The 134,653-nt window shown below is 40.2% G+C and overlaps 3 protein-coding genes and 2 pseudogenes across 3 annotated transcripts; 4 read left to right on the top strand and 1 right to left on the bottom strand.

Moving 5' to 3' along the window:
• The first annotated feature begins 5,308 nt into the window (after nt 1-5,308).
• Nucleotides 5,309-50,871, top strand: LOC137295344 (glutamate receptor-like; annotated as a pseudogene).
• A 576-nt stretch (nt 50,872-51,447) lies between these two features.
• Nucleotides 51,448-51,993, bottom strand: LOC137295343 (tigger transposable element-derived protein 6-like). The gene has a single exon (XM_067826657.1). The coding sequence runs from the start codon at nt 51,991-51,993 to the stop codon at nt 51,448-51,450; it is 546 nt and encodes a 181-aa protein (XP_067682758.1).
• Nucleotides 51,994-65,359: 13,366 nt separating this feature from the next.
• Nucleotides 65,360-75,844, top strand: LOC137294585 (glutamate receptor ionotropic, kainate 2-like). Its single transcript, XM_067825632.1, has 14 exons — nt 65,360-65,435; nt 65,895-66,032; nt 66,345-66,638; nt 67,497-67,678; nt 68,092-68,265; nt 68,558-68,665; nt 69,341-69,365; nt 70,708-70,850; nt 71,129-71,229; nt 71,433-71,520; nt 73,548-73,872; nt 74,230-74,447; nt 74,876-75,144; nt 75,356-75,844. The coding sequence occupies exons 1-14, from the start codon at nt 65,360-65,362 to the stop codon at nt 75,663-75,665; spliced, it is 2,451 nt and encodes an 816-aa protein (XP_067681733.1). The 3' UTR covers nt 75,666-75,844.
• A 2,923-nt stretch (nt 75,845-78,767) lies between these two features.
• On the top strand, nt 78,768-105,842 carry LOC137294722 (glutamate receptor ionotropic, kainate 2-like; annotated as a pseudogene).
• Nucleotides 105,843-109,530: 3,688 nt separating this feature from the next.
• On the top strand, nt 109,531-123,731 carry LOC137295342 (glutamate receptor ionotropic, kainate 3-like). The gene is made up of 13 exons (XM_067826656.1): nt 109,531-109,609; nt 111,839-111,965; nt 112,822-113,135; nt 113,337-113,518; nt 114,055-114,228; nt 114,437-114,491; nt 115,156-115,376; nt 116,472-116,572; nt 116,768-116,855; nt 117,106-117,433; nt 119,464-119,681; nt 121,206-121,474; nt 123,512-123,731. The coding sequence occupies exons 1-13, from the start codon at nt 109,531-109,533 to the stop codon at nt 123,729-123,731; spliced, it is 2,376 nt and encodes a 791-aa protein (XP_067682757.1).
• The last annotated feature ends 10,922 nt before the right edge of the window (nt 123,732-134,653 follow it).

The raw sequence follows: 134,653 nt of genomic DNA, 5'->3' as shown, positions 1-134,653 counted from the left end.
ATTTACAATTTTAAATCTATTTCAATTATGCACCATAGGATGGGGATGGAAATAATGTTCCGCTTTTTTCCTTGCCTTCCTAGCTAGTTTGCATTCATCGTTGAACCATGGTTTTCGAATATGTGGAACTGCAGAAGACTTTGGGATGCACTCATCAGCAATGTCAATAAGTACATCTGAAAAACATTTAATAGCATCAGGAGCAGTAGTAAAACGTTCGGGATTAAGTTTGCCAGTACAGAGAGATTCATATAGAGCCCAGTTGGCCTTTTTAAAATTCCATCGTGATGATCGTACATCAGATGGGCTCACAGGTTTTAGTGCCCTCAACCCCCAGACTCCCGTCCTCCACCGACACAGGGCCGCAACCCACGGCAAACGGGTTGGTGGACCAAATATGCCCCCGGATCCACGCGGGGGGTTGGCGAGCACTTAGCGTTACCCAGCACCCACCACGAGGAGATGGCTCGCCACGGGTGCCTTAGCTCGAGGGTGATGTCTTCACTCAGGAGATAGTTTCACATGCACACACAGAGTAAGAGTAGCCTGCCCAAGTTCAAGTAGATACCCTGATTCACATTATGTTGAGTCATGGTGTTTGTGCTATCCTTTATATAGCAAGTGCCACCTGTGCACGTTATCCAGAGAACGAAACAAACGACTGTACGATCTCCGAAAACTTTGTTTAATATAGTTTTTGCGTCCGTGATTGCGTCCATGCGTCCGTGCACCAAAGTTGGCAAATAGATCCTCTGGTGTACTGGTACCTTTTGGCACTTTTGAATATCTGCATAATATGTATGTCTGCGTTTCCGTGTCAACAAATGTTACAATGGTGTATTTTCTGTAGTTTGTATTGTTATTGATTCAGTGATAGTTATTGTTGGGTCACAGTGTTTAGAATTTTGAGTGATAGTTATTATGGATCATGTTCCGTATCGGTAATAGTGTTTTAGCAGTAAACATTTCAGATAGCGCTTTAGAATTGCCTCCCTTTGGTGTGTTTTGACTATTGGTAAACACGAGCCGATCGCGAAGATTCCATGCTTCGCTGGAATGCTCAAGAATCAGTGAGTGTGTATACATAAGGTCGGTTGTTGTGTTGACCTCAACACGGACTTAAACCCGGACTTATACTGGGGCTGTGTCATCATTCAGCCTAACTATATCTGTCTACGTCTTTATCAAGCCTGACCCACATTCAAGATCGTTCGGTGTAAAAGATTAAGTAGAACTGTTTCTCACAGAAAATCAAGACTTTGGTGAGTTGAAATAATATTTGTGGCCCATTACTTAAGATTTGACTTAGTTGGGTTGTACTAGAAACCTCTCTTGTGAATCACTTGCTGTTGTCTGCTCAATACATTTCATTTAATATCTTAGACTTGTCCGTGTAATATTTTGGTGGTTCATAGGGGATTTCTTACACCCTTTGTCAAGGCAAATTATTGACCGTATCACAAGTTTGACTTTGACTGAATTTGGTGGTAGTGTTTTCCAGAGCAGATCTGTAAAACCTTTCGAATTTTTTTTCACCAAACTTGGCACATAGATTAGTTTAGTGGTGTACTGGTGCCGTTGGTAGTTTTTGAATTCTGAATGAAATATGTTTTTGTTTTCCATGTCGACAATTTTGGCTTTGACTGAATTTTGATGGGTGTGCTCTTTTCCGGAGAACATTAATACCGTTCAATATTTCTTCACCAAACATGGATAGGTCTGGTGGTGTTCTGGTGCCTTTTGGTTGTTTTAAAATTCTGAATATAATATTGTTTGAGCTTCCATGCCAATAAGTTTGGCTTCAAGTGAATTTGGTGGTAGTATTCCTTTCCGGAGCAGACCTTTCCAGTACCCCCTCTCCACTTTGCCATGTAAACACCAAAACATTTGACATCATCATAACCAGTAGACATATTCATGAAAAGTGTTTTGCCATTGCTGGAGATATTGGTGACTTTGCCTTCTTGTTGGTACCACGTTTGTTCCAATCGTTATTGAACGTATATATACATAGCCCAGATGAATAGATCCATGGCTAAATTGAAACAAAGTTAACCGTAATGATGAAGCATTATCGATTTGCCTGATGCCGGACGAGTATACTTGATGATACGCTGTGTGCACCATCAGCATCAACGTCATCGAGAGTCCGTGATAGCATGAAAGGCGAAATACGTTTCTTTTGGAATATCAATACAACATAGTCCATACGGAATCTTGGAAAACAGATGTGTGTATAAAAACAAAACTAGCACGCTTCAGTGACAGGTGGTGTTGCTACGCCTAATATCAAGTACAATGATATGGCAGAATGCATTAAGGGAAAAGTGGTTACTTCTGAATATTTCGATGTAGTATGACTTACAGCCTCAAGCGGACTGGTCATGTGTTCTTCTCCATGTTCTTTACAGACAGTCTGAGTTAAAGCGGAAGAATCTAATGTTGCTCAGAGACCAATGATATTTTCTGGTAAATCAAATTATTCCAGGTGTTCCTGACGTTATCAGTATCCAAGAGACATTCCTGTCATCTGGGAACAAGTTAAACATCATGGTCATGCCCCGTTTCCACATATATACAATAAGATATCATCCCAATGTCACACAACTTTAGAAGGGTATGCGCAACATTCAAACAGTCAAAATTTCTACCAACCTGAAGCCACTTTATCGTGTGGCATTTACTGTGACAAAAAAAACCAGACATGATTGATTGGCATACATTAGTTAAATCTCAGTCTTAGGGTTCAGAAGAACACCATGACACAATTTCAGTTTTGCTCCTTTGTGCTCTTGACAGCTTGTGTTGAAATTAGTCTACCATCGAAAATATGTGGTAATGTACGTTCATTTGCCAGTCAGTCTGTTTAAGAAAAGTATTTCATTTCCCGAAGGAAGGAAAAACAAATTTGGCAATGCAATTTACACCAATACACAGACAGCAGCGTGAAAGAGGACTGTTGAGGACTACATACTTTTGAGTGAGGGAGTTAAAATCTATCGTCTAATCGGTATTATTTTCCGCCATATCGTGATGAGAACAATTAATTTCATACATATTAATTAACTGAAAATTGCCAGACCCTGTCAACGATTGACAATAAAAGTACCAGAACATCACAGAAATGCTATTTAAAACCAGCAAGGTCCACGGGGAGTTACATTACTTTTGCTGCCTGCATGGACCCTAGCTGGATTTAGTCTCATGGTCCCTAGTCTGATGATCTACCTTCAATCGTTTTGATCAATAACCCATTTTCACATGGTATTGTCTAATATTTTCAGTTTTTAAAAATAATACATATTAGCTATTTTTATCTGTCTGTGATACTCTACTAGTTATGTTTGTGATACACAGTCCGTCGATGACTTGTTCTTTAACTATCTATATTTATTGTGTATCTACAACCTTACTCGTCACTACATGGCTGCAAAATTGCATTTTAACTCACTAATTCTTTTGCATAAGATCACAAATATAAGATCTAATTGTAGCTTTATATGGACTAAGAAGTGGTTTATAATCAGAGTATGGAATAAGAAGTGGTGTCACAGATTTGTTGAGTGCTGCCTTGACAGCAAGATCGGCCATTGTGTTCCCAGAAATGCCTACGTGGCTGAATAACTTAAAAAGACGATGTCGTATTAGCCAGTAGCAAGATTATTGAACAATTCAATAATTTCCATTAAAAGTGGATGTTTACATGATACGTTTTAAACGACTTAAGGCAAGAAAGAGTCTGAATACATTCTCGGCTGTTTATGTTTAGGGCATCTTTGAATATATTTCAGAGCCGTTAATATGACGTTAGCTTCTGCAGCAAAAATAGAGCTGTTATTTGGTACTCTAGAAGATATTGTCCTGGGTCCAATGACAGTGGCACAAGCCACTGCGCTGTTGTCCTTGGGCCCATTTGTAAGTAAGGATTTGTAATTTGTATATTTACTTTTTTGTTGACTACATTCGCATACTTTTGAACTACATTCTTTCTAAAATGTAAGGTAAAGGCATTTTCTAAACACAAAATTGCATCATGTTCAATGCTTGTCCATTATGTCCCATTTACTTTGGGACCATGTTATTGTTTTCAACATCAGTATCGATGTACTTTACACGATAAGAGAAGAATAAATTAAACTTCCAGACTAAAACATTTAAAACGAAACCGCTCTGAAAGTGGACTTTATTGAGCAGTGGTCTGAAAATGAGCATGTGCTAATAAATCAATATTTAAGCTACCATAAAGCTATGGCATTCTGTTGTATACTATCATCCCAGCGACATGGCAGGTCATTGTAAATACTCGCTTTTGTGCCATATAATCTAGTGAACAATATTGGAATGAACGATCCATGCTGTCTGAATACAATGACATACCCTCAACCAGATCACCGTGTGTATACAAATACACCAAGACAATTAACCATGCCTGCGTGTTATCCTGCTAGGCAGTTTGCACACAGAGAATGATGACGTTCACTATATCCAGACTTCATAAACCTTCAGTGCTACCAGTGATCAAGTAAATCGGTTTCCGTGACTTTCACTCATCCCGAAGTGAAGGAAGATCAATATTTGGAACATGCATTTAATTTCACTTTCGCCACATTTCATGTAATCTTTAGAAATGATTGAGGAATATCTCCAAGGAGTGGGAAATCAATACCAATACCACTGAACCAAAGTAGGTATCATCTGAAGTAAAGAAGTGCAAACAACTACTTGGTCATTAGCCCGTTTGATCTACACAGGTGGACGGACCTGTTTTACAACTTGAGCACACGGGACAGTAACATCAAAACATTATACTTCGCTTTTGCTACATTTGGCACGTTATCACGTAATGCCAAATACGTAGTTGAGATATTCACATGGTGCCATAATGGTCGCTGCACTCGCCAACAGAGAAAGTCAAGGGGTTAAGAATATCATCCAGACAATATCATGCAGACGCACATCTGTTTGAGATTGCAAGAGACGATCCCATATTCTCATTGAGTTTAATAATAAATCTATTGGCAGACCCCCAATTCAGATTTGATGTTCGTCAACTGGGAGCGTGGTCAGGAACTGAAAACTAATAATGTGTCATTCTGTAGCTGAGATGTACTCTACATCATGCGGAACAGCCTACATTGATGGATGTTACTCGATGCTGCGCAACAGGAGCTGTTTTACGTCCTGGTCTTGGCACATACTTATGCCAGAGAATACAGGTCAAATTCCTGTTTGAGTTGATAGACGTTTTCAAGTTTTGACCAGACAAACAGCGCTAGGACAAACAGCGTTGAGACAAACAGGGTTGGAAATGTCTGTGACTTGCAACTTGAGTTTGGTACTTTTCATGATATATACTTCGCACGTTTGGATGTTGTCTCTGGGTAAGTTTACCTGAATATTCTTTTATACCACAAAATATTTTGAATTCAGTTCTAAATAGATAAAGTTCAAATTTAGAACTGAAAACAAGTGTATCAAGTATGATAGAACACATGCACCAATAAAAACATAATTCTATGTCTTCAACAAAAAGTATTTTTACTGCCAAAATGTAGTTTTCGTTAATAAAACGTATTAAATGATTTTCCATGTAAAGGCATGGAACAGTGATATGATGATTAGAACAGTTTGACATTAGGTGAAATACAGACCCTATGAATGACACACATGAGTCTATTTATTGCCTTTATTCCTATGTTTAATGTCCGATGATTCTACCAGGTTGGAGTATGCAATCTTAACTCTTTTTCTCACTAGATATTTTACTGAACGTCAAAGAGTATGACGAGTGCTCACAGCCTGTGGTCTGCCACAAAAACGTTTCTGTCAACGATAATAATTTAAATGTGACCATTTGGCTGCTCTCTGTGGATGAGGAATTTCCTGCGATGAAAACAGGTAATATTTGCTCCTCCGTGTTTACGTTCTATCAAACCCTGTTCAGCTCCTTCTTGTTTACGTTCTATCAAAACCTGATCAGCTCCTCCTTGTTTACATTCTATGTCCACATGTATTTACAAATGTTCCATTCTAGTTGGAGATATATGTAATTATATTTTGTTGTTTTTGCCTGTAACACATCTTCTGTTCGTATTTCATTTGTGTGTGTGTGTGTGTGTGTGTGTGTGTGTGTGTGTGTGTGTGTGTGTGTGTGTGTGTGTGTGTGTGTGTGTGATGGCCGTGATGGTAGTGTGTGGGGACGGTAGTGGGTGTGGTTGAATATGTGTATAGGTTGGTTGGTGTGTGGGGTGGTAGATGGATAATTCATTTTTAGATCAAAGAAAAACGAAACAAGGTGACAATAGTGTAAAGGAACCATGACATATGGCGTATGTTTAGTAGTTCAGTGGCAGAAACAATGTGTTTTGAGTTTCAGTGTCTTAGCCTTTGACGTGTTTGTATTTGTATATTGTGTGTGTTGAGTGACTCACATTTTTAGATCAAACAAAAAGTAAAAGCATAGTGACAGAATTGTGTTGAATGAAACCATGGTATCTGAGGTATCCATCTAATTTTGATTGATTATGAAAAGTATGTTCGAAGAGGAACTTTATGCCATTTGTGTAGAGGCAATGACTTCAAGTAACTTATATGTTAGGTTTGAATATTCCCCCCAAGTAGTTCAGTGGCGGCAAAACGGTGTTTTGAGTTTCAGTGAGATCGGTACATGGGGATGTCATGATCATGGCATCTCTGTCTCCCTGTGAGCATCATTTCAGTCCCTCCTCCCACGACATCACCTTCTGCCCCTTGGTCTGCTCCACATTCTTATCCAGTCGATATATATTCAGTCAGTGTTCAATGTCACAAGTACAGAGCAAGACATCTTTAATGGCGTCGTCAGCCATGATTCCATGAAAAATGTCATGGCAGGCATCACCTCAATACTCTGTCATGTGAAGTGGAAGACGGTCGTCGTTGTAACTTCAGCGTATGGAGGTAGGATGAATAACACTCATCATTCGGAATCCGAATTCCAAGAATTTAGGAGCACAATACTATAGTCCGTTTGACTCAAAAGCGGACCGGTGAATTGCAATGTCACTCGAAAACGAATAAGCATAACATACTCAATGAAACGCTCATCATAATCAAAACATCATACCAGGTTTTTGCAAAATATATGTCCTAATATTAAAAAAAGTTGTTTAACAAACTATCATTAAAACATTGATCTAGTTCATTGTTTATTACGAGGGAGGAGTGCACAGTGAAAGGCACAACCGGGTGTTCGAGAAGCATGTGCACAAGTGCCGAGAAAGGTATTTGTTAACCTGTGCTGTGTGTTGTCCATGTTTTCTCGCACGCCTGGCTGCCCCTTTCTCTGCACCTTGTAAAAAATAGCGAACTGTGTCAATACGTTAATCTAAAACCTCACAGAGTTGGTATGATGTTCTGATTATGATCAGCTTTTCATTGAGTGTGTTACATTTATTAATTTTCGAGCTAGACTGCAATTTATCAGTAGGCTTTTGAGCCAAACGGACTGTTATGATTGTGTATTTTCTGTATATTTGTTGTTAATTAAATAATAATTATAATGGGTCACATTTCGTATAATAGATGATCCGCATTTTTAGGACTTTGGCAGCAGGCTTGTCAGGGAATTATCTGCCCTTGACGTCCTGTTTGTTTACTTCTGGGAGACTGTAAAAGGGCATTCTACGGTGTTGGCTCGTACTTTCGGGAAATGACTGAAAGTATATATAAAGGCTAGTTTCCATGTTCGACACATTCACATTCATTCACTGGAGTATATCATCATCAATCTGCCAACGCCTGAAACTGCTGTCAGACTGCTCGCCGTGTTATATTCTGCACGACTGTTTCTCTCTCACACTAAGACTGTTGGTGAGTTTTCTATACAATATATTTGTCTCACTTGTATTGTATTTGAAATAGATATTGTGATATTGACTTGTGACTTTCTATAACTTGCTCTCATTGCCTTAATGCAGTATCTGAATATTTTAAACCTGTCTGTTTTGCTGGTTCACAGGGGATTCCTTATATTGTTTGTCATGCTAAATTCTTAACCATAACAAAATTACGGGCTCGTCCGGGATAGAATTCATTTGACCTTTGAGACCATTTGTGAAATTTATTTCAAATTTCTGCACTTTTGCAACATGTTAATTGAGAAACCAGCAAAATGGTGTTTGAACTTCAGAAGTTTGTATTCTCCCCTGAATCTGAGACAATTAGTCAGTTGAGGAAATCAGATTTATTGCAAATTTCTTCACATGTCAAACTTGATCCCAAACCTGCAATGAGGAAATTTCAGATTTTGAAAATTGTTTGAATCACTATATTGATGAGGGAATTTTTTAAGATGATGTTTGGAAATGGTGCCAGAGGAAGGTTCAGATCGTTTAAAAACTTGAGATTCAATTACAAATTCAAAAAGAGGAAAGTAGAAAACAGGAAGAAAATAGAAAACAGGAAGAACTGAAAAGGATGGAAATAGAAAAAGAAGAAAGGGAACTAAAAAAGTTTGAGATGGGGAAGGAAATAGAAAGAGAAAGGGAACGAGACAGAAAGGAATTAGAATTGAAGAAAATGCAAGGTGACAAAGAAATTGCTCTGAAAAATTTGAAAACCCTTCTCAGTACTCATATTCTTCCTCCTTTGACATTGCAAGGCTAGCAATGCTAGGCTTTTACCCCCATTTTAATGAGAAGGAAGTAGATAAATATTTTCTACATTGTAAGAAAGTTGCAGAAAATCTCAAGTGGCCTAGAGAGTCATGGACTATGCTGTGGCAAACTGTTTTGAAGGGGAAAGCTTAGGATGCCTATTCAGCCTTGTCAGTACAGCAAAGCACAGGTTATGATCTTGTCAAGAAAACAATTTTGAAAGCTTATGAGTTAGTGCCCGAGACTTATCGTCAGAAATTCAGAAATGCTCACAAAAGGGACAGTGAGGCTTTTGTAGAATTTGCTAGAGAAAATTAATATTGTGTGATAGGTGGTATGGATCTGAGAGGTCACAGACTTTGATGGTTTGAGACAGTAAGTGTTGATGGAAGATTTCAAGCAGAGTGTTCATGCTGACGTTAAGACTTATTTGGATGAACAAAAGGTTGGTGACTTACACAAGGCAGCAATGTTGACAGATGATTATTGTTTGACTCTTTGTTGTTCTTTTAAGTCTCAGCATAATGCAAAGTTTTCTGGCCAAAAGGGCCTTTCCCTGGTTAAGACTTCAGGAAGGACATGCAGGTTACAGTGGTGTTTGAACAGGTTCAAATTCTAATGGCAAGCAGTCACATAGATTTCAGTCTAAGCCTAAGACTACCAATGGTTCTGATCCTGTTTGTGCATATTGTAAGAAGCCAGGTCATTTGAGTTCTGCATATTACAAACTCTAGTTTAGAAATCAAGCTACAGGTTCCCCAAATGCTTTTGCGTCCATCGCACCTAGCCTTTCTTTCGAGGTGGTTCTGAGGAGAGTTTTGTCTGAGAGAGCAGCCCTCCAGATTCTGTAGTTCGGAAGGAGTTTTTGCCCTTTGTTTCTGAGGGTTCTGTGTCACTTATGGGAGATAATTCTACCCCACAGCCTGTATCCAGGGATACTGGAGCTCTTCAATTTCTGATTTTGAAGGATATTTTGTGCATTTACAATGAGTCTTCAGCTAACTCAGACGTTTTGCTTCAGGGTATAGATAGCAATTCTTTTGCTCCTGTCCATTTGACGTCAGATCTGATTTCTGGAGAGGTGAAAGTTGGTGTTGTTAAATCTCTCCCAGTTCTGGGTATCGATTTGTTCATCGGTAATCATCTTATGGGGGCCAAAGTTGGCGCTGATCCAGTTGTCACTGTTTCGCCGGAGATTTCAGTTTGTACAGAAAAGTTGGAGAATCAATTTATGGGTATTTTCCCTCTTGTGCTGTGACTTGTTCAATGTTGAAAAGCATTTCTTCCAAGACTTCTTTGCAGAATGAAACCATTAAGATTAGTCAGGTACATTTATGGATCATTCTTTATGCGAGGTGGAGACTGATGACTTATCCTCAACGAGTAGTAGCTCTTCAGGACTTCTTGATAAGTCAGATAGTTTGTCAACTGGTGAACACATTCTTTCCTGAGAGCAGCTTATTAGTGCACAGGGTGAAGATGTTGAAGTGCAGAAGTTGGCTAGTTTCTTTTGAGGAGGTTAGCAAGGTTCCAGTTTGTTATTATTACAAGGATGGTGTTCTGATGAGAAAATATAGGTCGCCGGATGTTCCTGCAGAGGATGAATGGAAATTGTACCATCAAATTGTGGTACCAAAATTATTTCGAAAACATTTGGATGTAAACAAAACTTGTGAGAAAATTTTGGCACATTTCTTTTGGCCAGTTTGAGTCAAGATGTGGCTGAATTTTGCAAGACCTGTCAAAACCAAATCAGAAAATTCCTTCCGCTCCCTTGAAACCCATACAGGCTTTTGAGGAACCTTTCAGTAGAGTTATTTTTGATTGTGTTGGTCCACTAGGGTTTAGCCCCTTTGAGCTTGTATTTGGCCACAGTGTGCATGGGCCACTTAAACACTGAAAAGAACAATGGATAAATGACAGACTTGAGATCAATCTCTTAGACTATGTGTCAGGGACTGACTATCAAAAGCAAGTGAGTTGGCCAGAAAAAAACTTGAAAGTTTCACAAGAAAAAAAATGAAGCTTTTGACAGAAAGTCAAAAGAGAGACTTAACTTGTGGTTAGAAAGTGTTCGTTCCCATTCCTGGTCAAAAACTGAGAGCAAGATATGAAGGTCCATATGTTGTTGAGAAAAAGGTTAGCGACACAGACTATGTCGTCCTGACACCGGGTCGTCGTAAACAAAAGAGATTGTGTCATGTAAACATGATCAAGAAATATCATGACAGGTTAGAAACCAAACGTGTCACTTGTATTGAAACACTCTCCCCAGTTACTGATTGTACTTAAAGACAATTGGTAAGATGTTGACAACATTGATGATTGTGTTAGCAATGTGAAGTTTGATGATCTTAGTGATAATGTTAGTGAAATTCTGATGTGTCAGCTCACCTTGATGAGAAACTATCACATTTATCCCCTGAGCAGAAAGTTCAAATGTCAGATTTGAGTTTTGAGTTCTCTCCCTTATTTCCTGATGTGCCTGGTCACTGATCTTGTTAGCCATGATATAGATGTAGGTGATGCTGTGCCTGTAAAATAACACCCATATTGGATGAATCCAGTGAAATATGAAATTCTGCGGAAAGAGGTGAAATACATGCTGGACAATGACATTATTGAACCCAGTGACAGTCTGTGGAGTTCACCATGTGTTCTTACGCCGAAGAGTGGAGGTGGTTGGCGCTGCTGTGCTGACATGAAAGTTGTCAATGCACTCTCACGAATTGACTCGTATCCTATTCCAAGAGTGGACGATTGCATTGATCGCATTGGTCAAGCCAAGTATAAGGTAAATTTGACTTACTGAAGGGCTTCTGGCAGATTCCACTTACAGACAGTCACTTTCAGAAGACTGTCTGAGGCAAAGTTAACTGTGAATCTCACCAAGTGTGAATTCGGGAAGGCACAAGTTGAATTTTTAGGGCATGTTGTAGGGTACAGCCAGGTACAACCAGTTCATGCTAAAGTTGAAGCAATTGTACATTTTCCAGTACCTCAATCTAAGAGAGAACTCATGAGATTCTTGGGTATGGCTTAAAGAAGGTTTTGTCAAAACTTCTCAGATGTTGTATTTCCACTTACCAACCTGTTGGGGAAAAGGTAAAATTCAAGTGGGATAGCAGTTGTCAGACTGCATTTGAAAAAGTCAAAGCCATACTCATGAATTATCCAGTATTGCAGCACCAAATTTTGAAAAAGCATTTAAGTTGCAAAAAGATGCAAGTGATGTTGGTGCAGGTGCTGTCCTTATTCAAGTGGATGATTCAGGAATTGAACATCCAGTCTGTTATTTTTCAAAGAAATTTGACTAGCACCAAAGAAATTATTCAACCATTGAGGGGGAGACATTAGGCCTTTTGTTAGCTTTACAGCATTCTGAAGTGTACCTTGGTATCACCACTTTGCCAATTGAAGGTTTTACTGATAACAATCCCTTGACTTTTCTTCACTACATGAGGAACAAGAACCAGAGACCTATGAGGTGGTATTTGACCTTGCAAGGGTTCAATCTTGTGATCAAACACATTAAAGGCAAAGACAATGTTTGTGCTAATGCACTTTCCAGGGTGTAAATATATGATGGCCTATATCAGGGAGCAAGAGACGTAGGGTGCCGTCACTTAACGGCCGCCTGGGCGCTGACCATGCACGGCCCATTCCTATGTTGCACATCGACGTAAAGCTGGTTTCCAGGGCTATCTGGCGGTGTCATCAGAAATGACCTGCCGTCGACAGGTTCGACGTCGGGACGCTTTAAAATCCGATGTAACTCGATTTTTGGCAGCTTTTCACGCTGCGGGTACTTGTCATGTTTCGTACATCGACCCCAGGGTTTTGATTTGACTCTGGATCGGAAGCCCTGTGTCTTGGCTTTCACGTCATGTGCGACACATGCGGGTGCAGTCATGTTTTCCCACCCTTAAAGCCACCCAAAGCTAAGCCCCGTGCGCGTAACGGAGGCCAAAACAGCTCAGATTTGATATCACCAGGGTTTGATCTATGCATCCTGCGTTCACTAATTGTCCCATCCCGGGAGAAAGAGACATACTGCACACATATCATACATGAAAATTCGGCCACGTGCATGAAGCACCTGGGGTTATCACGGGGTCGACATGGGGTGCCTGGTTGGGCGTCCACGCCCATTTTCCCATCTGTTATAGACCTGTAATTTTACCAAGACAAAAGCCTTACTCGGAGAGCATCTTTTAAACGTCACTCGAACGTTGAATATTCACATCCTATTGACAGGTTTCACATCGACGTGAAGCTGGTCCCCAGGGCTATCTGGTGGTAACATCAGAAGTGACAAATCTTTACCGGGTTCGACGCCGGGGCGCTTTTAAGCCCGATTTATCCCTATTTATGGCAATTTTTTCACGCTGTAGGTACTTGTCATGTTTCGTACATCGACCCCAGGGTTTTGTCTTCGACATGGGTCGGAAGCCCTGTGTCTTGACTTTCGCGTCATGTGCGACACGTGTGTCTGCCGTTATGTTTTCCCACCCTTAAAGCCACCCAAAGCCAAAGCCTGTGCGTGCGGCGGGATGCAAAACAGCTTATTTGATATCACGCGAGTGAGTGAGTGAGTGAGTGAGTGAGTGAGTGAGTGAGTGAGTGAGTGAGTGAGTGAGTGAGTGAGTGAGTGAGTGAGTGAGTGAGTGAGTGAGTGAGTGAGTGAGTGAGTGAGTGAGTGAGTGAGTGAGTGAGTGAGAGTGATTAAACATACCTACACATACACTTACGAATTGAAAGCCAGAACTGCCCATTAGCTTTTGGTGTCAGGTGTACGCCGTCCTTGGCTAGCAGCGCAGGTCCCATCCTCATGTGCTGGCTGTGTTCCCAAAGGGTGGCATCCAGACGGCGTCGCAACATCTTCTTCAAGCGCCGGTTCGCCTCCTCCACCTTCCGCTTGTAGGCAGAGACCGTCATGTTCCTTGGTTTTACCCTCGGAAACAGACTCCCTATCACCGCCCTGGAGCCTGGCCGTTTCCACCGAAGGTAGTCCAGAAGATCCAGCAGGTCTTCGACCAGGTCCCGAGGATCAGTAGAGGCCGACACGTCGTTCTCTCCCACTTGAAAGAACACAATGCCCTGAAAAGCTGCATCAAGGGCATCCACCTCAGCTTTCATCCGAGCGACGGTCGCCCCTCCGATCCCACGCACGGTAGTGAGGATGCCATGTGGAGGGGGACAGACTTGAACAAGTCGCCGCACGAAACTATGCCCCAGGATGGCAAAGTGCAGTGGCTTTGAAACAGGAGCTTCAAAAAGTGCGCAGGCCATGACTTGAATGAAGTTAGTCTTCAAAAACGATTTCTGACAATGAGTTGTGTCAAATAATATCAGCACAAGTGCCGTGATGCTCGTATCTGACTGCTAAGTATATATAGCCTGGGTCATTGATACGTGTTTGTACTGAGCTCTGCATTGAACTCACGGGATCAATCGTTCATGGATTAAGACCTGTTGTTAGCTTAAGCCTGACACGACTCACTCATCTCGTTCAGTTATGGGATAAAACAACGAGTCAATGATTGGTGTTTTCAGTCGTAATTGCCGCCACTTTGATTGGCTTCTCACTCAGAAACTCACGGATTAGGCATTACCATCAAAGCATCAGAGCCAAGCTTGTGTGTCCCACCCCGACAAGTGCTTCTGCAAACATGACACCAGTCACGGCACAATTCCAGACAATGTAGTGATGTGATGTGATTGTGTTTGTCTTGTGTGAGGGTGACCTGTAGTAACGCTAAGAATCACAAAGGCAGTGTCTTCGCTTTCTCTCCAGCTGGAATTAAAGACAATACCAAGGCTACATTTCCATACAGCATCAAACAACTTCCATACAACATCAAACTATCGGGAGTACGGATCACACCAGCTGGAACTAAAGACAATACCAAGGCTACATTTCCATGCAACATCAAACTATCGGCAAACATGGAAACCCGGCATTAAGCATCACACCAGCTGGAATTAAAGACAATGCCAAGGCTACATTTCCATACAACATCAAACAACTTCCATGCAGCATCAAACTATCGGGAGTACGGATCACACCAGCTGGAACTAAAGACAATACCAAGGCTACATTTCCATGCAACATCAAACTATCGGCAAACATGGAAACCCGGCATTAAGCATCACACCAGCTGGAATTAAAGACAATGCCAAGGCTACATTTCCATACAACATCAAACAACTTCCATGCAGCATCAAACTATCGGGAGTACGGATCACACCAGCTGGAACTAAAGACAATACCAAGGCTACATTTCCATGCAACATCAAACTATCGGCAAACATGGAAACCCGGCATTAAGCATCACACCAGCTGGAATTAAAGACAATGCCAAGGCTACATTTCCATACAACATCAAACAACTTCCATGCAGCATCAAACTATCGGGAGTACGGATCACACCAGCTGGAACTAAAGACAATACCAAGGCTACATTTCCATGCAACATCAAACTATCGGCAAACATGGAAACCCGGCATTAAGCATCACACCAGCTGGAATTAAAGACAATGCCAAGGCTACATTTCCATACAACATCAAACAACTTCCATGCAGCATCAAACTATCGGGAGTACGGATCACACCAGCTGGAACTAAAGACAATACCAAGGCTACATTTCCATGCAACATCAAACTATCGGCAAACATGGAAACCCGGCATTAAGCATCACACCAGCTGGAATTAAAGACAATGCCAAGGCTACATTTCCATACAACATCAAACAACTTCCATGCAGCATCAAACTATCGGGAGTACGGATCACACCAGCTGGAACTAAAGACAATACCAAGGCTACATTTCCATGCAACATCAAACTATCGGCAAACATGGAAACCCGGCATTAAGCATCACACCAGCTGGAATTAAAGACAATGCCAAGGCTACATTTCCATACAACATCAAACAACTTCCATGCAGCATCAAACTATCGGGAGTACGGATCACACCAGCTGGAACTAAAGACAATACCAAGGCTACATTTCCATGCAACATCAAACTATCGGCAAACATGGAAACCCGGCATTAAGCATCACACCAGCTGGAATTAAAGACAATGCCAAGGCTACATTTCCATACAACATCAAACAACTTCCATGCAGCATCAAACTATCGGGAGTACGGATCACACCAGCTGGAACTAAAGACAATACCAAGGCTACATTTCCATGCAACATCAAACTATCGGCAAACATGGAAACCCGGCATTAAGCATCACACCAGCTGGAATTAAAGACAATTTTTCCGGGCCAGTTTGTAGGCATTGAAAATATGGCACCTTCACCCGGTAACATATTATCAATGCCTCGGCCGAACGACTGACTTTGTAGACCTTGATGCAAGTATACCATTTCACTTGGGTCAAGGGTTACATCATCTACCCTTTTCCACCTACTTTGTTTATTTCGCGCTTTTAGTTTTTTATTAGTGGTGTTAGGTGTTTTTGGTTTGAGTTGGTAATGTTTGAGTTTCGTAGTCACCTTCTCTCTCTCTTGGTAATTTTTTCACGTTAATTTAATGTTTTTGGTTTGGGGTTAAGTGGTTTAGGCGGTGTTACTTTTGTCCTTTTAGTTTGGCGTTTATCTCCAGTTTTACGTTCTGTCATTGTCAGTGTTTATTATTCAGTTATACGCACCGCGGTATTCATGGTTTTAGCTTTAAATTTATGTCATTTAGGTTTGGGTTAGCGGATTAGTTTTAACATTGTCGGTATTGATGATTTTAGCTTTAAGGTTATGTCATTTAGGTTAATTCGGAATGGGTTAGTGATTTGGTGTAGAGAGAAGGACGTGGACTTTCCGTTTTAATTTTATGTTACTTTGATTGGAGGTTAATGGTTTGGATTAGAAGGGAACAGCGTTAGGTTGTTCTTTTAATTTAGCATGCACCATGATAACCATAGCTCACGAATTATTGAATACCCATACAATTGCCGTACATAATGGACAGATACCTCAAATATGTTAACACAAATGTATCATACAAATCATGAAACCTGGAAGGATACAACTTTCATTCCAAAGTCTGATTGCTGTGAAGGCACACTTGAGTCGACGTAGGAAGGAGGTCGTGGTTCTTCAAGTACTGTTGGCAGTTGAGCTGCTACACGTGAACAACACACACTACGCTTTACATCAACATGCATAACAAAACGTCAATGTCCGTCTGGCATGTCATGCCGTCGCATCTACCCATCAAGTAGATGTCTCACGTAGCTGTAGACACTACAGCAATAAACCGCTCATTTCCCATATGCCACACCTTAGGGAATCGCAAAGATTTGACACGGCAAATCATGAACAATTACCACCAAATCGACCTAGAGTCTCCTGTCAAGACTCGAACTGGTCTGCCTGTGCCAGCTACCGTTTTACCATCATCGGCACTCCTCTCGGGATCGACCCTCGCCTGCTATGCAACACCAGCATGTCGATCTGCTTCCGACACTATCACCCATCTCTAGGCAAAAGTCAGCAGAGTCTACACTTGCTCACGGGCAAATCAAGACTCGAACGGGTTTGCCTGCGCCAGCTACCGTTTCACCATCATCGCCTCTCGTCTCGAGGTCGCCCCCTCAACCTCTGTGCAACACCAGTGTTTTGCCTGCTTCGTGGCTGAGACATCGCCTGCTTCTAGGTAAAATCACCGGCGTATGCACTTGCTTGCGGGCGAATCAAGACTCGAACCGGTTCGCTGCGCCAGCTAACCTGTCACCATCATCGCTTATCCTCTCGGGATCATTCCCTCGCCTCCTATGCAACACCAGTATGTCGCTCTGCTTCCGACACTATCACCCATCTCTAGGCAAACGTCAGCAGAGTCTACACTTGCTCACGGGCAAATCAAGACTCGAACGGGTTTGCCTGCGCCAGCTACCGTTTCACCATCATCGACTCTCCTCTCGGGATCGTCCCCTCGCCTGCTATGCAACACCAGCATGTCGATCTGCTTCCGACACTATCACCCATCTCTAGGCAAAAGTCAGCAGAGTCTACACTTGCTCACGGGCAAATCAAGACTCGAACGGGTTTGCCTGTGCCAGCTACCGTTTCACCATCATCGACTCTCCTCTCGGGATCGTCCCCTCGCCTGCTATGCAACACCAGCCTTTCGATCTGCTTCCGACACTATCACCCATCTCTAGGCAAAAGTCAGCAGAGTCTACACTTGCTCACGGGCAAATCAAGACTCGAACGGGTTTGCCTGCGCCAGCTACCGTTTCACCATCATCGACTCTCCTCTCGGGATCGTCCCCTCGCCTGCTATGCAACACCAGCATGTCGATCTGCTTCCGACACTATCACCCATCTGTAGGCAAAAGTCAGCAGAGTCTACACTTGCTCACGGGCAAATCAAGACTCGAACGGGTTTGCCTGCGCCAGCTACCGTTTCACCATCATCGACTCTCCTCTCGGGATCGTCCCCTCGCCTGCTATGCAACACCAGCCTTTCGATCTGCTTCCGACACTATCACCCATCTGTAGGCAAAAGTCAGCAGAGTCTACACTTGCTCACGGGCAAATCAAGACTCGAACGGGTTTGCCTGCGCCAGCTACCGTTTTACCATCATCGCCTCTCGTCACGAGGTCGCCCCCTCAACCTCTGTGCAACACCAGTGTTTTGCCTGCTTCGTGGCTGAGACATCGCCTGCTTCTAGGTAAAATCACCGGCGTATGCACTTGTTTGCGGGCGAATCAAGACTCGAACCGGTTCGCTGTGCCAGCTACCCTGTCACCATCATCGCCTATCCTCTCGGGATCGTCCCCTCGCCTGCTATGCAACACCAACCTGTCGCTCTGCTTCCGACACTATCACCCATCTCTAGGCAAAAGTCAGCAGAGTCTACACTTGCTCACGGGCAAATCAAGACTCGAACGGGTTTGCCTGCGCCAGCTACCGTTTCACCATCATCGACTCTCCTCTCGGGATCGTCCCCTCGCCTGCTATGCAACACCAGCATGTCGATCTGCTTCCGACACTATCACCCATCTCTAGGCAAAAGTCAGCAGAGTCTACACTTGCTCACGGGCAAATCAAGACTCGAACGGGTTTGCCTGCGCCAGCTACCGTTTCACCATCATCGACTCTCCTCTCGGGATCGTCCCCTCGCCTGCTATGCAACACCAGCCTGTCGATCTGCTTCCGACACTATCACCCATCTGTAGGCAAAAGTCAGCAGAATCTACACTTGCTCACGGGCAAATCAAGACTCGAACGGGTTTGCCTGCGCCAGCTACCGTTTTACCATCATCGCCTCTCGTCTCGAGGTCGCCCCCTCAACCTCTGTGCAACACCAGTGTTTTGCCTGCTTCGTGGCTGAGACATCGCCTGCTTCTAGGTAAAATCACCGGCGTATGCACTTGTTTGCGGGCGAATCAAGACTCGAACCGGTTCGCTGCGCCAGCTACCCTGTCACCATCATCGCTTATCCTCTCGGGATCATTCCCTCGCCTCCTATGCAACACCAGTATGTCGCTCTGCTTCCGACACTATCACCCATCTCTAGGCAAAAGTCAGCAGAGTCTACACTTGCTCACGGGCAAATCAAGACTCGAACGGGTTTGCCTGCGCCAGCTACCGTTTCACCATCATCGACTCTCCTCTCGGGATCGTCCCCTCGCCTGCTATGCAACACCAGCATGTCGATCTGCTTCCGACACTATCACCCATCTGTAGGCAAAAGTCAGCAGAGTCTACACTTGCTCACGGGCAAATCAAGACTCGAACGGGTTTGCCTGCGCCAGCTACCGTTTCACCATCATCGACTCTCCTCTCGGGATCGTCCCCTCGCCTGCTATGCAACACCAGCATATCGTTCTGCTTCTCGCAAACTCGCCATTGAGCCCCCTGTCAAGACTCGATAGTTTTCCGTTTTGCTACACCATGGCCGCTTATGGATCGAGCGTCTTCGGCAGAACGAATGATGAATAGTATGAACAACGTCGCGCGCCGTTGCTCACGCTAACCACCACGTCAACCAAGTGCTTGATCATGGTGGAGGTCGGAATTATCCCCCTATGCACAACCTTGATACTTTCCAACCTCCGTGGGCAGACGTAGAGGGCAGCGTCGCAATTTCCGCATCGCCGTTCCGTTCCCGTCCCGTCTACGTTCGTGCCCGGGGAACGTAGGCATTTTCCGAGCAGTGGCCAAGCTGGCTCGGGTTCCCCTTGTGTAGAAAAGTACGGAAATACGTTGGATAGTTAAACTTTCACCTGACGATAGTACACATTTTAAAAAGTTTAGATTTACTTTATTTGAAAAGATAGAGCAACGAAATTTTGCATGTACCTCCGCCATTAAATGGACTTTCTGGCAATACCAATTTGACATCTGACTTTTAGAAAAGAAGTTACATAGTATTTTTTTAAAAAGTACAGTAAAAAACGACTATTTTTTCGAACAAATTGTGCAATATACTTTACAATTTTCAGAATAGATGAAATCTGCTTACACCATTGTTGCCGTCACCAGAAGAGCTTTCTAATGATACCAAAAAATGTATGCTACAGACTAGAGTGCTGCAGTTAGAAGCAAAAAAGACGCAATAAGGCAACACGAGAGCAAATGCGCCATTGAAAGGCCGTAGGCGCGAAAAGCGGCGGTATATACGGACGTGTGTAGCCTCTCCAAAAACCATTGTATATGTACATGTGATACGTCGTTAGAAGCAGATTTGAAAGGGCATTCATACGCATTATGGACATTTAGGAACGAGAAAACGATATAAAAATTATCAACGAAATTAACTTCCGATTACCGATCCGTTGACACGGAAATAGCATGCGGCAGTACATGCGGACAGCTATACACAACATTGCAGACGTGCATGTTATACATCGCTAGAAACCCCATGGAAAGACCTTTCAAATGAATCATAGACATAAGAAATCCAATGAGGGATAACGAAATTAGAACGAAAGTCTACTTCCGCTAACGGCGCCGTTGCGACGGAACTAACATGCGGCATCAAATCTGGACAGCTATACACAACATTGCAGACGTGCATGTTATACATCGCTAGAAACCCCATGGAAAGGCCTTTCAAATGAATCATAGATATAAGAAATCCAATGAGGGATAACGAAATTAGGACGAAAGCCTACTTCCGCTAACGGCGCCGTTGGGACGGAACTAACATGCGGCATTACATACGGACAGCTATACACAACATTGCAGACGTACATGTTATACATCGCTAGAAACCCCATGGAAAGACCTTTCAAATGAATCATAGATATAAGAAATCCAATGAGGGATAACGAAATTAGAACGAAAGTCTACTTCCGCTACCGGCGCCTTTGCGACGGAACTAACATGCGGCATCAAATCTGGACAGCTATACACAACATTGCAGACGTGCATGTCATGCATCGCCAGAAACCCCATGAAGAGACCTTTCAAATGAATCATAGATATTAGAAATCCAATGAGGGATAACGAAATTAGAACGAAAGTCTACTTCCGCTACCGGCGCCGTTGCGACGGAACGGACAAGCGGCATTACCTACGGACATGCCTAGCATCTTTGCTCAACGTCGCACATGCACATGCCATACACCACCAGAAGCGAATTGAAATGCTCTTTCTAATGAATATAAGATACTGAAAGTCGCATCAGACATGTACACATGATTAACCAAGAAATAACGCACTGATGGTGTTGGCGACGCACGGGACACGCGGCATGACACGCAGACGTATGTAGCTTGCCATGCCAGTGCACATGGGCTTGTCTTACATCGTCTTGAAGCCCATTTGCATGGGCTTTCACATGCACTGTAGATGTTAGCGATCTTCGAAAGGAGAGAGATATTATAAGGGGTTATTGGTGGGGTCGACATGAGTCGGCGGCGGAAGTCAAGCCGGATAGAAAAGCGGCACTATATGCAGACGGTTGCAGCTGTGCACAGCATTGCAGACTTGCATGTTATGCATCGCCAGAAACCCCATGAAGAGACCTTTCAAATGAATCATAGATATTAGAAATCCAATGAGGGATAACGAAATTAGAACGAAAGTCTACTTCCGCTACCGGCGCCGTTGCGACGGAACGGACAAGCGGCATTACCTACGGACATGCCTAGCATCTTTGCTCAACGTCGCACATGCACATGCCATACACCACCAGAAGCGAATTGAAATGCTCTTTCTAATGAATATAAGATACTGAAAGTCGCATCAGACATGTACACATGATTAACCAAGAAATAACGCACTGATGGTGTTGGCGACGCACGGGACACGCGGCATGACACGCAGACGTATGTAGCTTGCCATGCCAGTGCACATGGGCTTGTCTTACATCGTCTTGAAGCCCATTTGCATGGGCTTTCACATGCACTGTAGATGATAGCGATCTTCGAAAGGAGAGAGATATTAGGGGTTATTGGTGGGGTCGACATGAGTCGGCGGCGGAAGTCAAGCCGGATAGAAAAGCGGCACTATATGCAGACGGTTGCAGCTGTGCACAGAATTGCAGACGTGCATGTTATGCATCGCCAGAAACCCCATGAAGAGACCTTTCAAATGAATCATAGATATTAGAAATCCAATGAGGGATAACGAAATTAGAACGAAAGTCTACTTCCGCTACCGGCGCCGTTGCGACGGAACGGACAAGCGGCATTACCTACGGACATGCCTAGCATCTTTGCTCAACGTCGCACATGCACATGCCATACACCACCAGAAGCGAATTGAAATGCTCTTTCTAATGAATATAAGATACTGAAAGTCGCATCAGACATGTACACATGATTAACCAAGAAATAACGCACTGATGGTGTTGGCGACGCACGGGACACTCGGCATGACACGCAGGCGTATGTAGCTTGACATGCCAGTGCACATGGGCTTGTCGTACATCGTCTTGAAGCCCATTTGCATGGGCTTTCACATGCACTATAGATGTTAGCGATCTTCGAAAGGAGAGAGATATTATAAGGGGTTATTGGTGGGGTCGACATGAGTCGGCGGCGGAAGTCAAGCCGGATAGAAAAGCGGCACTATATGCAGACGGTTGCAGCTGTGCACAGCATTGCAGACGTGCATGTTATGCATCGCCAGAAACCCCATGAAGAGACCTTTCAAATGAATCATAGATATTAGAAATCCAATGAGGGATAACGAAATTAGAACGAAAGTCTACTTCCGCTACCGGCGCCGTTTCGACGGAACGGACAAGCGGCATTACCTACGGACATGCCTAGCATCTTTGCTCAACGTCGCACATGCACATGCCATACACCACCAGAAGCGAATTGAAATGCTCTTTCTAATGAATATAAGATACTGAAAGTCGCATCAGACATGTACACATGATTAACCAAGAAATAACGCACTGATGGTGTTGGCGACGCACGGGACACGCGGCATGACACGCAGGCGTATGTAGCTTGCCATGCCAGTGCACATGGGCTTGTCGTACATCGTCTTGAAGCCCATTTGCATGGGCTTTCACATGCACTATAGATGTTAGGGATCTTCGAAAGGAGAGAGATATTATAAGGGGTTATTGGTGGGGTCGACATGAGTCGGCGGCGGAAGTCAAGCCGGATAGAAAAGCGGCACTATATGCAGACGGTTGCAGCTGTGCACAGCATTGCAGACGTGCATGTTATGCATCGCCAGAAACCCCATGAAGAGACCTTTCAAATGAATCATAGATATTAGAAATCCAACGAGGGATAACGAAATTAGAACGAAAGTCTACTTCCGCTACCGGCGCCGTTGCGACGGAACGGACAAGCGGCATTACCTACGGACATGCCTAGCATCTTTGCTCAACGTCGCACATGCACATGCCATACACCACCAGAAGCGAATTGAAATGCTCTTTCTAATGAATATAAGATACTGAAAGTCACATCAGACATGTACACATGATTAACCAAGAAATAACGCACTGATGGTGTTGGCGACGCACGGGACACTCGGCATGACACGCAGGCGTATGTAGCTTGCCATGCCAGTGCACATGGGCTTGTCGTACATCGTCTTGAAGCCCATTTGCATGGGCTTTCACATGCACTATAGATGTTAGGGATCTTCGAAAGGAGAGAGATATTATAAGGGGTTATTGGTGGGGTCGACATGAGTCGGCGGCGGAAGTCAAGCCGGATAGAAAAGCGGCACTATATGCAGACGGTTGCAGCTGTGCACAGCATTGCAGACGTGCATGTTATGCATCGCCAGAAACCCCATGAAGAGACCTTTCAAATGAATCATAGATATTAGAAATCCAATGAGGGATAACGAAATTAGAACGAAAGTCTACTTCCGCTACCGGCGCCGTTGCGACGGAACGGACAAGCGGCATTACCTACGGACATGCCTAGCATCTTTGCTCAACGTCGCACATGCACATGCCATACACCACCAGAAGCGAATTGAAATGCTCTTTCTAATGAATATAAGATACTGAAAGTCGCATCAGACATGTACACATGATTAACCAAGAAATAACGCACTGATGGTGTTGGCGACGCACGGGACACGCGGCATGACACGCAGACGTATGTAGCTTGCCATGCCAGTGCACATGGGCTTGTCTTACATCGTCTTGAAGCCCATTTGCATGGGCTTTCACATGCACTGTAGATGATAGCGATCTTCGAAAGGAGAGAGATATTATAAGGGGTTATTGGTGGGGTCGACATGAGTCGGCGGCGGAAGTCAAGCCGGATAGAAAAGCGGCACTATATGCAGACGGTTGCAGCTGTGCACAGCATTGCAGACGTGCATGTTATGCATCGCCAGAAACCCCATGAAGAGACCTTTCAAATGAATCATAGATATTAGAAATCCAATGAGGGATAACGAAATTAGAACGAAAGTCTACTTCCGCTACCGGCGCCGTTGCGACGGAACGGACAAGCGGCATTACCTACGGACATGCCTAGCATCTTTGCTCAACGTCGCACATGCACATGCCATACACCACCAGAAGCGAATTGAAATGCTCTTTCTAATGAATATAAGATACTGAAAGTCGCATCAGACATGTACACATGATTAACCAAGAAATAACGCACTGATGGTGTTGGCGACGCACGGGACACGCGGCATGGCACGCAGACGTATGTAGCTTGCCATGCCAGTGCACATGGGCTTGTCGTACATCGTCTTGAAGCCCATTTGCATGGGCTTTCACATGCACTATAGATGTTAGGGATCTTCGAAAGGAGAGAGATATTATAAGGGGTTATTGGTGGGGTCGACATGAGTCGGCGGCGGAAGTCAAGCCGGATAGAAAAGCGGCACTATATGCAGACGGTTGCAGCTGTGCACAGAATTGCAGACGTGCATGTTATGCATCGCCAGAAACCCCATGAAGAGACCTTTCAAATGAATCATAGATATTAGAAATCCAATGAGGGATAACGAAATTAGAACGAAAGTCTACTTCCGCTACCGGCGCCGTTGCGACGGAACGGACAAGCGGCATTACCTACGGACATGCCTAGCATCTTTGCTCAACGTCGCACATGCACATGCCATACACCACCAGAAGCGAATTGAAATGCTCTTTCTAATGAATATAAGATACTGAAAGTCGCATCAGACATGTACACATGATTAACCAAGAAATAACGCACTGATGGTGTTGGCGACGCACGGGACACTCGGCATGACACGCAGGCGTATGTAGCTTGACATGCCAGTGCACATGGGCTTGTCGTACATCGTCTTGAAGCCCATTTGCATGGGCTTTCACATGCACTATAGATGTTAGCGATCTTCGAAAGGAGAGAGATATTATAAGGGGTTATTGGTGGGGTCGACATGAGTCGGCGGCGGAAGTCAAGCCGGATAGAAAAGCGGCACTATATGCAGACGGTTGCAGCTGTGCACAGCATTGCAGACGTGCATGTTATGCATCGCCAGAAACCCCATGAAGAGACCTTTCAAATGAATCATAGATATTAGAAATCCAATGAGGGATAACGAAATTAGAACGAAAGTCTACTTCCGCTACCGGCGCCGTTTCGACGGAACGGACAAGCGGCATTACCTACGGACATGCCTAGCATCTTTGCTCAACGTCGCACATGCACATGCCATACACCACCAGAAGCGAATTGAAATGCTCTTTCTAATGAATATAAGATACTGAAAGTCGCATCAGACATGTACACATGATTAACCAAGAAATAACGCACTGATGGTGTTGGCGACGCACGGGACACGCGGCATGACACGCAGGCGTATGTAGCTTGCCATGCCAGTGCACATGGGCTTGTCGTACATCGTCTTGAAGCCCATTTGCATGGGCTTTCACATGCACTATAGATGTTAGGGATCTTCGAAAGGAGAGAGATATTATAAGGGGTTATTGGTGGGGTCGACATGAGTCGGCGGCGGAAGTCAAGCCGGATAGAAAAGCGGCACTATATGCAGACGGTTGCAGCTGTGCACAGCATTGCAGACGTGCATGTTATGCATCGCCAGAAACCCCATGAAGAGACCTTTCAAATGAATCATAGATATTAGAAATCCAACGAGGGATAACGAAATTAGAACGAAAGTCTACTTCCGCTACCGGCGCCGTTGCGACGGAACGGACAAGCGGCATTACCTACGGACATGCCTAGCATCTTTGCTCAACGTCGCACATGCACATGCCATACACCACCAGAAGCGAATTGAAATGCTCTTTCTAATGAATATAAGATACTGAAAGTCACATCAGACATGTACACATGATTAACCAAGAAATAACGCACTGATGGTGTTGGCGACGCACGGGACACTCGGCATGACACGCAGGCGTATGTAGCTTGCCATGCCAGTGCACATGGGCTTGTCGTACATCGTCTTGAAGCCCATTTGCATGGGCTTTCACATGCACTATAGATGTTAGGGATCTTCGAAAGGAGAGAGATATTATAAGGGGTTATTGGTGGGGTCGACATGAGTCGGCGGCGGAAGTCAAGCCGGATAGAAAAGCGGCACTATATGCAGACGGTTGCAGCTGTGCACAGCATTGCAGACGTGCATGTTATGCATCGCCAGAAACCCCATGAAGAGACCTTTCAAATGAATCATAGATATTAGAAATCCAATGAGGGATAACGAAATTAGAACGAAAGTCTACTTCCGCTACCGGCGCCGTTGCGACGGAACGGACAAGCGGCATTACCTACGGACATGCCTAGCATCTTTGCTCAACGTCGCACATGCACATGCCATACACCACCAGAAGCGAATTGAAATGCTCTTTCTAATGAATATAAGATACTGAAAGTCGCATCAGACATGTACACATGATTAACCAAGAAATAACGCACTGATGGTGTTGGCGACGCACGGGACACGCGGCATGACACGCAGACGTATGTAGCTTGCCATGCCAGTGCACATGGGCTTGTCTTACATCGTCTTGAAGCCCATTTGCATGGGCTTTCACATGCACTGTAGATGATAGCGATCTTCGAAAGGAGAGAGATATTATAAGGGGTTATTGGTGGGGTCGACATGAGTCGGCGGCGGAAGTCAAGCCGGATAGAAAAGCGGCACTATATGCAGACGGTTGCAGCTGTGCACAGCATTGCAGACGTGCATGTTATGCATCGCCAGAAACCCCATGAAGAGACCTTTCAAATGAATCATAGATATTAGAAATCCAATGAGGGATAACGAAATTAGAACGAAAGTCTACTTCCGCTACCGGCGCCGTTGCGACGGAACGGACAAGCGGCATTACCTACGGACATGCCTAGCATCTTTGCTCAACGTCGCACATGCACATGCCATACACCACCAGAAGCGAATTGAAATGCTCTTTCTAATGAATATAAGATACTGAAAGTCGCATCAGACATGTACACATGATTAACCAAGAAATAACGCACTGATGGTGTTGGCGACGCACGGGACACGCGGCATGGCACGCAGACGTATGTAGCTTGCCATGCCAGTGCACATGGGCTTGTCGTACATCGTCTTGAAGCCCATTTGCATGGGCTTTCACATGCACTATAGATGTTAGGGATCTTCGAAAGGAGAGAGATATTATAAGGGGTTATTGGTGGGGTCGACATGAGTCGGCGGCGGAAGTCAAGCCGGATAGAAAAGCGGCACTATATGCAGACGGTTGCAGCTGTGCACAGAATTGCAGACGTGCATGTTATGCATCGCCAGAAACCCCATGAAGAGACCTTTCAAATGAATCATAGATATTAGAAATCCAATGAGGGATAACGAAATTAGAACGAAAGTCTACTTCCGCTACCGGCGCCGTTTCGACGGAACGGACAAGCGGCATTACCTACGGACATGCCTAGCATCTTTGCTCAACGTCGCACATGCACATGCCATACACCACCAGAAGCGAATTGAAATGCTCTTTCTAATGAATATAAGATACTGAAAGTCGCATCAGACATGTACACATGATTAACCAAGAAATAACGCACTGATGGTGTTGGCGACGCACGGGACACTCGGCATGACACGCAGGCGCATGTAGCTTGACATGCCAGTGCACATGGGCTTGTCGTACATCGTCTTGAAGCCCATTTGCATGGGCTTTCACATGCACTATAGATGTTAGGGATCTTCGAAAGGAGAGAGATATTATAAGGGGTTATTGGTGGGGTCGACATGAGTCGGCGGCGGAAGTCAAGCCGGATAGAAAAGCGGCACTATATGCAGACGGTTGCAGCTGTGCACAGCATTGCAGACGGGCATGTTATGCATCGCCAGAAAACCCATGAAGAGACCTTTCAAATGAATCATAGATATTAGAAATCCAACGAGGGATAACGAAATTAGAACGAAAGTCTACTTCCGCTACCGGCGCCGTTGCGACGGAACGGACAAGCGGCATTACCTACGGACATGCCTAGCATCTTTGCTCAACGTCGCACATGCACATGCCATACACCACCAGAAGCGAATTGAAATGCTCTTTCTAATGAATATAAGATACTGAAAGTCGCATCAGACATGTACACATGATTAACCAAGAAATAACGCACTGATGGTGTTGGCGACGCACGGGACACTCGGCATGACACGCAGACGTATGTAGCTTGACATGCCAGTGCACATGGGCATGTCGTACATCGTCTTGAAGCCCATTTGCATGGGCTTTCACATGCACTATAGATGTTAGGGATCTTCGAAAGGAGAGAGATATTATAAGGGGTTATTGGTGGGGTCGACATGAGTCGGCGGCGGAAGTCAAGCCGGATAGAAAAGCGGCACTATATGCAGACGGTTGCAGCTGTGCACAGCATTGCAGACGTGCATGTTATGCATCGCCAGAAAACCCATGAAGAGACCTTTCAAATGAATCATAGATATTAGAAATCCAATGAGGGATAACGAAATTAGAACGAAAGTCTACTTCCGCTACCGGCGCCGTTGCGACGGAACGGACAAGCGGCATTACCTACGGACATGCCTAGCATCTTTGCTCAACGTCGCACATGCACATGCCATACACCACCAGAAGCGAATTGAAATGCTCTTTCTAATGAATATAAGATACTGAAAGTCGCATCAGACATGTACACATGATTAACCAAGAAATAACGCACTGATGGTGTTGGCGACGCACGGGACACTCGGCATGACACGCAGACGTATGTAGCTTGACATGCCAGTGCACATGGGCATGTCGTACATCGTCTTGAAGCCCATTTGCATGGGCTTTCACATGCACTATAGATGTTAGGGATCTTCGAAAGGAGAGAGATATTATAAGGGGTTATTGGTGGGGTCGACATGAGTCGGCGGCGGAAGTCAAGCCGGATAGAAAAGCGGCACTATATGCAGACGGTTGCAGCTGTGCACAGCATTGCAGACGTGCATGTTATGCATCGCCAGAAAACCCATGAAGAGACCTTTCAAATGAATCATAGATATTAGAAATCCAATGAGGGATAACGAAATTAGAACGAAAGTCTACTTCCGCTACCGGCGCCGTTGCGACGGAACGGACAAGCGGCATTACCTACGGACATGCCTAGCATCTTTGCTCAACGTCGCACATGCACATGCCATACACCACCAGAAGCGAATTGAAATGCTCTTTCTAATGAATATAAGATACTGAAAGTCGCATCAGACATGTACACATGATTAACCAAGAAATAACGCACTGATGGTGTTGGCGACGCACGGGACACTCGGCATGACACGCAGGCGTATGTAGCTTGACATGCCAGTGCACATGGGCATGTCGTACATCGTCTTGAAGCCCATTTGCATGGGCTTTCACATGCACTATAGATGTTAGGGATCTTCGAAAGGAGAGAGATATTATAAGGGGTTATTGGTGGGGTCGACATGAGTCGGCGGCGGAAGTCAAGCCGGATAGAAAAGCGGCACTATATGCAGACGGTTGCAGCTGTGCACAGCATTGCAGACTTGCATGTTATGCATCGCCAGAAACCCCATGAAGAGACCTTTCAAATGAATCATAGATATTAGAAATCCAACGAGGGATAACGAAATTAGAACGAAAGTCTACTTCCGCTACCGGCGCCGTTGCGACGGAACGGACAAGCGGCATTACCTACGGACATGCCTAGCATCTTTGCTCAACGTCGCACATGCACATGCCATACACCACCAGAAGCGAATTGAAATGCTCTTTCTAATGAATATAAGATACTGAAAGTCGCATCAGACATGTACACATGATTAACCAAGAAATAACGCACTGATGGTGTTGGCGACGCACGGGACACGCGGCATGACACGCAGACGTATGTAGCTTGCCATGCCAGTGCACATGGGCTTGTCTTACATCGTCTTGAAGCCCATTTGCATGGGCTTTCACATGCACTGTAGATGATAGCGATCTTCGAAAGGAGAGAGATATTATAAGGGGTTATTGGTGGGGTCGACATGAGTCGGCGGCGGAAGTCAAGCCGGATAGAAAAGCGGCACTATATGCAGACGGTTGCAGCTGTGCACAGCATTGCAGACGTGCATGTTATGCATCGCCAGAAACCCCATGAAGAGACCTTTCAAATGAATCATAGATATTAGAAATCCAATGAGGGATAACGAAATTAGAACGAAAGTCTACTTCCGCTACCGGCGCCGTTGCGACGGAACGGACAAGCGGCATCACCTACGGACATGCCTAGCATCTTTGGTAGAAAGAAAATATAGCTGAAAAAGATATAGTATGTTAGATATATAAAGAATTGTATGTTTGAACCAAATATATCATGAAATAGACTTTTGCGAAACCACATGAACGAAACATTGCATTGCATTTGAAATTTGACTTATGTAGCGCAGAATGGATATAGAAAAATATATCTGAAAAAGACATAACACATTAGATACATAAAGAATTGTATAACTGAACCAAATACATTATGAGCTATTTGTGTTAACCAGCACTCACCACGTGGAGGTTGCTCATTTAAGAGTGCCATTTTTCTTCTCCTGCACCATTCCCACAACAGCAAGTTCGAACAGCGAACCCCTTTACTACTGCTGTATAAACCTAATGGGTCGAAACTGACATAAGGTTATGGAATTACAGGCTATAACCTACTACTTCTATCCTACGGGTTTGGCTTTATCAACTTTCCGGTCTACTTTCACTTTCATCTACTTGTTTCTCACCTTTTGGGCTTTATGAGCTTGCCTTTTCCTTTGCTTTTCCCTTTTCCCTTCCCCCTACCTTCAAGGGGTTGGGTCTGGGGCTGGAGCTGGCTGGAGGAATCTGTTGGAACTGACGCCGATGCAGATTCCTCAGCGTTTGATGTACCCGCTGCTTGTTGGATAACATCTTGCACAAAAGCACACTCACTAGCAGCCTGTAAGGGAGTCTTCTTAGCGTAGTACCTACTGACAGTCTTTTGGCCATGTGCAAGATAGTCACTGGCCATCTTACGTTTTGCAGCATCATCGGGATGCTGCCTTGCCACTTCAGTCTCCAAAGCTTTCCGAACATCCGTGGCCGTAAATGTCCTCCGTTCGTTTTCGAAGTTGGGTTTAAGGAAACCTCTTGTCCTCTGATAGCGGGCCAACTCGAGACACATATTCCCCACTTCAGTGCCGTCCACTCTCCTGAAGAAAGGCGATTTGTCCGGTAGAGCATCTTCAGGCATGTCACCACGTACATATTGACGGTAATCCCTGAACATGTCGTAATCCTCTTTGGACAAGCTTAGGGTGACCAGGAAGCTCATGGACGTCTTGTGGTCCATGAAAGAAAGTTGGTACCTCCCGGCAACACACCGTGCCTTATTGAAATCTGCCAACTTCATACACGACGGCACTGAAGGTCTTTGGGCATGTCCAAGTTGAATTATCCCACAAGACAAGTACCGCATCACCAGGCGCTGATCGTCCTCAGATGGAAGTTGATCTGCCTTGGCCCGGTCCAGGATGTCCCTCACCTCTTGTCTGGTTGCAGGATCGGTGTACCCCTTTTGAACAACGGAAATGGGCGGCGGTTGTTTGGTTTCATCTCTGAATTCTGTAACAGATTTACGGACCTCTTCGCGTTTATACTGGCTAGAGACACCTGTATATGAACAATGCGTAGCACTTGTAAACCTACGCAAATTATCGAAAACCCTTGGGGACATTTGAACGTACGTTTGGCAGTAGCTGAGAAAGGATTTGACAGCTGACATGTAATTTTTAATGCCACCTGCAGATACCCCATTTTGTGAAAGGACCGTGTTAAAATAATGAATTTCATCTACATGCTCAAATATATCAAAGTTGATACAAGCCATATTACTATTTGGGAAAACATGTTTTTGGATATAATGGAAAAACTTAGAAACGCGGCGACACGTGTCACCAGCATTACGCCCTGCTTTTTTAAGAATATTGGTTAAATATTGATAAAACCCTGAAAGTGTCGGCTCACTTTCAGGGAACCTATCGTATAAGCCAGTGTTTGTAAGATTAGCCCTGACTGTGTTTTGTTTGTAATTATACCGAGTACCACTTCTGGTAGACCCAGTTAAACCAGCACTGGTACTCGGCATTGGATTACTAGTTGAAGGAGAGGCTGCAGATGCGTCCTCTCCTTGAATTGTGTGGCCAAAGTGTTTAAGTACCCTGATGTAATCAGGGATTTGATTTTTGTTGACACTGTATGTGCCACAAAATGCCAGTAGAGCCGACATTGACACCAGCTGTGTAGCAGCATAGGACTCGCTACGGCGGCGATTTTGGGCGTGTATGGCGTGTAGACCAGGAGTAGAGCTACCAGGATAACATTGCTTTAAATGCGCGATGCCTTTGTAATATGTTTTACACTTTTGACAAACGACCGAAATGTTTGTGGAAGGCATACTTGATGATAGTGCTGGGACACTTACTTTCTGGGAATGATTGGTCTGGATGTCACAGTCTTGAACAAATTAAGAAATAAACTGCTTATACGATATGTCTATTTAGGGAATAAACCTAGTAATGTTGAGTATCAGTTTGATAAAGTGAGCAACGTAAATGACTGAAAAATGCAGAAATTAAGAACAAACGAGAAGAAATAAAAGTAAAGTTCACTTGCCAATGGTGATTGCCAGCGCTGACTGGTAGTGATCCACTAAGACACTTGGTCTGTGATGATGAAATTGCAGTGACATGCATTCCCTTATATTACCATGTCGCGGTCAGACAACCAATGGGATGGTTTAGATGAAGTTCACGTGGCCAAGCCGGATGTTTCTACGGGGGAGGAGGAAACTGGAAATTGTCCATCTCCATTCCATGCGTGATGTCCATTTGGAGGGGCAAGAGCATGCCAAAAGGTGTGAATTGCACATGCCAAAGGAATTTTATACGCAAAGTTGAAGTCAGTGGGGCGACGAGGTTTAAAATCACAAAGTAGCGGCATGTCAAAAGGAAGTGACCCAAGCTGAGTGATTATAACCATAAGAGAGCAAGGCAGGTGACGAAATTACAATTGCTGATAAATAGCATCTCCAGGGTACGAAGATGTGAACACAGACGAGTGATATGCAGCTAATCACGTAGTAATTAAGTTTACAGGAAGGTAGAGAAGAACGTGTACTCGTAGTATATACAATCAGTCCATGCGGACAGATCTGAAAGAAGTTATGAAAATAATGATGATAAGGAGTTGCGAACGCAACTCAGTAACTAAATGGCCAGACAGAGGCGGCCTTTGTGATAAGTTACAGTTGTCAGAGCATGGCGCCATCTTGTCTGTTTGATGCGCGTCGTTACATAAGGGAACGTTTATTCGAATGCACAGTATACCTTGGCACATCCACATTGTCAAGGTATTACCGACCCCTTTTACACCATTGGTTTCTGATGCTGAAGTAACAGCTGAGGAAAGATGCGCGCCAGATCCCCAATTCTACCAGCCACACGCACAAGTACAGTTACATAATGCCGCGCATTCCTTGATTAAAAGACGTTCCTTGAATGCATATTATAACCTGGCATAGACGCACTTTCAAGGGCTTTCAGGTGCGTTTGAAACATTAAATGTTGGATGATTGATCGTGAAATTATAGGTGCCGTAACACTGACGGGAGACGTGCGCCAGACCCCCGACTTTAACCGCCATCAGCAGTTGCATAATGACGCGCATGGCTTGACTGTCTGAGGTGACACGAATATACGTCACACCTTGGCACAACCGCACTTTCAAGGGCTTTCCGATGCATTTTAAATCTTTCATTTTGGATGAAGGATAATGAAATAATAGCTGGCGGAAGGTACGCGCCAGATCTCCGTTTTTACCTACCAGTCGCACAAGAACAGTTACGTAATGACGCGCATTGCCTGATTATCTCATGTTGCTCGAACGCCCGTTATAATTTGGCAGAGCCGCACTTTCAAGGGCTTTCAGATGCATGTTAAACATTAAATTTTGGATGGTGGATCGTGAAATTATAGCTGCCGTAACACTGACGGGAGACGAGCGCCGGATCCCCGACTACTTTACCCGCCATTGGCGCAAATGCATTTACATAATGGCGCGCATTGCTTGACTCTCAGACGCGACTCGAATGCACATTACACCTTGGCAGAACCGCACTTTCAAGGGCTTTCCACCACCGTAAAAGTTTATATATTAAGACCACAGGCGTTGCTTCTATGGCTTTATTCCAGTTCGTTGCAACTTTAGCTCTGTCACGTATATTGATTCCTGTGTAGAGCGAATGTCTAATGTTGCACACCAGCATGTTGCACATTTCCAGAATCCCACATGAATCCCCTTGCAAATGCTTTGTAGTTGTAAATATTAACCACGCCGGTATAGCCGGTGAACAGATTTATGTAAATTCCGCCAATCTATATCACCTGCGGTATTTGTTGCATTTCGCACATGAAAACCCATGTAGCTCCACCACTAAATGCGCAACGTGTGCGTTTTATACACTGTCTGACACACGCTTTAACTGGCTTTCAAACGCAGTATAGAAATGCATTTTCTAAGGTGAATCGTAAGAGTGGTTGCCATTAGATCATGACCGGACTATGGTGGCATGATGACTACTGTGATATAGAAGAATTGAAGTTCAACAAAATTACACAAACCATCATGTCGGAGATTCAATCTGGACTGGTTACCAGGGGCAACATTAGAATCACGTTTGCATTTTTGGAGAGAGCGTTGGATCGGGTTTCCAACCATGTATAACATGCATAGATATCACAAAGTAAAAGGCTTCCAAAATACAATGGCGCGAGCGACTTCCACCGGAGGCTGGGTGGAAGAAAAGTCTTCCACCGAGACTCCTGTGGAAGAAATTCAGAAGGCCTAAAATCACGGAAACCTTAATTGCTGGGCTATAAATTTGCCAAAAAAGAAACGGAAAAATTCTACGTGACGCGCAAGGGTCCCGCTATCCAATGACGTGCAGGATGCGCGTGTAAGGCGGCGAATGCAGCTCCCAAGGGAGCCGTGCTGCAATAGGTGATACAATCTGGGTGGCTTGATGATGTTGTGTGTATGTATCTGCATTTTGTCATAGTAATTCTGCAGGACGTTTTTCATGTTGCTCATATTATTACATGACATGTTATTATGTTATTATTGCTATGATTGTAACTGAAAGTTTCCGTGAAACTTTCTTTTCCTCAAGAGGGAGAATGTCATGAGTGTGTATTTTCTCTATATTTTGTTGTTAATTAATTAATCATTATAATGGGTCACATTTCGTATAATAGATCGTCCGCATTTTTAGGACTTTGGCAGCAGGCTTGTCAGGGAATTATCTGCCCTTGACGTCCTGTTTGTTTACTTCTGGGAGACTGTAAAAGGGCATTCTACGGTGTTGGCGATGGCCGTAGGTGCTCGTTCTTTCGGGAAATGACTGAAAGTATATATAAAGGCTAGTTTCCATGTTCGACACATTCACATTCATTCACTAGAGTATATCATCATCAATCTGCCAACGCCTGAAACTGTTGTCAGACTGCTCGTCGTGTTACTTTCTGCACGACTGTTTCTCTCTCACACTAAGACTGTTGGTGAGTTTGCTATACAATATATTTTATGACTCATTGCCTTAAATTTTGTCTCACTTGTATTGTATTTGAAATAGATATTGTGATATTGACTTGTGATTTTGTATAACTTGCTGTCATTGCCTTAATGCAGTATCTGAATATTTTAAACTTGTCTTTGTTCTGTTTTGCTGGTTCACAGGGGATTTCTTACATTGCTAAATTCTTAACCGTAACAGGACTATAAGTATGTTTAAGAGTCAGTTTGAAAAGTCAATTACAGAAATAGTATTCAGACACAACAGTGAATGTAATACCCCAAATGTCCATTGATCACATTTTTGTGTGTGCTGAGACGATGTTGCTGACATACTTATGACAGTTGTAGGCCTTGCCCCTATTGAATGAGTCTCTGTGGCTTGTAGCCGAAATTTCTCTGACGTATACTTAATATAATAATTGAATATCATCAGCACATCAGTTTGAACTTACTGTTTTTTGTAAGAATAGAAATTCAAACGTAATATTTACTTACAAAATGATGATGTTTACAGTTTTCTCTGCTCTATCTGGAGGGAGACTGGCTTCGATGAAGTTACTCCTGTATATGATAGCTGATCCCAGCAATCCACTTGACAGTATTGACCTCGCTAGTATCTACCAGGTGCTTCCTGAGGAGGACCTCAACTTTCTTGTGATCTGTCCATTCGACTGCGTACAGAAACTCCTCATTCAGGTAGTGTATGTTAACTTCCCAGATGCTCAGGGTGACCTTTGCTTGCAATAGCGACTTCATTGTATTTCATGTTTTACAATACTAAACTTTGTTCATTGTTTCACATTATGATAACACCAAGACGAGACAATGATTATGACACTTTGTTAAATGTAAGATTCTGATTTGACAGCAATAAACCTAGGAACTGTCAGGTTTACAAGTATTTGTATGAAAAATTTACACGTTCCATTTATTCGCGTTTATTTCGCACATTTTATAAAGGAAAGATTTTTGTGTATGTGAGTGAGTAAGTGAGTGTGTGTATATATATATACAGTCATCTAAACAACTATTCTATATGAGACCCGTGAAGGTCCCGGGGTAGAATTGGCCTTCAGCAACGCATGCTTGCCCTAAAAGGTGACTATGCTTGTCGTAAGAGGCGACTAACGGGATCGGGTGGTCAGACTAGCTGACTTGGTTGACACATGTCATCGGTTCCCCATTGCGCAGATCGATGCTCATGTTATTGGTCACTGGATTGTCTGGTCCAGACTCGATCATTTACAGACCGTCGCCATATAGCTGGAATATTGCTAAGTGCGACGTAAAACTAAACTCACTCACTCACTATTCTATATGAAAACGGTAATTTTTATACAAAATGGGATGTTTCTTAATGAATGTAATTTCTTTCATTGGTAGAGACAATTGTTGGAGTCAAAGAACATGTCAGTGGCGAAGGCAACTCAAGGTCCTCAGTGGATGATGGTTCCTTCTACCAGTAGTGGCATGGACATTGCACACAGCATCATGCCATTGAAAACAGAAAATCTTGTTTTCTTGAAGTTCATGCCGTGTTCTAGGTCTTATTCACCACTGGTAAGTAACTTTTAAGTTCATTCTTATACATGAAAAAATTAAACGTCGGGGCACAGAAAAATCTACAAAACTGAAAAGAAATATTGCTAAATTGATATTGGTGAGAATTTTAAGTCAAATCAAATCAAAACGATTTACTTGCGTCCATGGAATATTACAGTATGGACATATCTTGTCTATTCATTGCGGAAAAAGAAAATAATTAATTCCAATTGAATTCCGAGCACCTGATCTTCCTGTGTAACGTGACTCATGAAGATCTGGGTTAGAATTGATCTACGGTAACCCATTCTTGTTATAAGAGGCGACAAACGGGATCTGGTTGTCAGGTTTGCAGGCACATGTCAGCGTATAGCAGTTGCGAAGATCGATGCCCATACTGCTGATGATATCATTGGCGGGCTCGCTTGTCTACAGCTCATTTACAGCTGGCATAATGCGGCGCCGCGTTGCACATATTCACCCTCACCTATGTGACATGGTTGGAATCAGCAGACTTGTAACTTTCTTACTTAGATATAATGCTTGTGAATCCCCTTTAAACCAGCGAAACGAAACACAGACAAGTTTATGGTTTTATTGTAAAAACATGGTTACAGCAAATGGCACTACAGATTTCCAGTACGATACAACTGAGTCACAAGTCTAAAATATTGAATGACAAATCGAAAATCATCCCTTAAATACCTATTATACTGTTCTCGAGAATTCCCTAGCAGACGTCACTCCTCACTTCTCACTTCTACCATTAAGATCATACTAAGACCTTGCTGAAATCACTCGAATGAATCGGACAGCTTTAATCTTTCGTGACAAATAGTAACTAGACATTAAATTATTTGAGAAAAGGCGCATCATCGTAACAAATTAAACTCATTTACTAGTTCGTTTTCAATTATATGTGGGTCTCTGTAATATTGCAGAACCTTGACGTTATCACACAGCATTCCATAAGCTCAGAACGAACGACAGACCAGGCGACTGAAACAACAGAATCGTTACAGAAGGTATGTGTGTTCAACATCTGAAACTACAGAAAACAACTGGTAGGGGGCCTTAGTGGGCCTTTAGTGTATTTGTATTAAATGATTAAAAATGGTTAATATCCTGCCCTGTTGCACATATACAATACTGCCTAGAAGTCCATTGCTCTAGCAGCCATTGGTCACACGTAACACAACCCGTGTACATCACGTCGGTCCATTGCCCTAAAATGCAGAGGCAACGCGTGACGCTCATGTGCAACTCAGCTGTGTATGTCACATGACATGACTAATTTTATAAAAGAAAATGGATCCACATCAGTCATCTCATTATGTCATCTCACGATGTCGTATTTGCCATACACGATATACTCATGCATACGTATTGAAAGGTGAGGATCCTCCGTTTTGTATCCCTTGTGCGGAAAGATATATCCTGCTTGACTGTGTTGAGTATTCCATCACAAGGGATCAGTAATGTAATTCACGAACTATGAAGGATCTTTTTAATAACACAAGTTCTCATTTAAGCATTTAAAAGAATTAGATTTATTAACTGATTTGTAAATTAATATTTTATCATTGGAAGTTTAAATTCATAACTGTGCTTGTTAGTGGCTGTATCCTCAAGGGGGTTGAAGTACTGTAAAGTTATTGTGCTCATGAGGGGGGACGTAAGTCCACAAGCATTCAAAGAAATTTCCAGGGTTTTTTAGTCGTAGAATAAGTGTCTTTTTATTGTATGGCTAGATTTCCCAAATTGCTAACGGCTGAGGGGGTGATGTAAATCCAGCTAGGGTCCATGAAGGTAGCAAGAGTACTGTAAGTCCCCATGGTCCCTAGTATGGTGATCTACCTTAGTTGTTAGCAATCCATAGCCCATTTTTACATTGTATTGTCCTCTTTAGGTAAATCGGTTTAGGTATAGTTACTAGTTTTACATTCTTTTCTGTGAAATTCTAGTTGTTTTACTCTCCTTTGTTGACAGGTTTTTATAATACACATGTATTCCATTTCATTTTGTTCCTGTCACGATATGGCTGAAATATTGCCGGTTTGACATTAAATATTAACTCACTCACTCAGTCATCTCAACGTATTACAACTCAGAAATAACGGCGCTTCCAGTAGTGTGATATGCTTTATGAAAATCAAAATCAACCATGACTCAGGAAAACACTGGATTCTGATTGGTTGTTCAGGAAAATCAGTCGGCATTAATTCTGAATTGACGCACTCTGATTTTAGGCCGATTTTGACGCTGACTCGGCAATTTGCCACATATTCAGATTGAAATTTTTGGATTGAACATGCGTCTTATTTCACAGCGCTTCACTATGCATGTATGTACAAACATTGCCGCACTACTTCAGCTTGACCACCAATGTGACTGATATCAATACAACAGACGTGATGGAAATGCTGATAAAAAGCATTTATTCAAACTCAAAAAATACAATTATATGATATTTCCTCCACAATTATATGGGACTTTCACTATCATATTACTCTCTATTATAACAACATTCAATGACAATACACAACCCCTAACATAAACAATATCATCACAGTTTCTTTAACCACACTATTCACCGTATCTGAGTGTCAAAATCAAGTGTACACGTGTTTTGAGTACCATCCGTGTACAACGCGTGGCTGGCGTGTCCAACGGACTGTATACGCAATGCACACCCTTTCACACAGCCGTGTTACATTGGTTTCAAAAGTGTTCTCAAGGAACTTCTCCAACTGTGGAGTAGTGATATCTGTTCCATGTCTGACTGAAATAAACAGTTACAGGTAGAACGATAGAACTTGCCACTAACAGCCAAGATTTTAGCCGTTATAAACAACAGTATGTAAGTAAGTTCAGCAATATCACGGTACGAGACACCTTCAGACATTGTAACCATGTGGGGAATCAAACCAGGTCTCCGGCATGGGGATAGGGCGCTTTAACCATTAGGCCACCCTGCTACTGTATGTAAAAACAAAATACTAATCTGTGGCTACAATGATTAGTCAAGAAAAATCAGTGAAGACACTACAAGTATACGTTAGCTTACGCAATTGTAGTGTTTGTCTTCAGTGCAAAAGCCATTTGTTAGCTGCAATGGAGAGTGCAAAAGACGGCAAATGTCCCGTTCAAGCTGAACTGAAAGTCCTGGGTACAAGCCATTCTGGGACAGACGTGGAAACTGTTGGCTACATTGGGAGAGATTACTCCGTGAAGGTCAAGCATCCGCTCTATCATGCCAACAATGATGTATTTCACAACAGAACATTAATTGTCGGGACTCTGGAGGTATTGAAAATGCTCTTCAGTTTTGTGTTGCTTTTCCCTTCTCGTTTAGTGTAGAAAGTGTTCACGACAGTATTGATTTTCCTATATTGATTTTACACAACTGTACATCAGTTAATGTGTTGATATATTTACCTGTGCATCCATTTATCATTTTCTGTGTGTTGTTTCTGCTTTTAACCATGGCTACCTTTTAGCAGACGAGGCAGAAACTGACAAAAAACACAATACATCAAACATCATGTTTTGCGTTTGGTTTCAAATTCAAATTCATTCAAATATGCAGGTAATAACGATATAAATTGAAAACGCCGAAACGCATCACATTCTACCACCAAAACAGTCGAATGGGAAGTTTTACGAAGCAAATATTCTGCGGCATGGATGCAGTCGAATGTATTTATGGGTTGCCCATTTTCATTCCAAAAAATCGCAATAAAAGCAATTAAATTCTTTCAACAAATGGTGGTGTATTTTCTTCAACAAAAGCGTTATTTAGATCATACACTTCATTCGAACATATGACGACCATACAAAGTCTGTTGCACAACACGAAATATGTATCCTCAAAAAGCTTTTTCAGCAAGTTCTACAAGGTGTAATTTCGCAATGGGGTCTCTTTTAAGACATTCTCATTGTTTAGCGTTACTCAGTCCTTCGGTGACTGGGTTATTTTTGTTTATTTGTGTTGTTTTGTTGTTGTTGTTGTTTTTGTTTTTTTTAACATAAGTTACCCTTAATTATTATTCGATAACTTGCTTTAGTCCCGATACGGTGGAAATACTGCCAAAGTGACATTTAAACTTTAAACTCTCTCACTCACACTGAAAGTGTCTGCTCCAAGTTTCAATCCCTTTCTTTCTAATCCAAACGTTAGGCATCCGTGAAGTGCAGCCTCGTGGTTGGTGCTTAGTAACGCTACAGTACGCATTTGCTGGTCATTAGACCAAACTGAGTAGTCTGTTTGCCTAGGGTTGCGCCCCTGTGTCTGTGGAGGACGCGAGTCTGGTGTTTGAGGGCAATGGGAACCTAGAACCCTGTTCTTATTGCCTAACATATCACTCTGCCCCGACTTCACCTAGACGGGTGGTAGACTTGACCGCATTGTATGAATGCCAAGCCCTGTGCATAGTACATTTTTTTGCACTCATGTTTAAGCTTTGGTTATAAAATTGTCTATAGCTCTATGCCAGCAGGCAGTGGCTACAGGGCCGATCTCGTGATGTTGACCTCTGAATAATGTGTGTCTCGAATTTTTTGCCTCGGACCGCACCAGTCGGAAAATTATTTGGTAGCTAAATGCAGCTATTCATGTCACATTTTCCGGGGTATAACACCCTGTTACCGGTATCTCGGATATCCAGTGCTTCTGGACAGTGTCCTGTTTGACATTCTGTGGGGGATGGGGAGCGGGTCTGCAGAATCAATTATCCATATCATGGATCAGAAACAATTTGGTTTCTCTGAAGAAGAGACGCCAAGGCGAAACTGAACAATATAGGATCGATATCATCGAACGTAAAGACTTGGCCGCATTAAATTCATGTTGCGGCATCGTTCGCGACATAGCTCGATATCATTCTGAAATGACTGAAGAGGGACATGTCTACAGAATGAAAAAAACCCAGGTTATTACAGCAATAAAACGTTTCAACGTCAAGAGAGGCCAATACCTGTCTTTTTACGATTGCTCGTATTAGTGTTCCACCTTCAAGTAGAAAATGTATTTCAACAATGGAGAGGAGTTGTGTGTACCCTATCCACCCACTCAAGTGGTATAGCTGTCAGAAGTTCGGTCACGAATTACAGTCGTGTCGTATCTCTGTGATGTATCGCCAGTGTGCAGACTACCATGAGAATTTAGATTGTCAGAAAAATCAGAAATGCGCGAACTGTGATGACCTGCGTCATACTTCTTCCAGATCATGCCCTGAGTGGCAGAAAGAGTAAAAATATTTAGAAACTAAAGTGTGAAAAACATGTCATACTCAGAGGCAAAGGACCTGTCCTATCAGGTCCGTCGAATATCATTTATTCAGCTTACAACTACAACATTCAGCCAATCTACCTTCATCGCGCATCCCTTGTGATGAAAGAATTATGGTGGCTGATTTGTGTGGTGGCTGATTTGTATGGTGGCTGATTTGGGCCATCGCTTTCTCGCTTTAAAGTTTGGAGGCGAGAAAGCGATATCGCGGGACGGGAAAGCGATAACATGAGACGAAAAAGCGATAGCACCAGACGAGAAAGCGATATCATTGTGCGAGAAAGCGATATTACCCACAATTCAGTGCGGTCTGGGCATGAATGACTACAAACTGGAGCTTAATCGCCATTCGTAGTTTCTCAATAGTTTAAAATGGTTTTCAGTAATGTTCTTGGCATTGTTTGACTTGACGTTTACAGAAAGTTTTGGATAGATGTACACTTTCCTTTGGCATACTATTTAAATGTGAAACACAGGAAATATTCATTTTGTGGAGTGACTGAAGGAATTACATATTTTATGCCATCACTGAACCCCAACCCTGCCCACCCAGTAATCAGTCCAGTAATGGCACAAAATATGTAATGCCTTCAGTCACGTCACAAATTGAATGTTTCCGGTAATTCACGATATGAATATTGTATACGTTCAAATAGTATGTAAAAAGGAAAGTCTACATCTATCATGGATTTTCTCTAAACGTCAAGTCAAACAATGCCTATCATGGACAAGAACATTTCTGAAAACTATTTAATACTATTGAGAAAGTACGATTGAGCTCCAGTTCGTTGTCGCTGTCTCGTCTCGCGATATCGCTTTCTCGTCTCGCGATATCGCTTTCTCTCTTTTTCTCGCCTCCAAAATTAAAGGCGAGAAAGCGATGGGCCTAATCAGCCACCATAAAGAATCACAGTCGAGCATATATCTCTTTAGTAATGTTCGTTTTCATTTAATTATCGCATTTTAAAATGAATTGGATTTGTTATGAGGTTTGTAAATAGATAAATATTTCATGAGTGGTAAATTGGATTAATAACTGAGATTGATAGTGGCTGTACCTTCAAGTGGGGTTGAAGTAGAGTAAAATTATTGTCCTCCCGAGAGGGTACTTAAGTCCCAAGGCATTCAAAGCCAATTTAAATTTACCATCTATGATAATTGTAGTATCCTTGTGAATTTAGTTTTGGCTCAACTTCAAGGATGAAATAAATCCAGCTAGGGTCCATACAGGTGGCAAAAGTACTGTAAGTCCCAATGGTTCCTAGTATAGTGATCTACCTTCAGTTGTTGGTGATCTACAGCCTTTTTGTATACACTGTATCGTCCTTTCTAGTTAAAATATTTTAGGTTTCATGACTAGTTTTAGACATTAATATATCTCTGATAGTTAGTTAGTGTAACTGTCTATGTTGACGGATAACTTAATTTGATTGTTTTCATCGCTATATGGCTGCAATATTGCCGATGCGATGTAAAATTTTAACTCACTCACTGCTTTCATCTCCAGTTACTCAGTCTATGTCCAAAGTCACTCAGTGTCCATTTGGATGCCAAATACAGTCTACCGGACAAACGATCTGGAATGTCTTCTTCACAACAACTCCTTACCACCACTTCAACGTCGGAGGTTTCTAAAAAAGCTCTTTTGGGCACCTAGATATGGCAGTCACTCTGGCCTCATACTACTGGAGGAGGAATAGCTCCCCCTCACCTTCCCGAGAGAGATCTTCCATCGAGCTCAAATTGCCAATATAATGCAGTGGAATTGCAGAGGGCTTACGCATGACGTCAATGAAATATACACATTCTTCAACCGTCAGCATTATGTCTGTAAAAGACCTATCAGAAATACTGATAACTTTATCTGAGACAGAACAGTGAATATCATGATCATGATTACACAATGCCATTGAGAAAGTGGTCAAATGTAACATGTCATAATAATAATAATAATTAATTTATAAAGCGCCTAGTTTCCAGGCATAACCTGCTCAACGGTGCTGAGAATATCTGCATAATAAAGTTGTTGGAGGAAGATATATGAGTTAGTAACTGAAAAGGTAGGTCTTGAGGAGTCGTTTGAATGATGAGATGGAGTCAGCAGACTTTATGTTGGTTGGCAGGATATTCCATAGTTTCGGAGCGAACACAGAGAACGCATTTTCGGCAAGCCTAGTTCTTGTGGATGGCACGTGAAGCAGACACTGGTTGGATGAACGAAGAGTTCGTTGAGGCTGGTATGTGGTGAGGAGATCCTTCAGATAGCTGGGAGACGTCTGGACAAAGAGTGCAGAGTACGTGAGGAGGAGCTGCTTGAAGATAATCCTTTGCTGAACTGGAAGCCAGTGGAGCTGTTTGATGACTGGAGTGATATGATCAGTTGGTTTGGTGAGGGAGATAACTCTGGCGGCCTTGTTCTGAATGTGCTGGAGATTGGAGATGACAGTAGTACCGGATAACAGGGCTTTGCAATAATCCAATCGAGAAGTAACAAAGGAGTTGATGAGAGTTTTTGTTGTATCAGAGTCAGTGTATTTACGGATTCTTCCTATGTTGGCGAGGTGATAGTTCGCTGAGCGGGCGATGTTGAGAGATTGCTTCTTGCTGGACGTAAGATGGTCGAAGATAACACCAAGGTTCTTGACTTGGGCAGACGGTTCTATCGTGACTTTGTCGACCTCTAAGTTGATGGATGGTAGTTTGGACAGCTGCTGTTTAGTCCCAACCACAATGAAATCTGTCTTGTCACCATTCAGCTTGAGTGAGTTACACAGCATCCATCCCTGTATCACTGTGATACAACGTTCCAGTCTGGATACACCGGTGGAGAGGCTGGCTGGTTTTATGGAGAGGTAGAGCTGTTGATCATCAGCGTATCCATGGAACAATAGCAGATGCTTTCTTACAATGGATCCCAGAGATATTTGGAGTAAAGTATAAATTCTAGTACTCTTCTGGTTGAGTCCCATACGGAATTCGAACCCGCACCGAGTCTGGCACCGTATCGCCAACACGCAGTCGATATAGCTCAAACATGCTTTTTAAACGAAGTGATGTTTGTGTTGTTAAATTTCGGCTAACTTTGCAGACAACCGAGGTAAATCCAGCCAGAGCCTATACAGGTAGCAAAGGAACGGTAGAATAAGAGTCTATTTATTGTATGGCTAGATTTCCCAAATTGCTGACGGCTGAGGGAATGATGTAAATCCAGCTAGTGTCCATGCAGGTAGCAAAAGTACTGTAAGTCCCCATGGTCCCTAGTTTGGTGATCTACCTTAAGTTGTTGCTGGTAAAAAGCTCATTTTTATATTCACTTGTCATGTATGGTTAAACTTTTTAAACTGAAATGTTCTAAAATTATATGTATGATAGTCTTATGAATAGAAAATGAAACAGTCGAAGCAACATATTGTGTTACAACATTCTTGTATTGAAACAGTGGCCGCCATTTGTGATCAAGAGGGTGGAGAACGGTTCTGTCAGGTTCGACGGTCTTTGCATCCAGCTGTTGCAGGAACTGGCGAAACAACTCAATTTCAGGTTCAGTGTTTATCATTCTATATGTGGGTGTTTGAGCTTTAACGAGGTTGTAAATTATTTTCCATTATGTCAAATCAAACCAAGGTTTTACGATTACCCGTTTCACTTGACTATCTTTGTATGTGTTAGCTATGTCCTGGTTGAGCCAGAGGACAGGGAGTGGAGTCGGATACTGAACGGCAGTTGGACGGGGCTGGTGAAAATGCTAATTGATGGGGTATGTTACAATCGAAATGTATAGTCACGTTCATGGTATGCCCTGTATGCTTGAATATATTGTGTGCGTTCAGATACATTAGCACCAATGCTCCTTGCACTGGACATTTATAACAAAGACAGCGATTGATGTGATGCAAAGAGCAATATATCACCTTATGTTATCAAGAATGGCCTGGAAAAAAAGATGTCAATGGTCCATAAATGAATGTTCTACAATATATCAGTCATACTGACTATTATAATGAGAGAACGCGTATGGATGGATATGATAGAAGGTTTTAAATACGCTTTCAAAGGTAATGCAGTGTGCACAAGTCCTGTCAGTGTCAGTTGCATAACAAGTTGACTAGTCCATATCACAAGCATATAACTACCAGATAAGTGGCCGTGCTAGGAAAGTGCATTTGCTGGAACAAAGTCGTCATTTAACATTCCACAGTATGTCAGGAGGCATGTAACTATTTCTTACTTCCAGGAAGCTGATGTGGTTGTGGCACCGATGTCTGTGAGTAAGAGCAGAGCGTCAGCCATCGATTTCACAGTGCCATTCTACTATGCCCAGTCAGCTCTTATTCTCAGCAAACAAGATCCCAACACCAACAAATGGATGACTCTACTCTCTCCATTCCGTTACGAGGTTCTTATCTGTATCCTCGCCTCACTCATATTCTCCACTGTCTTCCTCTTCCTGATAGAAGAAGTGACACCTACTTGGACGGAAGAGAGACCCTCGCATATGCAAACCAGATATGGAGATATACTCTGGTATCATTTTGGAGCTTTTATGGCTAAGGGTAAATATAACGCTAACAACAGAACAGTATATTCACACACTTCGTAAGGTGTTACATCATTTCCTTCAAAGATCCGATTTCTCCATGCAAGAAGTCGCTTGAGAGCAATTAGGAGCACACATATAATAACAATCTACTACACGAATTACAGTTTTTTTAATTGTCTTGTAGTTTCAGTGTAGATACTGGCATTTATATATACCTGTACATCGGTGTGTAAACATCTAATTTCTATTCCAGGAGGAGCATACCTTCCCAACACGGAGTCCGGACGCACGGTGCTCAGCTGTTGGTGGCTCTTCACGGTGATAATGGCGGCCACCTACAGATGTAACCTCATAGCGTTCCTCACCGATGGACGAGAGAAACCGCCTTTCTCCAATTTGGCTGAGATGTCGCAACAGGACACATTCACGTGGGGGTTTGTGGGAGGCACATTTCTAGTCAATCTCTTTCAGGTCAGTACATTAACACTAAGTTTGAGTTGAGTTTTAACACAAACAGGTTTTTGTCTTGGCGTCGAGAGAAGAGAAACTGTGTGTCATAACCTAGGATGAAACGGAGACAGGTCAAATCCAGACAAACTGACTCCTTATTTTCTTAACCATTCTGGAGTTAGGGGAATTCATGTATTCATTCTGTGGTGGTTGCGGGAACTACTAGTACATCAATAATAGTGATGCTGATTGTGCTGATACTATTCAGTGGTGCATGTAGGGAATGTATGTTTTCAGAACTCCATCATCTCCGCCTCTCAGAAAATATGGCATCGTGTGGAGGAAATGACGACACACGACCCAGGTTGGTTGAGTCACAATGGTAACGAGCACCTGCGACGGGCGACAGAGAGCCCGTATGTTTACATTGCAGAAGAGTACACTTTGGAGATGTGGGACGACCCTCGGCGGTGTCATATGCAGCTGCTAATCGATAACTTCGCTATCGGCAAATATGCAGTTGCTTTACCCAAAAACAGCATATACACACAGCTCATCTCAGAAGAGTGAGTATCGTGTGTATGGGGTCCTACTGTTTGATATTGTCATCCTGGCATCGGTTTCCAGGTGCTGAAGAAACATTTGTAGCTTTCTCCCCAGCCATCATTGACACAGGAAACTCTGGCAAGGGCAGGGTCTATTGTTCAGCGAAAAAGAACAGTTGACCTTTCGAAAACTGAAGTTATCTCTTTTGTCAAGGCGCCATTTCGAGAATTTATAATTATCATTCCGAACCTTTACGAAACAATCTTAATATGACAGAGGTGAGACCGTTTCTCCAATCTTTTCTCTGGTCGAAATTTGCGGTTTGGGAAATCGAAATGGTAGTAATTCGTCTCAGATCCTTTCTACGAATATTAGGAATGCCATTCAATAAAGAACAAATAGCCACTTACCATCCAATAATCTGCTAACCCGACCTTGAAGTTAAGGAGACAACTGGGGCTGTCCCAACTGTTTCATTCCCCAAAGAAAACAAAGATATGAATTTAAATTTCCCTTTCTTGTGGGGCAATTTTACAACAGCCAGCAGCTCTTGCATTCGGTTTACAATTTTTAAGGTATAATCCTTGCTCTTGTTATCAAGATTTCAAAGTCATACTAGTCTCGCGCAAAAGTTATTTGATGACAGGGGGCCGTAATTTCCAAATCTGATGCACCAGTGACAAAAATGGTGTTTTATTCAGTTCTCTATTTTGACCTATAGCATATACAACATACACAAATTTACTTCAGGTGTAAAATTGATGAAACTTGTTTAAACTATATACATGACGAGTGCCTCAGGATATGCTCAACTTTTCGAGAACAAACACATGCTACCTGTCGTCGTATCACATGGTAACAATCACTGGAAGACTCAATTCGTTAACAAAGAACATCGTACCGCTTAAATATCGATGGAACAAATGAATACACACGATAGAGTCACATCTGTCACTCGACTCTCCTTTTAGCAGACATTGGTTCCCAATATGGTGATCTACCTTCAGTTGGTGTCGATCTATACCGTCTTTTTTTGTAATGTATTTTAGATTTCATTTAATATACTTTGTCGACAGATATTTAAAATTGACTGCCTTGTTTTCTTCGCTATATGGCTGTAATATTGCCGTAGCGATGTAAAATAGTAACTCACCCACTCACTCCTCTTAGAAGAAATTTCGTATGGTTACGGTTACGTTTTTTCGCTCATAATATCCCGCTGTGCATTAACCGGTAACTAGGTTCTTTTGGTGCATGGCACAATGTTCTTTGGTTCATCACAGTATGCGAAAGGTACAAGTCAGCTGTGGTGACCTTGACCTTCATTTCAGGGTCACAATGAGGCTTTAACGTTACCGTTGTACCCTTGATAGCAAGATATCTGCAGAACCGCTCACTGGTTTACACCGATTTTCTTAATGTTTTATGCTATGCTTCATCTAGGGAATGTGTAGATCCCAGTCGCATGACAACATTCATGTTATGTTCAATGCGGCGGATAATGATGTTACCTTATTGACAGCTGCTTCGTTATTGATAGTGTGACATTCATGTTATGTTCAATGTGGGTCTTGGAAATATTTGTGTGTTTGAACAATTACAGAGCAAGATTTCAAGAGCGGTTGACATCTTATCTACAACTGCCTGAAACTACTCACTTCACTGCCATTACTTTTAAAAGTTTGATTTGGTATTTCTTTGTATTTGCGGCGGATAATGATGTTACCTTATTGACAGCTGCTTCGTTATTGATAGTGTATCGTTCACCTTCGGGACAATGATTTATTTATACATTTGCTTAATCCAGCAGCACATCTATCTTTGTATGGATTTTCATGGAGCTTTGGAATCCAGTATGTATGAGGAAAGTATATGTCTTAAGGTTTGGGAGTCAAAGTAGGTTCGTAATGATGAATAGTTGGGGCGCATGTCTTTATCAGATAACATACTATCTTGTATGTGGTACATTTACGTGTGTCAGTGTGGTCCCATTTGGTTGTAGAAAGCTCTTCCAACAACTTTGTCTAAACACAACTTTTTAGATGCATGTTGAGGTTTAGGATAGAGCGTGTATTTCTTTTCACGTTTGCAGAGTGTCGAAAGTGTACGAGAGCGGCCTCCTGCACATGTGGTGGAATCAGTGGAAACCTAAACACCAGTGTACGCCACCCAGCAGGACAGCGAAGAGGATCGACATCATAGCCTTGCAGAGCGCCTTCTATATTGCAGGTGTTGGTGTGGCTATATCATTCGTGGTCCTTGCCGTTGAAACTATTCATAATCGGAGAAGTAGACAAACACTGCAGACACATTCTGACAGTGTTGAAGAAGAAGGAGAGTCAGTTAGCTTTGATACTTCACCCAGGACATAAGGATCTACCCAACACAGATATAACTGCTACCCTATCTGCCAATGAAGGACCTTATCGTGACTAAACCTTATATAAACCCACCTTAACAACATCGCCAGAAATGCACAGACTTCAGTGATGCGACAGTTATACCTCTTTGATTATACAGTCAGGCCGCGTTAGTCCGGACACTTCTGTTTTTCGTGAAATATGGATAGTGAAGCGTACGGCCTACTGAAACAAACACCGCTTCAGGAGAGTTACTTCCCTTTGACATACTGAGACAAGAACATACGAAAGTATACATGTATCAAATGACTTTATTACAGTTTGTAGACATAACAACTTGAATATTAACATAACAATCAGTCAGTGCAATGTCTGGATAGATTATTCATAGTTTTACACATACCAAAACTCAAACACTCATTTGGGTTGAAAGAAATCTCCAATAACTGTCTGTTTGGAGAGTGGCTTGAAAGATGCATTGTCTCCAAGTTGTTTTCATCTCCAACACACTCGAAATAATTTATCATAGAGTCCACACATGCTCTCATTTAACTGACAGTAGGAGGAGGTGTCGGTTCGGGCTCATCGTCAGAATCTTCTGGGTCGTTGTGCACTTGCGACCATAGATACAATTTCATCCGATGACAGCGAGGGGGTAGTTTTTGCATCGTTGTCGATGTCAATGAAGTCATCAGCATTTTCAATATCTCCGTTTTCATTGGGGAAACGTTGGAGAAACTGACGAAGTTCTGACAAAGCCATGTCATCTTCATCAATGACAGCGTCAGATGGAGTGGGGATAATGTCAACATGCCGGTAACAATTCTGAATGGTGGAGCCCTTTACTTCCGACCAGGCAGTTTTGAGATTGAGCGTTTGTGGCAGGTCGTCTTCAGCACATTGGATGAAATGTTTCACGAGATATTTCTTGTAGCGGGCCTTGAAAGTTCTTATAATGCCAGCATCCATTGGCTGAATGTGCGATGTGCTGTTGGGAGGCAGGAAGTGAACTTTCACGTTGGTCAATTTGACATTGGCACTCTTATGACTTGCAGCGTTGTCACACAGTAAGATGACGTGTCGATCACGTGATCGCATCTGTCTGTCAAATGATCGTAGCCAATCGCAAAGCATGTCTGATGTCATCCACGCTTTCTTGTTAAACCAATAGCGCACATACATTTCTGGATTAAAGTCTCTTCCGAAACATGTCGGACGTCTCGATTTGCGATCACAAATGAATTGATTTTGACTGTGCCGGTTGCATTCGCACACAAGGCGATGGTGATCCTTTCTTTAGATTTCTTTCTGCCGGGCATTGTCTGGCTTCCAAGGGTGTGGGTTGGTCCGACTTTGTAGAACAATCCTGTCTCATCAATATTGAAGATGTCTTATTTGTCATATGCTTTCAGCTGTATGCTTACAGCGGTTTTATCAGCACTAGCTGCTTCCCCTTGATAAACTTGTTTCGAAATTGAGTAACGTGATTTAAAGCGGTAAAGCCACCCGCGTGAATAGCCAAAATCATGAATGTCCATTTTGTTCTTTTTAGGGCTAAAATATTTAGATAACCGTGGATTCAGGAGCTTAGTTGTGTGATCAGTATGTGCTCTGTGCTTCAGATACAATTCAATACTGACGTTTTAGGTCATAACTAGATTTATGCAGTTCAAACATGCATGTCTGTCTGCTTCCACATGGGTAGACGAAGAAAGTATATATGAAAAGATAACTGAACAACTAACCCAGCTTTTTATGGGTTGTCTTCAACTTTAGAAAATATGATAAAGAAGACGAAATACAAATCTAAAGATACATACATTGCACATGTTTTTACATTTAGATCCCTTAGTCTATAAATTTATTGATGGACAGGTCGCATTTTCTTCGAAACCATTTTATGACAGTGCAGGTCCATTTTTCATCACACCAGGGGATAAGGTTTCGTCAGAGGTGCGGAAAATGAGAAACAAAAACACGAGAAACAATGGAAAAACGAGATAACGATATGGTCAGTAAAACGTCATAACTCATTCGCGTCCTGTAATAAAATGTACTTCTTGTTACATATATTATATATGGACTGCTGATATCAAAGCTGATATCATGCTGACTGAGTTCAATTATACTGTGTACACATTGTAGATTGACTCTTTCTTTATCAATATTCGATCCTTTCATTGTGGTATACTAGAATTTGAGGACATTTCAGCCAACACTACTCAAGGTCTCATCAATGCAAAGATTCTCTTGACTCCCCAACACATGGGTGTAAACAAGAAACGAGACATTCAAGGCGAGGTTGCGCTGTGTGCAAAGTATACAGGCATATATGATCAACGTCATATTTCAAGCAGTTAGTTTGTGGGTTTTTTTGTGAAATCAAGGGACAGTTATCGTTAGATTTGTCTTGATGCATAGGCGAAACCTTTCAAGTGCACTATGCCTAACGAGACATCGAGAGTGTTGTAATATCACGGAGGAGGACACCAAAAATAGGACTCACACATTGTACCCATGTAGGGAATCGAACCCTGGTCTTTGGCATGACGAGCGAACGCTTTAACCACTATACTAACCCTATAATGCAGGAATCTGATAAACAAGTTAAACGCCTTGAAAAGATTCCTTGTTTTTCAAAGATGTTTCCAAAACAACTTTTATTTGAAAACACAAACAGATTGACAAAGGTTGGAACGCCTTTAGTCAGTGATAATGGGAATGTCTATTGCTTGACTTAAAGTCATGCCCCTAAAGTTCCTATCGAAGTTATTTATGTGGGAGTCCAGGATTTCACACATGGTGTTCACTGTAAACAACATTTGCTTTCATCTTTATCAAACTGTCATGAAACTTTCACTATGTAAATGTAATGTGGTCAATGCGTTAAGTCCTGTGGTTTTCCGTAAACACACGATGAACTGTCCTACCTCTCAGCTATCCCAATTAGCATCCAACTAATTGGCATCTGTTATTCTTAATGTGGCTTCATCCAATTTGTGCTACTTGGGTTTTCTGTTGATTTTAATCTACTGTTTTCTCAGAGTATAAAGCATTTGAAATCCTGCATATATTCATCCTATCAAATTGTTGTTATCTTTTACATTAACACCCTCCCCATCCGCTAATAGTTCTATCATTACAATATATTGTTATATTTGAACATTAATCTAACCCATTTGCCTTGATCATTATATTTTTTATATTTGTACATTCCCCCACATTGCGTTTTCTCTATAAATATTCAATCTGTGCCCTGACTCAGCATTTACCTCAAGAAGGAGAAAGAATTAGCTTTGAAACGTTGTATAAAGATTATAAACATAGTTAATTTGAAAGCATATGTGAGGTTTGATCGGACTCATTTATAAAATAACAACAAATATCACATGTTAACAATCAGAATATAAATTTTATTACAAATTTTCAGACAAACTTGACCAAAATATACGGTAGTTACTAGCAAAGTTACTATACTGAATACAGTCTTCAAAACATAACGTCCGCACTGATCTATATAATACACTTATATCAAACACCTCACAAACGAATTACCATAATCTTGTTTGTTCAACCGATTGTTTATGTATGAGTTACCGATCTGTATCCGTTGCCACTGTGTATGTCTTCCATATTTCTACTGAAGACCATCCTGATAACATCTGCACCAAACGCCAAAGAACGCAAAAATTGGAAATCCATAAAACCAATCAGCTCCTCATAGCTAAAACTGCTTCTCTTGCCACTTGAATGCTTAATGTACTCTCTACCTGAACGTTCCATGACTACCAATAACTAAAACAACATTCAGATCTATAGTGCTGCAGAATTTGCAGTTTTTAAAAGAACATTTTGCTTACATACAATTTCATTTTTTTTGTCATTATACACGTTGCATATCCCCTGGAGACTACTTAATTACAACGTCTGTAGCTATGAAATATCGAGTTATTTCAAGTAAACCTTCACGGTGTCTTATGAATTTAATATTGGAAAGTAGGCGGTCTCGAAAGCTTCACTGCCCGTGACGGTATATGGATTATGCGAGCGAGAAAGGACGAGGCAGTAAGGCCCTGTACATTAATGTTTACCATATAAGTTTGTCTATTTATATATGTGCCAATGGCCGGTCTACTGAGTACCATACACGAGTTAAATTGTGCCATTATTTCATCGACGTGGGGACAAACACACAAAGGGCATGTTACACGAACAAAGATGTTTGTTGAAACTGTGAACTTAATAAAGGGCCGCGTATGTGGTAAGACGTTTACATTTCTCCCAATACTGGCATAATTCAGACCTTGGCTGAGAGCACGCAAACAATAGTAAAACTAAGTTTAATCACGTTTGTTACTAAGCATTATACATAACCAATTCAACCGGAATTGATTAATCTATTGCTTCAGTGCAAGCATACTGAACCAAACTCGTTAATACCACCCTGGGTTTGCAAGATACAGTTCATGGATAAATTTCTGAACAGAATGCTGTCAGCAATAGTCATCTGGTGTTTGAATTACTTTGTTCAGGAACCTTTACACAATAGGATACAACTGATTGATTTCAACTGGTGATGAATTTCTTGTTACTGTACGATTAATGTCCAGATTACATGGGAATTATATTTGTATTGACTCCCACTCCACCTGTAGTGTCCCACTCCATTTTAGAGCGCTCAGTGGGGAATCATGATTCATCTACCGTTAACTGCATTTCACTTTTTTCAGCACTATGTTTGATATCGTAGGATGTTTTGTTGATCAAATTATCGACGATGCCGACCCTTATTTTATCCGTCATTATTCGCATATACAACAGCAGTGCACATACACACGGGTCAGGTGCATGCACCAAATGAACAATTATCGGCTCACAAACAGCGTAACAAACATTACAACTTTCGTCAAACCAAGACGTCATACGGGTAATGCTGAATGGCTGATGTACTAATTGGATCGACTGGTTGGGCTCCCTGACTTAGCTGACACATATCGGCGTTTTCATGAAGTTAATCACTAGACTGTCTTTTCCAGACTTGATTATCTACAGACTGGTTCATAGGTTAAAACACAATTGATGAATTTTGTAATGTCTAGATGATCAGTTATATATTGCTTGCACGCACTGAATATATTTGAAACACAAAGATTTACAATGTAAATAGGTAAGTATAATCTGCCAATTTGCGGCCTTTACACCTGTGTAAGTATACTACTCAAGCTTTGCTAACTGTACTTAGACGTAGATTCACAAATGGAAATTGTATCCATTTAAAACTGGATAAATAATACGGTAACCCCTCTTAAGGCAAACAGCCATCTCAATCTAATCTCATGTACTTGGTGCATGAGTAACCATAGAAATGGTTTTCATGGCACCAATCAACCATTTGGCAAATCATGGAGCAAGTAAATGACAATTGAACAACACGTCAGTAGCAGATATGGGAGCCACAAGACGCCATGACATACTGAAACCTAGGATCCATGCTTTCTCCAAGCTTGAGTATTTAAACCAAGTTTGACTCCAAATACTGGTTTTCTGTTGAATCCGTGATTTGATCCTTAGCAAAGTGTGACTAGTATATTAACGATGAAAGCAATGCGATCACATCTGCATTACCGACAGGCAAGCATAAACTAATCGACCGAAAAATAATCCATTGTTTATCTGAAAATACGTGAATCCAGTCGCTAACTTACAGAAGACGGCAAATGAAACGGATTTAATATATTTACTTAAAGACACACTTAATAATTAAAAAAGAATAAAAAGGAATACTTACGTCACGACGGACCAGACCACATATGCTTTCATCAGTACGAGTTAACTCACTCATTTACTCACTTACCGCCTCGACAGATAGCAACTTTTGCGTTTTCAATGATGATAGTTTCTTAAACAAGGCTTTTGGTGGAGTAAGGAAAATTTTCAAACATAAGAATGCTGTTGGAGATTAGTAAATGACAAACATGTTTACTATTTATTTTATACTATTTATGTGGCAGTTTTGTACAATGGTACAATTTGAAACTCATCAGTCCGTTTCTGACTCAAACGGACTGTACGTGATGGTGTTTCTAATATAAAATCCACAAAGACGTGAACTGTAATGATATTGAAAACATTAATTGCATGTATAGTCGTGACAGCCACGGCGTGAAGATCACCAGACTCAAGGTGGCGGTGGAGAGACCCAGTGGTCCAAGCGATAGCTCGTCACATCGGAGATCCGGTTTGATTCCCTTCTTTGTTACCCAGTGGTTTTCCCAGGTGTAACTTAGCTTGACTGTTGCTGAAAGCGGTTCAGAACAACATTCACCCACAAACTAATTGCCAAGTGGATGATGTATTTAAGAACTCAAGCCCTTAGAGAGACAATTAATTTTGGTAAAATCAATAGAATGGATTTTTCTTACTCCGTAGAAATGTTTCGCCAGGAATGGTTTCTAAAGAATGTATAATTTATTATTTTGTCCCTTACAGATGGACGGAATTTTCCATTAGTGACTAATTATTGTCTCCAACTATCCGTAAAGTACATTGATTTTATTGATGAAACCGATGATACGCCATTGTTCCGTGTCAGTTTTGGGATATTGCTGCGTGCAAACTACAAACAAAATATAATGTATTTGATAAAGACATCAATATAATTTGAAGTACAGTTTGTTCAATCCATGTTTAGTATTACATAGTTCAGCTCTCACCTGATAAGATAACGTTAAAGCGAGCATGCATGTGCACACACACACACACACACACACACACACACACACACACATATATATATATATATATGTGTGTGTGTGTGTGTGTATGTATATATATATATATACATATACGTGCAGAATGCAATAATGTATCTAGCAAAGAAAAAATCCGGAATGTGAACAGAAATTCCAATTCAGGATTTGAATCCCTAATGTGAACAAAAAAAATCTTATTTGGGATTTGAATTTTGAATCCCAAATGTGTAAAAAAATATTGAGATTCGAATCCCCAATCCCGAATCCGTTTCTAAATTCATGTTGAATGCGAGACCCTGGTAATTACCGTGTCGGTGTTTGGTTATGAGCTGAACTGGAAAATGTGAAGCATAATGTTTCCACCAGTAATGCTAGCCACTGAAGCAATTGCAGACCAAGCTCTACGGAGTTATATGAGACTACTTGGCAATGGCAAGGGGATATACTGGCTCATGAAATAGTCGGGATCCTATTCTAGTCTGTTTCCTTCAGGAATATCATGGGCTTTTTAACAAACGTATCTAGATCTGTTAGAGAGTTGCAAGGATACAGGTTGTGTTTACAATGAACTCTTATGATAAAGAATAAGATTTGACTGAGTTTATTCATAATCCCCGATAGCACAAAATATGCACACTGAAATGTCTTTTCCTGACTTGTTTTAACTGTTTATGACATTAAATCATCCATTTCAGTATCAAGTATAATTGCGTTAATGCATGAAAACTGGTCTGTGAGGTCCAAAGAAATGATCTCTAACAAAATACATGTCATATACTTTAAAATCCTTTTTCGAAATCCTACCGCGAATCAATACCAATAAGTCAGGCCAGTTTCTAGTATTTCGATGTGACCGTTCTGGAACATTCTGAAACTGATCTCATAAAACGGGCAAAATTTAAGTATTCAGTTGACACACCATGATCTGCCCAAAGCTCAGTTCACTGTAATGATTTCATGTTCTCATTGCACACGGTTTATGTCGGTATTCAATCTTGTAATTCTACAGTTTTTGAAAAGAAGTTAGATGAAAATACATGACATAACGCTGCTTGATGTTTCACTTTTACAATCTTCATCTTTTCTTGATATGCTGGCTTACGTCAGTAATTGGAAATCAAGATGAATAATTTTACTTACTGAACTGAATCACCCGAATCGGGTAATATATATGAATCACTTGCACCTTTCTTAAATGTACTGATAGGATACGAAGGAAACGTAAAGAATTGGAACAATCAAGCAATGTGATTTTGCGGGGATGCTGTGGCCATGATACTCTTGGTCCTTATGATTAATATCGTAATAATCAGAGAACTGAGACAGCAAGGACATTCTGTGAATGTTGAAGGAACATCAGCTACGTCATTCCAGGATCTTTCCTACTGCGAAATACGTTCAAACACTTGACACACAATAGTGTGTGCACCCATATTGGTTATAACTGTAAAATGCATAGGCTGAGGTTTTACAAAAACGGATAGTGTTCTCTGTCAGAAGTATTTTTCTTCAATCAGCATGTTTCGTCAACGATGGTTGCCTTGGTAAGCAGCCAATACACACTGGGATTTTTAAAATGTCACCGCTCTGACATGAAAGACATGAAAAATACTTGCGACAAAAGAATGCTTTTGAAATATTTATACTGTTTATATGTCAATATGTTTGGTTCCTACTAACCTCAACTCATCTGCGTTATGAGCCCTCGCTACTTTATCATTCTGTTTGTCACAGGCAAACTATATCGATTTGTTACCCTTACCATTTCATCGTATCAAAGGTGTTAACGTGTCGTAAAACGATTGTCCTCTTGAGAGGCTAAGTACGTCCCGAAACTTTCACAGTTTAATTTTTGCTTACCCCATTTTAAATGTACTGGTATATTTGTTCTTTCAAAATATCTTTCCTACAGTCGCCAGCAGCTGAAGGGATGGTGTAAATCCAGCTGGGCTCTATGCAGGTAGCAAAGGCACTGTAAGTCCCCATGGACCCGGGTATGGTGATCTGTCTTCAGTGGATGGTGGTCTATAGCCCGTTTATATATTTTATCCTCCTCTATAGTTAAACTGTTTTCGATTTAATGACTAGTTTTAAATACCTATCTCTGATAATCTAGTTGTTTCACTATCCTTCGTTGACAGATTTTTTACCATTCACTATTATGTATAATATTAATGGTTCTCGTCACGATATGGCTGAAATATTGCCGATGTGACGTTAAATGTTAACTCACTCACTCACTCATCGTATGACTCATAATGTAATTCCGGATAGGGCCCATGCAGGAATCAAATGCACTGCAAGTCACCATGATCCCTAATATGGTGATCTACCTTTAACTGTTCGCAATCTATAGCCTGGTTTTATATTGTGCAGTCTGCTATAGTTAAAGGGTTTAGATTCCTACACTAATTATATGTTATACTGTTTATATCAATGATGTTCTAATTATTTCACTGTCCTTTGCTGACAGTTGAGTATGCTGCCGTCTATAACTTTAGTACCCGAGCTAAAGCTGAAATACTGACGATGGCACTTTTTTAACTCACTCACTCACTCATCCTTCGTATGGCCAATATGTGTTTCTATATGTTGCTTTAGAAGACATAACATTGAACGAACTAGTACATCGCTTAAAGCATATTGGCATTGTGGAAAGCGTACATGCATAAGAAATAATGGAACACAAATAGATCAAATTTGAACTTCAAATAGATCAACATTGATCAGCTGTCATACATTTGATGTTTAATAAGCGGGTTCAGCGACGAAACATGGACCTAATGCAGTTCTCTTCACAATGCAGTCAATCTTCTTCTATATGTAACTAATACGACATTCTGATAATGCCATAGTGAAGAACAGATTTAAAATATACATGTTTACTGGTATTGCTGACAGGTTGTTAACCACAGATAGTCGGTTGGGGTAGGGCAGTCATTTACTCTTGGCATAACTAGGTAATGCAAATACATGACCAATGACCAATGATTCATATAACAGAAGTACCTCGCACAGTGTATGCTCAACGCATTGTTACTAACGTGTAGGAAATCATCATGATAGTAATTCAAATCGAAGATCCGAGTTCGAGTCTCCACATTGGTGAAGGCCATGTCTTGTATATTTCTGCATTCCCCTCCTTGACTGGATGTAATGTGACCAAACCACACTACTAACAACTTGAAGCTAATCGACAAGTAGATGCTGGCGTGTTTTTCTACTCAAGCTGGCAGACAGACAATTGGTTTTGGTCAAATCAATTGTTTATTTCATATGTCCCAATCATTTTGCAAGGAATCATCGGATCAAAGTCCTTTCAATGTATAATGAAAACTACTGTGTCCCGGTTGTGGATCTCAACATGTCTCAAATTTCACGGTTACCGGTTGGTACATCATGGAACAAGGCACATTTGTCATACTTCGCAGAACCTTTGAACGGTGTGTAAGCTATTGGTCTGTTTACCCAGATGGACAAGGCTATACGTTATTTGTTGATCGATCATGATCAGGAGAAATTCTAGAACTCGGTCAGTTTGATGTGAAACTTATACTTCGTGCCACATCTTGGCGTAATCATTGTGTTCTGAGTTCGCCAGAGCAGAGATTCAGAATTTAACACTTCTTTAGTGCAAGTCATATTTGGTCCATATGGGGATGTCTGTTTCTTTCCTCAGGACCACATAACTACATTTCGTACTGGCATAGTGCATTCGGAAGTTCAGAGTTTTGCATAAATGGTTTATCAGTAAACTTTTCCTTTCATGAAACTCGTGATGACCCGGGTTAGAATTGGTCTGCAGCAAACGGGCGGTCAGACTCACTGACCCGGTTGACACTTGTCACACACACACACACACACACACACACACACACACACACACACACACACACACACACACACACACACACACACACACACACACACACACACACACACACACACACACACACACACACACACACACACACACACATAGGTATATAAACAGAGCTTTCATACATATTTTTTTAAAAAGGTAAGGTATGTAATCTACCCCGGTTTAGCGCTACGAGAAAGGTAAATATGCGTAAATTAAATCCAAACATGACATAAACCCCTGCATCCAATAATCAATCACATTTTATTATTTTAATTGGAAATGCATGTAGACATGTCTTGCGCCGCAGTTTAATCTCCGTTCCGTCTGGGCTGTATATTTTCACTCCACATTCCCTCAAATGTGTTTCAATCGATGTCAGTTCCTGCTTTGAGTTAATGCATAGCACGAATGATGTAACGAGGCTGGAACCGAACAATGTCCAATCATTCATTACGTCAATAAAGCTTTGGGGAGGTTATGGACCGTGCTTTGAAATGTTTGTGACAAGATACAAGACAAAGGGATGTATTCAACACCAGTAGTGTTCACATCCGTTACGAATGTCAAGAGAGGTTCGTCTGAAGATTTCAGAATCACATGTAAATTTTTGAGGCTGTGAAACGCATTCAGGTATCAATGGAAGCCTTCAAGCAACACTATCGCATTGTCGCCCATATGAAATGTTAACGAAGGTTGGGCAGTGCGTGAACGGATAGATAAAAGAAAATTTGGTGTAACATAATAGTCAATATAACATGTTTATTGTTAATGTGAAAACAACCACGAAAATAACAAGGTGTAATTCTAAGGCATTGTTCAAACGTTCTGAGGCACTGATCGTTGATCAGACGGCCTGGCATTGCCTGTCTCGATCTCCAAATCACAACTGGGGAGATTCTCGCCTCTCCAGTTACACTCCCTGGCAATTACCGTGTCCGTTTCTAGTGACCTTTGACTTGTCAAACTCATAGTGACGGTTCCTAGACCAACAAGGGCAAATGCACAGTGCATGGACATGGCGAGTGAAGTCAAGAGCACCAGGCTAATACAATAAGGATGAAATATCGATCATCGATTTCATTACCGTAGTTTTCGTAAAGTAATTGATATGCATATTAAAACAACTTTGAAGCAATTTGCCACGACAGCAATTGGACTATAACAACTTGATATTTGCGTTTCAGAATATCATTCAGTCGATTTTCAGGTATTATTCCAATGTTGAAAGGGGCGGCAGTGTGACATTCTGAGCAATTTCTGAGCAATAGTGTTCTTGCGATCTTCTTTGGTGTGAATTCGTAACAGTCAAGAACACGGATGGCACATTGGGAACCTTCACAAATAATGTATATATTTAGATCCGTGTATTACGTCTCTCTATTTTTACTGATCCATGTATAATATATAATAGTAACAAAAAATAGTTTGGCAATATATAGAGACCGTTAGTACTCACTGACTGATATTCTCAATTAGCTTTACAAAAGTAATGTAAGTCCCTATGGACCCTAGTATGGTGATCTATCTTCAATTGTTGGAGATGAATGGCCCATGTTTACACTGCAATGTCCAAAAATAGCTTTTCATTTTAACAGATATTTTGCTTGCTGTTTTAAATCACTTCTGTGGTATTCTAGTACTTTTACTGTCCTTCGTTGACAGGGTTTTACAATTTACCCTTACAATGGAAGCTGTCAAAACCGGCATCTGTCCAATCCGGCAAATTCTCAAAACTGGCATAACATCTCAGTCCCCATCTATGGCTTGCACATTTACCATCAGCTCGACAATCAAGCACTTTGTCTAAACCGGATTATTTCCTCAGCCACAATACTTTAACCCCCTTTGAGGAAAAAGCCACTGACATCCACAATTGCATATGTCAACGCGGGCCTGTAGTCACCGGCTCATGGTGAATTAGCTCGTGATTTTGATGAAGATTACGTTGACGAAGACAAATGAATACGTTGATGAAGACGAAGGCACAGTTTAGTTCGAACTTCTTTAGTTGGTTTCACAAGACATGACAAACAAGTATACATGAATGAGGTGAGCGGACTTCCAGCTCAACCCCAGGGCCTTTCCTGCGAGCGGCATAATCCTGCTCACGGTCGTCCATACAATGACAGTCGGAACGCCGGACCCCACACTCACATCTCACGTCTCACGTCTAGTATAGATGTGAGCATACATATATATACATATAGTTTTTAACAACAATAGACAGGCAAAGATTCAACAATGGACAGATAGAGAAACTAATAGCACTTCCTTCTACAGCTGATGTGTTGACAGACACAGCCAAGGGGGATGACCAATAAAGGCCATAAATGTCATATACAGTAATTAATGGAAGTGACAAAGAGGAACAAGGTAGCTGACAAAACAATTTACTCTGTAGTAGTGATAAAGATCAAGATTGCAGATTGAACAATAATAACTAAATGTCATATAGCCTGACCACAGAGTTTTTGGTCTGTAGAAATATTTGGACATGGCTGTCATGAAGTAGACACTATAACACATACATTACCCTTTTTAAAATACCCTTTAGATTTTTACAGAAATAACATATTTTTCAAAACGATTTATGAAATATTGCGTTTACATAATTTGCATTGAGGATAAGGTCAAGGTCTCCTTTTTCGATTGGTGTATGCATAGTCCCCCAAAATAGGCTGTCACCAAATTTGAAGACATTAGATACGACAGTGCATGAGGTGTCGCGTTAAAACGAGTTTGAAAAGTGGTTAAAGTGTCATTTTACCCGTGAAGATATGGTCAAGGTGAGCAAAATCAATCTGTGTAATCAATCAATGTATGCTGTTACTAAATTTGAAGACATTGGGTACTGATCATGAGATATCGCTTTAAAAAGAATTTGAGAATTGGTCAAAATGTGATGGTAGCAAGAATCGGGACGTACGTACAATGTCCTCCGTTTATCGCAAGCGACAATGAGAATGTATTCGCAGTGATCCTATATACGTAGTACCAGCAACAGAATGTCTACAAATATACTGTGGGGAAAAACCTGTCCCAGGGCTCACAAATCACAGAATATACGGGGACGATATTGCAAATATTGACTATTTCTCGTTTCATTTGGCTGGTTAAATCAATATATTCATTCGATACAAATATGTACATGCGAAGACTTAAAAAACTAAAATACACAGTACCTCTATCAGCGCGCTGATGCGAGCCACACAAACACGAATGAATCATTGCCGCATTTTTTTCCTTACTAACTCGATTCATTTACTACACATTAATCGAAAAGGCTCCAATGTGATAGATGTACAGATATGTCGCTTTGACGCTCGTGTTAAGTGTCTTTTACATGTTACAAAAGGAATGATAGTCAGACATTTCAATTTTGGTTCCTATAAATGTCGAAATGATATAACGATAGTGCGACTAATGATTGCTGTTAGGTAAGAGGTAAATACATTATTCAAAGCATAAATGGGCGATTTGCGACAATGTCCCATCTAGGATTCCATAAGTATCTATCTCTAAACCTCCCACTAAACCACGGGTAGATGTGTACATTAACTTCTATTAAACACTTCAGAATTCTTTACTGACACCCAACCCTGTCGTCTTTGGTGATCCCCAAACAGGTGCAAGCAATCTGTAACGCGTGGATAGACATTTCCAGCAACACAGGCATCACTGCGGTGGAGTGCTGAATCAATTCCAAGCACTGCATCTCGGCTAGTATGCTAATGGACGTAAACGGGTGTTTCAGAACAGGTGATGCTTTGCCTTAATCTGGATTAAGGCCTGAAACTGAAGGTCGATTGGTTTAATTGCCCAGACTTAGAGAGGTTGTCAGACCACACCCCTACAGACGGTCTCCAATACAGACGCCTGTATCATGTCGAGGATGTTTACCATGCAGGTGTTGTTCTTGGTGATGTGCATCACGTTGCAAATTCGGACATTGTCTCTTGGTGAGTTCATTATACTACTATATTGCACACATTGTCTCATTGAGTTTTCAGATGTGTTGAAATGGTACAGTGCATTTGCAAATTATATAACAAAATGTAATTGCATGTTTCTCACAAGCCAAGGTACATTCTCACCAACAGACACGTGCATGCATGAAAGAAGGTGCCTATAAATTATCATCCTGCAGTTGTATATTCTCTCTTTATTAAGAACGTGTCTTCCAGTATAAAAACAGTTTTAACAAACTAGTAAAGTATCATTGCAATGATTGTCTCCTTGAAAATATGAAAAACAATAATGCGGTGAATATTGCACATACTGATTATTATAAATGAGTAAGAGAATGCATGTAACATGGATTGGAATGGGTCAATAAATTGCGTGTTTACCGAGTAAAACGATTGTAGATTCTAGTTAGGTTGAATCAAGTAATCAATATTCCTTAAATATGTTAACAGATATTTTGCTGATCACCGAAGCGAATGGAAAATGTCCACATTCCGTTGTGTGTCTAAGAAATGACTCGGTCATTGATCAGCTAAATCTGACCTTTTACTTCGTCTCTGCTCAAGAGCAATTTGCTGCGTCGAAAACAGGTAGTCTTTCTCACTTATATAGATATTCGTGTATCATTTACATGTTTGCCTAAATCTGTCAGATGTTTAGAGGTAAAGGTCGCTAATCTTTGTGTTCATGGAGGTTGTGATGCCTGTTCGACTGGGGGATTACAGGGCGATTTAAGAGACAAATATGACCTGTCTGAGGCATATTTGGTATTTTAGAAATGTCTGATTCCATCTGATCTGTACAGCATATTTCGCTAATGTATTAAATAATGGAGACGTAAAAGTTGATTATATACGCTCTCATGGTGACCTAGTTACAGCCACACTACGTTTGAATTTCAGCGAGATCGGTACATGGAGATGTCGTGATCACGGCATCGTTCTCTTCCTGTCAGCGTCACTTCACTCACACCTCTAGCAGGGAAGACTTCAACATCAGCTTCTGCTCCTGTCCCATGCTCCTCTCAAACCATGCAATATACATTAAGTCAATGTCCAATGTCACAATCATAAAGCAGTCCTACTTTGATGCCCTCGTCAGCCCCGATTCCATGGAAGACGTCATGAGAGGCATCACCTCAATAGTCAACCATGTGAAGTGGAATACGTTCGTTGTTATAACTTCATCTTATGACGGTAGGATATATAACACGCCATATCACTCAAACACCTCTCTAAACATTTCTAAGCAGCAGAACATGAAATAGGAAAAGAGTATTAACTTGCATTTACTAAAGCTAGTTAGGGATAGAATATAGATCTTCAAACATAACATTCAAGAATATATTGTATACGGCAACGGAAAAAACACAAAATAATGGATATTATAGGCAATACAACAGTCAAAGATATTACACTCACGTAAGGATATTATTATGAACAAATTCATGTAAATTAATTTATAGCTAAGATATACTGATCAATCATGAACCATATACCACTGGTGCTAAGTAACGGTTCTACCTCAGGCGACCGACAGTCATACACCCTGGAACACTATTGAAAAGGAACATTCACTTTCTGCATCCATGGGCTAGTCTCTATGGAGTAAACTATGTTGCTAACATTTGATACACTACTCATAATTTATGAAAAAAATGACGTTGTGATTCATCATTGGAAATATTTTATGGGGCTTAAATGACATTTATTCATGTCGTATGGAACTACAACATATCAGGTAAAAACGCCGAAACAGACATGATGCCTATAGTATGTACAGTTTTCAATGAACCATCTGAAGATAGGCTGGCTTTGTTGAACCTAATGACGAATGCAATATACAAGTGTATACAAAAGTATGTAACAGATATAACAGATGAATACATTAATTGTAATGGAATCAGCTTACTAAATTATAATCCATATAATGCTGACTAAATGACACATTTTCATTGCTCTGTTAACAATTACTTTATATCTAATAAAAAATAGTAAAATATCAGCCAAAATGGTTTGTCTCATGAACTATTTTTTATATGTCTTTGTTTGCAGTTTTGACAAAACTGTCTGGAGGTGGACAGGCTTCCATCAAGTTACTTCTATATAAGATAGATGATCCCAACAATCCACTTGAAAGTATTGACCTCGACAGTATTTATGAGCTGCTTCCAGGGAAGGACCTAAACGTTCTTGTGATGTGTCCATCCGACTGTATACAGAAGCTCCTCAAACAGGTAGTGCTTCCAGTTTCAAGGTCAGTTACAATAACAGCTATATTGTTCGTTGCTGGTACCGCTTACTTTGATACCCGCTTATAAGAACATGATTTTACATACTTCATCTACACCAGGGAATACAATAGTTCATGTTTCCCACTATACAGTGTGTTGTACATGTCTTCAAATAACAATCCCTGTCTAAAAATAATTTGAAAGAATGTTTCTATCTGTTGTAGCTAACATTTGAAGATTCACACTTATTTTAAGTAATATATATAGAGTTACCAATGGAGGAAATGTTTTCAAAAATTTTGAATGGCAGAATATAAGGGCGTTGGTATATCTTTATGAAATTCGGTTTATTACTGCACACAGAATTGCTTGGGAAAGACAAGGCTTGTATGATGTGCATAAATATTTATTGTCAGGCTCACATGATCGAGTCAAAAACGTCAGTGGAGAAGTCAACTGGGATTCCTCAATGGCTGGTGGTTCCTTCAATCGGTAGTGTCATAAACATTGCTCACAGCCGCGAGCCATTCAAAACTGATGATGTTGCGTTTCTGGAGTTCATGCCGTGCTCTAGATACTATTTACCACTGGTAAGCAACGGTTAGGCGTCTGTTTATCTTACTGCAAATAAATATTTACCAGTGTAAGGGAATATGTATTAAAGGAACTAGATGTAGTGTGAAATGAATTCGGTTTCAAGAGTAAAAGCTGTATATGTGAGTATTGATCATCGCAGTGTGAATATATATATATTATATCCTCCATGGAAAAGCAAGGATATGACAAATCTCATTGAATTCCAGCATCCTGACTTTATCGGAGCCATGGAAATTAAACAGTGTTTTGATGTACGTGTTATGGTAGCTCCTTTCATATTTGCAGAACCTGGAGATAATCACGAAACATTTGCCAAGCTTAAGGAGATTTAATATCACAGGTCAGGCTGCCGAGACACCAGGATGTGTTCACAAGGTAATGACCATATCTGAAGTTACAGGATCACTCCCATGGGCTTGTGGTCATAGCTATTATATACCGCTGCTAAAGGTAGGGGATAATGGATTTACAAGATTGATAAAGTGCAAATGATGAAGCCAATGAGGATACAGGCGATGAAAAGAAATTGAAGGATAACGTGACTTCATTTATAATTAATTTAGAAATTTTTCATCTGCATGGATATACTTTTTCTCATATGCATTTGCATTGACTTGTGATGTGCAAGCAAAATTTGGAATATCCCCTTCTTTGTTTAATGGTATATCTAGTATTTCAACTAGGTGATACTATCGTATTGAAAACCTAATACAGTAAGCAAGTGATTTAACGAACTCAAGGGACCATCAGTTTTACTCCGTTATTAGCATAGTTCGTTAAAATATAGTTATTTGTATATATTCTTAGATATATGAGTATTTGATATGTGCACTGAATAGCTGGCATCAAGTAATACAGATGAGTTATCTTACATTAGAGTAAAATCTCAATGATCAACTAATAGAGCTGCACTGCATGACTTGTCTCTATTACAAAAAACATCTCTACAGTATCCTGGCATGGTTTGTGCTATATATTGTCAGTTAACGAGCTGGAAAATGATTGAGCCTACTTTCCACGGCTTTATTGTTTGCAACGTCGGTAGGGTCGGTCGCCACCGTTTTGTAGTCATGGATACAGGAGAGATGCCAACGTGACCAAAGCATTAATTCCTAAAGGAAACATCGTTTGTGAATGAAGTAGATTTTTGGTTTCAGGTTAAAATAACTTTGCGGGAGACCAAAGTGGATGGCTACAGAATATCTTCAAATAGACCTAACATGTTTACATTATATTCATATATGATTATTTTGACAGATATGAGTGAGTGAGTGAGTTAGTGAGTTATAATTTAACGTCACATCGGCAATATTTCAGCCATATCGTACATATGTATATATTATAAAACCCGTCTTCAAAGTACGGTAAAACAACTAGAGTATCGAATTTAAATCTAGCATATGAAGTTGAAACTAGCAGCACAATTTGGACAAGACATAATATAAAAATAGGCTAAAGATCATCAACAGCTGAAGGTAGATTACCATACTAGGGATCAAGGGGACTTACAGTACCTTTGCTAGCTGCATGGACCCTGGTTGGATTTTCTCCATCTCCCCAGCCGCTGGCGATTGTAGGAAACTGTAGCTAAAATTTAAATGACAAAAATACTACGTTTAAAAAATTGGTAAGTTTAAATTTGACTTTGAAAGTTTTGGGACTTACGTACCCTCTCAAGGGGGACAATGATTGTACGATACTTTAACGCCCTTTGAGGGTACAGCCACTAACAATCGCAGTTGCTAATTCATACCACCATGTTTAAAATACCAACTTTCTATTTACAAAACATATTATTCAAAATTTACCTAACAATTCTATTTCCTTTAAAAGTCAATGATTAAATGATAATTAACATTAAAAAGATCCTTCATTGTTTTGACATTAAAATATTTCTCCCTTGTGATTTGCACACGAAATTATGCAGTGGTTTATTTGTCTAGTGAGTTAAAAAGTAGTTCATATGTTTATTTAGCACGTTTCCCTAAAAGACATAAGGTTGGAGATTTTTCAGTGAGTCAGGTGTGTCCCATGGCCATATTTGTACAAATCATACAAAATTCTTACATGCCAGAAAGGTTATTTCATTTATAATACAGAGCACTTATGATTACTTATTTTATTAATACATGTCCTTGATTATTTAAAACATCTTTCACAAAATTGGCCTTTAGCACAGACTTCTCATGTGAAATGCTTTCCACCTTCAACAAAATATTTCAGGTAAGTTCAAGAAACTTTAACAAACCTATGTTCGGTTGGTTTTTAACCTTTGTATCTAATTAAGTTTAAGGGTAGGTCCCATCAGATACCAACACAGATATCTGACAACGGTGTAAAACCCTACTTCTTCCCTAATACAACTGTGATATATGATTGTGCCATAAAGTCACATGAACACAATCTTCTTTTGCAGACTGCAGTCATAAATGAAGTTTTAAGCACAGACCCCACTGGAACAAAAGTCGACACCGTAGGCTATATTGAGAGTGACGGGGGAGTGGAAGTTAAGCATCAACTCTATCATGGCAGAAAATATGGACTTCACAACCGAACGTTAATTGTCGGGACGCTGGAGGTCAAATATACTTAATGTATAGAGAGAGTATTTTTGGATAATATTGAAATTAATCGATGAGTTTATGCCGTTCACTTAATACACACTGACATTCTGCTTTACCTTCGTCAAATACGTACTTTCTATCCATGCAATGTACACCATGGAAATGTGTATACCTAAACATTTCCAACTATTAGTGCACCTGAGTTTCTAATGATACGATATCCCATGAGTGACAAACTATCACCTTCATATTGATATGTTTTGGTAAGTTTTACCATCTTATCTTGACACAGTGGGCGCCATACGTGATTAGGAAAGTGGAGAACGGTTTCATCAGGTTCGACGGTCTTTGTATCCAGCTATTGCAGGAATTGGCGAAACAACTCAATTTCAGGCAGGTTTAATGCCTCTTTATAGATATGTGAACATTATAAGCTGTCCACTCGTCATAAACTCACATAGCGGGTGCATCGACCCACGGTGCCCCAAGGGACCAGTGAACAACGGATTTATCTGACCGAACACCTCAGCAGTGTGTGTATTTGTGCGTATGTGTTCCCCAACATAGTTGTGACTTATTGTTTGTGTGTTTGATAGCTACACGCTTGTGGAGCCTGAAGACAGGGAATGGAGTAGGATCCTGAATGGCAGCTGGACGGGGCTGGTGAAGTTACTTACTGATGGGGTATGTTACAGCTACAATGCACAGAATCACTGTAGGCGCAGATAGTGTTTAAGCACTGTATGTTTAGGTTACAGGCCTAAACCCAACCAACAATAAACGGTCATATGCAGAACTGATTAATGTTTTTTATGATGATACAGATTAAACGAAACCAGACGAGGAAAGTTTTTCCAAACTGTGAAAAACCTGCAGTAACAGGAAACTGCAAAAAACACACACAATTTCCTTGTCATCAATAAGTGTTCATTGTTCTGCAGTACCTTGTCCTACATACCGGCAATATAACATGGCCAACAATGATATTTCTACCTATATCTATTTTGAGACGTTAAAGGTACTTTGTCAGTGAGTGAAAATATATTGTCACATCCGCAATATTTCATCCACATCATGATGAGAACAATTAATTATGTACATAGTAATCAATGGTAAACTGTAAAACGTTGTCAATGAAGGATAGGTAAATAACTAGACTGGACTTTAAAACTAGTAAGGAGATCGAAAGCAGTTTATTGATAGATGACAATACAAGGTCAAAACAGGCCATATATTGCCAACAACTGAAGGTGCATCACCATACTAGAGACCACGGGAACTTACACTACATTTGCCTTCTGCATGGACCATAGCTGGTTTAACACCGTCCTTTCAGCCGTTACGAATGTAGGAAATCTAGACATACATTTAAAGACACGCATTCTACGATTAGAAATTTGGATAGTGTTAGTTTACAGTACTTTAACCCCCTTTGAGGATACAACCACTAACAATTTGAGTTACTAATTTAAACTTCCTATTATAAAATTGTTAAGTATTTACAAATCATTTAACAGATCTAATCCTTTTGATTGAAATAATGAAATGAAAACTTCTGTTCGTGATTGGAATTAGATATCCCTTGTGATGGAATATTCATCAGTCAAGAAGAACATGCTTGGATTCTTTCATTACAAGGGATACAAAACGGAGGAACTTCGCCTTTCAATAAATATTCGCGAGTATAATTATTTAGTCTGGCCAATACGACATAGTCGTATGATGACCTCTTCAAATCTGACTAACACCCCAAATAGGTATAACCGACATAGGGGTTTATTGCATGTAATTTAATGATACCTACTTGGGCGTCCCACTTCTACATCAGATCACGGATGTAGGTTTAATGCTAGCTTTGTATCATGGCGTCGCTGATTTGCTGAGTGCTACCATGGAAGCAAAATCGGTCATTGTATTCCCAGAAATGCCAACGTGTCTGGGTAAATATAATTTGAAGTTTACAGAGCGAACAATCAGTGAGAAACTGGACTTTTCCAATTTGTAGGTAAAACCTTTTCATCAGAGGGCATCTTCATGAGCACCTATTGTGCTTTCGTCTTTATGAATCAGAATTTCTGCTCGGGTTGACATATTATAATAATGTATACTGGCCAAGAAATTTAACACATTAAATGGTCAATTCCCTTCTTTTGATTTAACCACCTCAACTGAAAATTAAGGAGACACGCCATATAGCCTCAAGTGCTTTATATTTAGATCTATGCATAAAGATTCATCGTGACAAAAATACTCTCCTCAAGGTTGTATGACTAAACGGATATGTTCAACTTTCCTATAGTTAAGTTCCCTTTCACGTGAAGCAATATTCTAACAGTTCTAGTGTTCGCAGTTGATATTTCACAACTGTTGAAGTACAATCGAGAATGTTCTCTTCAGCAAGAGATTCCCAGATTCAAGGCCTCTGTAAAGCTTTCTGAATATTTTATGGTAGACATGTTAAGGACATTAAAAAAGCTGATGCATAACTAATAAAAAACATTCCGATGCAGTTCCTTAAGATGATTTGTCCTGTACGTTCGTGTTTTTTTTCAGTTGAACAGGCCTTTTCGCGAACTTGTCAACCTTGTATTTGCTTTATCAGATTTATTCATTTTATGAGTGGGCAAGGAGTTTGTGGTATTTCATGACCTGCTGGGATTGACAGATAAACTGACTTGCACGAAGTAACAGAAGTTATTTTGTACTTCCAGGACGCCGATATGATCGTGGCACCGATGGCTATGAGCGAAAGCAGACTCACAGCCATTGATTTCACAGTGCCGTACTTCTATGTCCACTCAGGACTTATCTTCAAGAAACAAGATCCCAACACAAACAAATGGTTGACTCTACTCTCCCTATTCCGTTACGAGGTTCTCGTTTGTATCTTTGTGTCCTTCATCTTCTCCACCGTCATCCTCTTCGTCATAGAAGAAGTGACACCAGTCCGCTCGTGGACGGACGACAGACCTTCGGATATGCTGACTCGATATGGAGATATATTTTGGTATCATTTCGGAGCCCTTATGGCGAACGGTAAATAGGCAGTGTTTAATAACAAAATCCCTAAACTTCCATTAAATTAATTGTTTATAAATATTTCAACAGCAATGATTTTACTGCATCACTTTTCAATATGCTTAGGAACTTTTTATTATGGTTCATTACAGGCATATTCTGTTCCATATAAAAATTGTCAGTACCTAAACCTCCAGTATACTTTTTTGACATTTCTGTTACAGCATATGAAAACATATACAATAGCTTGAGCACCACTTAGAAATCCATGTCGCAAATCGACGGTGTTACTGCATTCTGACTATGTATGAATGACCCTTATGCGTGATCTCTGAAGACGTTATGCCTCCAATCAACCTTTGACCCATATTCCAGGAGGAGCATACCTTCCACAAACAGAGTCCGGACGCACGATGCTCAGCTGTTGGTGGCTCTTCACTGTTATAATGGCGGCCACCTACAGTGGTAACCTCATAGCGTTCCTCACCGACGGACGACAAAAACCACCCTTCTCCAGTCTAGATGAGATGGTGCAACAGGACACGTACAAGTGGGGATTTGTGGGAGGAACAGCACTTGTCCCTCTCTTTCAAGTCAGTACATTAACACTTTGTCTGAATACTGTTTTATTTTGAATATGACTCAGCACAGTAGTGTATGACAATTCCATAAATATAAAAATTTGATGCCAGGGAAGGAAGAAACATCACTCATGACCGTCATCTCGTATGTTCATACAGGCATCCATACACCTCTGCACAGATTATTTTTGTGTCTGGAATAATAGTCATGCGATTGGCTCTTCCAAATTCTTTTCACTGTCAACACAGTTTCGACTCTGAAGGGATGGAATTTGGTTTAAGCCAGAGAAACAGGGAAGGGTAGAGACATAGTTTGAAGTATTCTACAGACGCTTCAATCTATACCTACAAAAAGTACAGACATATGTGATAGATAAAAAACAAGATTTAAATATAATATTCACCGTCAAATAAGAAGGGAAACAATACCATGTTTTCAGGAATCCAACATTTCCGTCTATCACAAGGTATGGCACGGTATAGAGGAGATAATGGCAAACGAACCTGATTGGCTGAGTTTGGATGGAGACGAGCACATGCGCCGAGTTGTCGAGAGCCAGTACGTCTACATGGCAGAGGAGTCCACTTTGGAGATGTGGGACGACCCACGGCGATGTGGTTTACAGATTGTACAGGACAACTTCCAATTCAGCAAATATGCAGTTGGCCTACCAAAACACAGCACATACACACAAATGTTCTCCGAACAGTGAGTTCCGTGTGCTTTGATACTTGTCATTGATATAGCTGAAACTTTCTGAAAGGAATTTTATCTGGGTGAAGGAGTGACTATGATGCTGTCTGTGGCTTCAGCTCCAACGCTTCCACATGCATGATATTAATACAAAACCTCGTTTGCAAATGTATGTACGGAGAATAATAACTTTCTGCTGGTCTAAATATTTGTATTTCTGTTGTAGAATTTTGCGAATATATGAAAGCGGCATCCTGCGCCTGTGGTGGGATCGGTGGAAACCGAAACATCAGTGTCCAACTCCAAGCAGAAAAGCAAAGAGAGTCGACATGTTAACCTTGCAGACCGCCTTCTATGGTGCAAGTGTGGGTGTGGCCATATCATCCTTAATCCTTGTCTGTGAAATATTTCATAAACGGAGATGTAAACAAATACGGCAAAGAAAATGTGTTGAAGAGTGTATTGAAGAAAACACCGTGAAATCTGATTCTTTATCCCCGGAACTATCTCATCCAGACATACCTCCCAGCACCTGACCCAATGAATGCTTAAACCTGTGACGCAATAATATCTGTATAAACTCAATGACATTCGATAGTTATTGTCTCATATTTTGTTTGGTACAGCGAATTCATTCAGATGCAAGCATGTTTGCAGAATTTACTTTGATCACCACATCATGAGAAACACGAACATGGATTTATGTATGGATTGACTCGCCTTTGAATAAACCTTTAGTCATATCAACAGGTGTCAGTTTCATTTTTGGGGAGACCTTCACAGGTCTTCACATGTTTGAGACCTGCACGTTAAGAAAAATTCCAGCTATATCACTGCAGTAGACACAGGAAGATTGCCAGGATATCTTGGCGGCAGTACAGGTGAACGCTATACACTCTAGCCTCTAGACTAGGAGGATGTAGTCGATATGCTGACAGAGGAAAGTGCTTTATCTCTGCATATTTATCCCCCGCAACAACAACGTTGCGGAGATATAGAAACGAGTTTCGTTCGTCCATACGTCCGTCCGCCATATTTTGTCCGAAGCTATATCCGAAACTATTCATGATAGCTCAACCAAACTGCGTCCGATTGTCAAGCATGATCCTCAAATGAGCCCTTTGGGATTGCGTCACCGAGCCTGTGACGCCACGTATTAATACGCAGATATTTGTGACGTCATAGATATGCGAGCACATCTGAGGTTTAGTTTCATGATCTGTGGCAAATGAAATCACTTTTTTTTAAATTTGAAAGTAAGCTTGACATTGTATAATAAATAGGTTATCACACTCGTGTGTTTTGGGATGGTTAATATCCTGCATTGGGAATAAACAAGGCTCGCTAAATGCAATGTTTATTCCCAATGCAGGATATTAACCATCCCAAAGTACACTCGCGTGATAACCTATATCTCCGGAGAAAATGTCCCAAACTTGATACATACGTTTGCCATGTTCAATGTGAACCCCAGGTGTGCCTTTTGGGGAATACACCAATGTGTATTTCATACTTGCGGTTTTCATGACAACAAGTTTTACTGTGACTGAAATTAGTGGCTGTGCTCTTTAGCGACGCAGAACATTATAACCGTTCACTGTGTCTTCACCAAACTTGGCACATAAGTCTGGTGGTGTTTTGGTGCCTTTTGGTAGGTTTGGATTTTTAAATATAAACAATTTTCAGCGTTTCCTTTTCAACAAGTTCGACTACGACTGAATATGGTGGTAGTGTTCCGGAGCATAGCTGTTTTTTTTCAAATGAAGCTCCTCACGCCAGTGTGTGTGTGTGTGTGTTTGTTTGTTTGTTTTACAGAAATTACGTATAATCAGCGAGCGCGCTTGTGCATGTGTGTGAGTGTTTATACTTTGTTTACTATAAATTTCATGCAGAGTACGTACATACCAGAAGGAATAAGCCTGATCGTATGCATACTAAATACACACTGATTCATTGCACACATTTATTGAAATCAGGATGTTGATGTTAACCCTTACGAGTGAGAATGCGGCACGTCATTGTGTACCGTCCCGAGCGTGGCGAGCTAACTGCATGTTAGATGTAGCCTATTTGTATTTTGTATTGTCATCCATAGTTGAAGTATTTACGTATTAATTACTATTTTTTTTTAAATTGAAACCTGTGATACTACCCGTTTTAGTGTCCTTTGCTGGCAAGGTTTCTTTTTCATAATATACCTTTCTTTATTGTAACATTATAACTTGTTTGTAGTCACGATATTGCTGCAATATTGTACACGTGACTTCTTAACTTGCTCCCTCATTTTGTACCAGATACACATTTAGCAACGAGACCCTTCAAAAGGTCTGCCTGCTTAACAGCGCACATATAACAGTTCCCAAGTGAATGAAAACCAAGTCATAGCACAATATCAAAAAGTAGTATTTGCTTCAGAGAACAGTGAAGTAATGAGTGAGTCCGAGTGACACACATGGATGATCGATAGCCTTGTAGAATAAGATGGTAATTATCCCCCCAGTACAACACAGGCACATATACTCACTGGAACTGTAAATTACGGGTGTAGTAAAGGTCTTTGAACGTGATAGTCTACGATGAAAAGTGCTATTTTTATGGTATGATGGTATGTCAAACAATTAATTTGCTTGGCAAAGTGGTGTACCCGTGGAGTGCAAGAAACCTATACTCATTGTCTAGATCTGATATCATTTTCAATGAAATGAACCTAAGGTAGCTTAGTAATTAGCAAGTATTTCATCACAATAATGTAATGTGAAATATGTGTATATTTAATTCTGGACATACATGCATGCATCGACAATTGTTCCAATGATACGATACGCGATACCCATGGATCAGTATCGAAAGATAATTCAATACCGATAACAGACCTGTTCATTTATACCGATTTTCATCAAATATGCTAGTGTTTAAGCATAGCCCATTGGGCGTCGCTTCGGGAGATAAGGGTAGATCGGCGTCCGTAGCGAAGGCATCAAACTTCAAATAACCAACGGCCCTTAACCTACAGATTTTACTCCTTCTTCAAAGCCACATGTATGCACATTAATTTGCTGTTATTTTAAGTTCGATCCCTGAGTATTTCTGCTCTGTCCAAACATCGAAAGTGATTTATTATATTAGTAAAATCTTTGCATTCAAGCAGTAGCTAATAAATACGCGACAGTGCGCAATAGCCATCAATGGTTAATTTTGACATTGTTTCCTTGATTTTATGAGGGCAACAACAAGGTAGTGCCAAAATGTCTCGTCTAGGATTCCATACAGCTCATTAACTCGTACCCTTTGTACATGTCTGATAATCAGAGTCCATGTTGTACGCAAACAGAAGCTCCACATCGATTTACATTAAAACCAATCGCCAATCTTCGTCTGTTTGAGGTTACTTAACAACTTATGGTATAAGTGTCTGCGTGTGTGGAACTAGCATGGTCTCTGATTGTTTGTTTAAATAGCTCATTTAAGGAATGGCTCTGATATTTGTTCACGGATCTCAATAACGACAGAAGTCACAGCCAAATTTGAATATTGATGAAATCACTCCTCATGATGTTAATTTAGCCACGTGCTCTGAGTAATATACGATATTCATCTTCAGACTTCTTCCAGACACACACAGCCTCTGTAACAGACGTATGATGTATGGAATTTGTGCCATGCTGATGTTCATCTTTATAGTTTGCTCATCCTCGCATATGTGGACAATGCCTCCGGGTGAGTTCGACTGTTATCTTGTAAAATCACATATCATAATGCTTGTATAGTGTATAATCATGTATCATTTTGTTATTAAATAATCATATCCCGTTACATTGTATAAGTAAATATATTCACATATATTGTGTATTTTTGTAGTAGGAGATGGTGGGGTGAATGTTGGTAGATGGGTTCTACCGCACTCAACACAACGCTACTGGTCACCACAGATGACAATCCTTTATTTCCTTTAAAAAAGAATGTTTGAAGTAACTGTGAAACCATACATACATAACAAAGTACCAACTGTACTGATGACTGGAGAAAAAACTAGACACGTTTAATTACCGAAGCCTTTATATATATTATATATATTATATGTGCTAACCTGATAAATAAAATCGCCATTACACTCCAGAAATGTTCCACGAAATATCAACTGTCGTGACCTGATCCTCTTGAAATGATCTATTTGGCTGCCAACAAGTTATGTGTCACAGAAACCTTTAAATCTAAGGGACAATAGGTGGCAAGCTGACCAGAGAATCTGAGAGAGAAAGACAAAAGAAGCATGTGAAGTGTGTGAGCGCATGGGTCAGAACCTGGCCTGACCCAGTAGGGTGGCTATTGTTAAATCGAGTAATTGCATAAGTGCAGGGATGTGTTTAGATGAGAAGGTTTGTTATATTTTATTTGCAAAGTTAAAAACTGACACATATAAGGTATACGATACCTTTATACAAGCACTTAAAATTAGAGCATAAATTATGAATCTAATAATGATTAAAACATGACTTGGCCACATTTGCAATTGTTGACGTTTATAAATATTCATTTTGTAAATCTTATAATGTTACGTTATGACAGATGTTTTAGAAATACCTTAATACATTCACACCCCTGAATGTAGCATTTGACATACTCTTCATTATGAAAGGCCCTGTAATTACCCCGCAGTGTTAAAACTTACGTCAGAACATTTCTCCTAAACCATAATGAATATTAGATCCTACTGGCTATTAAGAATGTTTGACACTGGATGGATCGATTCATCCATCTATCCATACATGTAGCATTAGTACAAACACAGTATCATAAGGTGACATGGTTTCATTACTTTTTGACTGACTTTTCGAGTCGGGATCGCATTCAGGACTGCATGTATAGGGGCCAATGGTCCCGAAATGATCCGCCCGGGCTGTGACAGGATCGGCACACTCCTGTTTTCTCTATGTGTTTCCATATTCAAACAACATGCCGCTGCTTATGGTGAATATGGGTTTAATTATAATCCTGGATGGCAGGTACATCATAATGAAAAAATAGAAGAAAATCATCAAACGACTTAACGAGTCAGCGGTCAATGACTTCATTGGTTTCGATCATGTAATAAGGAACTTCTCTAACCAGATATCCTGCTGCACATCAATGCACAACAGAAATGCCGACATCCTATAGTGTGCCACATTAATAACTCAGTCAATATTGGGTTAGCGGTGACCATTTTGCTTGTCTCTGCTGAAAAGCAGTTTGCTGCGTGGAGACAACTGGTAATATTTCTTCCATCCACTAAAAGATGTAATCTATTTTACAGGTCGATGGTTAGGTTCTGATAAATATCAGCAAATGGATTTTCATTTCTCTGTGTTTACTGGTTTACAGTCCGTGCTGATGTGCGGTGTGAGGCAAAACGCAAACACTTATTGTCTTTCTGCAATTGCTGTCAAACGACAAACACCAAAGGCCTCTATTCATCAGTATTCTGAAAACTACAGAACAATTTCAATTCGTTCAAATAATATCAGTGAAGTAAACAGTGATGTAAACACCTGTTAGCGAGAACGAATCATTTATTTTTACCCAAAAAGGCAGGACATGCTATGTGAACAATTTGTGATCTACCTTAATTTTGTGATCTTTTCACATCATTTGGATCAGGTTTTCTCGCCCCATAATCAGTTTGTACAAAACATTGAAACTGGCAACACTCAAGCTTTGACACTTTACTCATTTAATACTTTACTAACTCATCAGTGACATATGCCACTCCTCACTTCGTCCTGTAAGTTTAGAACTCATAACACGTGGCCAACATTAACAAAAGGACTATAATATGCTTACAATATAGTCAGAATTGTACAAGAAGTAAACATTAAACAATTTACTGGAGTGAATTTTCCAGCGCGGACTTCACACATTGTACTCTTGTGGAAACATGTAAAGAAAATTTTCACCAATTGTTGATGACAATGACGTACGAATCAAGGATGTTTAGAAATGCTCTAAAGAGTATATGCCAATTGTACATCCTTTCGTCTGGCAAACTTCCCGCAATACTGTTTCAGTGACACCGGTGCATGCGGATATGGGGGTCCTGGCATCGCTCTCCTCCTGCCAAGGTCAGTTCAATCCCTCCTCCTACCTGGACGACCTCAACGTCAGCCTCTGTTCCGTGGACTGCCCAACGCTCCCCTCAAACCATGCAATACACATGCGGTCAATTCTCAAAGTCACACGTACAAAGCAGTCCTACTTTGATGCCCTGATTAGACTCGACTCCATGGACGTCCTCATGAGAGGCATCACCTCCATACTCAACCACCTGAAGTGGAAGACGTGTGTTGTTATAACGTCATCATATGGAGGTAGGCAATAGAGCACCCCATGGTAAACAAAAAACCCAGTGACAATGATTAAATGACAGGGTCCGATAAATAATAGTCTTATGACTTCCACGTATGCAACTTCGTTTGAATGACTGAACATCTCATCAGATAACAGACATAGTAAGATATCAGCGAATAAATAATATCTTGTAAAACACTTTTGGAATGACTGTATTTACAGTTTTGACTGCACTGCCGCGGGGTAGACTGGCGTCGATCAAGTTACTGCTGTATATGATAGATGATCCCAACAACCCACTAGAAAGTATTAATCTAGTCGGTATCTACCAACTGCTTCCGGAGGAGGACCTCAGATTTCTTGTGATATGTCCATCCGATTGTATACAGAAACTCCTCATTCAGGTAGTGTTTCTGATTTCAGTTTTGTTTGAAACAAAAATAACAGCAATGTTACTTTTTTATATACAATCAGTTTCCACTTCATATGTAGATTATACCTGAACCATTTCAAAAATGCGTTGTCAATTATCGTAAATCAACTGTCCATAGTGCAAACAATTTCTAATTTCCTAATAATGTGCTACTTTAAATTCGGCAAACTATTGGCATAGTAAATGCCGAGAAAAGCACAAAATATATTTTAGGGAATAAGTAAGTGCGTTAAAAAATACCGTCAAACTGAAAATATTAATGTGACTAGAAAGGGTCATGTCTAGAGAATTCATAATGTTTTGTGAGGGACAGTAAAGGAACTAGAACAAAATACAAAATGGGATACACATCGCAAACAACTGAAGGTAGATCACGATACTAGGGACCGTGCATATGGTGTCTGTAACACCAACCTCACAAAAGATGTAAAAGCAAACTTTCATGCCAGTGACTGAAGCTTAGCGTCAGCTGTGTAGCATGATACTTTTGTTAAAATGACAAAACAGACTGAGTAAAATATGGCATATACGATGTGCAACCTAATGTGTTGTCAGGCTCGCTGGCTGGAATCAAATATGTCACTGACCAGTTCATTTTTGGCCTCTCAGTGGCTAATGACCCCTTCAACCGGAAGTGTCATGGACATTGCACACATACTTGAGCCATTCAAAACCGACGGTGTTGTGTTTCTGGAGTTCATGCCGTGTTCGAAATATTTTTCACCACTGGTAAGCACATTTTAGTCTTTTGTTTATCTTGTGAAGGTAAGGACTAGCCAGTAGGACTGAAAGCACCTACAATACTGTAAAGAAACGGTGTTACTTCATTTTTACCATTAAGACAAATACCCGTGCCAGAAGAATAATTATGTGTCTGTGGATCATTACATTATCTAATATTACAATGATAATGCATTTGGAGTGAAGTCATGTATACAGAACCTGAAGATTATCATGGAGACTTTATCAAGGTTATCAAGGAATAATATGACACAGTAAGCGTTTGGCAGTCCAGAATTGATACAGAAGGCGTCTGTTTTCAATATTGAAAGTCTATCGATGTGGTTCATGTGGGCTCTTTGCGTGACAGAATGAATCACGCTGATGCTCCACTACTGTTCTTTTCGTGTAAATAAGTGAAATACGTGAGTCCTTTGCAGAATTATATGACATGTGCCCAGTCACGTAGATAATACTGTTACATGTTGCCTAGCATTGCAGTAAAAATCATTTGTTTGATAATGTGGTTGCATTATCTTACTGCATTGTAGAAGACGATTAAGCGAAGATCAGGAAACCCTTCGTCTCGCGTGATATTATCGCAAGTTCACTGAGAGATTTTTAACATGTTTGATTTAATGAAGATGTCTATAGTTTATGATATTCTTTGTATAAATAAATCATACTAATTCATAAGCAGCGAACAAAAAGAAGGAAACATGCCGTTATATACTTTTATGCTTTATCATATAGTGCGAGTGTAAATTTGTGAAAATTCATAAATAATGCACTACTGATATGTACATTAGACAACAACATTGGTTTGTCAGAACATGTATTACATTTCTCCATCATAAATCCACATTTGTCAGCTGTTGTAAAATGTCTCTCTTAATACATTTTGTATATCTGACAAAGGTGCACAAATCCCACTCGTCTATGTATATTTGCAGATTGCAACCAAACGCGAATCATCCCTTCTGGCCAAACTTCAAGTTCTCAGTTCAAGCCATAGAGGGAAAGATGTTGAAACCGTTGGCAGTATTGGGAGAGATCGTTCTTTGGAAGTCAAACATCAGCTTTATTATGGCAGCGAATATGGATTTCAGAATCGAACGTTAATTGTCGGTACTCTGGAGGTGTTTAACTTGCATTTCATAATTTCTCTACTTAGACCTTACTTATTAGGATCATAAGACTATTGTCTTCTCTTCGCCTTATATAAATGTACTTTCTTGTATTTACACACACACACACACACACACACACATACATACATACATACATACATTCATTCAAACATATATACCCCAACACATACATACGTACATACATACACGCACACGTTCGTGTAATGATTCGCAAATAAACTGTAACTCCCCATGGTCCCTCGTTAGGTCTGCCCTCAGTTGCTGGCGATCTATAGCCCGATTTCATAGCGTGTTGTTTTGCAATGACTTATAATTTTACACTGACCCCAAACTAATCTTTATTAATTTGTGATAGTCCATTTGTTATACTGCCTTTCGCTGACAGGTTTTTAAGATAAGTATAAATATTTTATTCGTAGTACATAACTTTGTCATCACGACATGGCTGAAATATTGCCGATGTGACGTTATAAGTTAACTCACGCAATCACTCACTCTCTCACTCACTCTGATTCATGATACACAATCCGCACCAGTGTCACTGACATCAATTTCAGATTAAATGTGTTCATCGCGTGCTCTCTCCATAGTTTACGACCGTCTCAGCCATTTTCAGCCATTGGAAGTTACTACAAATATTTCTACTACAATCTCTATCAAACAAAACACTATAAAGTTGTGGATTTATTTTTACGACACAGTGGATGTTCGATAGTAAAAGCAAAGCAGTAAATATGTATAAATTTACAGTAATAGTAAATTGTGTTTAGGTTCATTGGGAGTGACGAACATAAAATAGCCGAAGCAATGAATTGAATAACAGGGTTTTTTTTGTCCCGTCACAGTGGCCGCCATTTGTCATCAAGAGGGTGGAGAACGGTTCTGTCAAGTTCGACGGTCTTTGCATCCAGCTGTTGCAGGAACTGGCGAAACAACTCAATTTCAGGTTTCAGTGTGCAATATGTATGTGCGTGCACATTTGTGTTTAAAATTGTGTTTATATGTTCGTGCTATCACGAAGTGCAGAACATTTTCTGCAAAATCACAACATTAAGTCCACTAAAGTAACCCTACCGTGTCAGAAAAAAGAGAGCCTCATACTGTCTTATTTTATAGTGACTCAACTATCCCTGTTTGTTAGCTACAATCTGGTAGAACCAGAGGACAGAGAGTGGAGTCGCATACTGAACGGCAGTTGGACGGGGCTGGTGAAGTTACTTGTCAGCGGGGTATGTTACAGTCGGAATATGAAGTTATATTAAGGGTTTGTTCAGTATGTTGACATGAATTGTTTGCACACAATTAGTAAGATGGTGAGGTCTAACATGATGTCAGTCAGTATATATTATTAAAAGCTTCTTATGAAATGATATGGAAATATAAGTAGTTACTGTCACACTGAAATGTGCCAAGACTGCTAATGTGACCAAAACATAGTCCTCCTTTAAATGTACACACATACGGCCGGCGCATTAAGGGAAGTTTAAGACTTTATATTCACCTATTTCCAGAATGCTGACATGGTTGTGGCGCCGTTGTCTATGACTCACAGCAGGGCGAGAGTCATCGATTTCACAGTGCCATACTTCTACTCCAACTTAGGACTTATTCTCGGCAGACAAGGTCCCAACACCAACAGATGGTTGACCCTTCTCTACCTGTTCCGCTACGAGGTTCTCGTCTGTCTCCTCGTCTCACTCATCGTCTCCACTGTCATCCTCTTCGTCATGGAAGAAGTGAAATCAGCCCGTTTGCAGACAGACGACAGACCTTCGGATATGCGGAGGACCCGATATTCAGACATATTTTTCTATCATTTTGGCGCTCTCATGGCGAACGGTAAATCGGCATTGTTAGACAATGTTTCAGTATGATATGAAGTGTGCTTTGACTGAGACGTCTTAGGGAAAATAAGCATTCTGGAGTTTAGAGCTGCCCGCTGTCAAAGAGTGGTTTACAGGTTTGGTGTTTAACCTCGCTCTGAGAAATATTCCAGCTATTTGGTGTTATTTGGGATTACACTTTCTTAGTAAAGTACAATTCAATTAATGTTTGGTTGAGTCCCATCCGCACCCACAAGGTCAGCCACCTAATCGCCATCACCCAAAATCAGTCGCCTAGACCGTTCAGCCACCGCGACTTCCGGAAAATGGAATTGGGACGACTGGTAGTCAAGACTGCGTACTTTGTGTACCCCTCTGATAGTGTCAATTCCCAGGACCGATAAGGCGCCTGACTCTTAGGGTGCGGGTTCGAATCCTGGATGGGACTCAGCCATAAAAGTACTAGAATTTGTACTTTACGTAGAAAGTGTCACCCAAATATAACATATACTATCCCCAAAAGGAAAGCATAGGCGATTGATATTTTTAAATTATCTATTAATTGATTATTGTGTTCAAACAATCATCAACACATGTAACAAACGTGCTGATAGCATGATTTGTCAAAACTGCACAAGTGAAAAACTCGATTTTAACCGAAAATGTGGATTTTGATGAGACTTCTTACAAGGAAGAGAAAGGCATCGCCGCAACGCAACAGGAATCACCTTCCGGTTGAAATTGTGCAGCAAAGAGCATTCACGGTCTGGCAATAAAAATCCAAATTGCTTTCAGAAATTGGCAATCGTTTTGTTAGAGTTTAAATGTCAAACCACTACGTCACGTCTTGACTCTGCGACACGAAACATCGTCATTGAAAAAATGCAAGCTGGAGATTACTAATCTTCTGTTGCCAGGCGTCTGAATGTTAGTCTGAGCAAGATATCATGTCTTGCAGCTCGTTGCAACCAAACAGGTTGAAGAAATGACCGCCACCGTACAGGTAGACCTCGAGTTACCACTGCAGCCCAAGATCGGTACTGCACTTACGTGATGCCACAGCCACCGGTAAGAGCACATGTACAGCAGCCAGAGTGCGTGGACTTCAGTGGATATCCGGTCAAACTGTACGGAACAGGTTGAAAGAAATTGGTCTGAGAGCCAAGAAACCTGACGTCGGGGTTGTACTACGTCGTCACCATAGTGCTCAGCGTCTCTGTTATCTAAAAGTATCTAATTGGTTGTATAGGCATTACCTTCGTCTAAACTGGTGTAAAATATCATGCACTAAAGTCTGTTTGTGGATGAAATATAAATGTTTGAAAATACAACATTTTCGCAACAGATTTCTCGCCTATGCGTTTCTTCTTTGAGATAGTATGTTACATTTGACCAGTTTCTAAATGGCACAGTGTAATCATATTTGGCGTCTGTGTGTAAACAATCGAAACTCCAGAGTCAGTTCAGTGATCAATAGTATGCGCACCGATCGCCATAATGGGAATGCGCTGATATGTGTCAAGCAAGTCGGAGAACCCGATCCCCTTAGTCGCCTTTTACGACAACCATGGCTTGCTGAAGACAAATTCTAACTGGCATCTTCACAGGTTAGCTGTTAATGAAGTCAAAATAGATCCTTTCATTACTGACTTTGGAATGTTTGTGTTCATCCATAGTTAGATGTTGAATATTAGATCGCCATGATAATTATAATATTTATGGGGAATAAGGTCCATGTACATATACGTACTGACAGCAACACTTATTTAAATCCAAAGCAATCATTTACGAATGTGTGAACCTTGCATACGTAATGTGCAGTGTATTATATAACATACTAACGTCTACAACACTGACTGCTCAGTAAATCTTCCACTGTTATCCAGGAGGATCATATATTCCCAGCACTGGATCCCGACGTACAGTGTTTGCCTGCTGGTGGATTTTCGCAGTGATACTGGCTTCTGTCTACAGAGGGAATCTTGTGGCGTTCCTTGCTGACAGACGGGAGGTACCTCCTTTCTCCAGCCTGGTTGAGATGGTGCAACAAGACACATACATGTGGGGATTTGTGGGAGGGTCATTAATGGTCACTCTCTTTCAGGTCAGCATCTGTGTGATATTTTTTTTTTGTGGTTTTCGCAGATTTTACTATGACATGATTCTGCCATTGCTCCACTGGTACCTCTTGTGAATGAATGAGTGCCACCGGTGAAGATGAAGATTCCCTTCTGTGTTCATACAACCTGTGGTTGTTAACAATTGCTTTTGCAACCATCGACAGCAAACTCTAAAGGAACTCAGTCAGGTTAAACCTCGTTGAATAGAAACGGCAAAATCATTTCCACTTCTGTAAGAAATCTCTCCTTAAATATCGAACCGATCTACAATTCTGCCAGTAACATGGGTATGTGCTGGTGTTAAAGCCAAGTTCAGCAGTATGACCGCCGCCATATTTTGCTGAGTGCGGCATGTAACCAAGCAGCCAACCAATCAACCAACCAGGTATTCGTGGAAAGGTGAGCATTTCCGGGGTTCCCGTTATAAACATATGCAAATGCATTCGGGAACATCTTGTTCAAGTCAAAATGTTAATTGCATCGGACATAATTTTCGTCACTGCTGCAGAAGCTACTATATTATCTACGATAGTATAATTTTATTATCTATGCATTTTATGCTGTAAAAGGTCTTTGACCTGAATATCAACTGAAAGAAAAAGAAACTGACTGAATTTAATGTGCGATACAATTATCTACGCTATTATATTATCTATGCTATTATATCATGTATCCATTCTATGTTGTAAAACGTCGTTGGCCTGAATATCAACCGAAAATAATATTTAAAATATGACTCAGCTGAATGTGCAATTAACCATTTTGACTTGTTCCATGCGGTCCCTCCTTCTTCACGTGATCGATTGACTAGCATTCCGGTATGCTTATGATAACCGGCTGGGCAGGACACTGTCACACCCCCTGGCATCGTCAGTATTTGATAGTAATTCATAAACACATGCTCTATTGTCATATTGCTTGATGCCAACCACTAGATTGTCTTGTCATGGGTCGTCTGTACACAGGTCATGGTCATACAGCAAGCCCTTAGTCATGGTATAGTTGGAAGCAACGGGTATAATCGATTCTGTCTCAGCAGAGCCTTTTTATGGATGTGGAAAGGCCTTTGTCGTTTCTATTTACGAGGAATGACCTGTTGCGTAGATTTTCAAACACCATGTTAGCTGAGTAAACTATGTAAAATGTGCTATTGGTTGCAAAGAAATCAGAATACATATGTTACCATTTTTGTATTCTTGTATTACTTATTACCTTTGTTATATCCTTTGCGTTAATTGATACATGTATAACTTCCTTACTTGGAAGGTGCTTGTGCGTGTGTGCAGGTCTTGTGGTGCTAGTTGACGTTCAGTCAGTCCCTGTTCTTACTTGCCTGTGACATGTTTTCAGGAATCCAACATCTCTGTCTATCACAAGGTGTGGAACGGTGTGGAGGAGATGATGGGAAAAGAACCTGATTGGTTGAGTATGGATGGGGACGAGCATATGCGACGCGCGGTCGAACGTCAGTACGTCTTCATGGGAGAAGAGGCCACTTTGGAGATGTGGGATGACCTACGGCGGTGTGATTTACAGATAGTACAAGACAACTTCTTTTTTAACAAACACGCAGTTGGTCTACCCAAACACAGTACATACACACAACGTATCTCCAAACAGTGAGTGAAGTATACTTTGTCAATTATTAATTCTTCCTTGGTGTTGGTAAATGTTTTGCACTGCCAAAAGGCAATAGAAATAGCATCCATGACGTTTTATATTACTGGCTGTGCTTAATCTGCCGTTCTAGGATTACAAACATATCTCTGGCGTTGAATGAGCACCTGCTCCAGCAAGTGTTCCACCTGGATAGACCGAACCAGACTCCTATCAACAGACAATTTTGCTATTTATTCTTTTCCAAGACTAAATGAAATATAGCCTTTGTATTATTTGTTTTCAAATAGCCTGGATGCTGCGCTAACTTAACTAATGAGTTTTGATATTAGTTATCACTTTGAGCATGATCATTAAAGTAAATTGATCATTTAAGAAAACGAACAAAACATGTCCTAAAACAGGAGCCAAGAAAGTAAATTAATGCTAAGCGAATGTTCTGTCATGATATTACATTGTTTCTTTGCCTAGTTTTGCCTTAAATTTATGTCATATCAAAACTATTTGTCAATTAATAAATGATTAATAAGACATTGATTAGATTATCATTTGAGTTATTATTTTTCAAAGTTGACATAAGGACACAGCATTATTAAAACGTACCTTGCTATCATTTCCAGTGAATAAATATCAAAACTGTGCTATTTCACTAAACAGGTACCAATATACCTAGCCTACACGTGAACAATTTATGTTGTAAGAAAAAATCAAAACAAATAATGTTTTCTTGGTTAAGAAGTACACTTATATTTCACTATGTCCAATATTCCAGTAATTCACTATTCTTCTCGCAATGGTTTCCTCGTAAGGTAAGGTACTTCAATTTAAGGTCCTCTATAACAACTTCTGGAATATTAATGGCACTGATTCAAGAGGCATTGATATTTTAACGTGGATTTTGCGTGAATTGCAACTACTGATGCTGACTATTTGAAAATTTAAAAAAAGAAAATACTACAGATATGCCTTTAGATTGTGACTTTGAAACCTAAAATGTGTGACAAATTTCCATCACAGTGTTCTTTAATAGAATAATGTATGCTATTTTGATTAACCTTAAACTAAAAATCAGATTGCTGTAAGTTTGTTTACACTGTGTCACGGCTTTCTGGCCTATCTCTTTTCAGCTTCAGGACCTATCAACTTAATGCCCAGCAGTAACTAAAATTTTCAGAAGTTGCAAAGCATTGTTCGATTTTCTTACACGTGTGCACTTTGCATTTGCTTGTTGGTTGTCATCTGATGAGCATTGATGTGTGCAATTGTACAAATTCTCACGTTCGAACAGACGTAGGTTTCGCGAACGATGGTGCCGACACTGAATTGATCGTGAGCCATATTCCACTTTGTGATCCTCCTCTGATCCTTTGTCTTGACCGTAATGATGTTGTTTAAGGTACACATCAAATCGCAGCATTATGATATCGCAAGTGTGAATGGCATAATTCGAAGGTATCGTTTGACACCAAAAGTAGGTCTGACAAATCCACAATTGGCAGACATAAAAGTGTGTGCTTCTTCTGACTGGCAGACTGGATCTTTCTGTGGCTTGAGTTCTTTCATGGGTTTTCATTCGTTTAAAGTATTAGCGACATATGACGATGTACAATACATGCGGGGAGATGGCAATGTGGCTGTAGATCATGAACGCAAGCCTAAGAAATCTCAGCATGCAGATCGTCTTACTGTTACATAAATTAACCCCAACATACCTTGCTACATTCGTATAAAGGTGAAGAGTGTGCCTTGAGGTTTAGACTTTCTATCCCCCTTTCCAGGATATTGCGAATATATGAAGGCGGCCTTCTGGATCTGTGGTGGGATCGATGGAAACCCAAACATCAGTGTCCAGTTCCAAACAGAAAAGCAAAGAGAGTCGACATGTTAACCTTGCTGGGTGCCTTCTGTGGTGCAGGGGTGGGTGTGGCCATGGCACTCTTGGTCCTTGTTTGTGAGGTATTTCGTAATCTCAGGTGTGAATGAAAGACAACAACTTAAGTCTAAGACTCTTGAAGAGTTCAGGAGATCTGATCCTATCCGAACATCCCATTCTAACATGCTCACGACCATGTTGTACTGGGATCTCATGAGGACGTATGATATCATACGTTTCCCTCTCTTGATACTATTGATATAAATGTTTTCAATAGTTACTTTTATCAGTTCGTTTGGTTTTGTTCATGTCCGTGCTGATAAAAGCACAGTTAACATGATTATTTCAAAGGTGGGAACGATGGAATCATAGGGTTGTGTAGTGGTTTGAATCGACATTGAAGAAAACGTTAGTTCCGGCAAAATGTCACGACAGGAGACACGAGCAGTTGGATTCAAGCATTTCATGTATGCTGAAGATTGCTGTCTGGAGGAGTTTTAATGTTAATAAAACAAAAAGCATGATGTGTTGAATTGTACCTCTAGGTTCCTTCTTTTACGGATTGATGGGGCAGCATAATGATTAAGGCATCGTCGCATCACACACAGGACCGGGTTCGATTCCCCACGTGGACACAATGTGTGAAGCCCAATTTTGGTGTTGCCGGACTTAAAGCAGCGTAAAATTCATTCACTCATATTTGGTACAAAGAGCAGTTCAGTTTCAGAAAGTATCCAGATAGCATGAAAATTATACAAACACGTCACAATTTAATTCTGGACTCACAAAAGTCCAGAAACTCTCAGCACTGTGGCCACTCTCTCACAAGGGATTGAGCAAAATTAAACATGCAGCTGTTATGTATATGTGCTAAGGATGAAAAAATGAAAAAAATTTTTTTTCGAAAACTCAAAATTTAAACTCGCTCGCCCATGGACATGCCCATGGGCGAACAGTGGCCAATGGGCAGGCCCATGGGCGAGAGTGTTTGATTTCGTCCAGAATAAATGTTGTGGAGGTTGTAAATCAATGAAAAAATGTTAATAAGTATCATGACACAAATTTTTTACTTGACTCTGCTAACTGACAGCGATTTTTAAAAATCTCGCCCATGGGTGAAAAACATATTGGCCCATGGACGTGAATAATTACTTTCATTGAAAATACATGTTTTTTCCATGCTTTGCAGCTTTTAAATAAATGAACGTGTGTTTATTAGTGTCGTGTCGTGAATTAAGCTTATTTTGACTTCATTCGGCTAATTTAGAGTGATCTTTAAAAAAGTCTCGCCCATGGGCGAAAAACATTTGGCCCATGAGTGAGAATATTTACTTTTACTCAAAATACATCTTTTTCCATGTTTTGGAGGTTGTGAATGGATGAAAGTATGTTCATAAGTATCATGGCACAAATTTCAACTCATTTTGAATCAATTCCGTTAATTTACAGCGATTCAACAAAATCTCACCCATGGGCGAAAAACATTTTGGCCCATGGGCGAGAATATTTCCTTTTCAATTTCTTTTCTGTTCCAATGTTTTGGAGGATGTAAATGAATGAAAGTACATCTATGAGTATCATGACAGAAATTTCAACTTATTTTGACTTAATCCCTCTAAATGAGAGCAATTTTAAAAACTCTCGCACATGGTGAGAATGTTTTGGAGGTTGTAATTGAATGAGGAGATATTTATGAGTATCATGGCACAGAATCCAACTCATTTTGACTTAATTCTGCTAATTGAGACCGACTTTCAAAAACATCTCGCCCATGGGCGAGAATATTTCCCTTTCATTCCAAATACATCTTTTCTAATGTTTTGGAGGATGTAAATGAATGAAAGTGCCATTATTAGTATCATGGCGCAAAATTCAACTGATTTTGAGTTAATTTTGGGAAGTTTTAAAAACAATATGCCAGAATAATTACTTTTACTCAAAATACATCTTTTCCTGTGTTTTGGAGGTTGTAAATGAATGAGGATATATTTATAAGTATCATGGCACAAAATTCAACTCATTTTGACTTGATTCCGCTAATTTGTAACAAGTAAAAGAATCTGGACCTCCACTTAAATTTTCATAGTTTTTTTTATTGTTTTCGAGGTTGTAAATTTATGAATGAAAGTGTGTTTATAAGTATCATGGCAAAACACAATGAAATCATTCCGGTCTTAATTCGACTAATCTCGCTCGTGGACGAAAATATTTTCGTTTGCTTGTTTTCTTTATTTTGCAAAACATATGGTTTAAAAATAGATAAAATTCTAATGACAATTCACTTTAATTTCGGGAGTTAATTTTATGTCGCACTCAGTAATATCCCAGCAATATGGCGGCGGTTTGTAGATAATCGAGTTTGGATCAGACAATCCAGTGATCAACATAAACAGTGTTGTGAGATCTTTAAACTGTATTGAAATATGTCTTGTCAATCCCACTGACATTCGCCAAATGTACTTACTTTGTAGTTCTAAGTGTACCTACCCAGTTTAGCATGTTTCGTTTTAATAGTGTGGTCTCCAGTTTTAGTAATTCCCGTTTGCGCGTCCCCGCTTTTCTTCGTCCGAGGTTTTATGGGGTATTCTCCTATTTGTCAGACCAGAAAAAATGTACAACAGAGACAGGTCACTCGCTTGTTTTCTTTACCATTTGTACTAAGTAGTATGCGCCTCGTCATGCTCCAATGCACACAGTGACCTGGTTCGTTTCCATCGCAACTTCGGCTACGTTTAACAGTACTTCAGCCAGTTTATTGCCAATCCAGTCATGATTACTTGAGGAGATTAGTTTAAACTATAGATTAAAGTATCCATACTATTAATGTGTAATCTTTATGTTGGGCTATGAGGAATACCTAATATAATCAAGATTGATTTTGCGTTTACTTTTCTATTTTTTAAATAAATTTTCACTATTTTTGCTACAGTGGAAAAGATTTACTTTGGCTTTAGTGATTGTGGTCTCTAAGTATTTTCGAAATTATGTTGTTGAGACAGCTGGAACTGTTGATCAGCAGTCTTTCAAAATTCATTTTCTCGAGATACATTCTCCCTTTTTGCCATTTCTCAAAATGAACATATAACCGTTTACACAAAGGTATCTTCCCGTAAAATAAGTAGGACGAAACGTGAAGTATAGCAGCGCATTTGCCATAACTGAAGTTGTTAAAATGATAATGAAAACTGTCATTTCCAACATTCACCATGCAAGCAATCTTATCAAGAAACTAAATAAGTCATTACTAATGGAAGGAGTGAACTGAAAGTCCATTTTATATACATTTCACTTTTTTTTTTAGAAAACCCGTGTCTAATCCCTTAAAACAACACCGTTGTCACTACACCAAACGATTTTGACCTTGACCAAAACAAAGGTTTAACTTACAGGACTACCCCGTAGACATCCCTTTCTTGATAACGAGTTTAACAGCTACGTCGAGATATCCATAGAACTTTCTCTGTTTTTTTTCAAATTATCATGACCTGAACAGATATTACTTTGTCAGAGACTTCATGAGCGATTTTCAAGTTCTAATCCACAGACGCGCAGCCAAATATCTCACATTCAAAGGAAATCTCGGACTGATTGTTTCAGAAGCCGTCGAGCTGACCAGTTATTCCTTCCAGTTTAGTTATTGTGTGCATGCTGTATTTCAATTTTGGAAATGTGCTCAAAACATATTTGTATTCTCAAAGAATCTGGTTCGTATATCAAGCAAAATATTGCTTTGATTAACACTTCACCAGCACTATACAATATTACAGAATACACAAAACCGGATACACAAAAACGACAAATTATAGCATTGTCATTTGGGGTATATGGGGTTATAGGAGTTCCTTTTTATCCACCCAGCCAAGTCCTACACGCCCTAGTGTGGTGTGGATTCGGGGGAGGGGGTAACGGAGGAGATGACCAAGCCAAGGAAGACACAAGTACTCAATACGCTAGCTATCATGGTCTTTCTTACTACTTGAAGATGGACCTTTTCTCACTGTGGTCGATGATGACTTCGGTGAACGGAGAAAAAGAACTTATTCACTGTGAAAACCAGAAAATAGTTGAATCCGTCCACGATTTTATCATAAAACACAAAGCTTGATTTTTAATTTTTTTAACAGGAAACTAATTAGCTTGTCAAAACCCTTCTCACAAATGTTCAGTGTTTCTACAAAGAGCTAGTCAGACACAACAAACTGTAACTCTATTTTTCATGTTTACTTATATGATAGTTGTATTTGATGTAATGATATGTATGCATATGTTATTATATGATAGTTCATATGGATGACGACACATGCTTCATTTATATTTTGTATTATATGTTGTATGGGTGAGGTACTGTAAAGCTTGATCACCAGTCCCAATTACAGTTACAAAACACACAAAAATACAACAACATGGAGATGTGTGGAGAAAATAGAGACATATGGAGAACAGCAATGTCATAACTGAACAGAAATCATTCCCTCTATTGGTGAAGGCCGTGTGGGATTAGTTAAACAAAGAAATCTAGTCGACCATGCCTCCTTATCCTCTTACTCCTTAAACAAACAACTTGCCTGGGCTGTCTAAAATTGAATTGAAAATTTTGTAAATTCGATGTTTCGGGTATTACGTAAGGAGGTAATCAGGCGTCAACACCATGGCGTTCGACGCTCCGGACATGAAGGAAAAACAAATACGTTATACAGTACAGTAATGTGGTCACTATGAGCGAGGTAGACAGTCTGATGAGCACAGCTCATTACGGAAATCTCTTGTCTTTAAAGCTGGTCGTTGAGACGCTGAAGCCTTCTGTCAAGTTCTTCTTTATTGTGGCCACTGTGTTACAATATGTAGTTTACATTGCTCACAGACGCTCGATTCACGATGATGCCAATTTTCTCGACTACTGTTCGTGCGACGACTATCATTCAGGAATTGGTTCCACAGCTCATTCTTTCACCGATGTCTTTGTGTATGTGTTTTAGCTCGTTAATTAGAGTAGAGACGAGTCTTCTGCTATTCTCGGGCACAAGTTCTCATTAGAACAGTGTCGAACACTGTCACACTCCACTGCTTTTCGACAGTCCTGTTGTGTATTTGATAAAACATTCGACAGTCCGGGTGTGAACCAAAAGAGAATACCACCATTCTCATCGGTGGATGAAATGGGATGAAGAAACCCCGCATACTCCTCATCACATTGCTACACCGCACTTACCATAACGAATGTTTAAATATCACTTTATGTAAACAGAGCATCAAAACACGCTGAAATCATGTATTATATTACTGGTCTAGAATAATGTTTCAAACACTTTAGTCTTAAATATGTATTGATGCAGGGGCTCCATATATGTTCTTCTTTACGTCCCGCTCGTCAAACGTCAAACGTAAATTTACAGGTATCAAAGCAGACTCACTCGCTGGGCCACTAGCAGTAAAAAAAAACCCAACAAAGCAAAAACAAATAAATAAATTAATTCAAACAAATAGATGAAATACTAAAAACCACCAAAATATGCACGCCCCATTTAAAAAGAGAGAGTGCAAAAGTGGCAAACCGGTAAAATATGCCAAGATTCAAACTCAAAACTATTCAATCGTATTTTACTCGATAAATCAGAATGGTCTCAATGTCATAATGTGGGTAGTTACAGAATCAAAGCCAAATATTGTACATGTTTATGTACGAGTTATTTAGCAAAGCCAGAAGAACCCCCGACAAACACGGCCGCTTCTCCTCATTATGTGGGTTTGTGAGAGTGAGGGTACTCCCTACATGGCTCACTCCCATTAGTTAACAGGGTGTCCTCCCATTTTATGTATTTTTTACTCGATAGGCACGGAAAATTAATTAGGCGATGGGGGTATGCCATGCCTGGTTGATTTCTCAGGATTAGGTGAATTGGGTATGGGAGAGTCGATATACCATGATCACAGGGGGATTTAGCAACCATGTTGGAGTGAAAGAATGACAAAACTCTGTGATAGATTAATGAGTGTCTTTTTAAGCATTATGAAAATGGGAATGGTAAATTAACACAAAATGCCCTATACCTGTTCAGCATGTCATACATATATGTATCATAAAATAATAATTTATCAACTGAATAATACATAAAAATACTCTTATGATTATGTATAACATCACATTTTAGTAACAAGTTGCATGCGTTGAGCATGTTAGATGTTTTAAAGATTAATGGAAGAGGTAGAAAAGGACAATCCCACTTGGGAACTTGGGAGCAGAGAGACGCCACGGTTCAGTGGTTACAGCTGTAGGGCCTTCTGTGCTCTCTGCTCAATATATTAAGGATGGTGATGTAGATGAAGGTTACGCAGGAAAAGTAGGTGATGTGGGTATACTACGTCAACAGGCAGCTGTGCAGTCAACCAGATAGTTTGTTGTTTTAACCTGTCTGACAATTGTTATGTCTGACCAGGGAGCCAATAACAAGCTGATGTTAACACATGTGACCTAACGATAGTTTTGCGTTCTTTAGCATGTTTTCAAAGGGATGGCCTTTATTCACATATACTTCTTGCTCTTCATTCATTAATTAATTCATTCATTCATTGTAAGATTTCGACTGATACAGTGAACTGGCTGAAGTACTGTTAAACGCAGCCGAAGTTGCAATGAAAACGAACCAGGTCACTGTATGCATTGGAGCACGACGAGGCGCATACTAATTAGTACAAATGGTAAAGAAATCAAGCGAGTGACCTGTCCCTGTTGCAGATTATTTCTGGTCTGACAAATAGGAGAATACCCCATAAAACCTCGGACGAAGAAAAGCGGGGACGGGCAAACGGGAATTACTAAAACTGGAGACCACACTATTAAAACGAAACATGCTAAACTGGGTAGGTACATTTGAAACTACTAGGTAGTCATTAGAACTTTATCTATTTTTAAACCATATGTTATGCAAAATAAAGAAAACAAGCAAACGAAAATATTTTCGTCCACGAGCGAGATTAGTCGAATTAAGACCGGAATGATTTCATTTTGTTTTGTCATGACACTTATAAACACACTTTCATTCATAAATTTACAACCTCCAAGACAATAAAAAAACTATGAAAATTTAAGTGGAGGTCCAGATTCTTGTACTTGTTACAAATTAGCGGAATCAAGTCAAAATGAGTTGAATTTTGTGCCATGATACTTATAAATATATCCTCATTCATTTACAACCTCCAAAACACAGGAAAAGATGTATTTTGAGTAAAAGTAATTATTCTGGCATATTTTAAAAAAATCGTCCTGAATTCGCAAAATTAACTCAAAATCAGTTGAATTTTGCGCCATGATACTAATAATGGCACTTTCATTCATTTACATCCTCCAAAACATTAGAAAAGATGTATTTGGTGTGAAAAGGAAATAATCTCGCTCATGGGCCAAATTTTTTTCGCCCATGGGCGAGATGTTTTTGAAAGTCGGTCTCAATTAGCAGAATTAAGTCAAAATGAGTTGGATTTTGTGCCATGATACTCATAAATATCTCCTCATTCAATTACAACCTCCAAAACACAGGAAAAGATGTATTTTGAGTGAAGGCAAATATTCTCGCCCATGGGCCAAAATGTCTTTCTCCCATGTGCGAGAGTTTTTAAAATTGCTCTCAATTAGAGGGATTAAGTCAAAATAAGTTGAAATTTCTGTCATGATACTCATAGATGTACTTTCATTCATTTACATCCTCCAAAACATTAGAAAAGATGTATTTGGTGTGAAAAGGAAATAATCTCGCTCATGGGCCAAATTTATTTTCGCCCATGGGCGAGATGTTTTTGAAAGTCGGTCTCAATTAGCAGAATTAAGTCAAAATGAGTTGGATTTTGTGCCATGATACTCATAAATATCTCCTCATTCAATTACAACCTCCAAAACACAGGAAAAGATGTATTTTGAGTGAAGGCAAATATTCTCGCCCATGGGCCAAAATGTCTTTCTCCCATGTGCGAGAGTTTTTAAAATTGCTCTCAATTAGAGGGATTAAGTCAAAATAAGTTGAAATTTCTGTCATGATACTCATAGATGTACTTTCATTCATTTACATCCTCCAAAACATTGGAACAAAAAAGAAATTGAAAAGGAAATATTCTCGCCCATGGGCCAAAATGTTTTTCGCCCATGGGTGAGATTTTGTTGAATCGCTGTAAATTAACGGAATTGATTCAAAATGAGTTGAAATTTGTGCCATGATACTTATGAACATACTTTCATCCATTCACAACCTCAAAAACATAGAAAAAGATGTATTTTGAGTAAAAGTAAATATTCTCACCCATGGGCCAAATGTTTTTCGCCCATGGGTGTGAGTTTTTTAAAAATCACTCTAAATTAGCCGAATGAAGTCAAAATAATTCACGACACGACACTAATAAATACACGTTCATTTATTTAAAAGCTGCAAAGCATGGAAAAAACATGTATTTTCAATGAAAGTAATTATTCACGTCCATGGTCCAATATGTTTTTCACCCATGGGCGAGATGTTTTAAAATCGCTGTTAGCAGAGTCAAGTCACAACAAGCTGAAATTTGTGTCATGATACTTATTAACATTTTTTCATTGATTTACAACCTCCAAAACATTTATTCTGGACGAAATTAAACACTCTCGCCCATGGGCCTGCCCATTGGCCACTGTTCGCCCATGGGCATGTCCATGGGCGAGCGAGTTTAAATTTTGAGTTTTCGAAAAAAAATGTTCATTTTTTCATCCTTAGCACATATACATAACAGCTGCATGTTTAATTTTGCCCAATCCCTTGTGAGAGAGTGGCCACAGTGCTGAGAGTTTCTGGACTTTTGTGAGTCCAAAATTAAATTGTGACGTGTTTACACCAGATATCGCACATACGTAGTGGTATAGTGGTTCTACGAGTGGTATCTGAAATGTTCCGAGAAGAACATGAGATTGTGATGATGGTACTAGTTGTAAATTAGTTTTCAGCATAACACTCACCACGATTCACAAACACTTGATGCAAACGCTTTCCAGGCAGTTCTCAGATTGGGGAATAGGTGGGAATCTACGGGTGCAAAGTTTGATAAATATTTAACTCTAGGTTTGTAAACAAGTTGAGATTTTGAAAAAAAGGATGTGATATTCTCCGTATACCATTGTAATGCAATCAAGGAGGTGTGTTGCACAAATGTGTGAAACGTTCCTTTTCTCGTGTTCGATTAGTATTAGTACCATGTACATTAGCATTGTGTGTGAGTGTAACACTTCCAGGGGGCGCGGGACAACACGAGAAGCTGCGTCGTTCAAAGAATGGTAGCTTTTTTTCTTGTGTACACGCCTGAGATGGGACGAACAATTAGTATACAATTTGTAGAGTCTGATAGGGACTGCCAGGGACAGGCGACGAAGTAAGGATGACTCTTGGGCAGCAGATGGATGGATTGGCTGGTCAGTTCGTCCCGTCCAAGTCCCTGGTTTGCCTCTTTTGCTGGTCTGTCCACGCCCGCTCTGCTGTCCCCGCCTAACCTCCCTACCTTTATATGTACATGATTAACAACAATTTGGATAGCTTGCTACATTTTTGACAAGTCAGCTTTTTCCACTGGCGGGATCTGCCCAGCTGGTCATGTTTTGATTAGCTGTGGGTAACACATCGCTGGTAAGTGTCTAGACAAGTCACTGACAAGTGTGCACAAACAACAGTGTTACATGAGGCCACTTCCTGATGCTTACCATCACAGGACGTCAAAGCTTAAAGAAACGACAGTGGGTTGTAATCAGTGAACACTTGACCCAGAGGAAGACTACTTGCCAAATACACCATAAAATGCTGAATCAGAGAAATTCCGGATACACAATTTAAATAGATTGCTAGTGCACAGACATTTCGCTGGATTTCAGGTTCTATCACTTGATAGTCAGGTTTTTGACGTTGCAGCTGGGTGATGAGGGTGATTCCTTTATGACACGACGTCGCGGACATCGTTAACATATTACGATTGCATTCGTATAATTTTAAAAGGTATTTTAGCAATACCGCCGATTTGCAACTATTGCATATGAATCTGTGGAAGATGACTTTTGTTTGTTGTTTAACACACTCAACAACATCCCAGCAATACGGCGGAAGGAAGAATCAACAGTTCTTAATATCAAAAGCCTTGAAAACATCTACCATATTTACTAATCGTTATATTTATGTAAATATCGTTCTGCTGAGATCCTAGTCAGAAGTCAACGCACTCTACCCACTTGTCCACGAGCTTCATTGATCCTTGTTTATTTATATAACATGGAGGTACTTACGGATGCTGGAAAGAGACAAACTCCTAGGAAAGCCTCGACACAGTATATATATGCACGTAAGCGTAAAAGAATCGTGAATACACAGCTGAGCGCTGGCAGTAAAGTCCAAGGGACAAATTATTAGACATTGTATGTTCTTTCGTATTCTTCGGATGTTGTTGACTGGACAAAACAAGAACTTTATTAGTGACACCTTTACTCGAAGAAGACCGTCAGACAACCAATCCAACCACAGTCAAATAAATGTAGCAAGATTAATGAGCGAGTGTTGTCTGATTACCTTCGAGCCTCAGGGCGACAGAAATATATTGTTTTCGTGGCACGCATCTGTTCTGATGATCCCGTATAGGCTATAGTGAAATATGTCTGAACCTGATGTTGAAAACCTTTCGCATACGAGTTGATGATCTTGGAAATAATCTAAACGTCAATGTGGACATTTTTGTAGTGTCTGTGGATGAACAGCACTCGCAGGCTTTGCTCTCTGAACTAGTGAATAGACTTTATATACAGAGTGTTTTTCCAAACTGTAAAAAAGCTGTAGTAACAGGAAACTGCAAAACCCACACAAAATTTCCTTGCCATCAATAATTGTTCATTGTTCTGCAGTACCTTGTCTTACATATCGGCCATATAACATGGCCAACAATGATATTTCTAACTATATCTATTTTGAGACTGTTACGGTTAAAAATTTACCGTGGCAACAATGTAAGAAATCCCCTTGTGAACCAACAAAACAGAACAAAGACAAGTTTAAAATATTCAGATATTATTATTATGCAACGAGAGCAAGGTTACAAAGTCACAAGTCAATAAAACAATGCAGATTTCAGGTACAACTCAAGAGAGACATAATCTAAGTCAATGGGTCACAAAATACAATATAGCACACTCACCAAAGTCTTGTTGTGAGAGAGAATCAACTATGGCAGAATGTCAACACAGCGATCGGTGTGACAGCAGATAACGTAGGTCAGGCGTTGACGGATTTTGATGATCAAGCGTGGCAGAGATTTAATTCCAGCAAATATGAATGAATGTGAGTGTCGCCCTCAACACGGCAACCATCCTTTATATATATTTCCTAAGTCATTTCCCGAAAGTTCGGGCACAAACGAACATCGTCTACACTGTGGAATGCCCACGAATAAGTCTCCCGGAAGTAAACACAACGAAAACTAGGAGCAGATAAATTCCAGAAAATCAGAATGCTAAAAGTGTTGATCAGCTATTAAAACGAAATGTGACCCATCATATTTAATATTCAAAACACTAAATGTTGTGACCCAATAATAATTATTACTTAATTAATAACAAAAATATACAGTAAATACACACTCGTAACAAGACGTTAAAGGCAATTTGTCAAAAATGAAATTAGTGAGTTAGTGAGTTAAAATCTATTGTCACATCCGCCATATTTCAGCCATATCGTGACGAGAACAATTAATTATATACATGATAATCAATGGTAAACTGTAAAACTCTGTCAGTGATGTATAGGAAAATAACTAGATTGGAATTTAAAACTAGTCAGGAGATCGAAAGCAGTTTATTGATAGATGACAATACAAGGTCAAAACAGACCATATATTGCCAACAACTGAAGGTGCATCACCATACTAGAGACCACGGGAACTTACACTACATTTGGTTTCTGCATGGACCATAGCTGGTTTAACACCGATCTTTCAGCCGTTACGAATGTAGGAAATCTAGACATACATTTAAAGACACGCATTCTACGATTAAAAATTTGGAAAGTTTAATTTACAGTACTTTAACCCCCTTTGAGAATACAGACACTAACAATTTGAGTTACTAATTTAAACTTGCTATCATAAAATTGCTATCTATTTACAAATCATTTAACAGATCTAAGTCTTTTATAAATGAAATAATGAAATGAAAACTTCTGTTCGTGATTGGAATTAGATATCCCTTGTGATGAAATACTCATCAGTCAAGAAGGACATGCTTGCCCGTGATTCTTTCATTACAAGGAATGCAAAACGGGGGATCTTCATCTTTCATAAATATTTTGCGAGTATAATTATTTAATATAGCCAATATGACATCGTCGTATGATAACCTTTTCAAATCTGGACTAACAACCCAAATAGGTATAACCGATATAGGGTTTTATTGCATATAATTTATTGATACCTACTTGGGCGTCCCACTTCTTCTACATTAGATCACGGATGTAGGTTTAATGCTAGCTTTGAATCATGGCATCACTGATTTGTTGAGTGCTGCCATGGAAGCATGATCGGTCATTGTATTCCCAGAAATGACAACGTGTCTGGGTAAATGTAATTTGAAGTTTACAGAGGGAACAATCAGTGAGATACTGGACTTCTTCAATTTGTAGGTAAAACCTTTCCATCAGAGGGCATCTTCATGAGCACCTGCTGTGCTTCCGTCTTTATGAATAAGAATTTCTGCTCGGGTTGACATATCAAAATAATGTATACTGGCCATGGCCAAGAAGATTAACAGAGGCTTTCCATTAAATGATCAATTCCCTTCCTTTGATTTAGCCACCTCAACTGAAAATTAAGGAGACACGTCATATAGCCTCAACTGCTTTATATTTAGATCTATGCATAAAGATTCATCGTGACAAAAATACTCTCCTCAAGGTTGTATGACTATGTTCAACTTTCCTATAGTTAAGTTCCCTTTCACGTGAAGCAATATTCTAACAGTTCTAGTCTTCGCAGTTAATATTTCACAACTGTTGAAGAACAATCGAGAATGTTCTCTTCAGCAAAATTTCAAAAAGCGTCATACCACTCTTGCCCATTTGCTAAAGACTACAACATTCAAGGCCTCTGTAAAGTTTTCTGAATATTTTATGGTAGACATGTTAAGGACATTAAAAAAGTTGATGCATAACTAACAAAACCTATTCCGATGCAACTCCTTAATTTGATATGTCTCATACGTTACTATTTCTTCTCAGTTGAACAAGCCTTTTCGCGAACTTGTCAACCTTGTATTTGCTTCATCAGATTTATTCATTTTATGAATGGGCAAGGAGTTTGTGGTATTTCATGACCTGCTGGGACTGACAGATAAACTGACGTGCACAAAGTAAAAGAAGTTATTTTGTACTTCCAATACGCTGAAATGACACCGATGCATGGCTATGGGCGAAAGCAGACTCACAGCCATTGATTTCACAGTGTCATACTTCTATGTCCACTCAGGACTTATCTTCAAAGAAACAGGATCCCAAAAACCAACAAATGGTTGACTCTACTCTCCTTTATGGCGAACGGTAAATAGGCAGTGTTCAATACCAAAGTCCCTAAACTGCCGACAGGGTAAATGCATTCTGACTATGTATGAATGACCCGATGAGTGATCTCTGAAGACGTTATGCCTCCAATCAACCTTTGACCCATATTCCAGGAGGAGCATACCTTCCACAAACGGAGTCCGGACGCACGATGCTCAGCTGTTGGTGGCTCTTCACTGTTATAATGGCGGCCACCTACAGTGGTAACCTCATAGCGTTCCTCACTGACGGACGAGAAAAACCACCTTTCTTCAGTCTAGATGAGATGGTGCAACAGGACAGGTACAAGTGGGGATTTGTTGGAGGAACAGCACTTGTCCCTCTCTTTCAGGTCAGTACACGAACACTTAGTCTGAACATTGTTTTATATTAAATATGAATTAGCACAGTAATGCAAGGCAATTCAATAAATATAAAAATGTGATGCCAGGGAAGGAAGAACCATCACTCATGACCGTCATCTCGTATGTTCATACAGACAGACAGAGACCTCTGGAGAGATTATTTTAGTGTCTGGAATAATAGTCATGCTGGCTCTTCCAAATTCTTTTCACTGTCAACACAGTATCGACTCTGAGGGGATGGAATTTGGTTCAAGCCAGAGAAACAGGGAAGGGCAAATACAGAGTTTAAAGTATTCTACAGACGCTTCCATCAATACCTGCATGATATGATATTAATCCAGAACGTCGTTTGCAAATGTATGTACGGAGAATAATAACTTTCTGCTGGTCTAAATATTTGTATTTCTGTTGTAGAATTTTGTGAATATATGAAAGCGGCATCTTGCGCTTGTTTTGGGATCGGTGGAAACCGAAACATCAGTGTCCAGTTCCAAGCAGAAAAGCAAAGAGAGTCGACATGTTAACCTTGCAGAGCGCCTTCTATGGTGCAAGTGTGGGTGTGGCCTTATCATCCTTAATCCTTGTCTGTGAAATATTTCATAAACGGAGATGTAAACAAATACTGCAAAGAAAATGTTTTGAAGACTGTGTTGAAGAAAACACCGTGAAATCTGATTCTTTCTGAACTGTCTCATCTAGACATACCTTCCAGCACCTGACCCAAGACAGCGTTTTCCAGTGGTATTATGAATGCCTATACCTGTGACTCGCCTTTGAATAAACCTTTAGTCATATTAAGAGGTGTCAGTTCTATAATTTGGGGAGACCTTCAGAGGTCTTCACATGTTTGAGACCTGAACCAACCGTTAGGAAAATTCCAGCTATATCATTGCAGTAGACACAGGAAGTGGGATTCCAACACTGGAGATTGCCAAGATATCTTGGCAGCAGCACAGGTGAACGCTATATACTCTAGTCTCAGCCACCGTCCACCTCTCTGAGGATGATGTAGGTCGATATGCTGACAGAGCAAAATGCTTCATCTCTGCATATTTATGTATAGGGGATATAGAAACAAGTTTCGTTCGTCCATACGTCCGTCCGCCATATTTTGTCCAAAGCTTATCTCCGAAACTATTCATGATAGCTCAACCAAACTTGGACCAATTGTCAAGTATGATTATTAAATGCACCCCTTTGGGAGTTAGACCCACAAATGAATTTTAATTTTTCCTGTTTCAATAGAAACATGACATAGGCTGTGAATACGAGGGTATCATCTTGTCTGGAGCAGATCTCCCAAAAGTTGGTGTAACATGTTCACCGTGATCCCCAGATGTGCCTTTTCACAAGTGTGTATTTCATATTTGCTGTCTTCAGGACAACACGTTATACTGTGACTGAAATTAGTGGTTAAGCTCTTTTCCGGAGCAGAACATTATAACCGTTCACTACGTCTTCACCAAACGTGGCATATAAGTCTGGTGGTATTTGGTAGGTTTAGATTTCTAAATGTAATAATTTTAGCGCTTCCTCTTCAACAAGTTCGACCACGACTGAATGTGGTGGTAGTGTACCAGAGCATAACTATTTTATCAAATCAAGCTCCTCACGCCAACGTGTGTGTGTCTGTGTGTATTTTACAGACATTACGTATAATGAGCGAGCGCGCTTGTGTATGTGTATTAGTGTTTATACTTTGTTTACTATAATTTTCATGCAGTGTACATATATTCCAGAAGGAATAAGCCTGACCGTATGCATACTAAATACACACTGATTCGTTGCACACATTTACTGAAATCAGGATGTTGATGTAAGCCATTACGAAGAAGAATATGAAATGTCATTGTGTACCGTCCCGAGCATGGCGATCTAACTGTATGTTAGATACAGTCTGTTTTCATTTTGTACTGTCAGCCATAGTATCCATCCAAGTATTTTAGTATTAATTGCTATTTCTTTAAATTGAAACCTGTGATACCAGTTGTTTTACTGTCCTTTGCTGGCAAGGTTTTTTACCTTTCTTTATTGTAACATCATAACTTGTTTGTAGTCACGATATTGCTGCAATATTGCACACGTGACTTAAAATCTTAACTCGCTCACACATTTTGTACATGTAGCAATGAAACCCTTCACATTATCAAAATGTCTGCCTGCTTTACAGTGCACATAAAACAGTTCCCAAGTGAATGATAACCAAGTCATAACACGATATCGAAAAGTAGTATTTGCTTCAGAGAACAGTGAAGTAATGAGTGAGTCCGAGTGACACACATGGATGATCGATAGCATGGTAGAATAAGATGGCAATTATCCATTCAGTACAACACAGGCAGCGTTGGTCAAATACTCATTGGGACTGAGAATTACGGGTGTAACAAAGGTCTTTGAACGTGATAGTCTACGATGAAAAGTGCTATTTTTATGATATGTCAAACAATTAATTCGCTTGGCAAAGTGGTGTACCCGTGGAGTGCAAGAAACCTATACTCATTGTCTAGATTTGATATCATTTTCAATGAAATGAGGCGAAGGTAGCTTAGTAATTAGCAAATGTATTTCATTACAATAATGTAATGTGAAGTCAAAGTGAATCCTTTATATATATAGTATTCCCAGAAATTATTGAGAATCATGTTGCGTCATGTAACTCAATACGTTTATTAACTTCTGGCGTTTTACTTACATAAACATGTTAAAACATCATCAGTCTCAGTGTTGTTTTAGTACTTTGTTAGACCTCCTCGCTCAGCAATGCATGCCTGAATACGCCTAGGCACACTACCCATCAAAGTTTGTAGGTAATCGTGTGACAGGGTATCCCAATATTGGACCACCTCGGCCTTCATATCTTCAATATTTCTCAGTCCCTTTTGGTTTATTCTGTCCTTCATGACTCCCCACACATTCTCAATTAGGTTTAGGTCTGGGCTGTAACTGGGCCAGTCTAAAACTTGAACATTTTCGCCCGACAACCACTGTTTTGTGTAGCGCGCAGTGTGTTTTGGGTCATTATCATGCTGGAAAATCCAATCATCTTCATACAATGTTTGTGCTGTCGGAAGAAAGTGACCATTTAGAATGTCAACGTATCTTTCTTTTGTCAAGTTTCCCGTGAAAACACACAATGGCGTCACTCCGCGAGCCGATATGCCACCCCACATGTGAAACTTCGGGCTATGTTTTGGTCGCTGGTAGATAGGTTTGACAGTATCTTTGGTCCAAATTTTCACACAATTAGGGAAAAGCCAAACAGAACTTTCATCCAAAAAGAAAACATTATCCCAATCTTGATTTTCATGAGCCCGACACCAGTTTAAACGTTTTTCCTTTTGTGCATCTTTCATCAACGGCGAGGGAATTCCACGTTTTTTCACCCAATTAAGTCTCTGTAATTCCTGCCTAACTGTTTCATTGCATACCTGAGGACTTCCTCTGCTAATCATTTCATTTCTGATGTTCTCAACACTTTTCAATTTGCCCCTACTCACAATCTGCCCAAGTCTTCGGCGATCCACAACACTGAATTTCCTAGGCCGACCTGCCCCTACTTTGTGCTCTATCCCGATCCATGTATGCATCGCCAACTGTTTCAGATGATACGATACGCGATACCCAGTGATCAGTATCCAAAGATAATTCAATAACGATAACAGACCTGTTCATTTATACCGATTTTCATCAAATTTGCTAGTGTTTAAGCATAGCACATTAGGCATCGCTTCGGGAGATAAGCATCAAACTTCAAATAACCAACGGCCCTTAACCCACAGACTTTCCTCCTTCAAAACCACATATATGCAGATTTGCTGGTGTTTAAAGTTCGATCCCTGAGTATTTCTGCTCTGTCCAAACATCGAAAGTAATTTATAATAGTAGTAAAATCTTTGCAATCAAGCAGTAGCTAATAAGTACGCGACAACGCGCGATGGGCATCACTGGTTAATTTTGACATTGTTTCCTTGATTTTATGAGGGCGACAACAAGGCAGTGCCAAAACGTCTCGTCTAGGCTTCCATACAGTTCATTGACTCGTACCCTTTATACATGTCTAATAATCAGAGTACAACCTGAACTATGTTGTACGCAAACAGAAGCTCCACATCGATTTACCTGAAAACCAATCGCCAATCTTCGTCTGTTTGAGGTTACTTAACAGCTTATGGTATAAGTGTCTGCGTGTGTGGAACTAGCATGGTCTCTCATTGTTTGTTTAAATAGCGCATTTAAGGAATGGCTCTGATATTTATTCACAGATCTCAATAACGACAGAAGTCACAGCCAGATTTGAATATTGATCAAATCATTCCTCATGATGTTAATTTAGCCACGTGCACTGTGTAATATACGACATTCATCTTCAGACTTCTTCCAGACACACACAGCCTCTGTAACAGACGTATGATGTATGGAATTTGTACCATGCTGATGTTCATCTTTATAGTTTGCACATCCTCGCATATGTGGACAATGCCTCCGGGTGAGTTCGACTGTTATCTTGTACAATCACATATCATTAAGCTTGTATAGTGTATAATCATGTATCATTTTGTTATTAAATAATCATATCCCGTTACATTGTATAAGTAAATATATTCACATATATTGTGTATTTTTGTAGTGGCAGATGGTGGGGTGAATGTTGGTGGATGGGTTCTACCGCACTCAACTGGCGATCACAGATGACAACCCTATGTTTCCTTTAAAAGGAATGTTTGAAGTAACTCTGAAACCACACATACATAACTAAGTATTTGTACAAAAAAGCATAGCATTGGCTTAGATATACATGTATAACACTTGTTAACATATTCACAGAATACAACTATCCCGGACAATGTGCTAGTATAAATAAATCTTTAAATATTACCAGCAACATGAAAACTATTCATTATATACATTATATCATTTAGGATATTCATATACATACAACATCATGTATGTTCTCATGCAGTCAAGGATCGCACGTCATCATGTATCATTCTAAGAAAAGTTAAAACACATCCTTGATAGCATATGTAATGGTATATAAAATAAAATATAATATAAACAACAAATCTCACATCCTATTTCATACCACATGAATAGACTATACATGTACATGCTATGTTAAAGTTATAATTTAACCTAATTAGGTTTAGACTGGTATTTACGTACCGCATGCGCTAGGTTTAATGTAAATAGCTATATGATATTTAATGATATAGAACTTAAATAAATTACACTTAAATTACACATCCAACCAACTGTACCGATGGCTGGAAAACACTAGACACATTTAATTACTGAAGCCTTAATACAACACTTTTTTTGAGAAATACACTATATACAATACCATTTATATATATATGAATGGTATTGTATACATGCATATATATATTATATGTGTGTATATATATATATATACAATACCATTCATATATATAATTATATATAGCTTTATATATTCTCTCTCTCTCTGGTATTGTATATAGTTTTATATTTATGTAAATAAGTATAAGTATATATATGAATGGTATTGTATATAGTGTATTTCTTAAACAAGTGTTGTATTAAGGCTTCAGTAATTAATATATATTAACCTGATTAATAAAATCCCCATTACACTCCACGAGAAGAAAGACAAAAGAAGCATGAGAAGTGTGTGAGCGCATGGGTCACAACTTGGTTTGACCCGGTGGGGTGGCTAGTGTTAAATTGAGTATTACACTCCAGAAATGTTCCACAAAATATCAACTGTCGTGACCTGATCCTCTTGAAATGATCTATTTGGCTGCTAACAAGTTATGTGTCATAGAAACCTTTAAATCTAAGGGACAATAGGTGGCAAGCTGACCAGAGAATCTGAGAGAGAAAGACAAAAGAAGCATGTGAAGTGTGTAAGGGCATGGGTCAGAACCTGGCCTGACCCTGTAGGGTGGCTATTGTTAAATCGAGTAATTGCATAAGTGCAGGGATGTGTTTAAATGAGAGGGTTTGTTATATTCTATTTGTAAAGTTAAAAACTGACACATATAAGGTATACAATACCTTTATACAAGCTCTTAAAATTGAAACATAAATTATGAATCTAATAATGATTAAAACATGACTTGGCCACATTTGCAATTGTTGACGTTTATAAATATTCATGTGGTAAATCTTATAATGTTACGTAATGACAGATTTTTTAAGAAATACCTTAATACATTCACACTCCTGAACGTAGCATTTGACATACTCTTCATTATGAAAGGCCCTGTAATTACCCCGCAGTGTTAAAACTTACGTCAGAACATTTCTCCAATGCCATAATGAATATTAGATCCTACTGGCTATTAAGAATGTTTGACACTGGATGGATCGATTCATCCATCTATCCATGCATGTAGCATTAGTACAAACACAGTATTATAAGGTGACATGGTTTCATTACTTTTTGACTGACTTTTCGAGTGGGCATCGCATTCAGGACTGCATATGTAAGGGCCAATGGTCCCGAAATGATCCGCCCGGGCTGTGACAGGATCGGCACACTCCTCTTTTCTCTATGTGTTTCCATATTCAAACAACATGCCGCTGCTTATGGTGAATATGGGGTTTAATTATATTCCTGGATGGCAGGTACATCATAATGAAAAAATAGAAGAAAATCATCAAACGATTTAAGGAGTCAGCGGTCAATGACTTCATTGGTTTCAATTATGTAAATAGGTGCTTCTCTAACCAGATATCCTGCTGACCATCAATGCACATGAGAAATGCCGACATCCTATTGTGTGCCACATTAATAACTCAGTCAATAATGGGTTAACGGTGACCATTTTGCTTGTCTCTGCTGAAAAGCAATTTGCTGCGTGGAGACAACTGGTAATATTTCTTCCATCCACTGGCAGATGTAATCTATTTTACAGGTCGATGGTTAGGTTCTGATAAATATCAGCAAATGGATTTTCATTTCTCTGTGTTTACTAGTTTACAGTCCGTGCTGATGTGCGGTGTGGGGCAAAAAGCAAACACGGATTGTCTTTCTGCAATTTCTGTCTGTGTGTTGACTTCATCAAATGACACCAAAGGCCTATATTCATCAGTATTCTGAAACTACAGAACAATTTCAATTCGTTCAAATAACATCAATGAAGTAAACAGTGATGTAAACACCTGTTAGCGAGAACGAATAATGTATTTCTACCGAATAGGCAGGACACGCTATGTGAACACTTTGTGATCTACCTTAATTTTGTGATCTTTTCACATCATTTGGATCAGGGCTTTTTCGACCCAGAATCAGTCTGTACAAAACATTGAAACTGGTGACACTCAAGCTTTGACACTTTAGTCATTTACTAATTTACTAACTCATCAGTGACATATGCCACTCCTCACTTCGTCCTGTAAGTTTAGAACTCATTACACGTGGCTCAGTTTTCTCCAACATTAACAAAAGGACTATAATATGCTTATAATATAGTCAGAATTGTACAAGAAGTAAACAGTAAACAATTAACAAGTGAGTAAGTAAGTTTGTTTTTTAACCACTTTTAGCACGTTAGCAATTTTCCAGCGCGGACTTCACACATTGTACTCTTGTGGAAACATGTAAAGAAAATTTTCACCCATTGTTGATGACAATGATGTACGAATCAAGGATGTTTAGAAATGCTCTAAAGAGTATGTGTCAATTGTACATCCGTTCGTCTGGCAAACTTCCAGCAATACTGTTTCAGTGACACCGGTGCATGGGGATATGGGGGCCCTGGCATCGCTCTCCTCCTGCCAAGGTCAATTCAATCCCTCCTCCTACCTGGACGACCTCAACGTCAGCCTCTGTTCCGTGGACTGCCCAACGCTCCTCTCAAACCATGTAATACACATGCGGTCAATGCTCAAAGTCACAAGTACAAAGCAGTCCTACTTTGATGCCCTGATCAGACTCGACTCCATGGACGTCCTCATGAGAGGCATCACCTCCATACTCAACCACGTGAAGTGGAAGACGTGTGTTGTTATATCGTCATCATATCTAGGTAGGCAATAGAGCACTCCATGGTAAACAAAAACCTAATGACAATGATTAAATGACAGGGTTCGATAAATAATAGTCTTATGACTTCCACGTACGCAACTTCGTTTGAATGACTGAACATCTCAAGAGATGATAGATATAGTAAGATATCAGCGAATAAATAATATCTTGTAAAACACTTTTGGAATGACGGTATTTACAGTTTTGACTGCACTGTCTGGAGGTAGACTGGCTTCGAACAAGTTACTGCTGTATATGATAGATGATCCCAACAACCCACTAGAAAGTATTGATCTAGTCGGTATCTACCAGCTCCTTCTGGAGGAGGACCTCAGATTTCTTGTGATATGTCCATCCAACTGTATACAGAATCTCCTGATTCAGGTAGTGTTTCTGATTTCAGTTATGTTTGAAACAAAAATAACATGCTGCTTTTTAGATAGAATTATCTAACAATATTATAATCAGCTTTCCATAGTGCAGACTATTTCTAATTTCATAACAATGTGTTGCTTGGAATTCTGCAAACTATTGACATAACAAATGCCTAAAAGCACAAAAAATGAGTTAAAAGTTATAGTGACAATGTCAATATTCAGTCATAACGTGATTAGAAAGGGTCATATTTAGATAATTCATAATGTTTTATCTTAAAATCTGTCTGAGAAGGACAGTGAAGGAACGAGAACAAAATAAGAATGGGATATAGATCGCAAGCAACTGAAGGTAGATCACCATACTAGGGACGATGGTGTCTGGAACAGCAATTTCACAAAAGCTGTATAAATATTATATAATGCCAGTGGTGGAAGCTTAGCGTCAACTGTGTGGCATGATACTTTTTGTAAAAATGACAAAAAGATGGTAGAAACAGACTGAGTAAAGTATGACATGTACGATGTGCAAAATTTTATTGTCAGGCTCGCTGGCTGGAATCAAACATGTCCCTGCACAGTTCATTTCGGGCCTCTCAGTGGCTAATGGTACCTTCAACCGGAAGTGTCATGGACATGGTACACAGTTTTGAGCCAGTCAAAACCGATGGTGTTGTGTTTCTGGAGTATATGCCGTGTACGAAGTATTTTTCACAACTGGTAAGCACATATTAGTCATTTGATTATCTTATGACGGAAAGGACTAACCAATAGGACTAAAACCCCCTACAATACTGTTAAAACGGTGTTACTTCATTTCAACCATTAAGAAAAATACCCGTGCCAAAAGAATAATGATGTGTCTGTGGAGCATTACATTATCTAATATTACAATGATAATGCATTTGGAGTGAAGTCATGTATACAGAACCTGAAGATTATCATGAAGACTCTATCAAGGTATCAAGGAATAATAAGACAGAGTAGGCCTTGGGCAGTCCAGAATTGATACAGAAGGCATCTGCTTACAATATCTAAAGCCTGTCGATGGGGTTCACGTGGTCTTCTTGCGCCACAGAATGATTCAGTTTGCGCTGATGCTCTGCAGCTATGTTTTTATGTAAATAAGTAAAATATCTGAGTCCTTTGCAGAATCATGTAATATGTTCCTAGTCCCTCAGGTAATACTGTTACATGTTGCCTAGCATTGGAGTAAAAATCAATTTGTTTGATAATGTGGTTGTGTTATCTTACTGTAATACATTGTAAAAGACGATCCATTAAGCGAAGGTCAGGAAACAATGCGTCTCGCGTGAAGTTCGTTGAAATATTTTTAACATGTTTCATTTTAATGAAGATATCTTTAGTTTATGATATTCTTTGTTTAAATGAACCGTACTAACACGTAAGCAGCAAACAAAAGAACGAAACATGAAGGAAGCATGCCGTTATATGCCTTTATGCTTTATCACATAATGCGAATTTAAACTTGTGAAAATTTAGAAATAATGCGCAACTAAGATGTTTATTAGACAACAACATTGGTTAGTCAGAACATGTATTACATTTCTCCATCATAAATCCACATTGGTCAGCTAATGTGGTTGTAATGTGTCTCTCTTAATACATTTTGCATATCTGACAAAGGTGCACAAATCCAACTCGTCTATGTATTTTTGCAGACTGCAACCAAAAGCGAGTCGTCCCTTCTGGCAAAACTTCAAGTTCTCAGACCAAGCCATGGATGGAAAGATGTTGAAACCGTTGGCAGTATTGGGAGAGATCATTCTTTGGAAGTCAAACATCAGCTTTATTATGGCAGCGAATATGGATTTCAGAATCGAACGTTAATTGTCGGTACTCTGGAGGTGTTTAAATTGCGTTTCATATTATTTCACTTAGTCCTCACACACACAATCACACATACATACATACATACATACATACATACATACATACATACATACATACATACATACATACATACATACATACATACATACATACATACATACATACATACATACATACATACAACAGTTGTTAATGATTACTAGAATCACACTTTATTATTGAATAACAAATACAAATACAATAACGCCTACCTGTCGCTCCACCTGGACAGTAATGTTTACCATGCTGATCAAATTGTTTACCTGGCGAGTAGTGGAACTCTTCAAGGCATCGTGTCGTCACTCAATTTCCTTCATGTATTTATGATACAATTATTGTCTTATTTGGGATCTATAACCCGCAAACTGTTAGATCGTATCAATACTAAAATTGTATCGAGAATGGGTATTCGACTATACATATTTGGCCAGTACACGTTCGTGTAATGATTCGCAAATGAACTGTGCGTCCCCATGGTCCCACGTTGGGTCTGCCCTCAGTTGCTGGCGATCTATAGCCCAATTTCATATTGTGTTGTTTTGCAATGACTTACAATTTTACAAACTAGTAAAACCCAAACTAGTCTTAATTAATTTGTGATTGTCTAGTTGTTATACTGTCCTTCGCTGACAGGTTTCTAGATAAGTATAAATATATTAATTTTATTCTTAGTACATATCACGGCATGGCTGACATATTGCCGATGTGACGTTATATATTAACTCAAGCACTCACTCTCACTCATGATACACTATCCGCACCAGTGTCACTGACATCAATTTCAGATGAAATGTGTTAATCACGTGCTCTCTCCATAGTTTACGACCGCCTCAGCCATTTTCTGCCATTGGAAGTTACTACAAATATTTCTGCTACAATCTCTATCAAACAAAACACTATAAAGTTGTGGATTTATTTTTACGACACAGTGGATGTTCGATAGTAAAAGCAAAGCAGTAAATATGTATAAATTTACAGTAATAGTAAATTGTGTTTAGGTTCATTGGGAGTGACGAACGTGAAATAGCCGAAGCAGTGAAATGCATAACCACCTTTTTGTCCCGTCACAGTGGCCGCCATTTGTGATCAGGAGGGTGGAGAACGGTTCTGTGAAGTTCGACGGTCTTTGCATCCAGCTGTTGCAGGAACTGGCGAAACAACTCAATTTCAGGTTTAAGTGTGCAATATGTATGTGCGTGCACGTTTGTGTTTAAAATTGTGTTCATATGTTCGTGCTATCACGAAGTGCGGTACAGTTTCTGCAAAATCACAGTATTAAGTCCACTAAAGTAACCCTACCATGTCAGAAAAAAGAGAGCCTCATACTGTCTTATTTTATGGTGACTCAACTATCCCTGTTTGCTAGCTACAATCTGGTAGAGCCAGAGGACAGAGAGTGGAGTCGCATACTGAACGGCAGTTGGACGGGGCTGGTGAAGTTACTTGTCGGCGGGGTATGTTACAGTCGGAATATGAAGTTATAATAAGGGTTTGTTCATTGTGTTGACATGAATTGTTTGCACACAATTAGTAAGATGGTGAGGTCTAACATGATCAGTCGGTCAGTTCCTATGGAGTTGTAACTGTCACACTGAAATGTGCAAGGACTGCCAATGTGACCAAAACCTACTCCTCCCTTAAATGTGTATATATACGGCGAGCGCATTAAGGGATGTTTAAAAGTTAATATTTCCCTATTTTCAGAATGTTGATATGGTTGTGGCACCGTTTACTATGACTCACAGCAGGGCGGCAGTCGTCGATTTCACAGTGCCATACTTCTACTCCAACCTAGCACTTATTCTCGGCAGACAAGATCCAAACACCAATAAATGGTTGACCCTTCTATACCTGTTCCGCTACGAGGTTCTCGTTTGTATCCTCGTCTCACTCATCGTCTCCACTGTCATCCTCTTCGTCATGGAAGAAGTGAAACCAGTCCGTTTGCAGACAGACGACAGACCTTCGGATATGCGGCGGACCCGATATTCAGACATATTTTTCTATCATTTTGGCGCTCTCATGGCGAACGGTAAATCAGCATTGTTAAACAACGTTTCAAAATGATTTGAAGTGTGCTTTGACTAAGACGTCTTAGAGAATATAAATGTAGACATAAGCATTCTGGAGTTTAGAGCTGCCCGCTGTCAAAGATTGGTTTACAGGTTTGGTGTTTAACCTCGCTCTGAGAACTATTCCACCTGTTTGGCGCATATATAACATACATCATATTTGGGATAACATTTTCTTAGCAAAGTACAAATTCAATTACTTTTTGGTTGAGTCCCACCCAGGACTTGAACCCGCACCCACAGGTACCTAATCGCCAGCACACAAATTCAGGACCCTAGCCCCCTCACCCACAGTGAGTGAGTGAGTTAATATTTATCGTGACATCGGCAATATTACAGCCATATCGTGACGAAAACAAGTAATAATGACATTGTAGAATGAACAAATATAAGAAACTAAAATCCTGTTGACAAAGAACAGTAACACCATTAATATATATCACAGATATCCATTCAAGACTAGTAATTGAATCTAAAACAGTTTAACTATTGTGGACAATACAATATAAAAATGGGCTATAGATTGCCAACAACTAAAGGCAGATCACCACACTAGGGACCCCCTCACCCCACAGCGAGGAAAATGGAAGTCGGACAACTGGTAGTCTAGGCTGCGTACTTTGTGTACCCCTCTGATAGGTGTAAAATCCCACGGCCGATAAGGCGCTTGACACTGAGGGTGCGGGTTGACACTCAACCAAAAACGTACTAGAAGTTATACTTTACTAAGAAAGTGTTATCCCAAATATAACTATATATACTATAAAAAAAATGCATGGGCGATTTGTATTTTAAGCAATTTATTAACTGATTATTGAGTTCAAACAATCACCAACATATGTAACAAGAGCGCTGATAACAAGTAAAAAAATCGATTTTACCCGAAAAAGTAGATTTTGATGAGACTTCTTTCAAGGATGAGAAAGGCATCGCCACAACGCAACAGGAACCACCTTCCGGTTGAAATTGTGCAGCAAAGAGCAATCACGGTCTGGCAATAAAAGTCCAAATTGCTCTCAGAAATTGGCAATCGTTTTGAAAGAGTTTCAAGGTCAAATCACTTCTTCACGTTTGGACTCTGGGACACGAAACATCGCCATTGAAAGAATACATGATGGAGATTACCAGTCTTCTGTTCCCAGGCGTCTGCATGTTAGTCGGAACAAGATATCATGGTTTGCAGCTCGCTGCAACCAAACAGATTGAACACATGGCCGGCCCCGTGTAGTTACCGCTACAGCCGAAGATCGGTACATCCAGGTACTACAGTTGCGTGATCGCACAGTCACTGATGAAAGCACAACAGCCTGGGTGCCTGGATCTCAGAGAATATCCGGTCAAATAGTACGGAACAGGTTGAAAGAGATTGGTTCGAGAGCCAGGAAACCCGACGCCGGGGTCTGGCTACGTCGTCACCACACCATAGTGCTCAGCGTCTCTGTTATCTGAAAGTATCCACTTGGTTGCGTAGACATTACCTTCTACTAAAATGGTGTAAAATATCATGCACTAAAGTCTGTTTGTGGATGAATTATACATGTTTGAAAATACATTTTCGCAACAGATTTCTCGCCTATGCGTTTCTCCTTTGAGATAGTATCTGTGGCATGTGACCATTACTAAATGGCTTTGTGTATCCATACTTGGCGTCTGTGTGTAAATAATCGAAACTCTACAGTCTATTCAGTGATCAACAGTATGCGCACCGATCGACATAATTGGGATGCGCTGACATATGTCAAGCAAGTCAGTGAACCCGATCCCTTTAGGCGATTTTAACAACCATGGCTTGCTGAAGACAAATTCTAACTAGCCGTAGAATATTAGATCGTCACGATAATTATATTATTTATGGGGAATAGGGCCCATATACATATACGTACTGACAGCAACAATTATTAAATCCAAAGCAATCATTTACGCAGTATATTATATAAAATACTAACTTCTACAACACTGACTGTTCAGTAAATCTTCCACTGTTATCCAGGAGGAGCATACGCTCCAAGCAGTGGATCCGGGCGTACAGTGTTCGCCTGCTGGTGGATTTTCGCAGTGATACTGGCTTCCACATACAGAGGAAATCTTGTGGCGCTCCTTGCTGACAGACGAGAGGCACCTCCTTTCTCCAGCCTGGCTGAGATGGTGCAGCAGGACACGTACAAGTGGGGGTTTGTGGGAGGGTCGTCACTGGTCACTCTCTTTCAGGTCAGCATCTGTGTGATATGGGTTTTTGGGTTGTTCGCAGATTTTACTATGAGACAGAAGCATGATTCTGCCCCTGTTAAATTGCTACTTCTTGTGAATTAATGTATGGCATCAGTTAAGATTCAGATTGTCTTCTGAGTTCATACAATCTGAGGTTTAACAGTTGTATTTACAACCATCGACAGCAAACTCTAAAGGAGGTCAGTCAGGTTAAACCACGGTGAATAGAATCGTCAAAATCGTTTCCAGTTCTACAATAAATCTCTCCATAAATATCGAACCGATTTACAATTCTGACAATAACGCCCTACTCTCTGTTGTTGGCGATCTATAGTCTGTTTTCATATATATTGTATTGTCCAAATAGTGATATTAGTTCTACCTTTCCACACTAGTTATAATTCAAATTGTGATATTCTAGTTGTTTTACTGTCCTTCGTCGATAGGTTTTTACAGGAAATACATAGTTTATTTCAGTGTTAACTGTTCTCGCCACGATATGGCTGAAATATTGCCGAGGTGACGTTAAATATCAAAGCCAAGTTCAGCAGTATGACCGCCGCCATATTTTGCTGAGTGCGGCATGTAACCAAGCAGCCAACCAATCAACCAACCAGGTATTCGTGGAAAGGTGAGCATTTCCGGGGTTCCCGTTATAAACATATGCAAATGCATTCGGGAACATCTTGTTCAAGTCAAACTTGTTAATTGCATCGGACATAATTTTCGGCACTGGTGCAAAATTTGATAAATATCGGACTACGCTAATACATTAACTAAGCCATTATATTCTCTATGTTATTACATTATCTACGCTATTATATCATGTATCCATTCTATGTTGTAAAACGTCGTTGGCCTGAATATCAACCCAGAAAAAAAATTAAAATATCACTGAGCTGAATGTGTAATTCACCATTTTGACTTGTTCCAAGCGTTCCCGCCTTTTTCAGGTGATCTATTGACTAGCATTTGCGTATGTTTATGATGACTGCCACCGGCTGGGTAGGACACAGTCACAATCCCTGACATCATCAGTATTTGATAGTAATTCATAAACACACGTATCACCGTATCGTATCGAACCGCTAATCAATGGGTTGTCCTGTCGTGAGTCGTTTGTACACAGACCATGGTCATACAGCTGTAAAAAGCAAACCCTTACTCATGGTATAGTTGGAACTAACGGGTACACTCGATTTTGTCTCAGCAGAGCCTTTCTATGGATGTAGAAAGGCCTTTGTCGTTTCTATTTACGAGGAATGACCTGTTGCGTAGATTTTCAAACAACATGTTAGCTGAGTAAACTATGTAAAATGTGCCATTGGTTGCAAAGAAATCAGAATACATATCTTACTATTTTTGTATTCTTGTATTACTTATTACCTTTGTTATATCCTTTGCGTTAATTGATACATGTATAACTTCCTTACTTGGAAGGTGCATGTGCGTGTGTGCAGGTCTTGTGGTGCTAGTTGACCTTCAGTCAGTTCCTATTCTTACATGCCTGTGACATGTTTTCAGGAATCCAACATGTCTGTCTATCACAAGGTGTGGAACGGTGTGGAGGAGATGATGGGAAAAGAACCTGATTGGTTGAGTATGGATGGGGACGAGCATATGCGACGCGCGGTCGAACGTCAGTACGTCTTCATGGGAGAAGAGGCCACTTTGGAGATGTGGGATGACCCACGGCGGTGTGATTTACAGATAGTACAAGACAACTTCTTTTTTAACAAACACGCAGTTGGTCTACCCAAACACAGTACATACACACAACGTATCTCCAAACAGTGAGTGAAGTATGTTCTGATACTTTGTCTATTAATTCTTCCTTGGTGTTGGTAAATGCTTTGCACTGGCAAATAATAGAAATAACATGAATAACTCGTTAGATTGATGACTGTGCTGAATCTACCATACCAGGATTACAAAGATATCGTTGGTGTTGAATAAGCACTTGCTCCACCAAGTGCCCGACCTGGACTGACCGTACCTGACTCGGCCGATTACCCGTGATCATCAGCTCTTGTCTTTGTTTTTCACGGTTGGGGCAACCACTGACTAATCACATATTCAGCAACAATGTGATTGCATTGTTGATGAATTCAATTTGTTGTCCTTTGGAATTTCTCGTTTGTGAGTGACGTTTAAAGAGAAATGTTATATGTAATTCCTTTTGAGTATTATTTAGCTGTCATATTGTATACGACGAGTGAAAATGAGTTTCATAACCGAGGAAAATTCGTATCGAGAGTGGGAAGCATATCTTGTTTGGTAACAATCTATTAGAGAACCTACATCCACCAAAGATTAAGCGTGGGAAGAATAACTGAAGTTTCTTTAGTTTTTTTCAAACATTCCCCTCGCAATTTTAGCAAAAATCATGAACACAACCACGGGTATAAATCGCAGATCGTTTCGGTGTCTATACATAGATTGTGAACACTATATTTATCTATCCTTTGGTCAAATTCATTTAACCTAATAATCTGAAATCATGTGTTTCAATCTTGTAATGCATTAAAAGAATGGTAAACATAAACACAGCAGAGAAATATTTCCCCTGTCTACTACTTCGTGTCTTATGTGTTTCCGCGTAAACACACCAATCTCTTGATCTCATTTCTGGAATCAGGAAAAGGCAATTGGGTTTGCAAACAGTATGTTTCCAGGCATCTGTCTTGACCTACCCAAATCTGCAGCAATCTCAGTAAAATTTACCTTTTCAAAAGCTTTCATATGTGTACATCATCCTAAAATGGCACTGAATGTGAGGAAATCCATGTTTTAGAATATTAGAGTCCATGCTTTTCCATCGGAACTTGAATCTAAATTCAGATACAGTTCCGTGATTTAGAATACTGGAGAAAACATCAGAAAACACAGAACTCCACACTTATACACTGAGTTATCTTCCAGAAACGTGGATTTTGCGTGAATGACAACTGATGATGCTGACTATTTGCAAATTTAAAAAAAGAAATTACTACAGATATGCCTTTAGAGTGTGATGTTGAAACTTAAAATGTGTGACAACTTTCCATCACATTGTTCTTTAATAGAATAATGTATGCTATTTGGATTAGCCTTAAACTAAAAATCAGATTGTTGTCAGATTGTTGTCAGATTGTTTACATTTGTCACAGCTTTCTGGCCTATCTCAACTTCAGGACCTATCAACTGCATGCGCAGCATTGACTAAAAACGTTCAGAAGAAACGTAGTTGCAAAACATTGTTCGATTTTGTTACACTTGTACACTTTGAACTATTGGTTGTCATCTAATGAGCATCCGTGTGTGCAAATTTGCAAATTCTCACGTTCGAACAGACGTAGATTTCGCGAATGATGCTGCCGACATTGAATTGATCGTGAGCCATATTCCACTTCGTGATCCTCCTCTGATCCTTTGTCTTGACCGTAATGATGTTGTTTAAGGTACACATCAAATCGCAGCATTATGATATCGCAAGTGTGAATGGCATAATTCGAAGGTATCGTTTGACACCAAACGTAGGTCTGACAAATCCACAAAGCGCCCCGGGTCTTCTGACTGGCAGAAAAAGAAGTATGTGCCAGTTCTGATTGGCAGACTTGATCGGTCTATGTTATCTGTTGTCTCAGTTTTTCATGGGCGTTCATTCGTTTAAAGTGTTTTCAGTATGACGATGTACAATATACGTTGGAATATGCCTGTAAGATAATATACGCAAGGAAAATAAATCTTTGCGTGAAGATCGTCTTGCTGTGTCGTTCATAGACTAACCCCAACATACCTTGTTACATTCGTACAAAGGTGAAGAGTGTGCCTTCTATCCCCTTTTCCAGAATATTGCGAATATACGAAAGCGGCCTGCTGGATCTGTGGTGGGATCGATGGAAACCGAAACATCAGTGTCCAGCTCCAAACAGAAAAGCAAAGAGAGTCGACATGTTAACCTTGCTGGGTGCCTTCTATGGTGCAGGGGTGGGTGTGGCCATGGCACTCTTAGTCCTTGTTTGTGAAATATTTCATAAACGCAGATGTGAAACAAAGCCAACAACTTAAGTCGAGACAAAGACAACAACTTAAGTCTAAGACTCTTGAAGAGTCCAGGATATCTGATCCTATCCCATTCGAGCATGCTCACGATCATGTTGTACTGGGATCTCATGAGGACATATGATATCATATGTTTCCCTCTCTTGATACTATTGATATAAATGTTTTCAATAGTTACTTTATCAGTTCGTTTGATTTTGTTCATATAGCCCATGCTGTTACGGTTAAACATTTGCGATGACAAACAAGATGAGAACGATGGAATCATAGGGTTGTGTACTGGTTTGAATCGACATTGAATAAAACGTTAGTATGCCACCTGTTACTGTTAAGCGTGTAAATTGCCATGTAGTCCACTTTCAACAATATTCCAGCAAAATGTCACGAGAGCAGACACGAGTACTTGGCTTCAACCATTTACCCTGTGATTGCTGTCTGAAGGAGCTTTAATGTTAATAGAGTAAAACGCATGCTGTGTTGAGTGAGTGAGTGAGTTAAAATTTAACGTCACATCGGCAATAGTGCAGCCATAGCGTGACGAGAATGAGTAATTATAAAAATACAAATGAATTGATAGCACATACATTGTAAAACCCTGTCAACGAAGGACAGTAAAACTAACTAGGATATCACAGAGTAGAAGGTAAAACTAGTGAAGAGACCTAAAACAATGTATCTATAGAGGACAGTACAAGATAAAAATGAGCTATAGGTTGCCAACAACTGAAGGTAGATCACCATACTAAGGACCATGGGGACTTACAGTACATTTGCTTCCTGTATGGACCCTAATTGGATTTACATCACCCCTTCAGCTGTTAGCAATTTAGACAAATCTAGCCATAAAGTAAAAACACACTTATTCTACGATTAAAAAGCTGGAAAACTGAAATTTACTTCAAATGTTTTTGGACTTACGTACCCTCTCAGGAGGACAATTATTTTACGGTACTTCAACCCCCTTTGAGGGTACAGCCACTAACGATTTGAGGCACTATTTTAATCTTCCAATTTTAAAATATTTATCTATTTACAGTTGAGTTAACAAATGTAATTCCTTTAAAAATGCAATAATTAAATGAGGACTAATATTGCTAAAAAGATCCTGCATAGAGTGTGACTTAAAATACTGATCCCTTGTGATGGAATACTCAACACAGTCAAGCAAGATATGCTTGACTGTGATTCTTTCATCACAAGGGATGCAGAACGGAGGATCCTCACCTTTCAAAAGGTATTCATGAGTATATCTCGTATGGCCAATACGACATCGCCGCAAAATGACCTCCTCAAATCTGGACCGACAGCCCAAGTGAGTGTAACCAATATAAGGTTTTATGGCATGCAATTTATTTATTCCCACTTGGGTGTCCCACTTCTTTTGCATCAGATCACGAATGTAAGTTTTAATGCTGGCTTTATAGTCACTGTATGGAATAAGAAGTGGTGTCACAGATTTGTTGAGTGCAGCCTTAGCAGCAAGATCGGCCATTGCATTCCCAGAAATACCTACATGGCTGGGTAACCAACAAAAGACGATGTCGCACTGGCCAGTTGCAAGATCATTATACAATTCAATTATGTCAATTAAAAGTGGATGTTTACAAGACAAATTTTTAATAGCCTGAAGGCAAGAAAGAGAGTCAGAAAAAATTATATACTGTACATGATTAGGATGTCTTTTGATATATTGAAGAGCCGTTAATATTGCGTTTGCTTCTGCAGTGAAAATGGAGCTGTTATCAGGTAATCGATAAGATATTGTTCTGGATCCAATGACAGTGGCACAAGCAACTGTGCCACCATCCTTGGACCCATCTGTAAATAAGGATTTGTATGTACTATAATTATTTTTTAATTGCATAAACTCTTGTTTATATTGTAATTCGTTTGTGTCTGATTTTTTTAACTTTGTTAATGTGAGGTCAACTTGTGGCCTCACTAATTGCCAAGGAGGAGAAGAAAGAAGACGAGAAGGCGTTATACCCTCCAGCTCAATGCCGGCAGCAGAAATGAATGGTTTAATTCTGTGCTCAAGTGGCGGAACAAGAGAAGGCTTTTTGTTGTATAAATGCTCATAAAGAGGATCGAAAACGCAGTTAAAAGCAGGGTTGGATTTGTTAGAGTATAGTTTTGTAATATATTGTAAAGCTAATTTGATACGGCGCTGTGTAAGAGATGGTTCATCGGCTTCGACATAGAGACTGTCAATAGGAGAAGTTCGGAACGACCCAAGACAAAGTCTCAGACCTTGGTGGTGGATAGAATCAAGGAGTTTTAGACTGCTTTTACAGGCTCCACCATAAATGATGGAGCCATAATCAAGCTTCGAACGGACAAGTGAACGGTATAGGTGCAGGAGAGTAGCTTGATCCCCTCCCCATTTTGAGTTTGACACAACTTTCAATAGATCAAGTGCCTTCAGGCATTTAGTTTTCAGGGATTTGATATGCGGAAGAAAAGTTAAATGAGAGTCGAAAATCAAACCTAAGAACTTGGCCTCCTTAACGACTTTGATAGGAGTGCCATTTAAAAATAATTCTGGGTCCTTATGTGGTTTATACTTACGGCAGAAATGGATGCAATTAGTTTTTGTCTTAGAAAATTTATAACCATTCTCAAGACACCATTTATTTATTTTGTTTAAACATAATTGCAGTTGCCGTTCAATAGTATGCATATTCTTACCGCGACAGGAAATATTAAAATCATCCACGAAAAGTGATCCATCTATTGAATCGTTTAAAACCTTTGATAAACTGTTGATCTTGATACTAAATAAGGTCACAGACAAAATGCTGCCTTGCGGAACACCCTGATCCTGATTGTAATGATCAGACAGGGTAGAACCTACTCGGACTTGAAATTGCCTGTCAGTTAAAAACTCTGATATAAAAAGAGGCAAACGACCTCGTAAACCAAAATCATGTAAATCTTTTAAAATTCCATGTTTCCAAGTAGTATCATATGCTTTTTCTAGATCAAAGAATATAGATACTGCATGTTGTTTGGTAATAATAGCATTTTTGACGAAGGATTCTAAACGTACTAAATGATCAATAGTACTTCGATTCTTCCGAAAACCACACTGAATATTTGTAATGAGGTCATTCGTTTCCAGATACCAAATTAATCTGTTATTTACCATTCGTTCCATGGTTTTACAGACGCAGCTAGTTAAAGAAATCGGTCTGTAATTTGATGGATCCGTGTGATCCCGGCCAGGTTTGGGTATTGGCACGATAATTGCATTACGCCATGAAGGAGGAAAATTCCCAGACGTCCATATTTTGTCAAATATATCTAAAAGCGTCTCCAGGCATGATTCAGGCAAATGTTTCAGTAGCTGATAATGAATAGTGTCATCACCCGCTGCAGTATCATGGGCTTGGTTCAGAGCAGTGTGGAGCTCATGCATTGAAAACACTTCATTATAGTCTTCACCGTTATCGGAATCAAAATTAGCTTTTATCTTCTCCTGTTGTTTCTGGTATCTCTGAAATTCAGGGACATAATTTGCCGAGGAAGAATATTTGGCAAAAGTTTCGCCAATTCTATTTGCAATATCAACTTTATTAGTTGCCAATTTGTCACCATCTTTAAGATGGTGAACAGCAGATTTTGAGCCTTTGCCTTTTATGCGCTGAACCATGTTCCACACCTTAGACATGGGTGTGCATGAATTAATTTTTGATACATAATTTCTCCAAGATTGGCGTTTGTTTTGCTTGTATGTACGCCGTGCCTTGGCACTAGTAATTTTTACATTGTTAAAGTTATGAACAGTAGGATGTCTGCGAAAATATTTTTCGGCTTTCTTCCTACGTTTTCGTGCTTGTTTGCATTCGTCAGTAAACCATGGTTTACGAATATGAGGAGTTGCAGAGGACTTAGGAATCGTTTGATCAGCAATTTCATTCAGTTGTGCTGAAAAATACTGGATGGGATCTGCTACATTAATGAAGTGCTCTGGTGTTAGTTTTTCAACACATAATTGTTTATACAAAGGCCAGTTTCCTTTCAGAAAATTCCAACGAGATAAAGGAGGATTATCATCTGGTCTTACAGCTTTGAGGACAGTAGGGAAGTGATCGCTGCCACAAAGGTCATCATGAACAGACCATTCAAATTCATTGTAAATGTTTGATTCAGTCAGAGCTAGATCAAGTGAAGAATATGATCCAGTGGCTGGATGCAAATACGTATGTGAATCATCATTAAAAACACATAAATTATTATCAGAAATAAAATCTTCAATAACTTTTCCCTTATTGTTCGTATTTGTACTACCCCATAGAGGGTTGTGCCCATTGAGATCTCCCATGATGATGCAGGGTTTTGGCAGTTGATCATACAAACATTGAAGGTCAGATTGTCGAAGAGATGATGAAGGAGGCACATATAAAGAGCACAACGTAAGAGCAATGTGCAAGGTAAGTCGGACTACAACAGCTTGAAGAGGAGTATTCAGCTGAATAGCACTGTGAATGATGTCCTGTCTGACGAAGACACTACATCCTCCAGTTGCTTTGCCCCCTTCAGGAGAAAATGAATGGTAGCCAATGTGTTGTCGTAAGTTAAAAACATCGTTATGTTTTAGATATGTCTCCTGGAGACATATTGCTGACGGCTTAAAATCCTGTATTAACAAAAGAATCTCATTATAATTTTTCCTAAGTCCTCTGCAGTTCCACTGGATCAAGTTCGGCGATTGAATCACGGTGGTTCAATAGGCGATCGCTCTCGTAAACGGGAGGAAGAGAGATCCCTCCTGTTATCCTTTGTAGAAGGAGTAACCTCCATATCCAAAGGATCAAAAGTGTTACGCACAGGTACCTCCGAAGGAATAGGGGACCTGGCCTTTTGCTGTTTTTTAAATCTTTTTTTGTCTTTCTGTGACGTGTGAGTAGTGCCTGGTTTCTTAGTTGTTAGCTCGGACTGACTGTCTGTCTCCTCAACAAGTTCATTTTGAGTTTGAGTCTGTGTTTCTGAAGTGCATTTTGTAGAAGCGTCAGTAACGGTGCTGATGTTGACTGGCTGATCTGACCTAATCCATGTCATTTCAGTCTGGCACATGACTGATGCAGCTGCGACAGGGCGTGCTGCAGCAGCTGCATATGTGACGCTTGAAGACGGTGTCGACTGGTGGGTTACTAACTTTTTTGCTTCAGCAAATGAAATATTGTTCTGACATTTGATCTTCATAATCTGAGCTTGTCTTTGCCACTGAGGACACAGTTTTGAGGAGGACATATGTTTGTCACCACAATTTGAACAGTGAAAATCATTTTCACGGTCTGATCCATCATGGTTGCCAGTGCAACGGTGACATACCATAGAGTTCGAACAGGAGCGTGAGCCGTGACCAAATTGTTGACAATTATAACATAGAAGTGGATTTGGGATGTACATCTCCACTCCGATATTAAAATAACCAGCTTTGATAAACTGAGGAAGTGTTGACCGGGAAAAAGTGAACAGATAAGTATTCGTTTTCCTGATGATCCCATCTTGTTTTGTGGAGAAACGTTTGACTGATGTGACTCCTTGACTTTCAAGTTCAGCTGCAATTTCCTGTTCAGACATGTCAAGGAGGCAGTGAGTTCTGTCCCGGACAATGCCACGGCAAGAGTTCAATGTCCTGTGCACAGACACAGCAACATCAACATTGGCGAATTTAGTAACTGACAATAGATTCAAAGACTGCTGCCTCCGTGCACATTCAACCAGAAGGGAACCGCCACGCAGACGAGAAACATTCTTAACTTCACCACATATTCCTTGAATTGCTTTGGATATGGCAAATGGATTCAATTTAATTGGTTCATGGTCAGACGCTTCAATAACTAGGAATCGAGCCCATGAGTCTGTGTTTTGGGAAACATGTTCATGTGTATGATCAAAATCCAGGCGTCTCTTTTTTTCATTTCGAATGGAACCAGAAGTGTGCTGTGACATGGTTAGTAAGTAGTATTCGACATCCCCACTCCCCACCCGCCACCGAGTGTCAACAAGGACAGTGTTAAAGTGCACCGGATATCCAGATGCAAACACCAGGGATATGGGGATGCTATACTCCAGTAAATATGACTTGAATAGCCATCTTAGTCTAATAAATTAATTGCTAGGCTGGTTCTGCCCATAACAATTATTCATAGAGAGACAGTATTCAGCGGTCAACATTACCAGATTGGCCCATGAGCCACCGCCTTCTGGCATAGGACTCTAGGCATTAAATATATCAATAATTTGGAAATCAGAGGTCGAAATGGCCAAGACCCAAATGGTGAGCGAGTGTGCAAACAATATTATCTACGCACAGGGCATGGCGTGACCAGCCGATTGATAGAACCGGGCCAGTTCTACCACCCGTCTAGGTGAAGGTTGAAGGCCAAAGTGGTGTGTCGAGCAACAGGAACGCGGTTTCAAGCTCCCGTTGCCCTCAACCACCAGGATCCCTTCCTCCACCGACACGGGACGCAACCCATGGCCAACAGGCTGCCCAATTTGGTCGCCTCTTACGACAAGCAATGGGGTGCTGTGAACACATTCTGTCCCGGGTCCACACGGGAGAAGAGCACTTAGCGTTACCCAGCACCCACCACGAGGAGGTGGCTCTTCATGGGTGCCATATGCTGTGTTGAACTGTACCTTAAGTTTCCTTCTGGTACGGATCGAAGGGGTAACGTAATGATTAAGGCATCGTCACGTCAGACAAAGGACCGGTTTTAGATTCCTCACATGGGCACAATGGAGTTACCACCCGTGGTATTGTTAGAATATTGTTATTCGTGGCGTAAAACTCACTCACTCACCTTTGGTACAATGAGTAGTTAGGTTTCAGGTAAGACACTAGATGCTGCACATGATATTATGTACTGGTATAGAGGTTATACGAGTGGTGCCTAAAACGTTCCGAAAAGAATTTGAGATTGTCAAATACACCATAAAATGCTGAACCTGAGAATTTCCGGATGATACACAATTTTAATAGATGGCAAGTGCACAGACATTTTGCTGGATTCCATGTTCTATGACTTGATAGCCAGGTTTTTGACATTGCAGCTGGGTGGTGACGGTGGTTCCTGTATGACACGACGTCGTGGACATCGTCAACATATGGTGTCATTACGATTGCATTCGTATAATTTTAACCGCTATTTTAGCAATACCGTTGATTTGCATATGAATATGTGGAATATGACTTTTGTTTGTTGTTTAACATACTCAACAACATCCCAGCAATGAAGCGGCGGTCTTTAAATAATCGAGTCTCGACAGCATGAGCACCAATCTGCGCAATTAGGGTACGATGACATGCATCGACTAAGTCAACAAGTCCGCCCATCCGTGATTGATGCTTAGAATCTGGGATCGGCCAGATAAAGAAACGTTTTAAACCATCCGTTCTTTCTCTCGACAAGGCAAAGAACTTAAATTCCTTTGCAGCATATCGGAAAATCAGACCATGTATACTTTATAAACACTAAAATCTCGCACACCAATCTCTTCACCTCTATGAAGTACTGAATCAAAGCTGTTCACCACCGTACAATGGATGTCAGAGTGTAAAAGCACAGCAGAGAATAGTTATGATTTCGCCGTTGATTTGAATCCTAATGACTTCTGACCATTTAAATTAGTACATATGTAATATAAATTCTACTCAGGTATTTTTGTTGATGACTCATTTGCATTTAAGATTAGACATGTCATCAATAACACAGTCAGCAGCATGTGTTTCATAAAAAGAATTAGGTAATTAGTAATGTCAGACAAAATGGGTCATTGCTGTGACCGAAGGTCACACTGAGTTCATGAGAATAACATTGGATGTCATCAATATTTATGAATTAATGTTATAAAGCGCTGGTGTATAATGATGGTTAAATTGATAAATGCAAAGTGGTTAATACCTTTACTCATCACTCTCACAACCCGGGTTCGATTCCACTCACGTGTGAAGACCATTCCTGGAGTAATCCCGCCATAACATTGTTGGAATACTGACATAGGCGTAAAATCAGACTCTCGCTGTCAGGCAATTGCCAGAATCTTTTCATTGTCTGAACAGTGTAGTCTGTCTTCATCTGGTTAACTTGTGGTTCATGAACCCTAAGCGCTTAAAAGTTGCTAAAAAGCCGTCTGCTTCTCTCTCGCAGGCAAACGAAGCTACAGACAGGTTACGTAACTTTATCGCCAGAGCCCTGCATGACGTCCTGGAAAGAACGATTTTCAGTTAGTTCTATAAAAAATGTGTAGGAAGCTCGTTATTTTGCTGATTTCTCGACGTCACCAAAGACATGCCGAATTGTCGTGTTGCCGTCAGTTGCTCGTCGAGGTCGGATGATGGTGTCACTATTCACAGATTTCCACCAGACTCCGTATTTTGTAAATTGATTGGTTGTTTGTGTGTGCGAAGCGAGCGTTGTGGAAGCCTGTTGTATATAGTAAATCGGATGGTTCGCCCCCTACCGCGCTTCCAGGAAAGAAAATGGAGTTCAAGTTTCATCGAATGTATAAAATAAAGACTACTTACTACACATTGCTGACTAAAAGGATTTTGCATGAATATAACGCTTTCTTCTCACGGAAGCAATGTGGGGGTCGAAGTGACATTAATATTACAAGTAATATTATCTTGACCTCCACCTCGCTTCCAAGAGTGAAATTGTTATGTTACAAGCAATATCATGCAAAATCCTATCGTCCATCAATAAAATATATATTTCACTACCAGTAGAAAGTAATTTTGATTTTGTAAGTAGGTGAAAACAAACTTAAATAGCATTCATCCTCAGACAGGGCACCCCCAGTTTTGAAAGTCGTGAAGTCACGGGCTAACCTCCATTTGAATTAATGTGATTATGGATTGTTTTCATCAAGTTAGAAAATTAAACTACTTTCTACTTGCAGTTAAATGTGTATTGGAATCATGACCAAAAGGAGTCTGCATGACACAACCTGTAACATAACTTAAGCGAGGTCGGGGTCGAAATGAAAACACTGCCCGATAAATTTCTTCACTTGCGAAATTTAGTTGGTTTGTATACGTTCACTCACCAGTATGTAGACACTTATACGTCTTTATATTTTGTGTCATAATCCTAATTACTTTGTAAAAATACTTGTATGCACTTTGAAACTTAATAAAAAGAAGCGATCTTCGAATGTACAACAGGAATGTAATATCTAGACATTTTATAGTTTGCCTATAAAAATCATAATTTGCACGCACGCCCTAATGTATTTCGTCTGTATCATTACACTTCACGACGAAAGCAATGATTCTGTTGAAATCTACGACAACTTAATAAAAACAAACAGCAAATATTAAAGTTAAAACAAATTAAAGTTGTAGGAGCAATGTCAAGCTATTACTTTGTTCGAGGAATGTATCCATCAATATCCACAAAAACGAGTGATTTACCATTCATCTGCAGATTTCCCAAGTGATGTGTCCTTTAACAATCTAATATACGATGATAATAAGTGATGCATCGTTTCATGTTTTTCACACTGGTGTATAGTCACATTGGTCACCCAAGACAGCACACCTGGCAAGTAATTGCACGATGTCCGTCATTCTTTAAGAAAATGCAATTTAGTTAGTCAATAAAGAGCAATCAATCAATGTATTGGCAGTGAATCCTTTGTTGTTTTTACACCGACAAGACAGAGTGTATTCAGTATAGATTAGTAAATGTACATACACAAACACTACCTTTTGACAATCCGCATTTAAATCAGCATAAAAGTAATCAATTAATCAGCGTGTTATAGGTTAATTCTTTGATCGATCCAGAAAAGAAGAAAATGCCAAATGGGGATCTTTGTCGGTTAATCTAAGTGGCGTTACCACTAAGTATATCTGTTATAAATTCATTAACTGAGCATCAAGTGAAAGATGACAAATAACGTGTAAATTATGCCACCTAACACGGATTATAACGTAGCGACACCAAGTGATTTTGACACAATCGTCCATGAAAACAAGGGTTGTAACTCGGAAGCTAGGCAAAGCAAGAGACAAAACTGAATGATAGTAGATTGTGAGAACATATAGCTTTCATTTTTCACAATAAGTGTCGCGATTTCAGGTTTGCGCCCTGAAATGTAGATGAATTCTGCGTAGGTCCTCATATCTATATCTCATATTACATCACAGAGATTGGCTGAAATTTCGTTTACGAGTGAGAATTGTGCACTGTTGTCAAAAAGGTCGATTTAAGGTAATTCAAGATCGAAATGAGCAGTTTTAATGACGGAGTTTCATTTATGACGATGCCAATAAGTGATTTATGTATTTGCACCCTCTTGAGTACATGTGATCTTTAAGAGAAGATTTATATAAAGGTTGATATTTCCGCACTTCCAGACTATGACTGTCGGCGATTGCACAGTGCCTTTTCCCCACGTCCAGTAAGCTATTATTCTAAGCAAACAAGATCCCAACACAAGCATGACCTTATTCTCCCTGTTTTGATATGAGGTTCTTATTTGCATCCCCGCACCCTTCATCTTCTCCACTGTGTTCCTCTTCGTGACAGGGAAAGTGGCACCAGTCCGTTCGTGGACGGGTAACAGAAGGATTAGGGAGATACACTCTGCTATCATTTTGGAGCTCTCGTGGCGAAGGAAAAATCAACAGTTCTTAACGTCAAAAGCCTTGAATACATCTACCATATTTATTAATCGTTATATTTATGTAAATATCCTTCTTCTGTGATCCTACTCAGAAGTAAACACACTCCATCCACTTGTCCACGAGCTTCATTGATCCTTTTTTTTATTTATATAACAAGGAGGTCTAGGTACTTACGGATGCTGGAAAGAGACAAAATGTAGAATACCCAATAAAGTCTCCACACAATATATATATCGTAGGCGTAAAAGAATCGTGAGTACACAGCTAAGCGCTGGCAATA

Source organism: Haliotis asinina, chromosome 8, assembly GCF_037392515.1.
Source record: "Haliotis asinina isolate JCU_RB_2024 chromosome 8, JCU_Hal_asi_v2, whole genome shotgun sequence".
In the NCBI taxonomy this organism is placed as follows: Eukaryota; Metazoa; Mollusca; class Gastropoda; order Lepetellida; family Haliotidae; genus Haliotis; species Haliotis asinina.
Note: the sequence above shows the minus strand (reverse complement) of the source record. Positions and strands in the feature narration are given on the sequence as shown.

Bases quoted from the DNA above. Each gene is read 5' to 3' on its own strand.
- LOC137295343 (XM_067826657.1), bottom strand. From the start codon at position 51,993: ATGCTTTGCGATTGGCTACGATCATTTGACAGACAGATGCGATCACGT.
- LOC137294585 (XM_067825632.1), top strand. From the start codon at position 65,360: ATGTCGAGGATGTTTACCATGCAGGTGTTGTTCTTGGTGATGTGCATC. The intron at 68,266-68,557 runs GTAAGCAACGGT...TCATATTTGCAG, and splicing joins CTAGATACTATTTACCACTG to AACCTGGAGATAATCACGAA. The intron at 75,145-75,355 runs GTGAGTTCCGTG...TTTCTGTTGTAG, and splicing joins ACACAAATGTTCTCCGAACA to AATTTTGCGAATATATGAAA.
- LOC137295342 (XM_067826656.1), top strand. From the start codon at position 109,531: ATGATGTATGGAATTTGTACCATGCTGATGTTCATCTTTATAGTTTGC. The intron at 109,610-111,838 runs GTGAGTTCGACT...TTCTCTAACCAG, and splicing joins TATGTGGACAATGCCTCCGG to ATATCCTGCTGACCATCAAT. The intron at 116,573-116,767 runs GTTTAAGTGTGC...CCTGTTTGCTAG, and splicing joins GCGAAACAACTCAATTTCAG to CTACAATCTGGTAGAGCCAG.